Raw genomic sequence first — 117,249 nt, forward strand, 5'->3', positions numbered from 1 at the left:
AACGAATGCACCAGGTGGAGTCTTTCCATGGCCGGCTCTGGAGGAAGCAGCTCCTTGCTGCCTGTGACCCTTGGCAGCACCACGAAGGAGAGGATGGGGCTCGCATTCGCGTTCCTCTCACTCTCACCACCGTGGCACAGAACATTCCTGCTTGCCCTCTTTCTCCTGCTGCCTCAAGGTCTCTCCATCTTTGAACATCTAGGGGGGAGGGAGGGGGATGATCCATCCCAGATGTATTAGCTGCATTTTCCAAATTAAGTCTTTGTTTACTTCCTGTACTGTTTCTAAGAGCTAATGTCTTATATTGTTTGTTTCTGCTTTCATCAGTGTTGTTCAACATGTCCAAACTTATTATTGGCTTAAAGCTTCATTAGCATGTTGTTTTCCTAGAATGTAGTAAGAGACACGCTAGGTCAGATCGGACAGGCAGCACACTGGCGCTTGTCTCCAGCTGCGCAGTGGGCAAGAATTGAGATGGATAGTTAGGGAAAAGGTATGAGCCTTTGCTTCTAGCCACCAGGGTGTAGGAAATTGGTGATCAAGTGATTGCTTCTGGATCTGCATAATTAATAGCTGTAGTTGCACCAGTTCTCTGCACTCATTTAACTTTCAGTTTAGACAAAGTAATTTCATTGTGCCTTACGTGCAAAATTATTTCCTTTTATTTGATTTAAACCTGCTGCCTGATAACAGATTGCCTTCATCCCTATGCTACAGATAGCGCTGACTAATTCTGCAGACCTAGTAGCGTGTGAGATGTGTTCTTCGCCCACCCCAGGTTTTGCTCATGGCTCCTTTTTAGGATCTAACAGTCTGGCATTTCTTTTTTTCCTGTTGTTTCTCACATCAGTGTTGCTTGTCTCCATAGGAAAGTGAGAGCTTGTTGCATGCGTCCCTTGGCAGCACTGCAGCTTCAACTCCGCCACTGCTGTCCCAGGCTACTGAAAACAGCCTAGGAAGGCAAAGGGGAGGGGGGAGGCAGCCCAAACACGGGATTTGTGCTATTTTACTATAGCCCTGCCTAGTGTTCTCTGGCTGCCAAGTAACACTGGCTAGTGCTGGAAACCTGCCCACCTCTTTTGCATTGCCTTGGTTGCTGAAAGCGGGGAGAGAGAAGCTCCACAGGAACCCAGGAGCCCTGGGAGCACGATGTGAAGGAGACGAGGGCATGTCCCTCTGCTGTATGGGCTGCCAGCACCACAGAATACCACCAGACGTGGCTTGCTCTAAAGATAAAAGCTCCCATACCCATGCTAATTATAACTATACCCATGCCCCCCATGCCCCACCACAGCCTCGGCTAGTTTTGCTTGGTTTCCTGCAAGTGCTGGGAGAAGCTGGACCTCCAGCACAGTTTCTTGTTACCTGATCACAGATGGCTGCAATGCCGTGCCAGCTCCTGAAGCACTGACAAGTGAGGATGAAGTTTAATGGGGAGAAGTGGTTATTATGACTACTGTTAGCTTTATGTATGTATAATATCCTTCATTTTCTGATCATGTCTTCTAAAGATATTTGTTCAAAACCAGGACTTTTACACTTTTTTTTGATAGGGGCCATAACTGAGAGGAGAGCACTGTGCAGATGGGGCAGAAGACCAAGAAGGAACAGAGACAAGCAGAGAAAGGAACACTATGGTGGGACTGGGGTAGAAGAAAATTGGAAGTGGGAAAGCCTGAGTAAGCCAAGCCAGCAGCAGGCAAAGCCACGTCCTTTGTCCTCCAGCCTGCACTGTTTGCGTTAGAGGGTATAAACAGCGTCTCTCTGGTTTTATCAATTTGCTTCCTGGGAAACTGAGGCAGAAAGGCAGTTGGCAGCCAAAGCAGGTGTGGAGGGCAGGTAGGAAAGCAGTGGTGCTGGGCAACACTGGGAGAGGATGCTTTGCTGGGGGAAGAGGCAGCTAGAGCAAGCCTTGTCACAGGGGTTAGAGCAATGCAGCGTGGATCCGCTTCAAGGATGAAGGGAAGGCAGGTGTTTAGCATGGCACCAAGTATCCTGAGAAGCCCATTTCTGATGGCAGGAGGAGCTCCTTTCTAGCATGGCCTGGGCAGAGCAGCGTGGCATGCTCATGTTACCAAAGGGAGCCTTTCTCCTGGCACGTGCAGCCGTGATGGTAAATCTTTTGGCTCTTTGTGCTCACATTTGGGCTCTGTGAGGGATGTCCTAATGAACATCTGTCAGAGCTGCTGGAGTTTTAGTCCCACGAGGGAAGGCTGCCTCCCGCGGCTGCCACTGTCCGTGGGCAGAGCGCAGAGACCCTGAGGTGGGTGCTGCCCACCGGCACAAGGATGTGCGTGGCAGAGGGGTGGAGAGGAACCAGCTTCCCCCAAACCAGGAAACAGTCAGCAACTCTGTTAACAGACAGCGGGGCATAGTCACCTGCCTTTAGGCCGTTGGGCTCTCTTCTGCTGCCAGTTACCCGGTGCCTGCGGGGCTCGTTACCACGCCTGGTGCCGGGGCACAGCGGGGCGGTAGCGGGGCTCTAAGCAGCGCTCTCCGTGCTGGCACCTGCTCAGCAGACAGCTCCCGCATCAGCCCCCGCGTCGCCCTGCCCTCCCTCCGCGACGCGCTGACCCGGCGGGGCGGCCGGTGCGGTGCCTCTGGCTCTCCCGGGAGCGGCGGGGCGGCCGGTGCGGTGCCTCTGCCGGCGGCCCCCGGAGCCCCTGGCGGCGCCTCCGTCTGCTTCCCCAGGAGACGGGGCAGGGGAGCAGGCGCGGCTCGGGGCTGGCGGCCGGGACCCGGGGAGGAGCGGCGGGAGCTGCCGGCGGCGGGAGCCATGCGGGGCCGCCCCGGCGCCGTCCCCACGCACCCGGCTCTCGCCCCGCGGCCGGGCCCGGCGCCGGGCACCCCCCGCCCCCCTCCTCTCCCCCGCCCCGCCGCTCGCCGTGCGCTTGGCAGCCCCCACGCCCTCCGCAGCCAGTTTTCCAGCCCTGCGCTTCTTCTGCGGTGACAGCCAGTGGCCGCGGGGGCCTGTTTGCTGTCCGGTTAATAAGTGAGCCGGGGCGGGGGGAACTTCCCCGACGGCGGAGAGCGGGCCCGGCGGGCGGGCGGGCGGGGGGAGCATTCCTGCCCCGCGGGGCCCCGGCGCGCCCCGCTGCCGCTGCCCCCCGCCCGCAGGTGCAGGGGGCTGGCGCTCGGGAACTGGAAAGAGCTGGTTGGAGTTTGCACTTTAAGCTCCCGGCTGGGAGGGAGCCGGGGGCTGGGAGCGGGTCTGGGCGCCCGGCGCCGCGGGAGGATGGCTCGGTGGCTGCGGTCCCTGGCGGGAGCCCTGCTGCTGCTCGAGGGGGCAGCCGCCCTCAGCTTCCTCCACCATCGCTACGAGGAGATGGTGCAGGCCCTGTTCCGTGTGCAGAGCCAGTGCCCCTACATCACCCGCATCTACAGCATCGGCCGCAGCGTCGAGGGCCGACACCTCTACGTGCTGGAGTTCAGCGACTACCCGGGCATCCACGAGCCCCGTGAGTAGGGGGGGATGGGGACGGCGGTTCGGAGAGGCCAGGCTTCGTGGCCATGCTCCGTGCCACGCGGCACCGTGGGGGCACGGGGCCGGGGGTATCTCCCTTTCCAAGCAGGAGCCCCAGCGATGCTGGGGTGTCAGGGGATGCCAGCTCCAGCAGGGGCCGCGGCGGCCAGCCTTGGGACGCTCAGGCAAAACCCACATGCATGCACCACGCTTGCCTGAGCTGCGGCGTGGCCCAGGCGCGTACTTTGGACAGAGCTCTGATTTTTCAGTGCAAGCTAACATGAGCACCCAGGCACGTCCATCCCAGCACCCCACCTGCCCTGCCACCCTCTCCCTCCCAAAACAGCGTTGTGCAGGTGGGGAGAGGCAGCACCCACCCTCCATCCTTTGCTGCTGGATAGTGGCAGGAGGGAAGAGTTTGGCCCTTCCTCCCCCAGACCCCAAAGCTGGGGGGGCAGTGAGCGAGGGACCCCAGCAGAGCGGGTGCTGGGCTGCTGCAGCCCCGCCATCCCTGCCAGCTGTGCAGCTCCTGTGACAGGCGGTCTCAGAGGTCTTTACCTGCTGCCACGTGGCCCTGTGGAGCCTTGGCAGCAATGGCCCCTTGAGCTGCTGCCCGTGCAGCACGGAGACACCGCCGCCAAGCCAGACCTTGCTGGCAGCCAAGTGCCCCTGGGGGAGCGGGGACCAGCTGGCTCTCCAGGCTGTGGGCTCCCTTGCTTCCCCGCCTTGTGCCCCTGGGCTGCAGGTGAGGACAGGGCTCTGCCTGCTTTTTGCAGTGTCTTTTGCCTTTTCAATCCTGAGCAGTGTGGTTAAATGTAGGGTCTGACAAGTCCAAGCAGCCTAGTCCTGTGGAAAACTGCTGGCAGCACTGCAGGGGTGAGCAGGACCCATACCTGTGCCCCCCTCAGCAGAGTAACCCCCGCAAACCTCACAGCACCCCATGCCTGGCAGCAGCTTGCCCAAGTATGTGCTGCACTGGGGGCATGCTGCTCCCCTCCTGTGGCCCAGAGTATCACCTTCAGGGGTGCTGGGAGGCAGCACGGGTGGTTTCTCACCATGGCCACCTTCACACCAGCCCCGTTCAGTAGAGGGAAACCTGCACAGTGCTGAGGACACCTCAGGCACCTCCACAGCACATCAGGGGCTGATTCAAAGCAAGGAGTGAGCAACAGGCACTGGCAATGCACCACTGGATTTTAGACTTGCAGGACCACAGGAGAGCAGCTGGAAGGTGACCAAGATCTCCCCTGCCCCAGGCAGGCAGTGTGGACCTGTGGCCCTGCTTGTAGCATGGGCCACCCTCAGGCTGGCTCTTTCAGCTTGTAGCTCAAGGACTTTGGGAAACTGGGTTCCCTCGAAGGCCACGGAAAAGGAAGCCTAGAGTCAGTGAGCTTACATGCAGTAATTAGGGCTTATGTGTCCACGTGGATAATGTTTAGGGGTCTGCATATCAAAAAAGGCTGACGAGTCCTACTGCAGACTCAAACAAAGCAGAAAAGGAGAATCCCTGCTGAGACATTATTTTTTAAAAATAAATGCTGCACATATCCCCAGGACATTTTTATAGTTTTTATAACTGGATTACCTAATTAAATCAGTTCTCATGTCCCTGAAAATCTAACCATGTCAAAACACGTTGCCCACCTGTGGTGTCCAGTGCTGAGGCATAGCGATCAAAAGATACAGAAAAGCAAAATCTTTTGCCAAATTTAGATTTTTTTTTTAGAATCTATTTTCAGCACGTCTGACCGCAGTGTCTCCTTCCCACACAGTGAAGGTGCAGGGAATTTTGGACATGGGGCTGCAATGCGTTTTACCCCAGGGGTCCTGAGGCTGAGGGCAGCACGCTGCCACTGCGAGGCTGATCGCTGCTAGGGGCCAGAAAACTCACAGTGCAATGGGAGTCTCAAACTCTGGCAAGGCAACATTTGTAATGACAACCTATTTTTTTCCTGACCCTTTCATGTGAAAGTCAGGCTCCCTTTTTAACTGAATTCCCCTGGTGTCTCTCGTCCTGACCTGTGCTGACTCCAGCCTGCAATGGGACATTTTATTTTCCCACAAGTAACTGCTTTAAAAGACCCTCTGGGAAAGTGTAACCTGGCTTTCATGTGTGCTGCCTCTCTTTCAGCAAAGCAGCGAGTCCTGCTCTGGGCACTGTCTGTGGTCTCTAAGTCTGTTTTTCAAGACCTTATTTTTACCAAAGTCAGTGGCAAGAGATCTTTTGGCTCATATTGGAGCTGCCTGAGGGACAGTTTGATCCATATTCAACTCAGTTGCTGAGGGTTTGTCCAGGCTCTTGTCCCTGTCCCTTGAAGGTGAGGAAGCCCCTAAACCTTTTCCTTGGAGGCAGGTAAAGGGGAGGGAGAGAGGAAACCACTGCTGCCTCCCACCAGCACAGGAGTCAGGGGCTGACAGCAGCAGTCAAGGCAACCGTGTCCTGCCAGTGGAAGAGCACAGGTCGCCCCAAGCCAGGGGTTGGTTTTTTTCCTGCAGAGTAATGAAAAGCTCCTTAAAGCATGCAGAGCCAGGAATGTGCCATGCTGGTGAGAGGCACTGAAAGCAAACTGTGAAGGGCAGAGGTGGGAGAAACGGCCTGTCCCCTCCACTGCCACCCATTGCAGAGCTGGGAGGCCCCGTCACCCTGGGGCTCGGGGCAGCAGCAATCCTGCCTGCGCTCCCTGCTCCCTCTGTGCTGCCTCTCCCAGCCCAAGACCAAACACCTGCAGATACATCCTCTTGTGCGCTCCGAAGGTGAGCAGCATCCCAGTGGAGAGCCTGAGCTGCTCTCAGGGATGCTGTGACAAAACAAAGGGGAGCGATATGAGAACCATGCTACCCTCCATTGTTGAGGTTTGCATTTTTCAAGGGAAAGGGCCATTTCACACCATTTATCAGGAGTCTCTTGGGTTTGCCCAGGCTCCCTGCAGTAGGAATTGGTTCTTCCCCCCATTCCAGCCCTGGCTGATGGTATCACTCTCTTGTTCTCTCCAGTGGAGCCAGAGTTCAAGTATGTTGGGAACATGCATGGGAACGAGGTGCTGGGCCGTGAGCTGCTGCTGCAGCTCTCTGAGTTCCTGTGTGAGGAGTACCGCCGGGGCAACGAGCGGATCACCCACCTCATCCACGACACACGCATCCACATCATGCCCTCCATGAACCCCGACGGGTACGAAGTGGCTGCCAAGCAGGTACCAGGCAGCGATTGCCTCCTCCAGTTGGGTAGAGGCAGAAAGCCCTTCAGATCCCTGCAGGATCCCCTTCATTGTGGCTATGGGGAGGGGACATCCTTCCTTTCCATGCCCTGCCAAATTCGCCCCACTCAACTGGTGTTGCTGCTTCTCACCTCCATGCCAAGGGCTTGCGTCGTGTGTCCTGCCACAGGCAGCCCTGGCAGGTGATGGAGGAAGCTTCCTACATCTGTCTTACTTTCCCCGGGAGTTATTTGTCACAGGAGGGTCACTGCAAATCCCCTGCCCCAGGCTGGGGAGGTGGCAGCTGAATGCCCCTGTCGTGAGCAGGCAGCGGCATGAGGGCTGGGAGGGAAGCCCTCTAGTTCTCCCCCAGAACTTCACCAGTTCCTTTATACTGCTAGAACTCAGACAAATATTTTATTCATGGCTCTTTCAGTTGAGGCAAATTGTTTATTTGGTTTGTGCTTTGCTCTGTCACCCTGGAAAATGAAGATACTGTTACTGACCTTCCCTGTCAGTGCAATATTCTTTATTCTTCTGCCAGCAATAACATGCATGTTGTGACTCAAAGGCACTGAAGTGCCGTTACGATGGCCGGTCCCTGCCGCCCTGACACTCAGCCTGCCTGCGCCCACCCTGTACTCACCCCCGTGATGCACCTTTGCCCTGCAGGGCCCAGACAGCAATGGGTACTTGACGGGGAGGAACAACGCCAATGGAGTGGACTTGAACCGCAACTTCCCTGACCTCAACACATTCATGTACTACAGTGGGGAAATCAGCGGGCCAAATCACCACATCCCGCTGCCCGACAACTGGAAAAGCCAGGTACCAGTCTGGGATGCTGTGAGAGCTACAGCATCCTCTTAGAGTGGCTAAGCGTGCAAGCTAATATGCTCTCCTTTGGCTTGCTGTGCTTGTCTCCTTCTCTATGCCTTCTGCCTGCAGAGAAACAATGTAATCCTGTCCCATATCACAGCTTCCACCTCTGCCAGGAGGAGAGGCTGGCACCACAGCCAGCTTGGGGAGAAATTTGCAATGCACAGGGCAGAGGAGGTGGCACATGCTGGCTAACACCTGTGCCTCAGTTTTTGGGGCTGTGCCGGGAGAGCTGTAGCAGGGCATGCACGGGGGGAGCCTGCTCTGAGTGTCAGTGCAGGCAGCGGAGAATGGAGGAGGCTGCAAGGGCTGAAGCAGGCATATTGCAGGGCAGGATCTGACATGACTGATTATGCTGCAATCCAGCGTGGAGCAGCAGCTAGGCCAGAGCTGGCTGAGCTCTTCTCCCTGTCCCCATCCTTCTTCTCCTCACAGGTGGAGCCAGAGACGTTGGCTGTGATCCAGTGGATCAGCAGCTACAACTTTGTGCTCTCAGCCAATCTCCATGGTGGAGCAGTGGTGGCAAATTACCCCTACGATAAGTCTCAGGACCAGCGGTTCAGGAGCCACCGGCGCACAGTCAACACACCTACCCCTGATGACAAGTTGTTCCAGAAGGTGAGCACAGCCCCAGCAGGCGAGGGCATTCCTGCAGCCTCGGCAGGGTGCAGCATGTGAGAGCTGGCACAGAAGTCTCTGGTCACTGCCTCATGCAGGAGCTGAGCCAAGAAACATGTTGGACATAACATTGGCAGACTATGGCATTTCTGCCAGCCAACGGCTCATGAGCCAGGTTCGGGCAGTCCCACCATGATCTAGTCCCACCACATGGACAGGCCAGTCTTAACTCTCAGGAGCCCCTTCCTCATCCATACCGTGCTTGGGTTCTCCATAACCCCAGTACCACCAGTGTCTTCAGTACCATCCTGCTCTTCCAGAGCTGGAGCCTGCCCCCAGCTTTGCTGCACCATTGTAACGTGTGTGTGGGTTTTTTCCTAGAGGTGTGGCAGGGTCTGGATGGGGGTCTATTGAGAGCAGGATAAAGGAGGTGGGTGCCCAGCAGGGACCTGAAGAATAAGAAATACAACAAAAAGAGCACCAGGAGCATAGGCAGACATCAGGGAATGTGTAGGTCTATGCTGCTGATCCTGCTAGCACTAGCTGAAACCTGTGGTTTTTCTCCATTGTTAAAATGTCCCAGAAAACAGTGCCTTCAGTCACTGCTTCCATTAGGAAATACCCAGCACAAGAAAAAGCAAGTCTGCATTAGAACAGTTAATGAGAAAAATAAGTCTGAGCTGGAGTTCAACCTTCTCTGGAAGCAGAGGCTGTGCAGGGGCTTGCCAGGACCTGCTGGGATTAGGGCCGTGCTCGGACCCAGATGTAGAGAGGCTGCAGTCTGGGGCGTAGGCTAATGATACCCACATAGCCTCAGAAGTCAGAAATGTAGTGAAGTAACTGTTTTCCTGCTGACAGAACAAGATTACACCAGCATCTGAACCATAATACAAGGGTATAGAGTTTGCATTTTCTCTAAACTTAGAGTTTGCAAAACTCTAAGAGAGACCAGAGTTTGCATTTTCTAATGCAAACTCTGGTCTCTCTTAAACTGTGTCTTATGCAAAGGACAGGCTTTCAGTGCAGTGGCCCAATTTTAGCCCTGCCTTCATGTCTAAAAATAAGCAGTAATTTTAATAAGGGCAATAAACAAGTGGTTGCTAGAACCAGTAAGTTGCCCAAACTCTTTCCTAATCCAAATTCCCATGATATATATGGCACTTGCATCAGGGCTTGTACTGGTTATTTTTCCTCACATATCTTCTTCCCCGCTTAGTGCCATTTGTTGTGTGGGGTCCAGCTCCAATGGGGCTGGGTGCCCCTGTGTGTGCCCAGTGCCCTCCACTCCTCCTCATCTCATCAGGAGCAGGGCAGAAGCCACCTGTGCCATCAGCAAGCCTCCAGCTTGCCAGATTTCTCCTCTTCCTTCTCCACCTTCTTTTGCATATGTTTTGTAGAGGTCCTGACCACCTCGTATTATGGTATAGTGTTTCGTGGCAGTAAAATGCAGGAGCTGTCTCCTGTCTGACTTCACTCCCACACTCCCCAGCAAAGCCTGTGTGGGAAGGAGGATGTTTTGCCCAGAGCTGGGCAAGCTCCCTAGCTATGTGGGGCTGGAGTGGTGACGACCAGCTGCTCTCTCTCTAGCTGGCCAAGACCTACTCGTATGCCCACGGCTGGATGCACCGTGGCTGGAACTGCGGGGACTACTTTGCTGATGGCATCACGAATGGGGCATCCTGGTACTCACTCAGCAAAGGTAAGGGCTGGGCACCACCCACAGCAAGGTGCTGAGCTGAAGAGAGGTGAAGGGATAGGTGAGAAACCTCAGGATGGGTTGGAGAGCTGTGGTGATAGCACCATGCCCATTACTAGGCATCATTCTGAGGTCTACATCTCAGACCAGGAAGTGGCTTGGGAAGACTGGAAGTGGCTTGGGAAAGAGCCACAGAAATAGCCAAGATCTGTAGAGACCTGCTGTCTGCTGCTGGACAAAGGAAGCATTAATCTGTTAGCATATTTGAAAATGCTGTGGTGTAACTCCATGAAGACCCAAAACTGTGACCAAAGGGAAGACATTTCTTGTAGCTGCTGGCTCCTGAAAACTCTGATTAAGAAAGGTACAACGAGGAAACTGAAAATCAGCAGTTTAGGGTAGAAAAAAAAATTGAAGAGGAACTGGAAAGAGATACATAGCCCCTGTGGTACCCAACCTCCCTGAGCTTCTTGAAGGCAGAGTGGAGGGTGATCCAGCTGAAGGAGAGAGTTGGGCAGCCAAAAGGGGAGAGGGCTGCGTAGAGAAGGCTCTAGTCACACTGTCATGGAGGGAGGAGGATGCACCTGCAGAGCAAAGAGGAAAAGCAGTTCAGTTCTGGCTGAAGATAGGGGCCAGGATGCCTGGACATGGGACTGGGGAGGGAAGGGAGCCTTGCATCCCCCTGGATGCTGTTTTTCTCTTCCAGGCATGCAGGACTTCAATTACCTCTATACCAACTGCTTTGAAATCACCCTGGAACTGAGCTGCAATAAATTCCCCCCTGAGGAGGACCTGGAGCGGCAGTGGATGGCCAACCGAGAGGCCCTTGTTGCTTTCATTGAAGAGGTAGGGGGGAAGTTCTGAGACCTACACCCTTCTGCAAGCCCCCATAGGCCCTGATAGTAGGGGACCAGGAGGCACTAGAGGTGGAAGGGAGGTGGTCATGGAGCTCGCTGGGTGCTCTAGTTGGTAGTCTTTGGGGATACTGTTGTGTCCTAGACTGGCTGTGCCAGGGAGAAAGAGGAGAGCCAAGGGCTTGGGGAAAGGTGGGGTTGTCACCAGGGCTCTGCCCTCTTCCAGTGCTCGGCAATATCCTCTTGAGCAAAGGAAGGTCCTTGACCCAGCAGTCTGTCTCCCTCCCTGCAGGTTCACCAGGGCATCAAAGGTCTGGTGTCAGATGAGAACAACAACGGCATTGCAGGAGCAGTGATTTCTGTCCAGGGAATCAGCCATGACATCACCTCTGGTGGGTTGGCAGTCCCCTTGCATGCTGTCCCTTTTGGATACAGCCTCTCGGAGGCTATCTGGATATGTGGGAGGAGGTTAGCAGGCAAGGCTGTAGTATGTGTGGCCAGCATGGTTTGCTTCCCAAAAACACTAGCTGTGAGAAATGTTCCCTGTGCAGCCTGGACCAGGGAGGTCTGAGGAAAGTTTAGGAAAGAAAGAGGTGAGAACTGGATTGCAACCTTATTTTAAAGGACTTCAGAAAGTCAGCTACTATTACCTGAAAGAGAGAGAAAATGCATTTGTATATAACCAAAGAGAAGACTGAGGGAATAATCTACTCAAGTATCATATCTACGCAGAGCTGAAATAGCTGATAGCAAAGAACACAATGGCAGAACAAGATGAAAGACTGAAAGTTCAAGCCAGATAAATTTAGACTGTGAATGAAGTGCCACTTTAGTTTATCCAAGTTGTGGTGGTTTCTCATTTGCTCAACAATTTTAACCTCCTTTTCATAAACATCCTTCTCCAACTGGACCAGACGTTACAGACTGGCTGCAGAAAATAGCTGATATTCCAGCTCTTCAGAGGTCAGACTGTGAAATCATCAACACTCCTTCTGGCCATAGGTCTGTGACTCAGTAACACTCTAATACTTGGCACTTACTATGCCAGCCTGCATAGGAAAGGGGAGTGTGCAAAAGATCACAGAATCCCAGAGGCGCTGGCTGCAAAGTGCTCTCTGGGGTCTCCTGTCCAGCTTCCTGCTTGGAGTGGGATTGTCCACAACATTGCCTCCCTGGGACTGAACAGAGGGAGAAAATTACTCCCTTTGACCTGCCAGACACCCTCCCCCTTTTCCCTTGGAAGCCCCTGGCTCATGTGTGTCCAGTTAGCCCCACCTGAGCCAAAATAACACAGGCTGCCTGTAATGATTACTCAAATTTGCAATACCCATCCAGTTCCATAGATGGGAATATACTCAAATCGTCAAAGTAATCAGCAATGTGCTGCTGCCTCCCTGTCCCCTGTCCCTAACCACAGCAGTACACAGGCCATCAAAGTGCTCCTGGGGCTTCCTTATGCAGGGAGAATCAGGGAGCAGCTGAACTGATGAGCATTTAAAACCCTACTGATAACCCAAACCTGGCAAAATTGTGTATGACAGGAATTAGAGACTGCATTGTGCATAAGGAGTCAGACTGGAGCTGTGATTGCCCTTGGGTCTGCTGCTGCCTGGCTGGCAAGTGCTCAGATTTGCAGCCTCCCTGCACAGGCACAGCCAGTGCTGCTGTACCATCCCCTTTCATTCGGCATTTACATACCGACTGACCGCTCCTCCATGGCACTTAATGAGACATCACTTGCAGTCTACCAATCTGAATCCAGCCTTGCAGTGTCCAGCAGATTTGGAAGGAAGGCCAAAAAATGCCTGGGTTTTGAAGGCCACACATCCTCAAGGAAGTATACTCAGCAAGACTTACTGGAATATCTTTTGTTGTGCTCCCTGTGCATCCTGAGTGCTTTCTCTTCCCACCTTGTGTTCCAGGTGATACAGGGGATTATTTCCGGCTGCTGCTGCCTGGCACTTACACTGTCACTGCCTCTGCAGAGGGGTACCAGCCACAGACAGTGACCACAACAGTTGGCCCAGCTGCACCTTCACTGGTGAGTCAGGCTGCATAGTCATGAGGGCGTCTCAAAATGTCTTCACCAAGGGAGAAAGAAATGCAGTGGGGGATGCCTAGTGAGTAGCAGAGAAAGGAGATGGGATGTAGAGTATTGCCAGTGGCTACAGGCTGTCTGCTTTGGCTGACACGGGGCTCCCTGCAGCTCACAGAGAGGGACAGGGTGAAGGAAATGCCATGTGCCTCTTGTTTCCTTACTGAGGGCTCACAGCTGCACTGGGCTGCCATGCCAGCTCCTGTGTCCCTCTGTCTTTTGGCCATGGGGAAAGCCCCCAGCCAACTGGGGCTGCTCCTCTTTAGCTCTCCCTCCAACCTCCACACTCTCCAGGACATGATGATGTGGAGACAGCATCTGTTCCCTGAGGTCCCGTTATCCTCCTGGTTCTGTAGGTTTCAGTACTCTGCTATCATCTGCATCCTGCCTGGGACCAAACATGTATCATGTAGCAAGAGACTGAAGTCTGCCTTTCATTCCGCTAAGAGCACCCAAGACAGATGAGAACTGGGTGCCAACAAGGAACGGACAAAGCACTTTTGGGAGATGAAGTGTTCTTGACCCCTACAGTGCCTTTCTGAAGGCAGGCTGGACAACTAGAAATTGGTTATAAAAAAAACGCGCGGTGATTCCTGCCCCTGCTGTTGCCTTGTGGACATGGTGGCACCACAGCCTCCTCTAAGGACCAGCAAGAACCCCCTGGCTGCGGCATCTTGGCACATCATTTGCTTCACTGCATGCACACTGGTCAGGCTTTGCTGTAAATACACTGCGGTGATTCTCCCACCCTCCGTCTCTTCATCCCACCCTACCCAGCCTCTGAAGTTCTTCCAGAGCTGCCCTTTTCTCAGGATTATAAACCTTCTAATTTTCGTCCTAAATTTATTTATGGTCAGTTTATCCTTATTTGTTCTTATGCCAGTGTTTTGCTTTAAATAGCTGCTCTTCTTCTCTGGTATTTATTCCCTGATGTATTTATAGAGCTGTGAAGCCCAGTCCTAGCCTTTTGTTTTGCTAGGTTAAGCACCCAGCTCTTTGGCTTTCCTTTTAGAAATAGATTTTCCTTTTACCCTGTTGCTGTAGAGGACTCATTTGTTCCCTGATGGTCTGATTTTTGAGGATCTCACCTCACAGCAGCCTTTTTGTGACCATTTCCCTCTGCCTCTGCAGCAGCTCCTATACCCACCATTCAGCCCATCCCTCCGCCAGGAAGCCCACATAGCCCCATTCCAGTTTCACCTTTCTGTATGCCCATTTATCTGATGCTGTGTCCTGCATGTTCCTTCTCCCCTTCTCCCTCTCGCACCTGTTTGCATGGCTATAGTGGATGGAAGTTTCTTTCCTGGAATTTTTTTTCCTGCATCTACTGGAAGCACTGGTTGCCGAAAGACTGACTAAACAGATTTCAGCTAACGAGATACAGTTGAAAAAGGACTGTCTGTCCTAAACCATCCTGTGTATTAAATATTCACAGAGATGCAAAGCAATGCTATTTCTCTACTCTCTGGTGAGAAAAGATGAAGAAAGAGCATAGACCAGTCCCTTGCCTTTCACAGCACATCTTCCAAACCATCCTAGGACATCACATTGCCACGGGAGCAACTCTGCATAAGAAATGTAGCTGATTGTTGGCACAACATTTTCCACAGGAAAAAAAGTTTCCAGCTTATTTAAAAAGTAAGTTCCCATTGTATCGTAACACTGGCTGAGGCCCCTTATTGCTTGTCTTGACCCAAGAGTCAGCTTTGAAGGCTAGCAGTGGAGGCAGGTCCTGTAGACCCCTGAGCCAGCAGAGCACACACACTGTTATACAGTTATTTTTGTTCTTTCTCCAGGTGCATTTCCAGCTCAAACAAGACGTGGTGAGGAAGCCCCTGGAGCGTAAAACCTCAGGCACACGCACAAACAACAAAGCCCTTCAGAAGAAGGTAGTGCCAAGAGCTACCCGCCGGGGGACCCAAAGATGAGGACAGCTCACTTGGCTGAGAGCTGGGGGAAGCCATTTATACGAGGCTTGGCTGATGACTCCAGCCAGTGAACTTTCCAACAGTCCAGCATGAAACTAGCCCAAATTATTATGATATTAAACGAGGAAGTATTTAATCCCTGAGCAAATCGTGAAGTCATTCTCAACAAAATGTGCCTGGGCTACCATTCCCCAGGCAGTGTGTCTGTAGCTGCTGAGCTCTTCTTCTGCACTCGCTCCATCTTGGAGAGCTCTGCTCCCTTTACTCCTGGACTCAGTTGCTACAGCCCCCATGAGATGCTCAGACACTAGTGCATACCAGGGAGGATGAATCCAGGCCCTGGTCTTTGACCTGCTGCATTCACAAGCTGGGCACATGAATCCTGGCACTGGTCCTCTGGGTGTGAGTGCCATGCTTCTCCCTCAGGTAAGGACACTTGCTGCCTGTAGACGATGAAGTTAGGGGGAGGTCAGTTTTAAAGCAGTCGGTGATGTGACCAGCTCTGAACACAGCTTGTCCCACACGTAGCACAGCCATTGCTGGTTGGCAATTCCACAAGTAGGAACACAGCATTGGGAGGTGTGGTCTCCTGGCTGATGTCACATTTATCTTGATGTGTCGATGGGACTTTCTGGTAGCTGGTTTGGATTATTTGTAGTCAGACAGGTTAAAATGATACACACTGGCAAAAGCCAAGGATTGTCCTATATCCTTATGTCTTCAGACCCAAAGCACATGGCTTGCTGAAGGATCTGCTTCAGCCAACACAAACTATTGGTCTGAGCACAGGAGCAACCAGGTGAAGTCTGGCAACTAGTGATGAGTAGGAGTGCAAGTCAGCTGATGTTCCTTTGAGGTAAATACCCTGAACCTTGGTCCTGTCAATGTGCAACAGGAAAGTGTGGACACTGGATGCCAGCAGTGTTCTGTGCAGGGACAGCACAAGCCACATAAGTTGTGATTGGATTAGGGAAGACATGATCCGTAGTTCAGTGAGGTGGGGTACTACAGGCTGGGTCTTAAAATGCTGCTTAGTCTGTGTGGGCGGGTTTGGAGTGGGAGCAAGAGCAGAAACAAAGCTGGTTATTTCCATGGTGAAAATATCTTAAACAGGCAAAACCCTTCTAGCATTCTCCATAGAAAATAAGTAACTCCAGAGGGATAAACAGTCCCACCCATGTACCCCAGCAATTTCGTTTTCCCAGTCTCCCCCATACAGCCCTTCATTGCACTGGTTCTCTCCATGTCTCAAGCCTGTCCAGAAAGTGTCTCCCAGACATCCCCTTGCTCCTCCTGTTCTGCAAACACCTTTTCATCTCTTGTGAGCAACCTCTACCACCCTACCGCATAGGCAATGTTCTGCACTTCATCCCTCACTGTCACCTCCTCCTCTGTCTCTGCTACAAGATGCTAGTGGCATTTTCAGCCCTAGAAGCATACACATACTCTCTTGTAGCTCTGCCTGCTAACAGAAGCTGTTTCTCCGTCATGTCTGTTCTTGGAAAGGCAGAGCAAACTGTCCCTTGCAGGGTATTTATACAGGCTATTACAAAAAAGTGCCAGGAACGGTAAAGCGTTTAACCCTGGCTGTGAGTGATTTCAGTCTGCAGAGGCCAGTATGGGCTGGAGACACTGGCCAGTTCCACATGTGCAACCAAAGCTGAATTCAGATTCTCTAATTTTGTGTCTTTTGGTGACAGAAGGAAGTGAAAAAGGATGGTGGGACTGAGATGTTCAAACTTCTATGTCAGGGGTCCTCAAACTTTTTAAACGGGGCCGGTGCGCAGATGAAGAGGCAGGTAGTCATATGTGGCTGCTTGTTTCCCCCCCCAGCCTCCGGCGGGGGGGGGGGGGGGGGGCGGCTCTGTAAATACCGGGGGCCAGACTGAGGACCCTGGGGGGCCGTATCCGGCCCGCGGGCCATAGTTTGAGGACCCCTGTTCTATGTGGTTTAACACCTCTTTCCCCTGGACAAGCCCAACAGCATCGCTCCAGATGCTGGACCCTCCTGTTTGAAGCCATGTGTCAGTGCACATTCACCCAAAAGATTTCCTGGTGGATGTGCAGGCACAGTGAGGGAGACCACCTTGCATTCCACAGCTTGGCCCCATGCAGTATGCAGAAGGGTCTGCTGTTACCATGTGTCTGACCCACATGTGGGAAGATATTGCTGCCCCCAACCATGGCACTAGCTCAGGGGGCTGAGCTAACTGCTCACCTCTGAGGATGCGTATGAAGCTGAGAGCAAGGAAAGGGCTCCCAGGGAGCGGCCTTAAGTTGGCTAATTCAGCTAGGCTGTCCCTGGACAGAGTGATGCTCAGCCTGCACAGAGCTGCCCATGCCACCCGCATCCCAGCAGTGTCATGGGTTGCCTAGCTGAGCCTCTTGGCTGCAGGGTGCTCTCATGTTGCCCTCTTGTGGTCCTAGAATATGTAGGACCATCTCAACTCCCCTTAACTTTCCAGCATAGTCAGAGGAGAAGGATTTCTTCTCTAGAACAGGACAGCCAACCCAGGAGGCCACAACACTCACCCTCAGAGGCTGCTGTGGGGTTGGCAGTGCAGCAGTAAAATTAGTCTCACTTGCATGCTTTTTCCCCTAGAAGAGGGTTCCTATGAGATACAACCTTCTGGAGGACTGTCTCTCTCTGGGGTGGGATTTGTTCAGCTCATTCTCCTCCCAGCTCTGAATATTTTTGTGTTGAACAGTTTGGTAATGCTCCACTTGCCCATGGCCGAGCTCTCCACACGAAAACATGGTTACAAAATGTTTCTGAGGCAGCACTCTCTTAAGCAGGGCTCTCAAAGACTTGCCATGAACTTGGCCCCCAATGTTGCAAGTGTAGGCAAAATAGGGAGCTAAACCCTTGGACGCAACATCTGCAGTGCAGTGGTTTCACATTCTTTTGAGCCAAGGCAAAAGCAGTTGACGGGTTTGTGTCAGAAGACACAGCGAACAGTCCTCCCCATCCTCTCTGGGCCACTCATGATTTTGTAGACCTCTTCCTCCACACTGCGTCCTTCTTCCAAGCTGAAGAGTCCCAGCCTACACGGTTGTTCACTGTACAGTCTGTTCCCATGCCCCTGAGCATCCTTACTGCCTGCCTCCAAACCTTATTCCATTCTCTTTTAACCTTTCTGAGATGAGGAGACCAGAACTGTATGCAGATGCTGGAGAACCATGTAAACAAAGCGAAGCCAGTCCCAGAAGAATGAACCAAAACTCTTACAATCAAAGCTGTGGGATGAGCAGAAACCCCAGTGGGGAGGGTGGATGTGACGCCATCAACAGCATCGCACCATGACAGCAGTGTGGGTCGCCGCCTCAGGAGAGCAGACGGGGAGTCAGCTCCCAGCCTGTGCACATACCGACACGACTGACAGCAGTGTGTGCAACGTGCTCTGCACACCCCGCGCCTAGCTGGTAGCAAGCCAAGCTGGGATCTGGGTGGTTGCTATGGAGAAGTGTAGCTAAATGCACAAACAAGTGCCAAACAGCGATAACTGTTCTGGGGACTGAGAGACTAGGGGCTTTACAGCGTGTTGCTGAGGGATGGTATCCCTTGGGGCATAGAGGCTTTTTTTGGCCTACCAGGAAAACCAGTGCAGGACCTACTGTACTCGGTGTGCCCAACCCGTGTGATGCACAAACTGGCCTTCCCTGTCACAGTTTTCTGCTGGGGAGCTATTTGGTTTTCTTCATCTTGGTGCTCTGGCATGATCTCACGGTGTATCTAAGCAGCCAAGCCAGCTCCTAGCAGTAAAACTGAGACTGTACCAGATGGACAGCGTAGACCTACTCGTCGGCTGCTGCCGAAGCTGAAGCCCACAAGGCAGCAAGAGACTCCCAGGAGAAAGCAACAGCAGGGAAGGGAGGCCCCGGCACTGCTCGTGTCTGCAAGGCAGCAGCGCTTTGAAGAAGTCAGAGAGGGTTTGCGCAGGCAACTGCCTGCCTTGCTCCGCACCGGGCCCCGGGTGCTCTGCCAGCACCCTAGCACGGGTGCCTGGTGCACAGGTGCTATTCCCGGCCTGGTGGCCACGGGGGTGTCTGCACCCCATGTCCCCGCACCTGGCACCCTACCCTGGGCATTGTCCCATGTCGGGGTGTCCCTGTGGGCCGCCAGGGGGGGCGAGTGGCGCTGGAAAGGGGGATGCCCCTCTTCCCCAGTGACAGGACAAGGGGCAATGGGCACAAACTACAACACAAGAAGGAACTTCCATGTGAATATCAGGGAACACTTCTTTACTCTGAGGGTGGCCGAGCCCTGGGACAGGCTGCCCAGAGAGGCTGTGGCATCTCCTTCTGTGGAGACATTGGCAACCCGGCCTGGACGTGACGGTGTGCAGCCTGCTGTGGGTGAACCTGCTTTAGCAGAGGGTTGGACTGGATGATCTCCAGAGGTCCCTTCCAAACCCAACCGTTCTATGTGATTCTATGTCCCCATGTCACCCGGGGTCCCGGGATCCCCAGGTTGCGGGCCAGGCCCCGCGCAGCAGCACCAAGCCCGTCCCGCCAGCCCTGCCCGCAGCCTCCCAGCCGCGGGCCGGGCCCTGCGGAGGGAGCCAGGCGGCGGGCCCGGGCGGGGCCCTGCGAGGCCGGGCGGGCACTGGGGGGCCGGGCCGGCCGGGGCCCGGGCGGGGCTAGAGGGCGGCGGGGGGCGGAGGCGGGAGCGGGACCCGTAGGGTCGGAGCGGCCGCGGCGCCCGGACGGGCCGGGAGAAGGTAGGGACCCGCTGGAGCGGTCGGGGGGAGCCGGGCGCTCCCTGCCCGCCGCCGCCCGGCCTACGCGCGCCCCCGCCGCCCGCCCGCCCGCCTCCCCCCGCCCCGCGCGCCCCCGCGGCCGCCCGGCCTGCGCCTCCGCCGGGCTCCCGGCGCGGCCCGCCCCCCCGCCTCTGCCGCGGCCCCCGCCTCCGCCCGCCGCCTCCCGCCCCGCCTGGCGCCTCCAGCCGTCGCACGCCGTACCGGCACGCTCCCCCCGCGCCGTCCCGCCGAGGCCGAGGCCCTGCCGGGCCCGGGGGCTGCCCTGGGCCGCCTGGCCGGCCCGGGGGTGGCGGGTTCCCCCGGCCGGAGCGCTGCTCCCCCGGGTGGGCGCCGCTGCCGCAGGTGGGTGCTCGCCCCCGGTGCCGGCAGCCGGGCTGAGGCCCCGCAGCCCAGGGCGCCCAGCTGGGTGCTCGCCGTGCCCGCCGGCTCCGTCCCACGGCGCCCGCGCTGCCCTGGGGGTACTTGGGGCACTTCGGCAGCGTGGAGCAGCGGTGGGCTACAGCGGGGGCTGCCCACCTGTGTGTGTCCTGCCTGGCATCCGCAGGGATTTTGGCCTCTGGCTATGTCCGTGCGGGCACCGGTTCCGGGGGATGACCCACCACCGGGCAGGCGTGCAGCGGGTGGTAGCTGGCGCTGCCTGGGCTGCTTGTTGCCCGGGGAGCACCTGGCCTTGTGGAAGCAGTGGGGGTGTGCGGGACTTTGAGTGGTCTGGCACCATGAGCCACGGGTGGTAGCGCTGGTGAAGGGTGGCAGAGGTGGTTGCACACAGAGCAGAAGCCGCAGGCTGCAGCACTGTGCCTTCCCCAGGTGGTCCTTGAAGAGCATCTGCTCTGCTTGGTCAGCCTGAGAAGAGAAACTCACAAGAGTTCCCCGTTGGTTCTCACCGGCAAATGCAAATCCCCCTGCATTGCCACCAGCATGACACCCTCGCCTTGTACTTTGTAACAGAGATGAATTAGAATCCAGTGGCCTCGCCAGGGGATAGAGGCTTTGCTAACGCTCAGCACCTCAGAGGCTGCTGCTGCTCCTGTACTGACCCTGAGCAGTGCCTCGGCTGATCCCATCCTTGACACAATTTGGCCTCTGGGTTCAAATGTCTCTGCTGCAGTTCCTCACGATTGAAGTACTTCCCCCACCTCTGTCCTTTCACATCTTGTCCTCCTTGCCACAGTATCTCGGGAGGCTGTAGCTGTGTCATGAGCATTAAATCTGTTTTGAGGTTTGCCACGTTTCCATAAGTTTTAGTTTCTTCTGAAAAGGCTTTCTCTCCCTTTGCCTCTGCCATGCTCTCCTCCGCTTCCATTGTGGTTCTGTCTTTTCTTCTGCAAAAGGCATGAAAGAGTTTGTAGACGGAATTTGCAGTTGTGCAGATGCTTTGCCAAATACAGCCTCTGTACTGTGCTATAGGATGTCACCATCATCCCCCTCATCTTGACTCACTCCTCTGGCTGGAAGTCATGCTGGGCATTGTGTCTGCATGTGTCCTGCTTGTTTGTGAGGCCCTGCACAGTGCTGATAATGCCTACAGCTCCAAGCGGGCTTCTGCTGTCCTGTTCTTGAAATCTCTGCTCTGCCAAGGCCAAAGGTTTCAGTTCTCTCTCCAGATGTTCTGCTTAGGATTAGCAGTGATGTTAAAAACCAATACAAACATACAATGATTTTAGAGAAATGTTAACTTGGTAATGGGACAGGAGGAACTGAGCAGTAGGGGAGAGGAAAGGAGTGACACTTGCAGTCTGCAGAGCACTGGCTCTGCTAGCCATTGTGGAAGCATGGCTGTGTGACGTCTCGGGGTTCTATACGCAGTTGAGGTGTCCCTGCAGTGGATGACTGTTCAGACAGACTTCGTGATGGTGGTGATGTGAGCTTGGGTGGGACAGCCTGAATTGTGATTACCTTTGCACTTCACTACCTTAACTGATAATTTCCCCTTGACCTCCAGCAAAAGTATTTTTCTAATCATGTTCTAAGGATTGCTTAACCCCACTTCTGAGTGACACAGCTTTTATTTTTAGAACCGTTCGGTTGGGAAATAAAATCTATTGCTTTCTTCTCAGGAGCACCTAGGGGCTCTGAAAGGAAGAGGTACACATGTTACCAGGTATCAGCAGAATCCCTGCCAGGGATTTAGGTTGTTTGGAGATAATGAGCAGCACAGAACAGGAGTGATGGCGGGCAAAGAGCAGAGCTTCAAAGTCAAACTCAAGTAATTTCCAGATTTCTGGACTCCCTGCCCAGCAACCAAAGCACCATAATGGGCTTCTGTCCAAAAGCTATCTTGAAAAATATGGTTCAGGGTGCAAAGTCAAGTGCTCCAGTGTTAAGGAATGTCCTTGTAGCCCCAGTTCAACCTGTTTTGGATATGTACTCAAGGTATAATGACTAATTTTGCATTTGTATACTACTTACCCCCAGTAGCCCTGCCATGGTACTGCACAGCAGAAGTGGTGCTGCTCTTGGGGTTTTGTCTGTTCCTGATTGTAAGTTGTGTCATTGTAGCCTGTCTGAAAAAATGGCAAGAGAGACAGCCATGTGCCTCAGGGTGGGAGAAAACAGGACTCTGTAACAGGGTCTGTAAAGGTGCCTGCAGCCACTCCACACAGAATTTGGGAAACTCCTGTCTCCTGAGCTGGTCTTCTGGCCTTTGCGTGCTTGGGTCCCCAGTGCCAGAGATTAAATATCCATCACAGTCTCCTTGCTCACATGTTTTGGCAAGGTGTTCTGCTTTGCATTAAAAATTGATGCTGTGCTCTACTTTCCAGATGACTTTCATTTGCTTGTTGTCTGGCCCAGCACAAGCTCTTCTTCCTTCCTCCCCACGCTACGCTTACCCCATGCAAATGCCACCAGCGTGTCCTCAGCCACGTCCTGCAGTGGATCAGGTGAAAACACTGTGACAGCCAGGGCCCAACTGGAGAGAAGTGGTTTGAACGATTTGTGTGGTATGTGGCAGACCTCCTGTGGCAAATACCCCAAACCATTGCACATGTGTGGTGGGAAGCCACAGCTTGCTTAAGCAGCCCTTGTCCTTGGTTGTCCTGGATCTGGAGGGCTTGATGATCCAACCTAGAGCTGTTAATTTCAATGATTTTTGTATAGCAGATCACAGATGAAGCAAAAGAAACTATGTATTTTTAAAGTGAGGAGATTCTTCTTCCTCCTGTGAGCCATATGGGGTTAGGATGTGGAGTGTAGAAGAGATCTCATGTTTCCCACTGTGTGAAGCTCAGCGGAGGGACTCTGGGATCTGCTGAGGCAAAGAGTTCCTAACGAGAGGCTGCAGCGGTCAGTATTTCCCTGGTGAGAGAAGGCTCCTTTCCTCTACACCATTAGTTGGGGTTTTGCCCTGCTTGCTGTGTTGGCCGTTCTGTCAGGATTTATAGGGTCAGCTCTGCAGTTTGCTGGAGCCCCAGTCCTGCACTGGCACTATCTCCAGCCAGGGCCCAGGCAGCCTGGCTCAACAGGCTTATTCCACCCAGGAATGTGCAGGCGAGCAAGGACCAAGGACCTCCGGGAGTTACAGAGTGACATGTTCTGCTCCGAGCAGGGGGAGTGACTGTGGGTGATGGCAGCTCTGAAGGCTGGTGTGAACAGTTGGGGCATGCTGATGTGCAGGCAATGTCCTACTCTTGAAGTGTGGATGAGGACTGTGCGGGCTGGGCAGATGCAGTGGGATAAGGAGGAGGGAAAGAGGGCTGTCCAGATTTGGAGACCACAGGGAGCAACAGCGGGAAAGGGTAGGAATGCCTTGGCATGGAGTTGGTAAGCTTCTGTGCTTGTCACAATGATGTGGGAAGGCAAGTGTCACTCCTGGTTTCCTCCCACTGCATGTTAGGTACTGATCCTGCAGCCTAGAGCACAGCAAGAGCTGCAGCAGATCTGTTGTTGAAACCGGACCCAGCAGCTGGAGGGTGCGCTGAACGGGGCCAAAGGGGTCTCCAGCTCTGGGGATGGATTGCATTTTCAGTGAACAGGCATTGAGCTATAATGAGTGGAAGGAGTCATGAAAAGACCTTGGTGAAACTGATGGAGTTTTTAAATTAAAAAAAAAAAGTTCACTGGCAGTATTTGTTTAATATTTTTAATATTAATTTCTTTAATAATTCTGCAACAAATGACTTATGAACATTTCTGGAAATCTGACTCCTTCCTGGTCTGCTGCTCAGACAGGCTCGAAAGTTTTTATAGAGATTGAGGCGTGTGCTGCACAAGAATTCACTTGTCCCTCTTGTGCAAACCAATTGTGCCTGTGGAAGCCCATACTGCAGTTTTGGTCAGTCTGGTGAAATGTTAGTTTTTCAGTTACAGTGCTATTATGCTGACCATACATAGCTAACAGCACTGCTTCTTGAGTGAGAAGCTGAAAAAAGTATTATTTAGAGGGAAACAACTGGTGGTAGTGCCTGTGAAGTCTGGTTTTCTTGCTGCTAAATTTGTGGTATCTATCCATTAGTACTGTTTATCTCATGATCTGATCAGCACTTTCATTATGTCTGCAGCTTAGCTGTCTGCAAACATTTTGTGTCTCTCCTTTTACGGGGTCTGTTAATAACTTTTTGTAATCAGCCTAAAATGGTCTCTTCATGTTGCTGCCTTATCTCTTTAAATGCTTGAAATCCTTGGTTCAGCATCTCTCAGCAAAAATAGGGAAGACAGAACTCCCATTTTTAAGGTACAGAAACTCACCAGACTCATTTGCTCACCCTTACCATCAAAAGGATGCAAAAAGGGCATTTATGTCACTATTTTCAGTAGTCTGCTTCCATCTAAGTGATGGCGCTTCGAGCAAGTGCCTGATAATTATTTGGTGCTGGTGAGTCCATTGTCTGAGACTTCTTACCCTGCCCAATTTCTGCTGCAAAAAGAGAGGAGGGATACAAGATGATGTCAAGAGTCAGTATGTAAATGCCTTCTCTTGGCTGCTGTGGCTTGACCCAGTCTGTGCTGAAGGTCTCAAAACAATATTGTAACAGTTAATAGCCATCGTTTGGTTCTGGACCCTCCTTTCATCAGGCCAGACAGGCTCCAGAGCTAGCAGCAAAATGGGATAGGCAGTCTTTCATGGAGGTAACGTTAATGTGTGCTGAGCATGCAGGCAGGCAGGCTGGGAGGAGTGATTAATGCCCTGGGAATCCACTCTCTGCCTTGCTGCACAATGCTGTTGTGTCAGGGCTGGAGTTTGGCACCAGGCAGGCTGCAGTTGCGCGCCAGGAACATGTGTTACCTAGTTTGTGCAGGACCAGGCAGCGAGACAGTGTGTTCTCAGCGGGGCTCACTCGCTGCTGCGCTGCAGCTTCATACTTGCACAGTGAGGCTCTCTTTGGATGTGGGTCTGCTGCTAGGCGGGGGCAGGAATCCTGTAATTCGCAGTCCTGACCTCTGCCAGCAGCCTGAAGTCCCAGTGTTTGCTCAGTTGTGGAGTCCTCCCTCCCCCCCTCCCCCTAGCAGGCAGGGATCACCCATCCTTGAGGTGAGAGGGGATGGTACTTGGCCGGCTGTCAGAAGCCGTGACTCACTGGGGATCACAGGCGGAGCCCAGCTCTCCCTGCAGTCTTCCTTTCCTGCTGGAGCCTCTTCGCGAGCTGTTCCTGAATGTTTGTTTTCACCAGATCTAGGGTGGATCGGGGAGAAGGTTGCGTCTACCATTAAGCCAGAAGAGTTGGTCTCAGTAAGTTTCTAGTCTGGAAGATGCTGGGAGGCTTCCTTCTGGAGGTGAAGGCTTTGAGAAAACATTGGCAGGCAGCTCTTCAAGGAGTAAGACAAGCTGAAGGTCCTGAAAAACATATTATTTTGTGTCCAGTTCATGTTATGGAGCAAGACTGATTCACTGCTTTCAAAATAGGGGCATAGTGTCTAGACTCAGATGGAGTCAGGGAGTGATCCTGCTCTTCTTCATACTGCTGAGGGAGCACAATCTTGTTGGGATTCTTTTTTTGGCAGTTTCAGAAGTTACATCACGCTTTCTTACCTCATGGAGTGCCTGTCAGAGAATGCTTTTCACATGAATATGTTAGTGCCCATATTTTAATGGCAGAACAGCTGCAATCCTGCCTGCCCCATCTTGGATCCTCTGTTTTGTTGGAAAACCTTGCACATTTTAATGGTCCCCAGAGCTGCAGGTGAGTTAAGGAAGTGATACTGCTGTTTTCAGGGGCAGGAACTGAGCCCTGGGCAGTGGGAAGGCTGTATCCTCAGCCCCAGTATCTGCAGCAAAGCCAGGGTTTGGGTCTGCAGCACATGGGCTGTAATCCTTGCAATCCTTAGTCCACTCTTACATCTTTGGTCAGAAGAAATGCAAGAAATCTCGCTGTACCATCATGTGCGCCTGGAGAAACTACTCCATGGCAGCAATTACATCTGCAGTACTTTTTTCCTCCTTTGCCCAGTGCAGTTGTGAAGTTTTCATATTCAGAGTATAGCAAGGATTCCTAGGACCCTGAGCTCAGCTGGCAGCCGATCTGCAGGGTGCAGCGCAGCCCCAGGTGCCTGCAAGGGGCTGCTACTGCTATGCCTGTTGCTGCTGCTGTCAGAGCATGTAGCAGCCTGTCGCAGCCACCCCACCTTGAACAGGGCAATGATCCTTTCTTCAGTGTTTGTCTTTAGTGTTTCCAAGCTAATTGATGGCTCTTCCATCTTTTTCCCTGCTCCACATAGTCATGTTTTTAATACTGTTACTCCTTCTGCCTCAGTAGGTTCCTGCTACCCTGAACTGCAGCTCTTTGTGCTCCTGATTCACTCCAGTCCATTCATCTCTTTTTGGTGGCGAAGTGCTGTCAGCTGCTGGATATTGGGCTCTTTGTTTGTACAGCCAGCACAACGCTGGCTACAAAGGGACAGCCTGTGCCCCAAGGAGCCCACACGCTACGGGAAAGGCAGTGGAAAGCAATCGGAGTGGCGGGCAGGACGGCAGAGGTGAGGGTGGCCAGGGGCCGCGGTGCAGCGTGCTGGCTGCAGCAGGGACACACTGGGGGTGGGGAGGGACGTGCTGAGGAAGCTGTTCCTGCCGAGCACAAACCCGCTTTGTTCCCAGGAGGTGAGTTGGACTGGATAAACAGAGTGGTCCTGTCAGCAGAAAGCCTTTCCCTGGCTGGCTCCCCCACTGGCACTCTCACTGGAAGTTGGCTGCACCTCATCATCGGGAATGTTTTTCTCCTCCCTGTGTTAGCTTCCCTTCTTCCTGACTCTCCCGGGCTCAGGTGGGCCATGCGCGGCTTATGGACAAATGGGGTCCCCGGGGGCCCTGTGTGTTTGCTGTGGGTGGTGCTGTGTGTTGTCACTGTGCTTTTTCTGCTGTTAGCTAGGCAGGAAGGTTTGACGAGCCATGCTGAGTAAGGGAAGGGTGTCACTGGCTGGGTGGCACTTGGAGGGTGACCGTCCACCGTGCGCGGAGGCATTTTGGGAGGGAAGGACATTGGGTCCCATTGCAGGGAAGTTGTGCCTGACCGGATGGAGCAGAGACTCTGCTTGTAATGCTGGAGGAAAGCAGGCTGTGTAGGGGGGGGGGGGGCTGGTGGGGGCATGCTGACGTCCCAGTGTTTCACAGGGCTGGGCTCTGAAAGCACGTTGGAGAAGTGTCAGCAGTGTCGTGCTTGCCTGTAATTGCAGTGGGACAGGAAGATGAAGGGAAGCACTCACTGATCTGAGGTGCAGATGTAGAGGAATAATCTTAGTGTTTCTGGTTGCCTTGGACAGATGCACCTTTCAGTTCCCCTCCCGAGGGGTCTGGGACGAGGGGAAGGAGCAGCTGAAGCTGCAGGACTGTTGCTGCCTTGGTGTGTAAGGCTGCTTGGTACAAAGCAAAGATGATACAGTAAAGTGTCCTGGCTTGCCAGCTGCTTCCAGAGGAAGGGGGAGTTCAGGACATAGCCCTTGATGAGGATGTCTTTGCCTGCCTTCAGGTCCCCTGCCGGAAGGCATTTCAGCCTTGGCTTCCAGAGGCTTGGACAGAGTCTGCACCCTCATCTCAGCCTGGCTTCTACCAAAAGCTGTGGTGAGGCCTCCCAGGGCATGGCTGAGCGTGGTACCTAGAAGGCAGAAGGGGCATTTTCAGCCAGGTCTGAGGATGCCCAGGCTGGGTGGACCCAAGCAGAGACAGGAAGAGGATGGTGGAGTGAGCTTGCCTGAATGGACTTTGTGCCTCTTCTCTTGCTGGGCAGAAGTATGACGCTGCTCCAGCACATGGTTCCTGTGGCCCCAACTGATGGCATGGGGAGGGGGATGCCTGTGCCCATCCTGCCAGAGCATACATGGTGGGATCATGTGAGTGAGTGGTGCTCTCTGCCCACCTGGCCCTGGCAGGCTCAGGGCCCTGCCCTGCATGTCAGGGAAATGCTGAGCTTCCTCCCCTCCTCTTGCTTCCTTCCTGATGGGAATTCACTTCCAATTTTCTTGCTGTTTCTCCCCCCACTGCAGCAAAACCACGTGTCCGCACAGAGATAGCCAGTGGGGCTACACAAGGCATGTTAGACCATGGGGGCTGCATTGCTGGAGACCCTTGGTTCCTGCAGCATGCTTCACATGGCAAGGGGTTTCAGGGAGCTCAGGACAGAACCCCCTCACACTGTTCCTGCCTTTTGTGCTCAGGAAGGGTTTTACTTTCTGAGCATATATGTGATAATTTCAGGTGTTTCTGGCTGCTAACAAACTTCTCTCTGTGTCTCAGCCTGAGGTACTGATCCGCCTTCAGACCCCACACAATGGAGGCTGGCTCCGTGGTACGAGCAGTCTTTGATTTCTGTCCCAGCGTCTCTGAAGAGCTGCCCCTCTTTGTGGGAGATGTCATTGAGGTGCTGGCCGTGGTGGATGAGTTCTGGCTCCTCGGCAAGAAGGAAGGTGTCACAGGTAAGAGCTGAAAATGCCTGTACCTGGATCCATAATGTGCCAGCTAAACATCCACTTCATGAGCACACCTCCCCTTGGCCAGCACTGTGCAGGACCAGATCTGATTTACTAAATCTTTCAAAGGACTTTGCTTGGGACTGAGGGCATGGGTTGCTGCTACTGGTCTCCTGCCAGGTTTGTGTCAGCTATTCATACTGCTCATTTGTTGTTTTTTGAGAGAGATTAGTGGAGGGTCAGTTCTCAAGGAGGTGAGAGCTTCACAGTACTAGTTGCTCTGTCCTCTGTGGGGAGACAGCCCATTTCCTGACTAGTTTATGTGCTGATCTGCTGTGGCAGTGGAAGGGGAGAGAGGAAACAGATGCACTGAGAGCGGAAATGCATCCACATCCAAGTGACCTTGTCAGGTCAAGTCAGTGGGAGATGCAGCAACAGAGTCCATGTGTCCCTCCAAGCACTCTGACTCAGCTCCACTTCCTCCTTTCCACGTTAAAGCACTTTCCTGCACAAGCTGCCATCAATATCTGGGCACCTGAAATAGTGTGCAAGTCTCTTAAATTTTTGGAGGGGTGTGAGAAACTTCTGAAGCAGCAAACTGCTCTTAGTGAAACACTTCAAGTCTTGTGGTCTCTGTTTAAGCAGCTCTTTCTCATCTTAATACTCATGTTGAGAGGATATGTGAGCTCTCAGGGAGATGAAAACCAGGCCACTTCAAAGCATAAGCCTGTGTTCAGCATGAGGGTGGGACTGGAGTTTCATGCCTGGCCATGGAGATGGGGCTGCTATTGCAGCAGCAGTTTGGCCGCTGCTAACAGCCATGAGCTGTCGTCTCCTGGCTAAAACAGAGATGGACAGGAGCAAAAGTGAAGAGAGGGACTTCTCTCCTGTGCTCCATGTAGCTGATAAATGGCACTGAATGAATGGGCACCTGATCCTGCTGCTGCTGCTGAAGTCACTGGGCACAAATTACTTCTGTAGAAATCACCAGTATCTTCTTCACCACAGTTTTGTCTCCCAGCATAACTGATGTGCTTGTTGTCAAGAAGATGAAGCTATTAAGGAACAATAAACAGATGTGTGTCATAGCTCAAAGATCAAGAAACATGCTAAAGTCAAACCAAATGGTTTTTAATGACCTGTAACTCAAAACCCACTTGCATTCCTGCTTTCCTGTGGAACAGCTGTTGTAGTTTTCTGCCCAGTTTTCTAAGCTGAAGTTGTAGGGAATTGAAAAAGCACTTTTGAATAGAAACTGTGGAGGTGCTGCAGTCTACCAATAATAATACTTAGAACTCTGTGGGGGATAACTAATGTAGCTCTGTGACTTTCTTTGTAACAGCATTAGGTTGTTTCCATGTACACAACAGGAAACTAAAGACATGGAAAAAGAAGTAGAGTTGGTTAAAACTGTGAAGGAAGCCGCTGAGGTTAGCAGCCTGTGGGATGCTCATTGCACCTCAGGTTAATGACAGCAGATGCCAAACTGCCTAAACCCAGTGCAAAGTTATGGGTGTCTAGGATATGGTGTCTCCAGGTTTTACTGAACAACGTGGATGCCATATGAGGTCATCAAGAGTGAATGCCAGAAGTCCTACTAGCCCATACTCTATCGTACTCTATTGCCACAAATTACAAAAGATGGGAATGACATTTTTAGTGACCTTTGCAGTGGGCTCTGCCACGTCACGTACAGACTGAAATTAGTAGCTGAGTGCTATCTTATGATGGCCGACAAGTGTGCACTGCCCCGTCTTGCTGTGGCCTTCTTGCAATGCTGGGCATCCAGCAATGGGTGCCATGGTGAAGTAGGTGCACAGAGGTGATAAAGTGGGGAAGGCCTCTGGAGACTCAGCAACACTGAAGCTGTGACAGAGCCTGTCACTCACAGATGTGGTCATCCCGAGTGTTGTGACCTGATTTCTGTGCTGAGGCCACACAGGGCCCAAGCTTTACAGAGTGAGGAGCACCAGATGGATGTGCCCAGTCAGAAGACTCATGATCCAGCATTATTGGGTCTCTCAGTCCTCATCATGGCTCTGAGTTGGGAAGCAAGCAATGAAAGCAGAGAAAACCTAGTATGTCTGTTCCCACTAACTCCATGCTGGTGGCACAGTCCCAGCAATGAACACAGCCTGTTGGTTGCCTGGACTGAGCCAAGGGCACAAAGCTTTTTGTTCTCTGTTAGCTCTCAAGTATTTAAAACCTCAGGAATTCCTGACTCTCAAACTTGTTCCTCTTCCACCATGCTATTGAGGCGCCCTGGGTAGCTGGGTATTTTCCTTTAGCAAGAGATGAATAGATCCCAAAATCTGTAAGAAGCGTGGAGGGAGTGGTGGTGGGCTACAGGAAAGACTCATCGCTGACAACTGCTTCTCATTTTAGGACAGTTTCCTAGCAGCTTTGTGGAACCTGTGGATATTCCCCCTTTGAAGGAGGGGGAAAAACTGTTTGTTTGTACCAGTGACTTCACATCTCAAGAGCCAGGGAGCTTGTCATTGCAGAGAGGTAATTTCTGTTCCCTTCCTTTGCTTTGCATCTCACAGCCCTCAGCTGTCTTTCCAGAAGCATGAACCTAGTCACAGCATCTTGCCTAGAGTGATGGGAGAGAGAGGGGAATTTCCTAATACCTCATGACATGGGCCATGTCAAATCTACTGTGGACCTTCAGGCTTCTGCCACTCTGATACTGGTTTTTCATGATCTATCACTACTCTTGAAACTCCAAAAATCTGGATTGTCCGATCACGTAAACTTACAGCTGCATTTTAACTGCCCTCCAATCCCCAAATCTTAGACTTGCATTTGAGGTAGAAATCAAAGCTTTGGTGCACCTTCATGGCTCTGCAGCCAGAAGCATGTATCTTAGATATGTGTGTGCAACAGGCTGCTGATGCTTCATGCCCTACCCCCATTCTGTTCTCTTCTGCATCCCTAGCATGCACTACGCTCTGTGCAGAGTGCCAGACCTCACCCGTAGCCAGGAGGGACACAGGGAGGCAGTAATAAGAGGTGGGAAGCAATCGTGAGGGCAGTTTTGAACTAGTGTGTCTCATTCCTTGCAGGAGACCTGGTGATTCTGGGAGGGTCCTTGGCCTCCAGCTGGCTCCAGGGCCGAAGCAGCTGGGGTTCCAAGGGCTTTTTCCCCTCATCATGTGTACGGGAGCTGTGCCTTTCAGTTCAGAGCCGTCAGCTGTCCCAGAGCACTCTTCTGGAGGTACCTGCCTACTCACTGGGCCAAGCCCGGGCTCTGATGGACCTGTCTGCTCAGCTGGAGGAGGAACTGGACTTCAGGGAAGGGGATGTGATCAACATTGTTGGTGTTCCAGAGCCTGGCTGGTTCGAGGGCGAGCTCAGAGGGCGCAGGGGCATCTTCCCAGAAGGTTTTGTGGAACTGCTTACTCCTCTGCGAGCATCAGGAACCTCAGCAGATCCAGAGCCCACAGAGGCTTGTGACACCAATGGGACAGTGGAGATGCCCCGCAAAGAGGAGGAGGAGGAGCCAGGGAGCACTTATGGCGTTGCCCTCTATCAGTTCCAAGCCCTGGAGTCCAAGGAACTGGATTTTGATGTGGGTGACAGAATTCGGATCGTAGGCATTCTGGAGGATGGGTGGCTGGAGGGGGAGCTGAGAGGGAAACATGGCATCTTTCCACACAGATTTGTGCGGCTGGAAGCCTCTGAGGCTTGCATGGAAAAAGCAGGTGCTGGGGATCCCCAGGGTGGAGGCAGCTGTGGAGTGACCATCCATCAAGGCCCAGAAAGCACCTGCTCCAAAGCTCTTCCTTTGCTGGGGAAGGATGGCAGGGAGAAGGAGGATGGCTCAGCTGCATACCCTGAGCCTGACAACATACTGTCTCACAAGGCGGGGAGGTCGGAGGATCCCCTTGGCATTGACTTGAGACAGCATCAGGCCTTGCCTAGCACAGGACACCAAGGGCCATGTCCCAAAGGCACAGTGGACTCCCTCCCCTTTGACAGCATGAAGGCAGTCAATGGCCTTCTCCCCTCTGCTCAGCTGCCTCCCCAACAGGGCAACAGGCCTGGCCAGGTGGGTGGGTTGGAGCATGAGGAAACTGTTTCAGCCCCCTCAGGAAACTCAGAAACTCACGCCCTGCCTGAGCATGATGGAGGTAGTCCCACTGTGACCCCGCAGGCTCCTCGCTCCCCGCAAGATTCCTGTGGGAGCCAGGTGATTTCTTCTAACAGCTGGGTGGTGTCGGAGCCCAAGGAGAGCCAGAGCAGTGCCCGGGATCTGGACAATTGGGTGGACGGTCAACAGGAGAAGTCCAAACCTGGTTCCTCCAGCTTGGGAGGTGCTCAGGTGGGCCTGGACACATGGGCTGGGAGCTGGGGGGAATGCTGCCTGCTCACAGTGCAGGGGGACAGCTGCACAGACCTCGACTCCAAACTGACAGAGCAGCTGGCGCAGTTTGAGAAGAGTCTGTCGAGTACTGGTGCTGAGCAGGACAAAGTCTCCCGCCATTTCTCTATCCTGGACTACAGCTCTGAGAAGGACATTGTCCGTGGGTCTCCTGAGTCTGCACCCCACGCCAGGCAGCCGGAGAGGAGGAAGGCCCTGAGGCCACCTCCTCCTCGGCCCAGCAGCCTCGCAACAACTCCTGTGCACGTGCTGGATGGCCAGGTGCCCAAAGGCAGGTCTCTGTCCTTCTCAGTCAAGCCCTCCCGGCCTGCACCCCGGCCTCCGTCAAGCAACCAGCGGAAAAACATGGCCCCTGCACAGCTTCAGCCCAGCACCCAGGAGCAGAGAGTGGAGGAGGGATGCGAGGACTTGACACAGGCAGGATCAGCTTCCCCCTGCTCCATTCTGCTGATGAGGATCGGAGAGGTGGAGCGAGACCTGGAGGCTTATGGCAAGACCCGCACTGAGCTAAGCCTGATGCTGGAGGAGCAGCAGGATGAGCTGGTGAGGGCAGAGACCCTGGAGAACCTTGAGTTCTGTGACTCCAACATCGAGAGCCTCAGCGTGGAGCTGCAGGAGCTGAGAGGTAAGTCTGCAGTGGCATGGGATGGGAGTGCTTCAGAGGGACGGCTGGCCCATGCTGCATACAGGCACTGTTGGAAATAGGCTTCTCTTCCTTTCTTTAATTTCTGATTTTGGTAATTTTGTAAGTATTGTTGCAATACAAATCATCATGATTTTGCCTCAAGAGAACCACAGTGCCATTCTCTGGACCTCTCTCAGCCCTGGCTTTTCCCCACCCCTTTTGCTTCCATCTCTCCTATCTCCCCTTCTAGTCCCACCATACATCCAGAGCCCTCATCTGATCCATTCCCTAGTGTGTCCTTGCTCTCAAGCAAAAACACAGCTGGTGCTTCTTCAGCCCCCCTGCCTCATCCCCTCTTAGCTGTAGGGGAGTGAGCAGGAGCGTCAGAGTGGCTTTGCTGATGGTCCTGCAGTTGAGATTTGAGTTGATGTCTGTGGTGTGACTGCCCTCAGCCTGTCAGGGCACTGGGTGTCCTGTGGTTTCTGCTCTGGTGGTGATACAGACCTTTGGGAACTTACCACACAAATCAGAGGGAATGCACAGAAGGGCACTGAACCTGACCTGGGAGTGGGATGGGTTAGTAGGCAAAAAGTAAAGCCTGCCCCTGTGTTCCTGCCACCTGTGGAGTCCAGGACAGGAAAATGATGCTGCGCTGTTTGTAATATCCAGAAGGAGCTTTTAATTGTGGCATGTCTGTAGCTGAAAAGGTGAATTTTGTCCATGCAGCCCAGAAAAATTACTCAGGGAGGAGGAATTTGCCATCATTATATCAGCACATTTGGGCTCTGAAACCCAAAGATGCCATATAAAGGTCAGTGCTGTTAATTGTGTTATACTTGATATTACAGTACACAAAGTGGAAAGACGGGATCACGTACATCTCCCACAGTCCCTGTCCCAGCTTCTCCCAGGAGCTCTGGCATAGCAGTTCTGTTACCGAAACCCACGATGTGCAGGAAATGTGGGCACTGCATGCAGGAGGTGGAGTGAAATGCCAGCTCCTGCCTGGAGATTACTCACTCTGACTTCATTGCCTCCATCCTCCCACTGCTTAATCAGTGCTGAGGAGCACAGGCGCTTTGCTGCAGGATCGTGTCTGATGCAGAGCACATGGGAATGAAGGCTGATACGGGTGTACCAGGGAAACAGGGTGACAGACAACCTCCACATCAGTAGCATGCGAGAGGGATGCTTGGAAGGAGACTTTGGGGATTTGAGGCTAGGTGAAATAGCTTGAAGGTAGGAAGACGAAAATCTAGGCTGGGTCTCAAGGGAAAATTTCTGATGGGATGGGTCTTGCTGGGACATGTCTCCTGCTGTCCTGGTGCCTCCTGACAGAGGATGGATCCTGCGGAACCTGTGCTCTGTTAGTTACTGGAACTGGAAGTTTTAGTCAGGCACTAAACTATCTGAGAAACTATCCTGAGACATCCTACCCATCAACTTACCCCTTGGCAGTCCTGGAGAATTTTTCACAGCTTCAAGAGACCTGAGGATTTATGTGTAACCTCTCTGGTCCTGTGATAAAGATGTGCCCTACCCAAGCTCTGTCACATCCCTCCTAGCACATCTGAGCATCGCCAGGGAGCATGCCTCAGGCCTGCTAGCCCAGCTTTAGTGCAGCAGGCCAGATCAGTAATGCGGTGTTGGATCAGCTCAGCAAAACATGTTTGCAGCATCCCTAAAGCATAGCCTCTACCTTGTCACCATTAGGGAAGCATGGAGGCACGCTGGAGGGAGAAAAGTTTTCACTAAGCATTGACCAGCAACCAACGTAGGGCTGCATGGTCCTGGGGGAACCCAGCCCCTTGGTGTATCCTTTGGAGAGCCAAAGGAAGAGCAGAAGATACGTGGTTTTCTAATTTCACATGTGTGAAATCTGCAGGTTGCTTTTTGGGTGCATCTTGTGTGCACGCTAAAGGTTTCACTGATCACCAGGCTTGGGCAGGGTTAGTGCTTGCACTCCTGCAGTTGGAATAGGTGGGTCCATTGGTTTTGTCTTCTACCAACTGGGAGTATTGGCTGGGCATTCCTAACAAATGTTGCAAGAACCTAAGATGTGGGTGGTATTCATGGACTCTGCTGCTTTCTGTCTAGGGCGTGTAGTGGTTTCTTAGAGGAGCTCCTGCATTTGGCATGGAAAACTGGGAATATGTTGTGCCCTACAGTGAGAGGTGTTACTGGAGTGTGTGTTTCTATGCCCCCTGGAAACTTTTATTGTGTGTTGGCACTGGACTCCATAATGCAGATAGTCCTTTCAAGCCTGTTCCTGTCAGTGTTCCTGGTCCTATCAGACCAGCCTTTTGCCCTGGAGCATGGAACATGGCAGCTGTGGCTGCATGGCACTGTGTAGATGCTGCTTGGGGATGCTCTTATCATGCAGAGAGCTGCTCCTCTCCTGCTTTTCCCAGGACCTGTGGGTGAGGGCTGGGAAAAAGATGGGCTCAGCACCAGCTTTGAGCCAGAGGCAGCTTGAAGGCCTCGGTTTCCCCCAGTGAGGTGTGGAGCAGAGCCCAGCCTCTGCTAGACCACATCGTTCAGCCTCCATGCCAACGGGAGCATGAAGACAGTGGAAGGAGATGTGGTATTCCCTCTCTGGTTTGTGGCTTCCTGCGGTCTCACTGTTTCCCTTCCCTGAGGACGTTGGTCTTGGGGCTGGGCCTCCACATGCTCCAGTGCCCTCCTTTTCCCTGCCTGTGAGCCGCCTCTGGAGAGGCTTTGGCAAAGCTGCGGAGCCGGTTTGGGCGGTGAGAGGCTGCCCAGCCCAGCCCCGGCCTCCCTCCTCGGGGCTGGTTACTGATTACTTGGGGCAGCAGGTGGAGGAGGCCAGGGCTGGCAGCGATTGGCCCTTGTGCCTCTGCGTACCCTTGGTGGCTGCTCTCAGGAAGCAGTACCTGCGTTTCGCTTGGGATTTGGGACGGGACGGGAGCGCTGGAGCAGAGCAGAGAAGTTTGGGACGGGAGCGCTGGAGCAGAGCGAAGAAGTTTGGGACGGGAGCACGGAAGCAGAGCGGAGAAGTTTGGGACAGGAGCGCTGGAGCAGAGCGGAGAAATTTGGGACAGGAGCACTGGAGCAGAGCGGAGAAGTGGCGTCAGCCCAGGCTTGGGCTTCTGGAGCAGGTAGCAAAGGAACTCAGGCCCTGCACCGCACCTGGCAGGACTATGTGCACTTATCCTGGGACGAAGCACGGTGTGGAGGATCTGAGGCAGGAGCCACGGCTCCTTGGCTGTGACTATGAGGGCTGTTGTGCTGTGTGGAGAGAGGTTTGCGGCAGTGACAAACCTGGGGCGAAGAGGCAGTGTGCAGGCTGCCAGCAAGCAGACAGTGGCTGGGGCGGTTACAGGAGAGGGGAGGGCATCTCTGTGGACCAGTGGAGCATGAACGGAGACTGCGGAGGTTTTTGGAAGGGGGATATCCAGTATAAGGACTGCAGGAGAGCAGATGGTGCTTGGGAAGGCAAAAGCCAGGATATAGATGGTAGAAACTATAGGGTGTATGAGAGGGAGGATGTTCAATACAGAGACTGCAGTTCTGAGATAAGAGAAGGGTGGTACAGAATGGACAGAGTACCTGGGAAATACAGGGAGGGGAGAAGGCAGTATAGAGAGGATGGAGGCAATCAAGTATATAGGGAAGGGGAAAACTGGTATAGAGAGGGTGGAGGCTCTGAGGCATATGAAGAGCAGGAAAGGTGGTATATAGGTGTCAGGGACCAAGCAGACCAAGAAGACACTGAGCGACACAGGCAGTCCAAAGGCCATGTCATGGACCACAGCAGTCTGGACAGAGGTTGTGAAGCTCCTACATTTGTGGTCTGGTCCTCAGGAGACAGTAGTGTGAGCCTGCAGTCAGGCACCTGCTACACACAGTCCAAGACACAGGATATCAACAATTATGGCTGTGGGGAGCTGGAAGAAGCAGCCGCAGGACCCAGGATGTCAGCCAGGAGCAGCAGCAGAGCAGAGCGCTCGAGGGTGCGCACGGGCCGGCCAGACTGGAGCCAGGTCTGGGAACAGGAGGCCGAGGAAACAAATAGGGTGGGCTCCATGCTGCAGCGAAACAGCTTCTACAGACGGACGGCTCCCAGTGCCCTACGGCACTCAGAGTTTGTGCAGACCAGGAAGAAGCAGCAAGGTATGTGGGGAAATGCTGAGCGGTTGCCTTGGGTGTGCCTTTGCCTTGCCTTGGCACCTGGGCAGCACCAGGAGTCTGGCACAGGTGGGTGGCCAGCACAGCCGGGCTCTCATGGGAAACCCTGGGGCTTGCTGAGATGGGCATCATTATCGTTACCCCTCTGTACAGTCATCAGTCTGCCCTGCAAGGGCTTTTGCTCCCCGTTCACAGAGGCCGAGGTGGGAGGGAAGCACAGGCAGCACAGACCCACAGCTTACTGCCATCCTTTCGGTCGCTCTGTCATCTGTGCCCGAAGTGTTTTGGGTACACTCTAAAACCTGTGGAGCTGATTCATCTGCTCTCTCAGGGCCCTGAGAAGGTTCCTCATGGAGGAAAGGGTGAGGTGCTGGGATTATTTCCACTGCCTGCTTTATAAGCCATCGTGAACACATTCTGTGTGTAGGAATCAATTCCTGACCTTCCAGAGGGCAGGTATGGCAGCTTTTCACAGGCAGCGCAAAGCAGGAAATAGAGGAAGTTGTTTTAGCACTGAAACATACGTGGAGGACAAGTACTTGTGGTTGCATAACTACACATGGGCAGGACATTGAGGCAGTTGTGTGTCAGGGGCTGTCACAGATGGCAGTGGTACCTCCTGCATCTCCAGCCCCTTGGTATACCAAGTGGTCCCTTGCCTGTGCTACAGCAATTGTGTGCCCTGTGTCCCTGAGCCATCCGTGGGTCTCCAGTCCCATCAGCCAGCACCCCTGGAGCTGGAGAGATAGAAGAGCTGGAGGGCTCAGGCTGTCTTGGCATGGGCAAAATCATTCCATTGATGCGGTGGCTGGGACAGAGTCAGCTGCAGACAGCTTTGTGGGGCTTGGCTCGCTGTTGCAAGAATATTAATATGTGTTGGGGAAGGGGCAGCTAGATGGTAGGGTCTGGGCAGAGGGACCAAAGGAGCCCTTCTTGGTAGACAGGCCTCCCTGCTGGGCAGCCAAGTGTCTGAAAACCAGTTTGCGCCTGCACCCTTTCTGCCAGCAGGCACCTGTGTGTGAATCGTCCATGAAGGGGGATTGAAATGCAGAGGACAACAGCACCACAGTACAACAGCCAAATTGATGGCAGAGCTGGAGGCTGTGGCTGCCTGTCAGCTTAGCATGAAATCTGTCCTCTGGAGGTATTTGATTAAGCAGGCTCCACCAGCTGCCCTGGTAGGGTGGGACTTTGCTCAGCTGCGTCCCCAGGGTGAGGGAAGGGAGAGGTTTTGCAGTGCCAGGATGTCCAAAGAGCAGTGGGGAAGCTAGGAGGAGCCAGGAACAAAGTGGGGAGAGAAACAGCCCACAGAGCCTTAGGAGGCTGGAGCAGTGCCAGCCTGGCCAGCTTTTGCGAGAGCTGGAGGGACAGACTGTGATGCCGGGTGAGAGCCTTCACTCCTCTGATGTTAAATGAGATGCTGTGTACACCCATGTGTGCGCTGGGAGGGGGTGCTGGATTTTATTCTCTGTTGTGGCAGGCTCAGGAGCGCAGGAATGACTGTGGGAGGTGCAGGGCAGGATGCCCTCACCATCAGGGCCAGTGTCCCACAGCAGGAAAGGTGGGAGGAAGGCTCCAGGTGTTTTGAGACACTGTCCTGTGGCCCATTTCTGGTTGCTGTTACGTTCCTGTTATGTTCGTCCTCCTGCCCTGCTGGAGGACCACCAGCAGCCCTCCTTGGCATATAGGCTTTGCTGCTGTAGCTGCCTCAATGTAAGACCTCTCCAGCACCTGGGAGCCTCCCCAAATGCCCTTCCATCACACTTAGCAGCAGACACCCACCCTCCTGCTCAGCTGGTAGGAAAAAGTTGGCTCTGTTTTTCCCTCTGTGTTTGCTCTGGGCACCTTTTACAATGCTCTGCTTCTCTCCCAGGTTCCTCCTCCTGTCCACAGTGTAACAGAATTTAGGATCTGAAAGCCCCAGTAGAGATGAGATGGTCTGATGTTTTCTGTAAGCAGAGTTATTACACTTCTTACAGATTTCTCTGTGGTGCAGCCTGGTGATAGCTACTTGGTTAGAGCATCTCTTCAGGGATGAGACTCAGATGTGTCTGTCTGCCTGCCACATCAACAGAAGGAGAACCCACCTGTCATAGCTTTGCTGCTTAGTCACCATCACTCTTAAAGGTTTTGCATGTTAATGTGTTGCATTTCAGCTCTGAACCCCAACCTTTTTCTACTAAATTAGAGCTTAGTTGATATTCTTCTCAGACATGTACTGTAATTAAGTTATTTTTCAGTCTTCAGTTCTTTGTATCGAATAGAGTCTTAAAATAGTCATGGCAAAGTCTCACAGGAAGACCCTTCAGTATTTATTCTTCTGATGCTCGCTCATTTTTCAGTTCAGATGCTTCTAAAATAGTGGACTTCAGAGCTGCGTGAAGCATTCTGGGTGGGTGTCAGCACTTGCTGGAACAGAGGTTTACCTTGCTGCACTCCTGTGCCCTTGTTCAAGGACACCAGTCTGGCTTTGCAGCGCTTGAGGAACTCCTGCTGAGTTTTGGCCAACCAAGTAGAAACATTACTCCCCAGGATAGTCCTGCGTGTGGCTGCATTTCTTGTCCCCATTAATACATTAATGAATTTGTCTGCGATAAACCTGCTTGGTTTGGATAACTCCATCTCATTCAGGATACCTTGGGTCACTCAGTGACTCATATGCCTCATCTTTAGTTGTGATTCTGTTGAACTGATGTTCAGTTCTCTACATGACAGCAGTGATTTTCCATTTACTTCAGAAATACTATGTAGGATCAAGCCTAAATACAGTCCCTGGAGAACCTGATTAGGAGTGCCCTCTTTTATGGATGTTCTCCACTGGCAGTAGCTTTTCAGGGTACCAGTTAGCAAGGTCTTGTCTTTTCTTTTTAGAGGAAAGAAACAGAATATTTATTGTTTAATTTTGCCTTTTTGCCATTTGTACACCACCATATTACTTCACTTTTTTTCTGCATCGTAGCTTGGGACCATCCTCTGTTCACACAGAATGCAGTGGGGCTGGACAACCACAGGCTGTTTGGGTTGATGGTTGTAATCCTGTATGACATAGGGACATCCCCACCAAGCAGGCTCTGCACCAGACATCTTTGAGACATCAAGCAGTTCCAGTGGCCCTGGAGAAGTGTCCCTGTTCTGTTCCTTTTCAGCTCATTTTTATGGTTTGTCTGGATTTATCTCCTGCTGCGTGGTCTCAGGACTCTGCCAAGGCTGAATTCACTTCTGTGGGCTGAAATCCTCTTTTAACATTGCACCTGTCTTCTGCACCCCCGGCTTCCTTCTAAGGAGCAATGAGACACTGAATATATTCAGTCCGTTGCTTTCGGAGCAGTGGATGTATTCTGTTACAGGCTTATTACCAATGTCCAGAGTGAGAGTTTTCAGCCGAGCCAGATCGTGCTCCTGGCAGCGAGTTTTAGCCTTTCCCTCAGATTAATTATTCCCTGCCCTAGTTTCATCCCCTCTCCTCTCTTGGTAGGCAGTGGCTCCTCCCCTCCTGGCGTCCACATACTTCAAATATTTGCAGCTGGTTTGTTTTGTCCTGAGTCACTGCTTGACTCTGCTGAGCTGTGAACCCCGGGGCTGGGCTTGTCTTGCAGCTGGGTGCAGCTCCCGTCAGAGGTTCATGCTTAGGGAGCTGGTGCGAGGGGTTGTCCTCAGTGCTGATGGGCAGCACATCCCTCTCCAGATTGTGTTAGCAGCCTGGGTGCCCTGCAAGGGTGCGCCCTGTCGTGCTGCAGGGGATGCTGGCAGGTGAGCCCCGATGACGAGGAGTTGGCGGGCGATGTAGCCCTTTGGGTGAGCTCCCGAGCCCGTGTGTGATGGACATGCATCCTGTTGGATCTGGTCTTCATGGGTCAACTATGCTTCTAGAGTGGGGCAGGGAGAAAACCTCTAATCATGCGTGTGCTCCCACTAGGGGGTAGGTAATAAGAATTAGCAGGTTAATGGAAAGAAAGTTGGTGACAGTGGCATTTCTGAGACAAGCAGAATGAGCCGTGTGATTGCGATAGTAAATCATGGCCTCTACAGGAAGGACAGAAGTGGGAGTGTGCTGCATCTTGACACCTCGCTGCCAGGGGCTGGGTTACAGCTTGGTGTTGAATCTCCCATGTGTCAGTGGGGGAATTAGCAAAGCTCAAAAGCAGGCACTCCTGGGAGGCTGTCACAGACCATCAGACCATTCCAGAGAGCCAAAGACTTGTTGCAAATTCGCTAAAGGGACTAGAGAAAATGATGTTATTAGAAGTTTTAATTTAGAGAGGCAGATTGCAGAGCTCACGCAACCTACAAGAGAATTGAGTCTCTGAAAATGGTGATTGAGAACATTGTTTTTGGAAGGGTATTTCTGAATGTCTGTTTGGCATCTGTGTCATGGGTAAACACAAATTTGTCACTGGTTTGGAATTTGGTGGCTTCATTAGAAATACCAGTCTCATTCCTGCAGGCTAGTGGGGCCCATTCCAGCTGTGGTGTGTGTCTTTGTGCCTCCAAAGCTGATGGGCATGATGACTCAGATTGAAAGGTAACATTTACATAGAAAATCTGTGAAGTAAAATGGGGATCTGTTTAAAAAGCATTTACTAGATGACCAAAACCCACAGCTGTGAAATGGGTGGGTTTAGTTAAATGCTTAATAAGCCTAATTTAGGGAAAACTGCTACTAGAGATGCAAGAATGTGTGACAAACAGGAAAAAAGAAATTGATGGCAAACAACAGAGATGGTATGAAATACAAAAAATGAGAGTTTTTAAAGGTGCCAGAAACAAATCCTAAGTATTACACATATTGGTCAGATAGAAGAGCCAAATATTAAAAACAAATTCGGTACTTGAATTTTTTGAACTGCTAGTGTTTGGAAAGAGGCAGGATGACTTTTGAGTTCATCGCTGAAGGAGGATGCTGGACTAGTGATAAACAGCAAGAGTCCTAAGAGACTTGGCTGCAGTGTAGCCTTGTTTTTAAAAGAATCTTGAAATATTCAGAAACAGCAAGAAGGCCAGAGTAGAATTAATTTATAGGAGTTTTCAAAATAACGTGAATACCAATACGGTGTAAGAGTGTAGAATGGATGGCTACATCATGCCAGGTCAGGCAGGCTGAGCTGATGACTACTGTGGGCTTAAAACCTGTGCAGGGAAGGTTTTAATTTCCCTTCCACAGGCAGGGATTTGAGACTTGCAGAGGAAGGGTGTCACAGAGCTGGCAGTCTCACGAGTGTCAGTCAAATCCTCACTGCAGGGCGCTTTCTGAAAGGGCCTGACCTAGATTTACTTGCCTGGGGTTTGCTTGGTGGAGCGTGGGGACCTGCTGCATTTGCCAGCAGCACTGGGCATCCCCATCTACATTTTGGTGAGCTGGAGCCAGATACATCATGTGGCTGCAATTTAGCTATGGCAAAAGCTGGAAGAACAGCAGGGTTGTTTGGTGGTAAACCCCCAAGATGTCCTGTACGAAGCTTCATCTGGTGGCATTTTGCCTGGAGATAAATGCAAAATCCTATTCTTTGGCCAAGCAGATGTAGTCTTTTCCATTTGTCTTCCCAAACGCTGCTGCATGGGTCATTTCTGGCTGTTGTTCTGGCGAGTCTTCAAGATTTTTCTCAGGCCACCCGGTGCCTCAGTGTCAGCTCATCCACCCACCTCCTCTGGGTTTCACATGCCTGTTTGCATTGTAAATTAACACCTTCCTGCTTCTTCCAGGTTGCCTTCCCACTTGAGCTTGCTCTCCCACAAAACAAATGCCATTCCTTAAAAAAAAAGTATCCTTCTTTAAAATGACTTGTTACTTTCTGAACTCTTTCAGCTGCAGAGACCTGCTGACTGAATTGTCTCGGTGTTTCTTTGTCCCTCCTGTACATGTGTCTTGTCTCTTCAGGCTCCAAGCGCTGTGTCTTGGGAAGGATATCGCTGTTGGATGTTTGTGGAGGGCCTTGCACGGCAGGGCACAGTCTGCTAATGAGGCTTTGCAGATGCTGTGGAAATGCAAACAGCAAATGTTAAACCCAGCAGCTGCTCCCAGGCCCTCCTCAAGGGCTTCTGTTGCATATGAGTTGATAAAGTTCATCACTGGGGACTTACCTGGTGGGGAGCCAAGACAGCCATTGGCTTGGCTGAACCTCCCCTTTTCGCTTATGCAGTTTGGCTCTGTTGGGGGGTAGTTTTAAGGATACTTGCTGATAGGAATCGGTGAAGCCTGCTTTTCTCAAGAATTGCTTGCTAAATGTAGTGCTGGTTGTGCTGCTAAATCTTCCTCCATGGAGCTGCCCCTTTTGGCTCTCCCCAGGCTCAATTTCAAGGCAGAGCAGCAGCCAACAGCTTAGAGAGACAGGTATTTTCTCTGGACGTTTTCTGAGTGGGGTTTCAGCTGGGTTTCCCATTTGCTGTGGCTGGGGAGGTGCCTGGGACTGATTTCAAAGTTGTTCTTTCTGCAAGAGGCACAGCAGTTCATCTGCAGCCCAGGTAGCTGCGAGAAGTTGCTGTTTGATGCCAGTGCTGGTGGTGTCTGTTGCTGCTGCTCTGCAGCAGGGAAGGCCTGCGTGGTTTCGGTTAGGTATGGGCTGAGTCGCTGTCTCATCTCAGCCATGTTTCTTTTCTTTCCTAGGTCATTTCAGTGCAAAACCCCCAGCCTGGCAGGGCAGCAGGCAGGATGCTTGGGCAGAGGCAGCACTTTCCCATCCCATGTTTCATGCTGCTGCTGGTTCCGGCCATCGCCCCACAGGGCACGGCTGGGGGCTGCCTGCCGGAGCAGGGCCTGCCCAGCGCCTGGGAGCACAGAGGTCTCTGGGGGCTGTGCTCGGTGGGTGCCGGGGTACCAGGGTATGTCCCGAGCCCTGCGGGGTGTCCCCGGGACCCCCCCAGGCTGGGCGGCTGTTGCCTGAGGCTGTAACCAGAGAGGTGAGGGAGGTGGGGATCTGGAAGTGCCTGTCCGGCAAAAATATTTTTACAAATGCCTGAGCTGGAGCATGCCAGCAACCCTTAATAAAATCCCGTGGAGAGAGAGCAGCGGGGATCCGTGGGAGACGGCTGGAACAGGCGGGCGTTTGTCCGCTCAGCCGTCGGCCTTGGGTCGGTACCCGGGGCCTGCCGCGGGGGTCCGGGCAGTGCTGCTGCGGGGGTGCTGCCTGCGCTGGGGGGTGAGCGGGGGTGCGCCGGTGCTGCGCCTTTGGCCGGGGGGCACACGCTTTCCAAAGCGGGCAGGTGGGGTAGAAAGTAGCTGGGGCCCAGGAGTCTGCTGGGGGATAAAATGTCTCGGTGAAACCGGGAGGGGGCTGGGCCGCCCGAGAGCCGCAGGTGGGACGGAAAACCAGGAGAGAAGCCGCTGCCGGGGCCCCAGGCCGGGGAGGAGGGCGGCCGGCTGCCGGCACCCCTGGGAGCCGCGGGCATCCGCTCCGCGCCCCGGCGGCCTGTGGGGGCTGCTGCGGGCGGGGCGGCGGCCCAGGCACGGAGCAGGCCCCGGGGCTGTGCTGGGGGCCTCCCCGCCCCGGGGCCGCCCGCCCCGGCAGCGTGGCCGCCCGTGGGGTGCATCCGGCCAGGCCGCGCCGCCGAGTGCCCACCCCGGCCTTCCGGGCCCAGCGAGGGCTCCAGCTCCGGGCTTTGCCGCCGGCAGCACTATTGTGGGTGCCCGAGGCCGCCTTCGGCCATTCAGATGGAAATGCCCCGGGGCTGGAGAGCGGAGACCCTGTTCCCAGCCTGAGGGGAGGGGGCGGCCGCCATTGCCCGGCTGGGAGGGCGGTGAGGAGGGGAGCGGGGCTGCGCGGCCCCACGGCGCCTGCGGGAGCGGCAGAGCTGGGGAGCGGAGGTGGGAGAGGGGCCCGCACAGTCATCTGGGGCCGGGGCCTGGGGCAGCGCAGTGCTGCCTGGTGCCCGCTGTCCTGGCGCCAGGGACATGGCAGCATTGCTGGTGCTGCGGGGGCAAGCTGTGGGGGCTGCCTGGGAGTGCCAGGGATGGCCTCTCTGGAAAAGTCCTTGGATGGACGGTCTTGCATTCTAACAGTCATGTTTGGCAGTCTCGTAGATTTGAGTGTGGCACAGTTCAGGTGCTACTTGTCTCCTGTCCTTGCATTCCTCTCGGAGGATGCTCATCTTACTTGTCTGTCTTGCAGAGATGACTCTCCTGTCCTCCCAGACACCATCACTGGAATCCTCAGCTGCCACTGAGAGCCCAGAGCAAAGGATGCTGGAGAAGAGATCCAAGGTTATTGAGGAGCTGCTCCAGACAGAGCGGGACTATATCAGAGACCTGGAGATGTGTGTGGAGAGGATCATGATGCCCCTGCAGCAGGCACAGGTGGGAGCAGGGAGGACAAACTATGGTGCGGCACTAATGGGATGGGGTAAGGATACTGAGTGCACTTTGTTCTTAGAGGCAGCCAGGCAGCAGGATGGGAACCCATGGAGGAAACTCGGCTATGCTGAGGGGAGCAGGATGGTTCTCACTGCTCCCTGCACTCATAGCAATAGTCCCATCTGTTTTGGGATCCTGCTGAGTTCACTATCGCTGAGAGCAAGAGACCTGGCAGAAAGTAGCACAGATTTATTTTCTGGGGCAGGAAATGTTCCTTTTCATTTGGTTTGTAGATTAAATTCATTGTCAGGAGAAAGAAAATACGGGGTCTTGGTATAGGGACAGAGTTGGTGAGAGGAAAGGGAGAATGACAGGTGAACAGAGGCAGGGATGAAATTGCTGGGAAAGAGGACACTCTGGAAGGATGCATAAGGACTGCAAGTTTCAGTGCACTTAGGGGATCAGGGAGTGAGTGCAGAAGTCACTGTGATGGGAGGAGGTCACATCAGGTGGCTGCTATGAAACTGAGGACTGATGGGTTGCAGGAGGGCAAGGAGGGGGCTGTTGGGTCTGACGGGGACATGTTCCCCCATCCAGGACGTCTCTCTTCCCGTTCCCCAGATGCAGAACATAGACTTAGAGGGTCTTTTTGGAAACATCCACATGGTAATTAGCTTCTCCAAGCAGCTGCTGTCCACCTTGGAGGCTTCAGATGCCGTCGGTATGAATTCTGCTGTTAGCTTTTCTCAGTAGATTGGGATGGGTTTTGCTAGTGTTGGGGCAGAAAAATGTAAATGGTGGGAGAGGATCACTGGGGTTGGGCTTCCTCCCCATTGGTCCCCATTGCCACTCATCCAGCGAAGAAGCCAAGGAGATCTGTGTTGCCCCATGAGTTGCTATGTTGAGAAGCATGGTGCCTGTGGCCCTCCGTGGCCCCTTGCCCCAACGCGAGCCCCACTTCTTGCTTCTGCGCTGCCAGGTTTTGCTACTCAGGCCTTGGGCAACCTGTGCCTTTGCTCTCTGTGTGATTCCAGTGGCCAGTGTCCCCACTTCTCACCCCTGGGAGACCTGGATCAATTGAGCTGTCTGTACTAGTGGGTGATCAGGAGACATTCTGGGTGCTCTAGTAGCACTGTCTTCTTGAGTTTCTGTGTGGAATGAGGATACTGGGTGTCTCACCATGAGACGTGCTGGTGTTGCTGGAGGCAGCTGGGGACCAGGAGTCACTGAAATACTGCCTTGCTGCTGTCTGCAGGGCCAGTGTTCCTGGCACAGCGTGCAGAGTTGGAGAGCGTCTACAGGGTGTATTGCCAGAACCATGATGAGGCCATCGCACTGCTGGAAACCTATGAGAAGGATGAGAAGATGCAGAAACTACTCCTGGACCTGCTGGATAGTCTCAGGTTGGAGCCTCTGGCTGTGGCAGCCAACAGGCTGGGCTAGGGGGGTTAGTCTCCAACGTCCCTGCCCCTCTACTAGCAGTGCTTGGACAGTTCAGGTGGTAACAGAGAGGGAGGCTGGCTGTGTCACTGCATAGTTGACCAGGCTCTGGGTTCAGATAGCTCCCTGCCCCAATGCACAGGTGCTGGGACACCTGTAGGCCCCCTAAAGCTCTGAGCAGAAGCCACCAAGGTACAGAGAAGGTGGCACGTCCTGGATTGAGGGCTCCTGTTTCTTAAGCCCTACCCCACCATGGCTGGTGAGGAAGGAGCCGCTTTGCCTGGCTCAGTGACTGCTAGAGCTCCAGCTTGTGGAGGTTAATGCCCCAGGAGCCAGCAACACTGGCTGCTGCTCTGGGGGGACAGGGCTGCCCACTGCCCTGGCAGCGTCACTGTGGGACAGGGAGAAGGCTCTGGCTGCAGGATTGCACGCCTGCCACCCCATTAACCCATTGCTTTTCTTTGCTTTTTGGCACTCTGTGGGCCTGCAGGAGCCTGTACAGTGAGTGGTAAGTGCATCCTTCCTTTTAGTCCCCTGCTTGTCTGTCTTAGCCTGGCTGCTCCCTTGTAACTAACCTCCTACCACCGGCTAGGTGCACACTGGGGGGCCCTAACTGTGCCTAGTGGAGGCACGTCTGGGAGGAGTGGGATGTCTGGGGCATGATCACAGCAGAAGCAATGGGTGGGCTACACAGGCAGGCAGCACAGATGATGAAGTGAGGGGACGTCTTGGGCAGGAAACAGGTTTTGGGAGCCATCAGCCCCAAGGAGCCAGGAAGGCCCTGCACTGACTGTGGTCCTGAACACAGTCGGTCTGTCCTGCACTGGGGGACAGATCTGGGCAGTTGAATAGTGGGACAGTCTGAAGCAAGTTGTGTTCTGGTAACTGTGGTAACTGTACCTATGTGGGATTTCACGGTGGGTCTGGTAATGGAGAGGATCCTGACTGGGAAGGGTCACTTGGTGTGAGTGAGGTCTGAAAACCTGGGGTTGATCTGGGAGCACCTATGAGTGAGAGCATCTGAGAGTTCAGGAGTGCAGTGAGTTTGGAGGTGAGGGTGGCGTGACTTAGGGAGTATGGTGGGTTTAGAGGCATTGGTGTTCTGGGTCTGGTTGGCATTGGTTCGAGGGGGCAGAATTTGTGTGGCAGAGCTGGACTGAAACCTGGTGCATCTCCTTTGTCCCACCTTCCCAGGGGCTGCACAAACTACATTAACTTAGGCTCCTTCCTCATCAAGCCAGTGCAAAGGGTGATGAGGTACCCACTGCTGCTGATGGAGCTGCTGAATGCCACCCCTGAGGCTCACCCTGACAAGGCACCACTCACAGCTGCTGTCCTCGCAGTCAAAGAAATCAACGTCAACATCAATGAGTACAAGCGCCGGAAGGACCTGGGTGAGTAGCTGGGTAGTACTAGGGGGAGACAGGAGTGGCTGTGTTGAGATTGGTGTCTGCTGGCTCCTGAGCCTTGGCTGGCAACCACAGTCATGGAAGGAATCTGCTCCCAAAGTCTGTGCACTCACAGAAGGGCAGTGGAAGAGTTGCATTTAAAAAACCTGAGCATGAGTACAATACTTAAAGTAATGCAGCATACATCTGACTTCAGCTGTTTCTTGTGGTACAGGGATATGTAACGTATGCAGTTGCTGTTCATATGACTATTAAATGAAAACAAAAATAATGAGAAGACAAAAGAATATATATTTAAAGTTTAAAAATGCAGTTTTAAACAACACAAGCAGGGAATTAATCTGCTAGGGCAGTCTCTGTGTTACTGATATTTGGAGACTTAAATTTGAAGGAATGTCTGTAGACAGGACAGAATCACAGAGGGGCTGGCAGCAAGAGCTCTCTGAGGTCTGCGGTCCAACCTCCTCCTGCTTTGAGCAGGATTGTCCCCAACGCTGGCTCTGATCAGCCATCGCTCCCTCCAGCAGATTCTCACTGACCCCCAAGGATGGAGCTTTCACAGCCTCTGCTTTCTTGTGCCGGGGCTGCACCACCGTTAGGGTGAAGCGGTGAAGTTGTGCTCCCTGATCTACCCTGAAGCTCCCAAGCTGCCATATGTGGCCATTGCCCCTCCTTGTGTTGCCTGGCACTGCTCAGAAGAGTTCAGCTTCATTATCTGTGTAGCTGCCATTCAAGTGGCTGCTGGATGTGAGCAGATCCCACTCTGCCTTCTCCCAGGCTGAGCCCACCTGACTCCCCCATATCTCTCTTGACCTGGGGGCACCAAAACTGAACATGGTATCCAAGTGCAGCCTCCTTGAACTGAACAGAGGGAGAAAACTATTTCCTTTGACCTGCCAGCCACCCTTCCTGTTTTCCCTTTGAAGCTCTTGACTTACACAAGTCTAACACTTTACTCTTTCCACATAGCTCCACTGAAGCTGAGAGGACATATGCTGCCTGTAAAGCTTGCTTATGTTTGCTAAAGAAGCAAAATAAATACCTTCTGTGTGTACAGTGGTTATTGTACACCATCTCCTATGTCATCTTACATTAACACTATGCATAATCCTATTTAAGAATTTGAGTGGTGGTTCTACAAACTGTAGGGCATATCAGGAGCCAAAAAGGGTAATACAGGTGGCACAGTGCTGGATTTCAAGATGATGTATGGTATGATACGATATTTTACATGGGCATGTAGTGATAGGACAAGAGATAATGGCTTTAAACTGGAAGAGGGTAGATTTAGATTAGATGCAAGGATGAAATGCTTTACTGTGAGGGTGGTGAGGCGCTGGAACAGGTTGCCTAGAGAAGCTGTGGATGCCCCATCCCTGAAGGTGTTCAAGACCAGGTTGGATGGGGCTTTGAGCAACCTGGTCTAGTGGAAGATGTTCCTGCCCATGGCAGCGGGGTTGGAACTAGATGACCTTTAGTGTCCCTCCCAACCCAACCCATTCCATGATTCTGTGATGATATGTGGGGTACCTGGCACTGTAAAGGCTTAGGGAAGGGGAGAGCCAGCAAGGCAGTTGTTGATGAGGCACTGGAAGACATGGGTGTTGTGCTGACAAGGGTTCTGATTTCTACATCAATCTCTTTAGTACTAAAGTACCGCAAAGGGGATGAAGATAGCCTTATGGAGAAGATCTCCAAGCTCAACTTCCACTCTATCATCAAGAAGTCCAACCGTGTGAGCAGCCACCTCAAGCATCTCACAGGCTTTGCACCCCAGGTAATTTACATCAACTGCCAAGTGCACTTACACCCTGCAGTGCTTCTGTGGTGGTATCTGCTGTCCCCCTACACCTGCTACTTCCCCGATGAGTGACTCTGATCCTGGCCAGCAAGGCAGAGTGAGCTTAGGGTCTGAACCACCCATCTCTGCTGTCTGGCTTGTGAGCAGGAGGCCCCACATCTTGCACTCTGCGGGGTGCTGGAGTCCTGCATTGCCTCCCTTGAGATGTTTTCTCTCACAGCTGAAGGATGAAGCCTTTGAAGAGACAGAGAAAAATTTCCGAATGCAGGAGCGGCTGATCAAGTCCTTCATCCGGGACCTTTCCCTCTACCTGCAGCACGTCCGGGTGAGTCAGTCTGGGTGTGATGCCCAACCCACGGGGCTTGCTGTGCACTGCCCCTCCTGCCTGCATGGTGTGTGGCCAGTGCTCCTGCCCTCAGCCCTGTGACTGGGGTGGTCTCTGAGAGTCTGGGCTGCCCTGGGAGGCCTTTTCTCCTGGGCAGCAAGCATGGCTGTGCTGACTGTGTGTCCCTGGTGCAGGAGTCAGCTTGCATGAAGGCCCTGGCAGCAGTGAGCATGTGGGACCTGTGCACAGAGAAGGGCAGTGGGGACTTGGACCAGTTCCAGAAAGTGAATCGGCTCATCAGCGACCAGCTCTTCTCCGACTTTGTGAGTGAGGCTGTGTTCTAGTGTGCTGGGGGCACCCTTCTGGGGCCTCCCTGGGGGCCGGCTGCAGATGGGCAGCCCCTGGGAGGCTGCAGGGAGAATTAACACAGTGTGGAAGAGGTGTGAGTGCTCCTGTTTGGCTCTTCCCTCCTGAGAGCTTTGATGCCTGTGGGTTTGTGATGTATATTGAGTGTGCCTGTTACACATTTTTTCAGCCCTAACTGAAATGTTACAGCTCATTACATGAGTGGTTCAGGTACTTCCTATAGAGTTGCCCACACTGGCATATTTATGTAAGATTGTAGAATAGTTCCTGTTGGAAGGACTGTGGAGCTCTGGTGGGTGCCATCAGGAAGATGGACCCCGTGTGCCCTGAGGAGGTTTTGTGCTGGAGGGTGAGCTGCTCTGTTCACTGCACAGTGAGAGAGCGCACCTTGACTCACCTGGTCTCTGCATCTCTGCCCACCAGAAAGAGCGGACAGAGCGGCTGGTGAGCTCACCCCTGAACCAGCTGCTGAGCATGTTTGCGGGGCCCCACAAGCTGGTGCAGAAACGCTTTGACAAGCTCCTTGACTTCCACAACTGCACGGAGCGAGCGGAGAAGCTGAAGGACAAGCGAACGCTGGAGGAGCTGCAGTCAGCCCGCAACAACTATGAGGCCCTCAACGCCCAGCTGCTGGACGAGCTGCCCAAGTTCCTGCGCTTTGCCAAGGAGCTGTTTGCCAGCTGCGTGCGGGGCTATGCTGAGGCACACTGTGACTTTGTGCGCCTGGCCTTGGAGGAGCTGAGACCCCTGTTGTCGGTGGGTTCCTGGAGCACAGCCAGCACTCTGGGCTCAGGGCAGTGCTAATCCCTGCATGGGGCTTGTCCCCGAGCCTCCCTGGGACTCGTCCAATTGCGGGGGAAGCTGCTGCTGCAGTTTCAGGTCCCAAGTGCCTTGGGGAGGGCTGCTGTGGGATGCTCTCAGGGCAGGGATTGTGGGGTCACAATGCAGTTGTGCACAGAGATGGTGAATGCTGTGGCTGTTCCTGGAGCAGTGGCAGGAGAGGATTTGCCTGGGAGAATCTCAGCTCATGAGTTTGGGGAGAACTCAGAGCTGGGTCAAGACAGGACTGCAAATGTGGGCCTGATGCAAGTCACAGGCAAGACTCAGAGCCCTGCCTGGCCTGGGAGCTAATGTGGTCTCTGCTGTAGCTCTTGAACACTTCTCCCAGCATCTGTCACCTAACCATGACCTCCAAACTTGCTCTGGTTCCAGTTACTGAAGGTGTCCAGCAGGGAGGGGAACCTCATTGCTATCTTCCAGGATGAGCACAGTCGAGTCCTCCAGCAGCTTCAGTCCTTCACCTTCTTCCCAGAGTCCCAGGCGGCTCCCAAGAAGCCTTTTGAAAGGAAGAGTGTGGAGCGGCAGTCTGCCCGGCGGCAGCCCCTTGTTGGTTTGGTGAGTTCCCTCTGCCCCGTGTCAGGGCTTGCATTGCCCAGGGCAGCCGCTCATGCCCACCTTGTTCCTCTGCAGCCTAGCTACCTCCTGCAGTCAGATGACATCCGAGCTGCCCTCCTGGCCCGCTATCCCCCAGACAGTCTCTTCCAGGCAGACCGCAATTTCAATGCTGCCCAAGACTTGGATGTCTCACTGCTGGAGGGAGACATTGTGGGTGTCATCAAGAAGAAGGACCCCATGGGCAGCCAGAATCGCTGGCTCATAGACAACGGGGGTAGGTGGCTGCTCCCTGCCCTTGGCACCTGCTGTGTGTCCCCTCCTCTGGTCCCCCTGTGCCCCAGTCTGAACTCCCTTCCTCTCCCTCTCTGCAGTGACCAAGGGCTTTGTGTACAGCTCCTTTCTGAAGCCTTACAACCCACGCCGCAGCCAGTCAGATGTCTCTGTTGGCAGCCATTCTTCGAACGAGTCAGAGCACAGCAGCTCCTCTCCCCAGAGCAACACCACACTGACCTTCAGCCCCAGTGGGGCGGCCGTCACCTTCACTCAGAAACCCCTGCAGGACTCAGCCTCCCTGGCAGACCTTTACCAGTCCCCACAGCCTGCCACGGAGGTGGACTCCCCCTCTCTGCCCCAGCTTGGCTCTGGTGACAGGACAGCCCCACTAGAAGCTGGTACAGTGACATCTCAGCGCTGCTACAGCCGCCCTGAACTGAGCTGCAGCCCCAGCTCTCGCAACGGGCACCTCACCAAAGCACATCTCAGGCCCGCAGCCTTGGTGGAAGACAGAGACTCTGGGCTGGAGAGCAGTGAGTCAGAAGGCAACCAGGTGAGGCCCCTCAACCTCCCCAGGCAGCTGGGGGTGCCAAGGACTGGTCCTATTGCTTGAGTGGGGGCTGAATCATCCTCCTCCCTGGCAGTGACCAGGGAGAGGTGGGACTTGGAGGCTATTTTGTCCCAAAAGGCTGAGATGGAGGATGGGACCTTTTCTCCTAGTGGCAGAAGTGCAGAGGCAGAGAACTAGGCTGCAAATGGGGGTGGGCACGTGAAGGCAGGGCAGCTCTGGCAGAGGCCAAGACAGGGTTGTGGTGTCGCTGTTTGGGGAGAGGAACAAAAACTGACACATCCTGTGCAATGCTACAGCAAGGCTGGGCTGGGGGCAAAGCCCACAGACTTCATGCAGACCCTGCACGGCCATGCAGCTGACACTCTCCCTCTGTCTGGCAGGTCTATTATGCTCTCTACACCTTCAAAGGCCGAAACACCAACGAGCTGAGTGTGTCAGCTAACCAAAGACTCAGGATCCTGCAGTTTGAGGACATCACAGGCAATCAGGAGTGGTGGCTGGCCGAGGCGCATGGGAAACAGGGCTATGTGCCCTCCAGTTACATCCGGAAGACAGAGTACACGTGAGGCAGCGGGCAGGAGCCTGCACCCCATACCTTGTTCCTGCCAGGACTGCCAGGGGCCTCAGGGAGGCTGGCCAGCCCTGCAGCCTCTACTGCTTGCCTTGAGGCTGTGTCCCTCGCAGCCTTGCAGTGATCCTGGGCCCCAGCATGCTGGCTGCCACTTGCTCTTCTGGGAAGGAAGAAGGGTGGGCTGGCAGGGCAGGCAGGAGCATGCAGCTTCTGTGAGGGCAGGGGTGAGTTCACCTATGCTGTTTGAGTCTCCTGTGTCTGTCCAGGAGCAGGGGAGCAAAGCCTGGGGCCATGACCCAGGAGGGTAAGGCTCCACCAGGGCTGAGGAGCTGCTGTAGGTTTAAATTGTGGAAGATTAATGCTGAGTTTCTGGAGCCCGTCTTCAGCCCAGTAGTGTTAAAAGCAACCAGGGCCCTTTGAATGTGGTCCCTGTGTCTTCTTGGCAGCAGCAGCAGAAGCCTGGTCTCGCCTGTCCGTGCAGGACCTCGGCATGGGACATCCGCACGCTGCCTGGAGAATCAGCTCTGAGGTTCTGTGGGAGTAATTGAGCTGCAGGGCTGGGATGGGCCCAGCCTCTGAAACCCCCTACAGCAGGTGCTTCATCCCTGTGCTTTGTCTCCCAGGGGCTTGGGCCTCTCTCAGCTCTGCTGCTAGCAGCAGCCATTGCATTCTCACCCTCCAGGTGGGCCAGAGGTCCAGAACACCATCTTCCCTTGACAGCACAGTATCTCCAGTGCCCAAGGCCTACTTGTCTTCACACTGGTATCCCTGGGCTGGAGCAGGGCAGAAGGCAAAGCACAGGCTTTGTGTTTCAGAAAAATCACAGCCTGATTTTCTGGGGGCTCTGACCAGGGTTGTCTAGCCTGTGCCTTCCTGCAGGGCACCGGAGACACTGCTGACATGCTGGGAGGGAATGCGGTGCCCTTTGCTGGCGTGGTGTGTCTTACCCGCTGCTGCCGTGCCCTGAAGGAGGGAAGCGGGAAGCTCCCTTCTCTTGGGGTAGTGTTTGTATCCCCTGTACTGCTGCTCTGTAAATAAAGATTTGCCCTTGTGTATAGGAGGTGCCTGTGCAAGTGTCGGGACAGTCGGGAGGAGTGCCTGGCCAGTTCTGGGCTCGGGGCAAAGCCCACAGACTTCATGCAGACCCTGCAGGGCCAGGAAGAACATGTACCTTTCGGTGGGGTCCAGCATGCTTCTGCCTTGGTGTTTGTGCCAGCTGCAGCTCGGGTACTAGGAAACACTCAGAGGAAAGTTCATTAAAATGAAGCGGTTGCACTGCTTTCTCCCCCCACTGCGTGTTACATGACTCAGCTGGGGCTGCAGGTGGCTTTGGGCTTTCCTACCACCAGCCAGGGGCGAAGGGGTTTGCCCTGCTGTGAGTGGGGTGGGCAGCACGCACATGGGCACAGGCTGCCTGCATGCCAGCCGATGTCACTGATACAGCTCCCGGCTTTCCTGCCCAAGAACAGGGAAGGGTCAAGAGTCTGTCAACAGTAACCACTGTATTTTGCGTGTGTACATGTCAGTGTAGCACATACATGAGCCTGCACCTCCCCAACTTGTCTCCACCACCATCAGGTTTGTAGTCTGGAGCCACAGCCCAAAATCTGCCCCATTAGTGGTTACAATAGCTCCAGGGACTTCCTCATTTATTTGCACTACAAGCAAAGGGAGCTGTAGCCACAGGGAAGGCAGGCAGGCTCTGGCTTCTCCACCTCCACTGCCAGAGAGTAGTGTTCATACCTGGGTATAGCTTTGCTACTTGATTGGGACTCCCCACCCACGTTCGTCTGCCAGACCTGTGTTAGCAGCTTCCCCCAAACACTGGCTAGGTTTCAAGCTAAACCAGGGCTTATTTAGCATGCCTTAAAGTCAGACTTTTAGTTGGAACACTAAAAAGTTACAAAAAAGTAAATAAATGGTAACATTCACTCTTAGATTAAAACCGTACAATTCATTCTACAGTGCTGAAGCATCTCTCAGCTAGGTTCCCCTGGCATGGTGAAATACAAAAACTAAGACCCCCAAGGGGGTCGTGGTCTCCCTGCCTGGAAGGTAACTTTTTCCCTTTATACCGGAATAAATTATGCAGCTCCAGACCCTTGCGTGCAAGGTAACAAGGTTAACAGCTCGCTTGGGTCCAGGTCCTCTGTCCCTGACAGCCAGAGAAGCCACCCTCTCCGCTGCCTGGCTGCAGGGAGACACCGGTGCCTACTTGGTGAGTGCCAGTGGGAGGGAGCTGCCCGTGCAAGCACCCACACACTGCTCTGCTCCACCTACAGCATGGTGGTTTCTGTGTTCATGATGCCGGCATCCTTTGCCATTGCGGAGAAGACACCCTGCTTCTTGAGCAGCTCCTCAGGGCTGTCGTATTCCACAATCCTCCCAGCCTGCAGCACCATCACCCTGGCAGCAGGAACAAAAAAGGCCTGAGCTCCCGGGATCTGAGCTGGTAGCAGCGCTGGCACAAGCACCACGGCCCCACCGACCCTCACTCCGACAGCCACGTCATGCGGTTCATCTCGGCACAGAGGCGAGGCACAGCTCTCCTTCCTGTGCCAGCAGGGTGACACACTTAAGGTGTCAACAGCAAACACCTCTATGGCCTGTTGCTGTAAAGAAGGATCGCCAGAAATGTTTCTCGCCACAAAGGCATAACTACTGCATGGCCATCCTTGTCATCCCTCTGTTCTCTCCTAGAACCTCTGTATATTGCTGTCCCAGGCACTGCATCCACCCCTGCCCCTCTGGCTGCATCCTTGATCCCGACCCTTGCCCCACCATGCTGCCCCACGGTACCTGTTGCTGTCCATGATGGTGTGGAGGCGGTGGGCAATAGTGAGGACAGTGCAGTCTGCAAACGCGTTCCGGATTGTTGTCTGAATTAAGTGATCTGTTTCCAGATCTACAGCTGCTGTTGCTTCGTCCAGGATGAGGATCTTGGCTTTGCGGAGAAGGGCCCGGGCCAGGCACACCAGCTGCCTCTGCCCAACACTGGGATGACATGGAGAACATGAATTACTAGGCAGACACCAGCACGGCTTCTGCAAGCCTACTGCCACATGCTGCCCTGAGCCCACCACCATGCCTGCCCGGCCTTCCCCCAGCTGATCATCAGCCACCCTGCGCACCGTGTCCCTCAGCATCTTGCTCTCTGGGCCACCACACCATGGAAGGGTTAGCTCACACTACTCTGTGAGAGCTCTGACTCCTGGACCCTTTTCTCCCACCTTCACCTCCCAGAAGCTTCTGTGCCCTTGTCCCTGGGCAGACACTCTACTGGAGGCTGCTGTCCCAGGCTGGTCCCTGGGACCCAGGGAAGGGCGGGAGCTGGGCATGCCTCCACTGCTCTGCTCACCTCAGGTTCTCCCCTCCCTCGCTCACAACATGCAGCAGCCCCTCAGGAAGGTCTTGCACATATGTCTTCAGGTGGGCTAGCTCAAGGGCCTTCCAGACCTCCTCGTCTGTGTACTGGTCAAAAGGGTCCAGGTTCATCCGCAGGGTGCCAGTAAAGAGGATGGGGTCCTGCCAGGGACAGCACCGTGTTCAGTCACACCACAGCCATTCAGCAGGGGCGACGGCTCCAGGCCCCCGAGGCTGGCTCCATCCTGCCCACGCCGCTGCTGCAGCTGGGCAGGAGGTGGTGGTGCCATGCTCACAGGCCCTTGGAGTCTCTGCAGCACCCAGGAATGCACTAAGGGCAACGCATCCCCAGGGAACAAAGCCAGGGAGGCTGTGCAGCAGTGGAACATGGAAAGGCAGGGATCAGCTCACCTGGGGGATGATGGTGAGGTTCTGGCGCAGGTCGTGGAGGCCAATTGTCGCTATGTCCACCTCGTCAATGATGATTGTCCCTCCAGCAGCCTCCAGCACACGGAATAGGCAGTTGGTGAGGGAGGATTTTCCAGCCCCAGTCCGGCCCACAACCCCAACCTGTGGAAGCAGCTACTTAGACCAGCTGACAGGGTTAAAGGAAGCAGAGCATATGCTCTCCATCTTGGTCTGGTGGGACTTCCAGCCCTGCATCTGAAATCACCATCTCCCAGATGGTCTCTGGTCCCTGCCCTGCAGCTCGAGTTCCCAGGAGTCACAATCCTGTCACCATCCCTCCCCAGCCTACAGACTGAAACCAAGAGGAGAGAAACAACTTCAACACAGTGTTGCTCTGGAAAGAGTGGAGTGAAGGCAGAGAGGTCCTCACCTTCTCAGTGCTCCCAATAGTGCAGGTGATCTCCTGAAGAACCAGATCCAGCTCAGGTCGGTAGCGAACCTTGTAGTCAATGAACTGGATCTCACCTTTGCTGGGCCAGCCAGGAGGTGGTCGCTTTTCTGTCACCCATGGAGCCTGGAGGCATAAGAGCATTAGAGGGGTTGCACCCTGTGATACTGGCTAGCACCAAGCTGTGCAGCAGGTGTTTGTCTGGACCCTGGTCTCCTCACCTCGTTCTTCACCTTCGTGTACTCATGTACACGCTCCACAGCCACAATGTTCGTCTCCAGCTCTGAAGAGGTCCGCACCAGCCAGTTCAGTGTCTGCGTCACCTGCATGGCACAGCCAGAAGATGCAGAGCTCAGTGGGACCCAGGAACAACCACCTCCCACCTCAGCTGAGGGACTCAGCCTGGGTGCGAGCATCCCTGGCCTGGCCCCTAACTCTCCACTCCCCAGCAACAGCCCCCTCTCCCCAGCCCTTCAAAAGCTTTGCTGCAGCTTCTCTGATCCCAACAGGACCATGCTCCTTCCCACAGCAGCAAGTATCCCCCTCACACTGGGATGTGTTTTCCCCTGGCTCCATAGCAGCTCCCCAGATGATGGGACACCCCAACTAATGTCCTCTCCATGGATCAAAGCTGGAGACATCCTGCAGCCAGGCCAGAGCTCCCAGGAACAGTCCTGTCCTGGAGTCAGAAAAAGCTTTCGTTGACTCACATTGAGGGCAGAAGAGACAGAAAGACCCACAATGCCGCCTTCCAAAGTGCCCTTTGAAATCACTGCCAGAAGCGCAGAGAAGAAGACCACCAGGCTCCCAACAAACTCCAGACGGATGGCCAGCCACCTGTACCAGGAGAGGATAGCTGAGGGGTGGTGGGAGAGGCATCAATCATCAACACAGGGCCCGCCAGTAAGTCCAGCACCCCACCACCATCCCTGCGCATCCAGCCCCGAGCCCAGCGCTGTACACATGGTACCTGCACCCACACAGCATGTGATTTGTGGCCAATTCTGCAAGCAGATTCATTGCATCTGTCAGTCCCCCCGTGTCTCACACATAACCTCCTGTGCTGATAATGCCATGTTTCAGAGGAGCCCCAGCTGTACAACCCTCAAACATCCAAAGCATCTACCAGTAATATATCAACACCACAGTGCCCCCATGGCACCGCCACCTGGCCTGGAGTATCAACCTCTTCCCTGAACCCACTGAGAGCATCTCAGCCCTTGACAGTGCAGCTCAACCTGCTCAGGCTCTGGGCACTTTGTGGGGGGCAACACTCTCGTTTTCAAAATCACCCTAAAATGTCCCCTTCCCACAGATGGTGTCCCAATCCCAAGCTCCCCAGTTCCTACACAGACCTTCTGTCCTAAGATCAAGAGGGAGGACTGCAGCATCTCAGGGACCTCCCTCAAGACCCAGAAGCCCATGGACAGAGGTGCTGCAGGCTGTGCTGTGGCATAAGAAATAAAACTCACCGATTTGAGATTATCCAGGAGTAAACACTTTTCTGATTTATGTCCATGGTGCTCTCATTTTGCTTCAGGAACCGTTCTTGGTGTCCGTAGGCACGTATCACGGAAAGCCCTGACACTGTCTCACCGAAGTGGGAGTAGATGGGAGACCTGGTGACAGAATCCAGACGCCGTAGCTGGCGTGACGTGGAGACATAGAAGCGCTGAAATGAAGGACACAGCTTGGTTACCAACACAAAGCCTGACAGCCACAAAAGATACTGCTATAAGCAGGGCAGAAGCTTTTCCCAAGCTCTGGTTACTCACCAGCACAAAATAGTAGAAGATGCTCAAAGGAATAATAATGAGAGCGAAGAATGGGGTGGCCAAGGAAATCATGAGCAATGTGCTAATGATGGCCATGAAACAGGAGAGCCAGCTGCGAAAGGACATGGGAATGGTCTCATCTATTGTGAAGATGTCCTGGAGCATTCAAAGAAGTAGGGAGAAGCAGTCAGTAATCCCAGCGAGAGGGAGAAACCCAAAGGCCCCACACCTACAGGGTTCCTACATGCTCATCAACACAGTGCTAGACACTTGCAAAAATTTTGGATGACAGTGAGTTGGTGTTAGAATCACAACCCTATTTAGGGCCATAGCTCTTAGCTTGGGAACGGCTGGTTTAACAGACAAGCTTTCTATAATATTCCCCTGTAGCACAGACCAGCTTTGGAAACTATATCTTCATCTGGACCCAGGATGCACGAGCAGGAATTGAGGCAGAAAGAGGGACAGGGCTGACTCCAGGTCCACGCAGGTGCACCCAGGTCTCCAGCTAGTCATCGTCCGTCTCCTAGCTGGGCACCACAAACTCCCTCATCTCAGAGTAAACCAAGCAGGCCCATAGGTTTGATCTCAAGAGCAATTTTTGTTTCCAAAAATCAAGTGGTGGCACCAAAGGAGGAAGTGGAGTAGCAGCACACTTGAAACTACCTGTTTGTGTTCTCCCTCCTTTCTCATTTTCTCTTTTTTTTTTTTTTTTTTTAAATGAGCTTCATTTACATAACAAAGAACATATATTTTGCTGAAAGTCCATAACCAGGACATGTCAGTGTGTGACATGAGCTCTAGGCTCCCACCTCTCTTGGTAAACTACTCTGGACCTCTTCAATTTCTCAACATCCCTCTAGACCAGGTGGCCCCAGAACAAGACACAGTATCCAGGTGTGGCCTCCCTAGCACTGAGCCGAGGAGATAACAACTCCTGCAACTTGCTGGCCACTCTCCTCCTGGTATAGCCCAAGATGTCGTTTGCCTCACAGCCAGCCTCACATCCACCATGCCCTTCTTGTCCCTTCCAGGCCCTGATCTGGGCTCATCTGTGCAGTGTTGAACAGCAACAGAGTTATGCCACCACCCAATGCTCTCCAGACCTGCTGGAACACTTTCTTCATGTTGGGGCTGTTCTCTTACCTTGGCAAACCTATTGACAATGCGGCCAGTCGGGGTCGTGTCAAAAAAGCTCATGGGCACACGCAGGATGTTGCCGAGCAGTTGCTGATGCATGACCCGGGAGGCTCGCATGGCACCATGAGCAGAAAGGATGGTTGCAAAGAGTAGGAAGAGAGCTGCAAGGAGAGCACAAGGCGGTCATCACCAGCTCATGTGTGACTCTGGCCCCAGGCACCCTTTGGCTCAAGGGACACATCAAGGAGCTCCAAGCCAGCAGCTCTGCAGCGAGCCACTGTGATAGCCCAGCATCCCACCTTCTTGGGAGGCCCCAGTAATTGTGTTCCACCACAGGGGAGGAACGCTAACCCTTTGGAAGGCCTTGAGCCATAGCACTATCTCCAAACTGATTAAGGGTGGTGACTTCTTGGGGCAATTTATGCTGGTTTCAGACTGATCTCTGCCCTCAGTTCAGCCAGGAACCAGAAGGAAGGCAGCAGCAGGCAAATGAGCGCAGTGCTGGCTCCCCTGCCCCTTGCTGCATCCCTGGCTGCAGGCCTTGCAAGCCGTATCCCTTCTGGCCACACAGCTGAGGTGAGTGGGACCCCCTGTGCTCCCACGCTCACCTTGTGACACCCCCAGCGCCCCAAAGACACCAATCCGCAGGTCTCGCTGCTCCACGGGATAGGTCTGGTTCAGGTAGCGCTGTGCATCATCAGTCCAGGCACTGAGCCACAGGTTGGTCCCCACAAAGGCGACATACTGCCCAACATAGCCCATGGCAACCCAGAAAGAATACCACAAGCCAACAGCACGCAGGTACCGCAGGTACATGGAGAACTTCACCTGTGAACCGATTCAGCCCATCACCACTGCCCAGCAAACTGTGGCCAATGACACCCCGGCACAGCCTCGGGGCTCCCACCTTGCTGCCCACAGTGCTCCCCTCCACCACCTTGCCCACCAGTCCCAGGCAGCTCTGCCTACTTCAGTGTCTCTTGGCTGCAGTGGGACCACAGATAGCTAGCACCAGCTTCTCTGAGACACAGTCGGGGTCTTGTACCTGTGCTTCATCCATCCATCCATCCATCCATCCATCCTCCTCACCTTGCCGGTTTCCACAGCTTCTTTTTCAATCAGTTGCTGACCCTTCAGCTTCTTGGGGGGATCCTCCTGGGTCTTCTTCCAGGAATTGGTGCTGCTTTTACTAAGGCTGCAGGGAGGTGTTGTTAGTCACAGGGTGCTGGATGGGTCCTACTCTCCTGGGGGTCCATCCCTATGCTGCCCTGGGACTACAGTGCTGGAGCCCTCTGGGAAATAATGTCCTAACTGGAGCAGCTTTGAAAGAGCCTTGTGGAAGCCCTAGTCATTTGCAGCCTTGAAATCATCGCACTCATCCCCAAAAGCAGAACCAGCCAGCAGCATGAGTTTCAGGGAAGACCACAGAGTTAAGGCTGTGACACACTAACACGAGTAAAGGCAAGATCAGATGCTCCTGACCCAGCCCAGCTGGTGTAGGAGCAGGTAGAGAGAGTCCCAGCGGGAAGCCCCCACACCCCTTTTTGCAGGGAAGCAGTGCAGCAGGCAGGAGGGAGAGCTGAGAGCTCAGGTCAAGTCCCACCTGCGACTGAACTCCCTCTGATGGATGCTGGCCTCTCGCTTCAGGGTCATGGTCACCACATCATCAGGGCCGTCTTCCACACAGGGCTCAACGTCTTCATCACCCTGCTCTTCATCCTCAGCTAAAGCAACAGCTACAAGCACAAGGATGAGGGAAGGTAGGGAGGAGAAAGCAGATCCCATGCACCACACCTCTGCTGCACCCAGCTCCATCCCACACCCCAGGCCCAGGCTGTGTCCTACCACTACACATCACACCTTCTCCAGCCCTGCTGCAAGCCCAGTACAGCAGGAGGAAGAAATCCATTGTGCTGGCAGGAGAACTGACACAGGGCTCCACTGCATGGAGGCAGTTCCTGCTGCTGATGTACCAGTACCACCGGTGGGACCCCAAGCAGATATCTATGCTAGTTTAGTAGGTCATATCACTCCAGTTCAGGAGCATCCTTTTGAGCAGGTGGAGATGGGTCCTGTGGCAACAGACTGGGAATAGCCAGGCTCCAGCTGAGCAACCAGGCTGAGCCCAGGCAAGGTGAGCATCTGCCTGACCAGACACCTCTCCGCCCCATAGCGCAGGGGGACATGATAGAGATGAAACATTATCCAACAGCACATTTAGAATAAACCAAAGGATCTTTCTCACCCCAGCATCACTAAGGTAGGGAGCCTGTTGCCACATAAAATTATGGGACCCACAAACATAAATAAACTAAAAAGGAAGTAAAAAAATAGACGGGTCCTTTGCTGGCTGTTCAACATCACGTCTGGATGCCAATCTGAAGCAGAAAGTCCTTGTGCTGCTGATTGCCAGAAGCTGGGAAGGACTCACAGCAGCCACCACTGGTGCCTGGGCTGGATAAAGCCAGGTCAGGCTGACAGATCAGGTCACACGCAGCCCCTCTAACTGCCACAGCCCCATTGTGTTCCAGTACCTGTGGTATTTTTCTCTGAAGCATCCTCCTCCTGGCTGCCATACAAGTTCAGAAACTGGGCAAAGGCCCCCCTGTTTGCAAGCAGGGTGCTGTAGGAGCCATGCTCAGACACTGCTCCTTCCACCAGCACCACGATGTTATCGACCTGGGGCAGGAAACTGATACTGTGTGTCACCAAGATCCGTGTCTGCAACAAAGTGGTTGCAGGGTAGTGAGCATCAGAGCACCCCTTGTTCCCCATCCATGGGCCTGCAGGCTTTCCATCCCTACTTGGGGACCCCTCTGCTTATCAATTCCTGGCTATGGGGACATGGGGCACCCTTCTGGGGACCCACGGAGGCCTCTCCTGATTGCTGCAGCCCCACAGGAAAGCCACAGGACCCCTCTCTGTCCCAAGCAAGCAACCTCAGATTTCCCTGGATGGTCAACACCAGGCTAGTGCCATTCCTGCCTGGCTGGGTGGTGGTGGGGAGGGCACGGGCGCTCACCTTCTTTTGCAACAGCCCTTTTGGCCCCAGCACGTGGTCAAAGAGGTACTTGCCAACGTGAGCATCTACGGCAGACAATGGGTCATCCAGGATGTAGATGTCTGCGTTGCTGTACACTGCCCGGGCCAGGCTGACTCGCTGCTTCTGGCCCCCACTGAGGTTAATGCCCTGGAAGGGACGGGATCTCCCTGAGCACTGGGCTGGCACAGGGCAACAGCTCTGTCCTCTGCTGTACGTGCTGTGGGAAACCCATAGTGCCCAGGGCTAATACCTTCTCCCCGATCTCTGTCTGGTCACCCGCAGGCAGCAATTCCAGGTCTGGAAGGAGAGCACAAGCCTTGATGACCTGCTGATACCTGGCTTCATCCAGTTCTGACCCAAAAAGGATGTTGTCTTTCAGTGTGGCATTCTGGATCCAGGCCTGCTGGGGGACATATGCCAGGGAGCCCTGAAAAGAGAGACGTGCAACCAGCTACCTTCAGAGCATCTGCCTGAGCACTGCCACCTCCTGCAGCCTGGCCTTGCCCTGAGCCACCACGCTGTGACCAGCCCTGCCCTGCTGCCCCCCTGCTGGGCTCCCAAGCAGCCCTCACAGCCCGCTGTGCCAGCCAGCTCCTCTCACCTGGATGTTGATGTGCCCCTTGATGTTCTCCATCTCCCCAAGCATGGCTGACACCAGTGAAGATTTGCCTGAGCCCACAGCACCCACCACAGCCACCAGGCTCCCAGGTGCGATGTCCAGGGTGACACTGCAACAACATGAGGGCTGAGCACTGCCAGCTCATCTGGCAGCTCCTGCGTGGGACCAGCACGGAGCAGTGCCCCTGGGGCACACGCTTCTAGCAGCACTGCAAGAGGTGGCTGCCACCCCTGGCTGACACCACAGAAAGACCCCCCTCTCCCCAGCCGCCCGTCCCCAGCATGGCACGGAGCACTCACTCTCTTATCGCAGCGATGCCGTCCTGCTCCCAGGCAAAGGTGGCCTCCGAGAAACGCACAGCGCTGCCTGCCAGCAGAGAGCCGTCCCTCAGGGCTGGGAAAGCCCGGGGCTGGGCCAGCCTGTGACCCACAGGGAGTAACCTGGAGGTTCACCTGCCTGCAATGGGGTTGTGGTGGATAGCTGAGGTCTTCAGGTCTTCTCCTCCCAGGTAGCGCTCCAGCCTCTCAGTCGACACATTGGTCTGCCATGGCAGAAAGAGGATGGCATGTGGGCACGGGGCACAGCTGGGTGGGCTGGCAGGACCCCCCTAAGCAGAGCACCCCATACACACAGCCCCCACCCCAACCTCTGAGCACCAAGCCCGTGTCACGTATGAGTCCTGTCCCACCCCACTGCCAGCAGAGTCCCGTGCACTGGCCCCTGGGTGTCCAAGGCCCAGGTCCATCACACACCTGAGCCCCATGTGCTGGATTGGACAGAAGTATCATAAGATCTCCCTGCACCCCCTGCCCTATGTAAGGGCTGACCTGCACCAGGGAAGAGAGGACCAAGGGCAGCATGGCCATGGGGAAGCGCAGCACATTGAAAAGGGAAATGGCAGTAAAGGCCTTCTGTGCATCCAGGATGTTGTTCTCATCCACTAGCACGTAGACAGCAAAGCTGGCCAAGGAGACCTAGGACAGACAGCAGGGAAAGCCACCATCAATATGGTTGTGCACAGCCCAGCCCCTCATGCTCCCCTAAGCCCTCAGCAGTGCCTTCCCACTGGGGACCTTTTCCCCTCCTGCTTCCCTTCTCCACTGAGTCCCGCCTCACCACCCTGATGGGATCCCTTTCCACCACAGCTCTCCTGCCAGCAACTAGGACCATACTCTGCATCCCAGGCATCTGCCAGCCAGCCCCTTCCTCGCTGCAGGAGCACTCCAGCTGAGGTTCCCAATCTTTCCCATCCCCAGCTCTGAGGAAGATGCAGCCCTCCCCAGGCCTGCTGGCACTCACCAGGAAGGGGGCACACGTAAACACGAAGATAGAGATTGACTGCAAGTAACTGAATTTCACCAAGTTCTTGAGCTCTTGTGCCCGGATCTCACTGACTTGCTTCTCAAAGGAGGGCTCCCAGGCAAAAAGCTTCAGAATCTGTGGGATGAGCAGGGTGAGCAGGTGCCAGCCTCACAGGAATGCCCATCTGCACACTCAGCTCACTGGTGGCCAGCACATCCATATCTCCAGCTCCTGGCTCGATCGGAACCTTGCTTGGTCACTGCATTTCCTCCCTCCTGTCCTGCCCCATGGCTTACAGCACTTCTCCACAGCATTCCCACTCCCTCATCCTCGGCTTACTTGTCACTGCCAGCCCCTCTGCCACCACGGCAGCCTGCTCACCACCACAGCAATGCAGGAAACCCCCAGAAAACCTTCTTTTGGCTCCCAAGTCTTGGTCCAGGTACCCAGAGCTCCTCCCCAGCCAACCTTTCAAAAGGTGAGGAAGGCAAGGAAGCCAAGGGAGCTGCAGAGACTGAGGCTTGGCTATCCCAGACACAGGGGCCCCAAACTACACTGTAACGCTGGTGCTACAGGGTTATACAGATGTGCTGCCTCCAGGTAGAGTACACCAAGAAAAGCAGTGCAGCAACTTCCCAGGGGGTCTCCACTCCACAGCTCACCTTGATTCCATTGAGGATTTCACTCATTATTTTCATGCGTTCATCCTTGTTCTTCATATTTCTCACCTACAAACAGAAGAGCCAGAGATCACCTAAACCAGATAGCAACTCACCCTTGGAAATACGTCTGGGCTGCCACAGGAATGGGAAGGGTGGGCTGGACCTTGGCCCCTGGGGCTCTGGACAACCTGGGAAAAACAGCAACCTGTTATCAGGTAGAAGCTAAAGCTTTATTTGATGGTTGGCAAAATCTCATTTTCAGTCCTCAAGGCTGCACCCAGCCCTGTTCAAGTTCAGCTGTGATGGTATAACAGGTCTCACCTGCCTCCTGTTCATCTCAGCTGATCACCCCTTGGCTCAGGCTAGAGGCACCCCCAGCCCAAGTCAGATGAGCTTCCCAGGCTGGAGAAGATCCACAGCATATCAGGAAAGGGTTGGGGAGTGTGGAAAACAAGTGAGGGGATTAACAGTGGGCCTCAGGAGTGGGAGGCCAAGGAGGATCCTGCACCCGCCACTGACCTGGATGGCTTTGGCCTTGGCAACCAGGAACCCATTTATGGGGATGAGCAGCACCATGACTGCAATGCCAGCTAGGACAGAGGGGCCCAGCTCTCCCCAAAGGAAGACAATGGACAGGATAATTTGCAGGGGGGATGACCACAGCTGGTGAACAAAGTTGGCCATGTCCATGAATCTCTGGGCATCAGCTGACATCAGATTCACAGTCTCTCCCACTGTGGACTCCTTGCGGGTGGCACTGGACATGGTGAGTGCCTGGAGAGAGAAAGCATAGTCGCTGCAAGCCAGTCTGGGAGCAGCCTGGCTGCTAGCAGCATGGCATAGAGCAGGGAATTAGCAGGCCAGGCTGGGTCACGGAGTTTGCTCCTGGTGCCTCTCTGCTGGCCACAGGTGCTGTCATTACTGCCTGCACACCAGGAACCACTGGATGCTGGAGGAAAGAAACACATTCCCAGGCAGGGATGCTAGTGGCTGCTGCCCCAGGTGTTGCGCTGCTTTGAAGAGAAACCTCCCTCAGCCCCTGGTCGCTATCAAACACGTGGCTGCAGCACGCAGGTCCCAGGCAGAACTAGCACCCACAGTGTCCCACAAGCAGAGTTCTCCCTGCGCCTTCCTGGGAAGTGAAGGGCGCACACTCCAGTGGTCCCAGGTTGATGGGGCAGGCAACGGATGCCGGTATCCCCAGCTGGAGGAAAGCCAGCAGGGGTGATGACAGGGCCATACCAACCTTCTTGTAGATGGCAGCAATGAGACCGGCACGCACATTTATGCCAAGATGGAAGCACAAGCTGAAGTACTGCTGCAGGCAGAGGGACTGGATCAGCGCTGTCAGGAAGAGTAGGATGGAGTACAGATAGCCCTGCCAGGGAAAGGACTCCTCATCCGACACAAAGGCAATCAGCAGCCTGGAGGATAAAGGAGCCCATGAGACCCGCACCCTACTGAGACAGACCTAAGCAAGATGCCCCAAAAAAACACAGGGAGAGCACCCTCACAAGAGCAGTGACAGAGACCCTGTGCCAGACAGCTGGCTCAGTGCTCAGCCAGCTGGGGACCCCTGTTTTGCTGGGTGTCCCTGTTCTGCCAGGGACCTGCATCTCACATACAGCAATGGGTCACTAAGGTCAGATCATCCACAGAAACTGTGCAGCTCTGCAAAACAAATCCAGGGCTGAGCTGGACTGACTCATGAAGGGCCCCAAAGAAGAGCCAGAACTGTCTCCAGGGAGGGAGTAGGACTGCATAATGAACGATGTTGGGAGCAGGGAGCAAGATATCCCCTGCAAGAGCTGGCAGCCAGCTCAGATCAGTTCTTCACTATACTAACCCAACACGTTCTCACACCTTTGGTGAGGACACAAGAAGTCCCCAGAGTGTGGGGCTGGGAGAAATACCCCTATGGAGATGGTGGGGTTGGATGCAGTGCACATAGAGAGGTGGTGGGGCTGGGTGCAAAGCCAAGGCAGGGAACGGACAGGGGCAGAGAGAAAGGACTCACTTCAGCAGCTGGGGGCTGACAAACACAAGTCCATCATGCACCAGCTTGAAAGCCACTGCTAGCAGGAGGTTCTGCCAGAAGGTCTTGCCCAGAGTTTTTATCAACCAGCCCCTGGGGAAATCCTTGCGAGGGGCAGAGTCCCCTTTGTCTCCCTTCTTCTTCCTCTTGGGCTGCTTCTCCTCCTAGAGGGAACCCCACACAGAAGTAAAGGAGCTGGTCGTGCAGGCTTCCTGCACTTGGAAGGATGCTTCCAGGGCAGCACCACAGACCCCCCAGGTCAGGCATCCCAAATGAAGCCTTAGATTTATCTCCTGTTGTGTTCCCTCTCGCTGATCTCTGCTCAGGTCATACACCCCCAGCAGTAACACCTCTCTTGTCTGTCAAAGACAATTGTTGCAAACCCCAGACCAGTCTGAATCTCTCCAAAAATCAGACATCCCAGGAAGAATCTGAGACCGGGGGTGATCACAGAGTGATGTTCACTCTGACCTCATTGCTTGGAGGTATCTGGCCTTATTTCTGACAGAAATAAGGGAGCTGCTTGTACTGCAGACTTGAGGGTGGTTGCTGTCCTTCTGCAGGGCAGAAGGATGAAGACTCTCTTGGTCTCTCAAAACATGGGGATCTGCCAAGTACAGGGCATGTCATGTACCCTGTCATGAGTTCCTCCATCCTTGCCCACAGCCCTGCAGAATCAGAGGGGAAAACCCAGCAAAGGGAGCTGCAGGGAGGCAAGATGACCCTACTGCCCAGGGCTGGACCTGGATCTCTCAGTCCCATGCAAGGCCAAGAGTAGGAAGGGATTTACCAGCACCAGGATGTCTTGGCTCTGTGCCTTGCTTATGTTGTTCCCGTGGTCCGGGTCACCTTCCTGGGATCTTTTCTTGCGTTTCCGTTTCTCCAGTTCTGCTTGGGCCTTCCTCACAGCAGTCTTCATGTTCTTCTCCAAACCAGCATAAATAGCCTGCGTCTTGTCTTTATCTTTCAATTCCCAGATATCCTCTATCTCCAAGGGTTTGCGATAGCCCTTGAAAACCATGCTGTGGAGCAGAGAAATCTCCTCTCAGCAAGCTTCCCACACTACACCTGTTGGCAAGTCCTTGCTGCAAACGCAGAGCCTTCACACCCAGCCTGGCCCTGAGTTCGGGCTGCACCGAATGCAGTGCCTCTCATGACTAACTCCAAGCAGCCTGTGCTGCAGGCTTCCCCAAAAAGGGATGGGCCAGCCCAAAAGCACCCCTACATTTCGCCAGCCCAACCTCCCACAGAGCCCAGCTCACCTGCTGTACCATTCAAAGGTGATGGAGCTCAGGAAGGAGGCTGTCACCTCCGGGTTCTAGGGTACAAAACAAAATGGGTACCAAGAGATGATGAGGGGTAGCGTTGACAAGAATTGACTCAGCACCCCCTGCCATTAAGGACCCCAGAAATTTCAAACTGTGCCAGCTCCAGCCCCAGGAACCCCACCTCACACCCAGAAGCATCACCCCTTGGACATACAAGCAGATGCCCCAGGCTGCAAGCTCCAGCTCTTGCCGTGCCTCTCGCTGAAGCTCTCAGGTCTTCCTCCCCACAGGGGCCAGGAGTCTTTGCATGGAGCTCACCCTACCCCCATGCCACACGAGCCAGGATGTGGTACCCGAGCCCCAAGCACAGTCCCGCATGGATGTCACACCTTCTTCCTGATTTCCTTTGTTTCTGGGGCAATATCTGAGAAGCCTGAGACAAGGAAGAGCAGCAGCTGGAGCCCGTAGGAGATGAAGAAAAGGACAAACCGTGGCACATCGGAGATTGATGCCTGCAGGAATGGAGAGCCCAGAGAGACTGCTGGGGGTTTGTCTCAAGGCCATCTGGTGCTTAGAGACAAGATCCATCCCCAGGACAGTGAATGTGGCTGAGCCCAACAGGGCCATGCAAAACTTGCTCTGGGTCCTGACTCAGCTTCCCTTTGCCACCCCTCCCTGCCCTCCTCTCATAGGTCTGTAAGGGGAGAAATTTGTCCTGGAAAGCTTATGCCTCCCTCAAAGAAACAGGATGAATTCAAACAGCAGTTACTTCTCAGGTCTCTTCTGGTTCCTAGAGCAGCTGGGACCTCAGTGATACCACTGAGAGCTTGTCAAGAGATGAAGTCTGAAGGGACTTTCTTTGAGGACAGAACAAGACTGTGGGGAAGCACAGAGCTTCCTGCTGAACAAACCCAACCTGCAGGGCTCTCCGGAGGAGCGACTGGAACGGCAATATCCCACAGAGGAGGGAGAGTGTCCAGAAGCAGAAAAGTATCCCTGAGTCTCTGCACAAGCAGAAGCGCCGCACATCATGGATCAACAGGACCAGGAGCTGGGGGAAGAAAGATCAGTCAGAGGTTCAGGTAGGGCTGCAGGACTAGGTCTGGGCTCTAAACGTGCCTTTGGGACATGTCTCCTGGGATGCCAGCACACGTGTTCTGCTGGGATTCACTGCCTTGAAGACACTGAGCTTACTGCCAACCCTAAAGAAACTTCAGAGTTAATTGCATAGGGCAAAGGTTTATTTCAGGAAGACATATCAGGATCCTCATCAGAAAAGCAAGGTCTGAAGGCACCCCGACAACGCAGCAGGGCACTGTTTCTCTTTTTAGCTGTTCTCACCTTAAATTCTCAGATGTGCCCAACTGTGAGGGGTCACACCCTGCCTCCTGTGTATTGCCTCCAGACCTGGAACTAAAGCCAGGTCAGAGTGCCAGCAGCGCACCTCTCTGGGCAGTCCTCTTGCTTAGAATTTCACGTGAACTCTGCACATGTAACTAAACAACATGACAAAATACGGAGGATAGCAAACGGGGGTGCTGCTTTTGCTTGTAGCTGCTGAGCATTTTGGCTTTATTAAGATTGCTAGAATATCCCATGTCTCACACAAGATATCTGCAGCTTCCACGCACATATTCCATCGAGCTAACAGCCTCTACATCCTCAGCTTTCTCCTCTGCCTGGGAATCCTGTGGCACTTCCCGACTGCACAAAACTGAGCAGCAACCCATGGGAAGCTGTGAGACATCAGAGCAGCGAGCCATGGTCTGATGTTCACGCTGTGCAATCAGTCCTGCAAAGCCCACACTGCTGCTGCTGAGGCTCCTGCCAGAAAGCTCAGCTACACTCGTACACATGTACACATATGTGTATATATACACACATACACAGGCATAATACCTATCCCAGTCTTAAGGACAAAGGGAGGGAGCACTGTACAACCAGACACCTGCCTGCAACCTGTCGCCCTTGTGCACCACCTGCACGTGTTCAGGGCTGGTCCCTACCCATTTTCCAGGCTATGCTTCCCTCATGGACACGGCTTCCTGCTAATCTCTGTGCTAGGAAAGTTTTCTGCTGCTTGACCCCACAGTCTCACACCTGTCTCTTTGGTGACACACAGCACATTTACCCACTGATCCCTTACCCAGGTGGCGATGTACAGGCTGGGGTTTGTGTACTGGACAGCTGGCAGGGGGTCCTGCTCTGTGTCCTCTACGAACGTCAGGGCCAACTCCACCACTGCCGTCAGCATCAGCAAGGTAGCCAGCACCTATGGGACAGCGGGGCAGCCGTGAGGGGAGACCCAGCCTATTGTGGGCACTGGAAACCACTGGGAGGCAACACAGCTGGGCATAAAAGCACTGTTCCCCGTACACCATTATACCCTTTCCACACAAACCTGGCCTGGGAGAGCTTTCTAGGGCCCTGTGAAGCTGCAGCACTTCCACAGGAGCACTGCCATCATTTTAAGCTTTGAGGAAAACAGCCCACAAGGTGAGAGGCCCCAGTACACACCTCTGCCCTCCCTCCCAGTGCATCCCAGCCCTGCTAATCCCTCTGTCCCAGATACATCTTAGTTCTGGGTTCCTCTTTACATTTCTGTCCCAGATGGTGCCCCAGCCCATACACTTCTCATCTCCCCAGCCCACACCTGACTCCAGCCCAGAGGCTTTTCCACTCACCACCCCTCCAGCCCAGGCTGCTCCAGCCTGCCCTCCACGCCCCCTCAGTCCCACTCTACCTGTTTGATGATGTAGAGTTTGGTCACAGAAGATTTCTTAGTTCTGGATTTGCACATGGGCAAGAGCTGCCAAGGAGCCAAAATCCAGAAGAAGCCAAGGGGGACCCAGACCAGCACAGTCTGCTGGAAGCACACAGGCAGGTCGGCATCTGGACGAGCAAGGTAGGAGGCATTCTGGGGGCAGCAAGGACAGACAACCAAGTCACTTGGTATGACTTGACCCTCACCTGGTTCACAGCACAAAAGCCAGCAGTCCCACAGCTCCTGCCCACCCTGCTCCACCCCATCACACCCCCTTTCCTCAACAACCACCTCCCTGGCTGAGCATTGCAGCACTCAGCCAAGGTCCCAGGTGATGTGCCCCTACCCATGTATCTGCCTGAACTTGGGAGGGCCTCGCCCACAACCACCCCAAGCTGGACCCAGATCATTCCCTGAGAGGTCCATGCAGGATGTCCCATGTTCCCAGCTGGGCTGCAGGTCTAAAATAGGACAGGGCTCACTCCAGAAGCTGTCACTCATCTTTAGCTCGCAGATACTACGCAGGCTGTGCACAGCGCTCAGTGCCACGGCAGTCCTGGATAAATAGCAGAACCTCTGCTGACCACTGCCAGTTGGGTCTCCCTGGCTGAACAAGCCGTGAGTCTTGGGAACTACTGCTCTCCCCTTCCACTAAGCCTCCTACCCCAAGAACAGGCAGTGGGGGTGATGCAGCCACTCACCCAAAAGACGGAGCCGCAGAACTCCTCCAGGGCTGCCGACATGGCTCAGGGCAGAAGAGACAGCAGCTTCTTCCCCTCACTCTGCCTGGCTGTGAATGTCCTGGGTGGATGTTTAGGACAAAAGTCCCCACACACCCTCAAGTGGTGTTGGGACAAAATCCCCGATGACACACAGTTAATTGTTAACTTGATGCTATTGCACAACACTACAGACCACAGCAGTGACCACGAGGGCTTTGGAAACTGCACGGGCTCTGGGGAAGGGAGGAGAGGAAGATCCAAGGAAGAGGCCAAAGGGGAGATGCAGGGAAGCTGCTGTTGTGGAGTCACTGCAGGACATCACAGCCGTTGCTCAGAAATCACAGCCTTCAACAGTGCATACCAGCAGAGACAAGCTCATATGGACCCACTACAGATGCTACTTCAGTGCAGCAGATCTCTCCTGCCAGAACAAGCCTGCTTAACGCTGCCAAAAGGTCCAGCAAAGGCTGGTCTCTCAGGAGTCAAAGATGACAGCACCCTTTTCCTCATGTGCCATCCAGCAAGGAAGCCCAGGACACCAGCAGTGCTACAGGCCTGAGAACTTGCAACATCTGGAAGCCCAGCAGACCGCATGCTGCAGTGGTCCGAGTCCCCAGGATCCGTGTTCCTTTTAGCAATTTATTCTGGGCTGCAGAGCCTGGAGACTTTCCCAGCTCTCCCTTTCCCACGTCAGTGTTGTCTGCATGTTCTGGCAACTAGCTGACCACAAAACCTAAAAGAGACTTTGCATTTTCATTCTAAAGCAACCCCCAACATCTGAGACAGCCAGAGGACCATCCCCAGAAAGCGTGACTGCCACTAAATCATCACCCTGCTGCTTAGAAAGGTGGTGTGGGGGCAGGTGAGAATGGTGCTGCTCTAAGGCTGGAACTGAATTTGCTTTATCACGCATGCTCTTGAGGAGCACTAGGTAGAAGGGGACAGCAGGGTGACCACAAGGATTCTGCTGTCTCATTGTTCATGGAGTTAGTTGACAGCTCAGAAGTCAAGGGTGACACAATGAGTAATTGCTCAGGAACAACCCCCTCACCATCAATAGCAGAGAAAGGTTCAACGTCCAGCTCACTGGTTAATTATTATTGGCTTGTCTGATTAAATCCACTTGTTTTTGTAAAAGTTACTCGTAGTGCTAGGTCCTCCGGGCTGGAACCAATACACTGAGGTGAGAGCAGCAATTTGATGTAACTGATAAGAAAATGAATGGAGCAGTCACTTCCTCAGTCCTTCTCCATCCAGAGTGGTGACATGTCTTCTTTCTTTTCCCTGGCACAGGTGCCCTCTGGCCTTGCTTGTACCCACCTGGAGCGCTTCTGCCAAGGGGACCACTTGCTCATGACACCTTCCTATTTAATGCTCTGTCCCATACGCTGGTCTGTTTTCAGTAGATGTCACAGCCCCATCCTCACCCCATCTTTGGTCTCAAGCAGAGCACAAGTGCTTTGCTCAGCACCAGACCCCAGCTATCTTTAATGTTCAAAGCAGGCACACCCCCACTTTCTCTACCCTCATACCTGCGATATTCTACTCCTAAAAACCGACCAAGCTACCACATTGTCCTTCAGCTCCTTACATAAAGCTTCCTTCACTACAATACCCAGATGATGTTGACTGGGACCAAGCTAATCAAAGCAGTTCGGCACCTTTGGCCACCAATACCACAGCATTTCCCCGTGCTCCCCTGCCTTTACCCATCTGTTGTCCATCATCTTGTTGGAAATGTAAGTTTTCAACTGTCCATCTTACGCACAGCCTGGTCCAGGACAGAGGCTTCTGCAAGGCAATCTACAAATCAGTCCCACCCTCACTGCTCATCTCTGTTTCTGAAGGGTTTGTTTCTCTGCTTTGTTACGCTGTAACCCCATGAGTTCAAAAGCCTTTTTTTTGTTGTTGTTTTGTTTTTTTAATCTTTACACAAAAAGAGACAACCAAATTCTCTGTTTATGAGGGGTGGGGGAGCTGGGTCAGCAGAATATTCATGTTGAGCTACCAATATCTTAATCATCACCATGACTCATGAAAACTCACAACATAAGCCATGAACTCTTAGATCAGGTATTCTGAACTATACTGACTATAACCACAAATTTAATCATTTTGTCTTCCAAGTTTGGATCCTTACTACTGCCTGCACGTCAGCACTGAAGCAGGGTCTGACACCAGCACTAAGCAGCCATCTCCTTCCCAGCTCAATGTTGAGAACTAATACATATGTTCCCGAGGTGTGTTTTGGGAAACTGCAATACCTCTGACGGATCCATGTGAAAAGGTGGATGTACCCTCTGAGCTGATGATATGTCGTTAGTCTTGGTGATAGGTTTTCAGTGACCTGATTCTGCTTAAGGTGACAAAAGATGCTGCCACCTTGTCAAACAGTACATTTTCCTGTACATCCTCACAGGCTGTACACTACTGCAGACAGGCAGATAAATCTGAACCCTGTACTTTGCTTCCTAAGGTCTGCTATCTCTGCTGTCAAGGGGATTTCTCTTCAGCTTTGCGGACCTTTTAGAGAGGAGCAGGCAGCAAGAACAAAGGTGCTTTATCTCTGGGTATCTACTCTTTTAATGGACCACCCAGATGCTGCTCAGATCTTTTGTTAGATATTTTGCAGGGTAACTGAGATGAGCCTAAGGCTTCAATTCTGTTAGGCAGCATAACCCAACAGGCACATTCCCCTGAGAAATGTCTGGAGAACAAACAGTTTGTGCTTCACGTTGAAAGACCTGGAAACTTCCTTAAAAAAAGCGCCTTAGCCTCCCCCAAGGAATCTCATCATACAATCACCCCACCTCAAGCACTCACCACCCACAGCCCAGGATGCCTCACAACTTCCTCACCTCATCAGTCAGGCAGTTATTAAGCTCCTTCCCATTAGAACTTAATGTGTTCATTAAGTTGTCTTAATAGTAGAGAGGTCTTAAAACCTCTGTGTATCAATGCACTTCTCTCCACCCAGCAGCTGCTGTGCTGCTAACGCCCAGCTATCCTCCTGGCTGACCACAGCAGGCCTTGTTTTCCAGCTGTGGCTACGATGTTTCCCTCCTTGGCATTCTGGATGTGATGGCATTTTCCTCTGGTGCAGTAGGGGCCCAATTAATTCAGGCTATGCAACACAGATCATGGTCTTACCTGTAAAATATAAATAATTTTTTCAAAAGCACAGCAGAGGGAGGCAGCTGCAGTGTTTATTTGACAATCACATGCAGTGCTACACAATTCAGTCCCCCTACTTGCTCAGCTCCCTTCCTCCCAAATACTGCTGAACAGCTTGCTGCCGCAACACCTGGGAATAAGTCCTTTTATTTAAAATGGCCAACGTAAGTTTCCAGGCCAGGGACTGGTCATTCAGGGGAAGCCAAGGGAAGAGGTGTCAGGCTTCATCACCTAGTTCACATCCTCTGCAGCCTGAGGATGGAAGCAGTACCCATCTGTCCATGTGGCAGGGAAGACCCTGGAGTCTCAGTGCTCTCATCCCAGCATGGTGCCTTCCACTACAGAATGTTCTTTGCGATTGCATTCAGGGTCCGCACTTTGGCCACATCTGCCACCTTTATGGAGTATTCAGGGGCAGAGAAGGACGCTCCCATGGCAACGTTCGGATTTCTGTCAGGAAAACCACAGGTTACTATCTGCAGGTGATACAGATAAGTAAGACACACAAAGAAAAACCCACTGTCTTCCCTAATCTCAGCAGCAGCCAGAGAACCTCCTGGTGCCACCCAAACCAAAGGTGAGACAGTAATACAAGAATAATCCAAAGAAACAACAGCATCAACAGAACCAAAATGCAGACCTGTGGACAAATGTAAGCCATTCCTCCCTCACTCCTCTGGCACATCCTGCAGGCATCCCAAATCCTACATGCTTGTGTTAAACGCCTAAGGACCTACACCTCAACCTGCCTTCCCAAGTGCCACACCAGTACACTCACAAGTCCTAGGGCAGCAGTAGCAGTAGAAACGCCCCAAGAACCCAGTTCTGCATGGAGCTCATGTCCAGATGATGAGCGCCGCTAGATTCATACACTGCAGAACACAGAGCCAGGCATCATGATCCCAACCACAACAGTGCAATTAGCACCCACGAAGCTGTCTGAAATTTATGCCTGTTCCACAAACTCATGTCCACATTAATCCAGCTTTTCTTTCACAGTTCTGCTAAAACATAATCAGTTACCTGAACTTCATCCCTGAGTCACGGGCTGAGCGAGCAGAGCAGTGAAACTCAGAAGCAGTAGAGCCTTCCAGAATCCTCTGCAGGTTCCGCTCTGTGATGCCACCCCCTGGCGGGAAGAATCCCGATGTCACACACAGCCCAGATGGCACTGTCCCAGACCTGACATCACCCGGGCCCTATACCCTAAGGGACAAACACAGTATCTACACTGAAGGGAAAAAAAGACAGCCCTTGGGACAATGGAGATCCGGGTGCATCAAAACAGTGTAACCCAGGGCAAGAGCCCAGGAAGCAGGGGCTAGGGACTACAGGAGCTGTTACAGATGACAAAAAAGCATTACCTGGCACCACCACAATTCTGCCCTTCGCCTGAAAGAAGAATAACATGTTGGTGATATTGCTCAGCACTACAGCCGCATGTGCATTTGTGAAGCAGCAAAGAAACCTTATGTGCATTGCCTTCCATAAGCCATGGATGTCACCATGGCTTACAGTTCGTGCATTCTTACCCATCTGTTTTGTACTACTCAAGTTTTACAAGAAAAAGTGGAAAAGAATTTGCAGTTACAGCTAAGAAAACTTGACACCATTTCCTCCTATCTTTCTATCCCATCTGGCTACCTCTTAGGTATATCCGTTGCATTTTCTAAACAGGAACTGTGAGACCCCCCCAGCAGGGACTTCACTTTGCTGTTTGTGTGGGTTAATCACACCAGCTGCTGAAACCAATTCCTATGCCCTCCTCCCACTGAGGGCAAGAACAAGCCAATCAGTCTTTGCTGTAAGAGACTCTGGGGTCTAGTCCACATGGCCTTGAGAATACACATTAAGGCCAAGCCAGAGAGGGAGGGCAATCGCTCCTTGACAGAAGTTCCCTTATGGAAATAGGTTTATCATAGAGGAGCTGCCCCCAGGCAATGCCCAGAAGCAGCCATAGCAACCCAGAGGAGCACTGGGAACACTTACCTGTTCCGCAAGCCTCTTAATTAAGGACAATCCTTCCAGTGCTGAGCTGTCACAGCCACTCGTCAATACCCGCTCAAACCCCAGAGAAATCAGGGTCTCCAGTGCCACCAGAGGGTCGTGCACCATGTCGAAAGCTGGGAGACCAACACAACAACTCAGAAATCACTCAACTAATCGTGCTCAAGCTCTGTCCCCCAGCCGGCTCAGGAGCCCAGGAGACAACAATAGGAAGGCTACTTCTCACAGCTGGCCAACTCCACAGGGAGCCACAGCTCCTGACTATAACGTCCCCCTTGCAGCAGTGGCAGGACCACGATGCTCAGCCCTCAGACACCTCCTCTCCACCCAGGGCAGTGACCAAGCCTGGACCCTTCCCCTCCTGGGGGAACAGCACAGCCACAGCCTGCTCTTGCACAGCACACAGAGCTTTCCCCCCTCCAAAAAAACACCAAAGTACATTACGATCAGCTCCCTTCCCGTCCCACCTTCCCCTGGCAGCGGGGCAGAGGCTGGTCTCTGCCAGGGCCAGTGTCCCAGGTGACTCACCTCGGTGAAATGTAACTGGCAGGGGACGGCACACCGCTGCAATAAGAAGACATACGGTCAGTCAGGGCTGGCACAGAGAGTCCCTTGTGCTAGAACCAGAAAAGCACACGAGATGAAAGAGGACAAAGGCCTCTCAGGCCATTCCTGGGGAGCTCAAAAGAGTTGCAGTACTTGCTGGAACAACACAGCTGCTGCTCATTGGTGGGAGAATTCTTCTGCCCTTTGACAAAGCAACAAATCTTTGTTTTTATGAGAAACACCAAAATCCCCCACCTCATCTAGATCATGCAGAACCCTCATTCCCACCAGAAACGTCTTTCTCTGCAGGAAGGAAACAGGGAATTTGTATCATCTATCTGGAGAAGGGACAGGACCAGTGCTCTCTGAAAACAGGAGAGCTGATTTTCGTGATTTATTTAGCTACCTAGAACTTCTGCTCTCAGACCACAGCAAACTTTAGCAGAGGTGCTCTATTGACTGTGCAAAGCTCAGTTTTTTCTATGAAAAGAAATCCTTCTGCCTCTGGAGGCAAATCCTGACAAGACCCCTCTCTTTTGCTGCACTCTCTGCTGCACATTCATCTTCATGAGAGAACCTCAGCACCACACCACCAGGGAAAGGTTCAGCCTGCTTTAGCTGTAGCTCACAGAAAAGATGTGGAAACAAATTGTCTTTCTTATTAGAGGTCTGGGCTAACAATTTTCCAGTGCAGCTTCAGTAGCCTTTTATACATTTCCACCTCTCTCCCATTAACTTTCCTGAGTGTGTTAGAGGAAAAAACGAAGATGAGTTGCCAGCTACTCACGAGGCCAAAGCCCATGAAAGACATATCCTAGACACCTATGGCAAGGATGTAACGAAAAGAACAAAGGGCAAAGAAAATGAAAGAGAAAGAAAATCCAAAAGCTTAATATACTGATGCCCCCAAAGCAGCTCACCTTCTACCATTCTTAGACTTTGCTATTGCATCCCAGGTGGTAGCGGCCCTTAGTCTGCAAAGCTTTTTACCGATTTAATGTCTCACAGGTATCACAATAAATGAAAGCGAAGATGGTGGAGAGAGACGACAAGACATGCAGACCAAAACACCCTGCACAGTTCTTTCCACCTCATCAGCCAGAGCAGCACTGAACTCATGCCCACAGTCACAGCACAGATATGGCACCGAGCTCAGCAGAGACCCTTACCCAGCAACGCCGTGCAGAGCTCCGTGTCGATGCGCCCATCCTCGGTGAGGGCTCCAAACACCAGCCCGTCAGCCCCATGCAGCTTGGCCAGGCGGATATCAGCCTTCATCACTTCCACCTCCCGGTCCGAGTAGAGGAAATCGCCGCCGCGGGGTCGGATCATCACGAACACGGGGACCCGCACGCACTGCTTCACCACCTGCAGGAGTCCTGGGCAGGGCAGGGAAAGAGGCACCTCAGCACTCAGCTGCGGCACCCCAGCACCCAGCCGCGGCGAGGCAGCGGGGCGGGGTACGCGGGACAGGGGGAAGCGAGGCTGGCGGGAGGCGGCGAAGGGAAGGGAGCCCGGGAAGGGCGGCGGGCAGGCGGCCCCCGGACGGGCGGACGAGGCTCACCCATGCTCGGCGTGGTCCCTCCTTCCACGAGGCCCGCGCACAGCTCGATCCGGCCGGCACCTGGGGAGACACACGTTAGAACCGGCCCCGCCGGGGCCCGCCGCCACGCCGCCCGCTCCCCCGCGCCTTACCTCCGCGCTCTGCGTTGACGGCGGACTCCACCGAGTCCACGCACACCTCCATGAGGAAGCCATCGTCCATACCTGGCGGAGAGCGGCACCGTCAGCCAACCGAGGCCCATGGCGGCCACCCCTCTCCGCTCCGCCGCGGCCCCGCCCCACTTCCGGGGCGGGCCCCGCCCCCTCGCTCCTGCTTCCGTCCTCGCCTCTCGCGGCCCGGGCCCGCACCGCCCGCGGGCGCGAGGGCGGGCGCAGGAGGATGGAGGCGGGGGGCAGAGCCGGCGCGCCTCGCTCGCGCGCTGCGGCGCAAGCCCCGCCCCCGCCGCCGCGGCCCCGCCCCCGCCGCTGCCCGGGCCCCGCCCCCGCCTCGCACGCGCCCTCACCTGCGCTGGCGGCGCGCGGGGGTCGCTGCTGGCTCTCGGTCACGTGCCGGGGATTGTCATGGTGACGCCCAGGTGTGTCCGGAAGTGTTCGCCCTGCTTCCGGCGGCGCACGCCACTTCCGGGGTCACTCGGGATGCTGCGTGCGGCGGGCGGCAGTGTCCGGCTCCTGCTGTCCGGCGGCGCTGCGGGGGGGTGGGGGGTGCCGGCACGGGGTCTGGGCCCTGTGGCCGCCCCGCCGGCCCACTCCCGCCTCCCTACGCAGCGGTGCCTCCAGCGGCGGCTCCTGCAGCAGGCGCCGCCGCCCGCCGCCCCGCCCGCCGTGGGGCGATGGCTCCTGGTCTGCAGCGGCGCCGTGGCCGGTGCCGTGGTGCTGGGCGGCGTCACCAGGTGAGCGCGGCACCCCCAGCCCGGCGGCACCGAGCCGCGGCCCCTGCGGGGGCTCACAGTTCTGGCCGTGAGGACGCAGCGGTCCCCGCCGCTGGTGACCCGCTTAGGCCCCCCCTGTGGCCTGCAGCTGCCCCACGCTCGGAGCCCGCCCGAGTACGGCTGCGAGAGCTCCTTTAGCGACCTTTTGGCTGCAAAGGGGCACCGTAGGGCAGGGCTGGGAGTACTGGGGAGACTGGCCATGGCGCGTTGGTGCCAGCTGGCAGTAACTCTTACACGTTCCTGGTAACTTTCGGCCTGTTTGGTCACTCGCTCCGTGTGCTCCATCCTGTTCCTGACTGAGCATAAGAGCTGACTGGTGCAGCCAACAGCTCTTGCTGCAGTTTGGTAGATTTGCACACTGTCAGGGAGTGAATTGTGCCTGATTGTGTCTCTGCTCTCAGGCTGACAGAATCAGGCCTTTCAATGGTTGACTGGCACCTGGTGAAAGAGATGAAACCCCCGAGAACGCAGCAGGAGTGGGAAGCCGAGTTCCAGAAGTACCAGAAGTTCCCAGAATTTAAAATGTGAGCGTGCAAAAGTGGAAGAAGGGTGGGCTGGGAGCATCTCTCCTGTGACTGAACCACTCAAGGACCTCTAGTAAGAAGGAAAATGTTTTCTAACATCACTGGGAAGGCACGCTAAGCCTGTCTGGCTGTGGCTCATCTGCTGTCGCTTCCTTTCTCTGAGGAAGGTGATCCTGTGTCGTGTAAAGTACAGTACAGGACTATGCATTACATAAAACAGTTCTTTCTTTTTGCTGTCTTTAACAGCCTGAATCATGACATGACACTGACAGAGTTCAAGTTCATTTGGTACATGGAGTATTCGCACCGTATGTGGGGCCGTGTTGTGGGTTTGGCATACATTCTGCCTGCCACCTACTTTTGGCGAAAGGGCTGGCTCAGCCGCCCCATGAAGGGCTGCGTCCTTGCACTCTGCGGGCTGGTGTGCTTCCAGGTGAGCAAGCTCTGCAGCCACAGGGGTTAGCAGCAGCATCTTCTGTGAATATCTTCTGATTAAGTGTAGTTGAGACAGTGAGATTTGTGAAAGCTTGGGGGGTGTTGGTGCTAGTAGCTGGTTGAAAGTGGAAGAAGCAAGTTGCTTTGCCCCTAATGTTTATCTGGTCTATGCAGTTGCTGCTGCCCTGTCTGGCTATAACACCTCTCCTGTTTTGTCAGGGGCTGCTGGGATGGTATATGGTAAAGAGCGGGCTGGAAGAGAAGCCAGACTCCTACGACATTCCTAGGGTCAGTCAGTACCGTCTCGCAGCACATCTCGGTTCCGCACTGGTTCTGTACTCTGCTAGCCTGTGGACAGGGCTGTCATTGCTGCTTCCACGACACAAGGTACAGATGGCATGTCAGGAGTCAAAAGCACAGGGTAGTGTCAATTCAGAGGGCTGGGGTGAGGGTGATGGTACTTCTGTTTTAGTCTTTGTTCCTGACTCTGGTCTAATACTGTGCTACAAAATACCGTTTCTGTAAACTTCTTGGTTATGGGACGTTTCCTTTGACTTGGTGGTTCTGCTCAAAAGTGACGAGTCTCAGAGCCTCTGCAAGCTCGGGCAGGGGTGTGTCTGACTGGGCTAAATGGCTTGTGGCAGCAACTGTCCAGTGGCCACTTCAGTTTCTGCACAGGGCTGGACTTGAATAGTCGTGGTTTTGAGCAACCACTGAAGTGTGACTGCTGTGTGGTGGTGTCCAGATTTCTCCTGTAAAATACAGGCCAACACCTTAGCCTATATATGCAGTGAAGGCTTTTCTTACCTGCTGCAGACAGCACTGGAAATGCTTTGCCTTGGTTTTTTTCTTTTTCTTTTTTTTTTTTTTCTTCTTACTTTTACAGTTACCTGAAACCCATCAGCTCCTTCGCTTGAGACAATATGCTCACGGCACTACGGCTCTTATTTTTCTTACTGCTCTTTCAGGTAAGACTGTTTCTGCTGTCACATCTGCAGCTCATTCCTCTCTGCCTTCCCCCTCCTCCCCTAGTCTGGCAGGGTCTGTGAACAACCCGATCATGTTCTGTGGGAAATCTTTGTTGCTGCCAGGAAGCTTACAGTTGAGAACATCCCTTACCAGTCTTTCCTGAGCAAGCAGAGGTGCATCTTCCAGCCTGCCTGTTGCTGTTTGATCTCTGTATGTGTTTCTGAAAGAAAGGGTCAAGCTGAGCTCTTGAGTTGCACAACCCGGAGTGCCACCTTTGCCTACTCTAGTAGTCATTTTCTGCTCTGGAATTGCAGGTGCCTTTGTGGCAGGGCTAGATGCTGGCCTTGTGTACAATTCCTTCCCCAAAATGGGGGAGCGCTGGATCCCAGATGATCTCCTTGCCTTCTCCCCTGTGCTGAGAAATATCTTTGAGAATCCTACAACTGTACAGTTTGATCACAGGATCTTGGTAAGTGCTGTCTTCCTGCTATGTCTGTGCAGCTTCTCTGTTGCCTCCTGCAGCCAGGGTGTTCTCTTTTGGCTGTAATTCTGTCAGCTTGAGTGATATCCAGGGTGTCCAGAGGTCCTGAGAGCATGTTACCAGTTTGCTTCTGCAGAAAAGAGGAAGTTTAGCACTCTTAGTTTCAATGTGGTCTCCTTCCTTAAGGACATCTTCCTGCACAAGTTACAGACCTTGTTTCTTCGTGACTTCTCTTTCCGTAACGTGAGCTACAGACCAGGGTAGCCCTTGCTATTGAAATGTGTGGGAAAGTTGTGTGAAATAAAACTTGGAAATCCCAATATTGAATGCTTCCTCCAGCATTTCTGAACTTGGTTTACACCCATAGCACCCTGTGAAAATATCTTGGTTAGTTAGAGCAATCCAGATACTAAATACCACTGTCGGCACTGCTGTGGACTAAGCCATCGCTAAGACTACAAAGGAAGATTAGGTGGCTTAGAAGAGGCAGGGGTGACCCTGCACAGCAAAATTATGCTGGTGAACTACAGCCAAGTGGTGAAAATGAGATCAGTTTTCTAGATGACATCTTCCACCTTCAGTTGTCAAGGTGACAGATAGGGAGAGAGCAGAAATAATCCCTAATGACTTGAAGAAATGAGGAAAAGCTGTTGGAAGGTGAAGCATTAATTTGGAGAAAAACAGAGCTCTCTATAACTAGTTACATTTCTGGGTCATTAACCTGGTGGGTGTGGAAATTCCAGGACTTGGTCATGGCCCTTAACACATTTCTACAGTTAAATATTGCTCACAGAATGAAGAGTGGAAGAAAGAGTGCTGCATGGAAGGTGCAGCCAAAGGCCACTGCACACACTTTCTTTGAACTTTTCTCGAAGAGTGGTTGTTTCTCTTCCCTTCTGTAGGGAATCACCTCAGTCACTGCTGTCACAGCGCTGTACCTCTTCTCGCGGAAGATCCCACTCCCTCGCAGGACCAGAATGGCAGTGACTTCCTTGTTGGTTGTGGCTTATATGCAGGTACTGTCTCTCTTTTGGTTTGGTTTGTTTTTTCCTCCCCCCTATCTATTTTACTTTTCTCCCCGTAGTCCTTTGTAGCATATTTGCAAGACAGAGCTGTCCCCAGCTTGGCTCTGTGCTGGCCGCAGGGGCCTGGAGCTGTGAGGGTGGAGCTGCCAAGAGCTGCGTGCAGTCTGAACACCAGGGTGGGAGGCCTGGCTGTGGCCAGGGCTGTGTGTCGGTGATGCACCCACGGCAGCTCTTACCCCTTCTTCCTTCTCGGCAGGTGGGCCTGGGCATCAGCACCCTGCTGCTGTATGTCCCCACGCCACTGGCCGCCACACACCAGTCAGGCTCCCTGGCGCTGCTCAGCATGGCGCTCTGGCTCATGAGCGAGCTCCGGCGGGTCCCCAAGTAACCGGACAGAGGGAGAGACCCCCGGGGGAGCTGCGCTGCTGGGTCCGGAGCCGGCAGAGACCCCGCACACCCCGGGTGCACGGTGGGCTGCGCGCCCGGCCGGGCTGCGCGCAGGGAGGCGGCGGCGGCAGGTGTGAGTGCGAACTTTGTAACATAAAGGCGTTTTTACGGAGCGGCTGGTGTCTGGCTGGGTGCCTCCTTCCGGGGTGAGGCGAGGAGGGGTACGGGAGCCCCGGCGGCGGCGGGGGGGCGGGTTGCGGGCGGCGGGCAGGCTCCCCGTGGCGCCCCCTGCCGGCGGGCCGGCGTACGCGCGGCTGCGCGGCTCCGCCAATGGGAGGCGGCGTGGCGTCAGGGCGCCGTGGGTTCGGCGGCGCGCGCGGCAGTGGGCACAGCGGCTTCCGGTGCGGCGGCGGCGGCGGGGCCTGGCGGTGCGCGGCGGCCATGACGGCGCACAGCTTCGCGCTGCCGCTCGTCCTCTTCTCCGCCTTCTGGGGCCTGGTGGGCATCGCCGCCCCCTGGTTCGTGCCCAAGGGGCCGAACCGTGGGTAAGTGAGGGACTCGGAGGGATGCGGGGGGGGGCGGGGCCGGGACCGGGCCTCCCCGGCCTGACATCGGTGTCTCCGCAGGGTGATCATCACGATGCTGATCACCACCGCCGTGTGCTGCTACCTCTTGTGAGTACTGCGGACCGGGCCTCGGTACACCCCCCCTGCCGGGACCGGTGGCTGCCGCTTAGCTTCCTGCCCGTAAATTAATGGGGCTGCCCCCGGGCTGTGGCCTGCTTCCCTCCCGGGTATTCACCCCCCGGGGCAGCAGGCCCTCTGCCAGCCCCCCCCCTTGAGGCGGCAGCGTCTGGGCATCCTAGGCCCTGCCCCCATGCTACCGGGCTGATGGCAGGTTGGGTCCCTTTGCAGCTGGCTCATCGCCATCCTGGCCCAGGCCAACCCCCTGTTCGGGCCGCAACTGAAGAACGAAACCATCTGGTATGTGCGATTCCTCTGGGAGTGAGCAGTCCCTGGTGGCTGGCACCTGAACAGAGACCCCCCACCACCAGAATTGTCACCGTGAGTGGGCAGAGGGCTGGGGTGGCAGAGATGGCCTTGCTTGCCTGCTCATATCTGGCTGGGGTGGGAGCTACAGCCTGGCTTTTGCTGGGTGAGAGATGCTTTGGCCTTTGCACATTGCGGTTGTGGGCAGCTGGTCTCCATGTGGAGCGGCTGGCTCTGTGCTGGGCCTGAGCAAACTGAGCACTTGCCCCGGGGGTTCTCTAGACTTGTGGAGGCTCCCTTGTGGGTGCAGTTTGGTGCTAACTTCTCCTTTCTCCCTTCCCCAGCTCTTGCTGCTGTTCCAGCCTCTACCCTCCTGTACCTGGCAGCCCCCAGAGGTGCTGGGACAGAGGCTGGACCCGCTGCCCCAGTGTACCCTGAACACTGCAACCTGGACCAGTGATGGCTGGGGCCCTGAGCATGGCAGGCAGTGCCCCTGGGACAAGGTCCTAGTAAGCCCTGCCCTGGGAGCAGCCACGCTACCAGGGAGAGATCCCCTCAGCTGTCAGAGTGCTGCAGTCACTGACGCTGAGCACCATCCTGAGAGAGATCTGTGTGTAGTGCCACCAGATCCTGTCCCTGCAGTGCTTGCCCTGCTCCCTCCAGTACACTCAGTCCTATCCCCTCGAGTGAACCCCCTGCTCGTAGCCCAAGCTGCCCAACTGGTTACCATATCCGCGGTCATTTCAGGCACTGGCTGCCTCTCTGAGAAGGCAGGAGCCCATTGCATCCTCTGTAGTATGATGAGTTCCCTGCAGTAGGGGTGGTCCTTGCTAAGACAGGTTCTAGCTGTGAGTGGGAGAAGGGAGGGCTGACACCAGAGGAGCATGCAGATCCCCCTGGGTGTGATGAGGGAGGTGCTGGGGTACAGGGCAGGGGGTTCTGTTTGGCAGCCTGCTGGAGGGGATTAGGGAGGTGCTATGTCTCCTCCCATCCCTCCCAGCAGCGAGGGAGCTGCCGTAGTGTCTAGGTATCACCACCACCTCCCAATCTGTGTTCAGGTTCTGAGAACAGAATAGGGCGTTGTGTTTTATGTTTCCCCTTATTTATTAGACAATTTGCCTGTATGTATTTATTTGTCTGTGTTAAATTTGTGTTGTGGAAATAAATCCTTTTTCTAGTAAGTGATGCTGGAGACTGAGTTAATTGCTACTTTGAGGCTGGGGAACAGTCTTGGCTTTATTCAGTCTTCTTCCCTTCCCCCTAACCGTGCTCTTGCACCATGAGAACAAGGCTGGCATCCTCAGCTGTTGAGCAGGTGGTTGGCAGCACAGTGGTGCATGGAAGGTTTTATCCTTGATGCCACCTGTGCACTTGTCCTGTCGGACCAGGATCACAGGTAGGCAACTGCATGTGCTAGAGGGAGAATTGGGTACCTGCCCAGCCTCTCTTGTGATAGGCAGCTGTGCTGAGGCCATCCCCATGGCCATGCAGCAGCTGGGGAAGCTTAGTGGTCACTTTCCCAGGCAGCTCCACAAGACTGGGATGAGGAATAAGGTAAAATGGCAGGGAGCAACATCTTCCAGGGGCTCCTGGCTTTTCCACTTAAGAGAAGGGAGGAGGGCAGTAAAGGATGCCATCTCCAGGGATCAAACAGTTCAGTTTGGATCAGAGCTTCCCTTGCCGCTATTAGCTTTGCAGCTGAGCTCAGCTGTCAGTCTGCTGGCAAGAAAGCAGCTCCATCGTCCCACCGTGGTGGTACAAAGCAACGCTGTGAAGACATACTGGACCCCAGTCATGCCACCGGGTGGGAGCTGTCACTGCTGGGGAGGTACTTGCTAGAAAACGAGACTAGTGCTGGATGGCTCAAGGGGGTTGTTTTATTGCAACAGGAGTGAGAACAGCTGAGTTCAAGTAAAAAGTGACAAACTTCATTGGGTCATTGGTGGGCTTCAGCCCCAGGGGAGGAAGGCTTGTGCCTGTGTGTACAGCCACAGCCTAGACCTGCCCTGGGGCAGTGAGCTGGGCTGGAGTGAGGTGCTTCCCCCATGGGCAGGCCCAGCCCGCACTCACAGGGGAGAGAACGACATGTCTTGGTGGTAGTGCCCGATTAACATGGGATGCCACAGGGCAGACATGCCCAGGAGGAAATGTGTGAAAGGAAAGGCAGCTCAGTTAGGTGGTACCTTAGGAACCAACCTCTGAGCCCTCAGGACTGTGCCTGGGACATTGACTAGGACAGGAAGACATGGCAAAGAGCAGGACGTGTCCCAGGGAATGCTCAGAGAGGGGCCCGGCTGGGCAGAACAGCTTGGTGGGACTCAGCTCACCTGGCTCCTGCAGTAACTTCGCAGCTGACTGCCATTCCCAGTCTTTGGGCTTGTGAGGGACTGCAGAAAGGCCATCCCAGGTGATGAGCTACAGCACAACCCACCAGGTTGGCTCTGCCAGCTGGTGGCTGAGTCATGGGGTGGCCCAGTGCTTCAGGCCACAGTCGTGGGCTGGCCGCATCTATGATAGTGTCCTGCTTATCTGAGGGACCTGCCAGGGCTGCAGCCTTGAGCCTGCTGGCAGCAGAGGACTTTGCTCTACACCGCATATTGAGGCAAAGGCCAGAGGCCAGGGAATGCAAAGATTAGCACTGGGGTGAGGCAGAGAGGGAAAGCCCTGGTGTCTGTAGCTGCCTCAGCCCACAGGCTCTGGTTCTGATGTGGAGATGGAGCGCAGAGTCGAGATGGGAAGAGTCCAAGCCCTCAGAGCCCCGGCTGTCAGCCAGTCCTAGTTCTGCTGGTGCAACTGCATGGTGGGTTTCACCGGCATCACGGCCCATTGCCCTGGCCCAGGGGCACCACCACCTTGTCCAGCCAGAGCAGGGAGAGCTGGGCCGAGCGCAGCTGCCGGCGGTGGATGCGGCGCAGCCGCAGGAGGTAGAGGACTATGGCCAGCACTACAACCAGGATGCAGGCGAAGAAGAGATAATGGTTGTAGACAAAAGAGAGTCGCAGCCAGGAGGCATGTGCTTGCCGGATGCTCTCCTGTCGGAGATCCCTGTGGAAAGTCAGGACCGGCTGTGAGATGCCATGGGGTACTACCAGGGTCTGCACCGCCACTCCCACTCCCCTTACTGGGGGTGGCAAAGCCCTCACCCAGCACGGTAACTCCAGCTCCTCCCCAGGCACCCTTCCATCCAAGCAATGCCATCAGCGAGCCCATGGTACCTGAGTGGCAGAAACCGTGTCTTGTAGAGGATGGCTCCCAGCGTCCACTGCACCTCCCGGTCATACACCAGCTGGGCCGTGCGTAGGCTGGGGTAGTCCAGGGGGAAGCGGAAGCCCTGGTGAAGGACTTGGTACATCCAGGCCGATTTGAAGCACTGATACCTGCAGGCACGGCACGCGGGAGCATCAGCCAGATGTTGCCACCTACACCGTGGTCCCTTACCCCAGTGAAAGCCCCCCACAGGAGGTTGAGCCATGGCACTCGCCCAGCAAAGCTGCTCACTTCAGCCGGTGCTCATCAGCGTGCGCAGAGTAGAGGCCGCCACGGAAGCGCTGGGTCAACACCTGCCATCGCTGGCTGCAGTACTCCTGGGGGAAGGAGTTGGGGCTCAGCAGTGAAACAGCCCCTGCTCCCTCCCAGCTGCAAGCACAGCAGCTCCCCAGCCCCAGGCTGGGGCAGCACCCACCTGGGCAGCAGATGTGAAGGTGGGGGCACTGTAGTGGCCGCCCAGGCGCAGCACGTCCTCGGTGCAGTAGAAGAACTCAGAGAAGCCATAAAACTCACTGTTGCTGAAGTCGATGGGCGCTTTGTAGGCCCCCACCAGGGAGGCCTGGCTGCTGTTGGGCCCAGCCAGGAGGGGCTGCAGCAGCTCTGCACAGGCTGACCAGTCCCCTCGCCCCCGCACGTACAGGGTTCGCCCGCCCCTCACCACCGTGTCCTCCAACCCTACAGGCAGGCAGGGGTCCAGGAAGGGTGTCTCAGGGCTCAGCCCTGTCTGCTGGCCATGCAGGCTGGAAAACAGGCCAGGAAAGAAAGATGATTGCACAAGAGGTCCTGTACCACCCCCCAGAAGCCCAGTCTAGCACTGCCCTGCATCCATATACCCCCTGCACCAGACCAGGCTGCGTCCCTTTGTATCCCAGCAGTGCTGGCACCCACCCTGCCACCTCCTGCCAAGGCCAAACTTGCCAAAGCTGTCACACTGACTGGTGGCCATGTGCCCCAAGCACCTGCGAGGTGTAACAAGGCACAGCCCACCCCACCCAGCTCACGGGGATCTGTGCCCCTGTGCAGCCCCTGTGGATCTGGAGGCAGGGTTTGCTCCTGGCACAGGAGTACCTGAGCACCAAACCTCTCCACCTCTGGCGACAGCTTCACGTAGCACTCTGGGAAGGGAAGGAGAGACAGGAGACGGAGAGCTCGAGGTTGGGATGCAATGGAAAGATGTGCTGAGTGAATCAGTAGTGCTGAAGAAGGAGGGGGAAAGTCAGAGCAGGAAAAGTCAGAGCAGGAAAAGCCAAAAGCCACCAGAGGGGCCCCTCCGCAGCCTGCCACGAGGGAAGGAAGAGGAATGCAGGGAGCTGCAGTGCTGATAATGCGTGCTGGGCTTGGAGAAGGGCAGCACCCGCACACCCTGTGCCAGCCCAGGCATCTGCTGCTGCCACTGTGACTAAGAAGCTGTTATCGCCACGGGCGGCTCTTGGGGCAAATCCAAGGGGGAGAGGGTGGCCTGAAGGAACCAGCACCCCATTTTGCAATGCTGCAGCAGGGGCACCACTAGGTGAGGCAGCAATACCGGTTGTGCACATAGGTCTGGTTCAGCACAAGCTCCTCATAGCGCTGCCGAGCAAAATTGCCCCCAAAGCCGAGAAAGGTGTTGACATAGACACGGTACACGTGGCCAGTATGCTGCACATCACAGCCCAGGTTGAATTCTGCCAGCAAGCTCTTCGCAGCCTCCTCCTGGGAACACAGAGAGGTCCCTGATCAGCAACGACCCAGGGAAGGCAGGGGCTGCTCTTAAGGCTGGCCAGCCAGACACGCACCTGCTGCAGGGAGAAGGCTCCAGAGTCGGGCACTTCATAGGCAATCTGCAGGGAGGCACCCCCCATGTCCAGGATCCCAACCGTTCGTTTCCGAACCAGGGACTCTCCCTGGTCCCCCAGCGCTACAGTGACCACCACATCCTCCTCTGCAACCCACAGCAGCATGTCAGCGATGGGTAGGACCTGGGGCAGTATCTCCTCCCTTCCACCGTTACGCCCCCCAGCAGCCTCATGGGGCTCCTCCACCCCTGCAAGCAGCCCCCAGGGACCACTTGCAGGGCAGCACGTTCTGGCACTTGGAGCTGCCTGCCCCCCGGCTTTGTAGGTTCCCCCAAAGCATCCACTGTTGGAAGCCACCACAGGAACACCGCTACAAACCCTCTCTCCCAGGTTCTTCTCCCAAAATGCTGCAGGTGCTTCCCTGACACAGGGACTTGTTCCTGTGACAGGAGCAGGTGCCCCTCCAGGTTCAGGAGAGTTTCACACATGTGGCTGGATCAGGTATTGCCTGACCAGAGGGGCAGACACTGCCTGCTCCAGAGCTTGCTCTTAGCTCCAGTGCTGGGGCACTCAGACCTTCCCAGCTGCTCTATGAGCAGCCAGACTCACCATCCTCGTGATCAAACCGGCCCAGGACAAAGTTGATGCCGATCCAAGCATAGACACCTGCATGAGACAAAAAGGGTCATTACAGCAATAGACTAAACGGAACCAAGCAGTGCTTTGTGGCAGCTCCTACCTTCCTGTTTCCCCGAGATCACTTCTGCGTGTGATTTGGAGAAGAGGAAATCAAACTCCAGGGGCACGTTTCTCACCAAGTTCTCCAGGATTGCAGCTTGGTGCCTGCAAGAGCACAGGAGAGGGGCACACACTGAAGGACCTTCACCAGTGACACTCCTTTGGGGGAGCACAAGAGACAGCAGGAATCCCTCTGCAATACACCCCATGTCCAGCCCCACAAGTCCTGCTGCTGCACCCACTGCACTTTGGACACGAGGAACTAGATCTATTCATCTGAGGCTTCAGTAAAATGCGTCTCCTCTCAGCTCCCTCCCAGCGTGTTCAGACTCTCCTCCCACAGCCCTTGCCGCTTGCCCCAAAAACGCACCCTTTCCTTTCTCCAACACCCCCCCCCCGGATTCCCAATTCTCCCACAAGGATCAAGACGGGGAAGCTGTCCCCCTGCTTCTCACGGCTGAGGGATCCCAGCAGGTCCCTGGCCACCCCGGACGAGGCCAGAGGAGCTCACCCCTCAGGCAGCAGCCGCATGCCCGCCGTGCACAGGATGTAGAGCGGCGTTTCCTTGTGCTTCTGCGCAGGGATGTGGGCTGCGGCGAACTGAAGCAGCGGGCGCAGGTAGGGCGTAGCTTGCGTGGGGGCCGCTGCCGAGATGCCTGCCCGGGGAAGGGGGGCGGTGAGCCGGCCAGCCCCACCGCGGGCTGCAGCAGAGACCGGCGGCACCGACCTGGCTTAATTTTCTTGACGACGGGGCGGCTGCTCCGGTCCCTCATCTGCCTGATGTCCAGCAGGTCGTGGGGGTTCCCGTTGTGCGGGGGCCAGAAGTAGACGAAGACCCGGGACCCGCTGCTCCCGCAGTCGACGACCACCCCGTAGTTAAGGGCCGGGTCCTCCGTGTCGGTGGCCGTCAGCTCCTCTGCCCGCGCCAGATACCTGCGGCCCGGGGGAGCGGGGGGGGACACGGGACAGGGCGCCTCAGACCCGGCGAGCAACGCTGAGTCCCGGTCCCCCGGCAGCTCCCCGGTCCCCCGGCAGCCCCCGGTCCCCGCTCACCTCTCGTCGCGCCGGGCAGCGCGGGGCGGCGCGGCCCAGCGGCGGGGGGCGGCAGCCGCCAGCAGCAGCAGCAGCCCCACGGCGAGGGCCGCTCCCAGCGCGGCCAGGCGCTGCCGCGGCCCCGGGCACGGGCAGGGTCCCGCCGACCGCCACGACGGGCAGGAAACGCCGATCCTACGGGTAGAGGCCACTGCTCAGCACCAGCACCGGCCCCGGGTCGGCCCCGGCCCCAGCCCCCCGGGCCGGCCCCGCTTACCTGGCCATGCGCGTCTGCCGCTGCCCGCCCGCGCATCGCCCCGCTGCCGGCACCCGCCGCCCGCACCGGCGGCCACGTCACCAGGAGCCGCCGGCGCGGCCAATAGAGGCCCCCGCAGCCGAGCCCCGCCGGGCGGCGCTCCGCCCCCCGAGGCAGCGGCGCCCAATCGGCTCGGGGCGGGAAGGCGCCCCCAGGCGGCCGAGGGCGCGCCTGGCTTCGTTCTTGCTCCCTGGTCCGACCTTCGCCGGACGACGTCACCTAGAGACCGCCTACCGCCAGTGCCCAGCCAATCCGGAGCGCCCAAATAAACAACACGCGCCGAGAGCCGGAGCGGCGGGAGCGGCGGCCAATGGCGGCTCCCCGGCCCTGCAGAGAGGCACCGAGAGCGGGCAAAGGTCGCGGGCCCGTCGCCCAATGGGCTGCGCGGCGGGGCGGGGCGAGAAGTTGAGGTACCCAATGGGCGGCGCGCGCCGGCGGGGCGGGGACTACGGGCAGCCAACTGGCAGCCCGCCCGAGCGCGCCGGAGGGAGCGGCCGCCAGTGGCGGCGTTCGAGCCGCGGCGGCGGCGGCCAATGAGCGTGGTGCCCGGGAGCGGTGGGCGGCGGGCCGAGCCAATGGGCGTGCGGCGGGGGTGGGCGACGGGCGGTGGCGGCCAATGGGTGCGGCAGGGCGGGGCGGAGCTGCTGGCGCGGGGCGGGGCGGCGCTGCGCGGGGCCGGGGCGGCGGCGGCGGCAGCGGCGGCGGCGGCGCCATGGAGCTGGGGGCGGGCGCGGGGGCGGGCGCGGGCCCCGGCGCGCGGGGTGGTGCGGAGTCGGGCCGCGTCCTGCTGCTGCTGATGGGCGGCGGCGGCGCGGGCCGGGCGCGGCGGGGCGGCGCGGAGACGGAGGCAGAGCCGGGTCCCGGTGCCGGCCCGGGAGGGCCCGAGGCGGCGCGGAGTCCCGAGCCGCGCTCCCCACCCGCCCCCGACTACGAGGCGCTGCCGCAGGGCGCCGCCGTCTCTACGCACATGCTGGCGGGCGCCGTGGCGGGCGTTATGGAGCACTGCGTGATGTACCCCGTCGACTGCGTCAAGGTGCCGGCACCGGTGGGGGGCGCGGCGGGGCCGCGAAGGGGGCGGTGGACTGGGGCCTGGCGGGGGAGGGAGGCGGGGGCTGCCCCGGCTAGGCCGCGCCGGGCCCGCGGGGGTGACGGCCGTCCGCCGGGGCCTTGTGTTGCAGACGCGGATGCAGAGCCTGCGGCCGGAGCCCGCCGCCCGCTACCGGAACGTGCTGGAGGCCCTGTGGCGCATCGCCCGCACCGAGGGGGTCTGGCGACCCATGCGGGGCCTGAACATCACCGCCACCGGCGCCGGCCCAGCCCACGCCCTCTACTTCGCCTGCTACGAAAAGTTAAAAAAGACGCTGAGCAACGTTATCCACGCGGGGGGCAATAGCCATGTGGCCAACGGTACTGCTCCCGACGCCCCGCCGGGCCGTGGGGGCTACCGGGGGCCGCCCCCCGCCGGGCCGGGCCGGGGAGCGGGGTGGGGAGCGGCAGGGAGGGCTGGGCCCGTCCCACTGGGCCGCGGGGCATCAGCCCCTGCGGGGCCGGGGTGCCACGGCCCCGCCGAAGCCCTGCGCTCTCCCCATCTGCCAGCTGGCTGCACGGTGCCTGCTGGCCTGGCACCGGGCAGGGGGACGTGCTGGTCCCGCACCTGCCATGGCCGCTTCCAGGTGTCTGGCTCGAAGCAGGTCAGTGGCCCCGGCTCGGAAGGGTACCGGTGGACGGGAGCTGCCCGCAGATGAGCTGGGACCGGCCGCGGCCCCATGGGTTGGTCGTGCCCAAGCTCGCCCCAGGAGTGCCACATGGTTTTGGAGCCCATCGCGCCTCGGTGCCCGTTACTCGTCTCATGGAGCCGCCACGGTGGGGAAGGCGTGGGGCTGAGGGGAGCGGGGCACAGCGTGCCCTCGGCAGGCGTGTGCCGGAGTGCCGGCGCATGTCTCTGCTGTGGGGCTTGGGGACACTGGCCATCCTCGGGGCCCCTGCCAGCAGGTGGCATTGGCCTGTCCCCCAAGGGCTGGGCCCGAGTAAGTCCCGGTCAGCCCACAGGACTTGACAGCCTGTCACAATCCTCTCCCTCTCTTTCTTGAGCTCTCTCCGGGTGGGAACTGCTGAGGACTGGCCAGCCTCTTGGAGGGGAGACGGAAGCCGCTTTCATATCTCGCCCTCTTCCAGGGGCCTCCTCCTGTCCCTCGGCAGGGGACTCGGGGCTGTGGTGGAGCCTCGGGGTCCCTCACACACGCACACCCCCCCTCACATGTGGCAGTTCTTGTTTTGCAGGTGCAGCCGGGTGTGTAGCAACGTTGCTCCACGATGCAGCCATGAACCCTGCCGAAGGTAACGATGGTCCTGGCCTGCCAGGGAGGGGAGGATCAGGGTCTGCCCAGGCCGCTTGGGTCCCCTCTGCGGCATGGAGGGTGCTTTCCTCAGTGCTTACCCAACTGCAAGGAACCGCTGGGGGCTGTGGCTCTGGTTAGGGAGCCCTGTGGCTGCCCATTATGGTGGGGGTAGGTAGAAGAGATTAATTCTGGGGACCACAGCAAACCCCAGTTTCTGAGGAGCCAGGAGGGCACCAGCCTTTCACCTAGGGGTTTGGCTGAGCAGGAGAAAAGGGAAGAGAGGTGTGATCTGTACCACTGAAGTTATTCTCAGTGTGTGGGAATTTGGCATTACTGTGGTGAGATCTCAGAAAGATGTGGTATAGTTCTGGGCCTGTGTTCAAGAAGGAAGTGAAAAGAATGGGGTATGAGAAGCATGCTTGAGATGTCAGGAGAAGGGAGATCTTTTCTTGTGGAATGTCTGGGTCTGGAAGGTACCTATTTTCTTGAGCCTGGTATGTATGAAAAAGGCAGAGGGAGTTTGTAATTATTACAACTTCTGTGAACATGGTGGGAGAAGGAGGAATAACAAGGAAAGGCCAGTCATGAACACATTTTTTCTTCTTAAAACGAGGGCTTGTGACAGTGCAGGTTCCAGCTGATCTGGGCCCAGCAAGGCTTCTGCCAGCCCACTGCCTGGCTGGGGCCCTGAGGAGCAGGCAGCTGCATGGCCAGATTGTTATCATTCCTTCCCTGGAGCCCGGCTTCTTATCACAGCTGTAGCTGTTGTATCATTTTTAGCTTCTTGTGGCCCTGTAGAAATAGAGGGAGGCAGGACAGCAGCAGACTGCACTCTGGGCTTTCCCGCCCTACTTTTGGATGTGTTGAGGGCATCTGGTTGTTGCCCCGGAGTGGCTGCATTTCAGCAGCAGCTGCTAACGATCACTGGCTGGTGGGCTCTGCGATGTGCTGTGGTTATTCTGGGCTACATTGGGGGTGGTTGGGGAGAGACAGGCTTGTCCAAATTGAGGGCTGTCTGGAAGATAATAGATGGAAGGGGGTGCTTCTGACTGCACAGTAGCTCTGCAGTGGTGGATGGGGAGACATCGGTCATTTGGGAGCGAGGGTGGATGTGTACAATAAGTGCCTGGGTATTGGGATGTTTGCTGGGGTTGCCGCAGCTGTGGGGCTTGCAGGTGGTCCAGCAGATATAAACGGCTGCAGTCCTGCCTGCGGGACATGTAGGGCACTGCTGGTCTGAGTTGTCCATCATTAGCTCTTAAGCCAGCGTGACCAAACTCCGGGCACCTGGGAGGAAACCTGGCTGTGCACTTACCCTTCTCTCCCCTTTTCCCCTCCGTGCCTGGGTCCGGGCTGCTGCTGTTGGCTGCTGCCGTCTGTCCCAAGTGGTCAAGCAGAGGATGCAGATGTACAACTCGCCTTACCAGCGTGTGACGGACTGTGTGCGGGCTGTGTGGCGCAACGAAGGGGCTGGAGCTTTCTACCGCAGCTACACCACCCAGCTCACCATGAACATCCCCTTCCAAGCCATTCACTTCATGACCTACGAGTTCTTGCAAGAGCAGCTCAACCCCCACAGACAGTACAACCCAGGCTCCCATGTGGTCTCTGGAGCCTGCGCAGGGGCTGTTGCTGCTGCTGCCACTACACCTTTGGACGTTTGCAAAACACTGCTCAACACCCAGGAGTCCCTGGCCTTGAGCTCCAACATCAGCGGACACATCACAGGCATGGCCAATGCCTTCAGGACGGTGTACCAAGTGGGTGGCGTGACCGCCTACTTCAGAGGGGTACAGGCAAGAGTCATTTATCAGATGCCCTCAACAGCAATTGCTTGGTCCGTGTACGAGTTCTTCAAATACATCCTCACCAAGCGCCAGGAGGAGCGGCGGGCTGGGAAGTGATCCAGAGCCAAATGCTGTTCCAGACCTGCTTCACCTCCCCCCCTGGTTTGTCTTCTGACCCCTCTCCCTTTTGGTTTGGTTTGTGTTGACAAGAGGGGGCAGCGAAGCCCTTTGGGGTTTAGTGATGCCAGTTTTTGCCTGTGGCTGCTGCAGTTCTGCTCAGGCAGCGCGGCTTGTTCTCTCCCAGGGTAGTCCAAGATGTCCTGCTGGGAGCTGCAGCCCCGGTCACATCCTCTGGCACTTCAGTGGAGCTGTGCTCCTGTTCTTCCCTTAACCAAAGCCTCCTCTCATGCAAATTGCCCCTCCTCTGAGGAGAAGGTGAATGTCCTACCTTGCCTCTGGCAGGGCCAAGCTGAGCTCACAGCCACCAAGGAGGGGGCAGGGAGGTGGCACTGGCCGGTATGCTGGGGGCTTTGTCTGGCTCTTGGCTGAAGCAAAGCATAAGCCTTGCCGTTGTCTTGTAGCACGCACACGTGATGCTGACTGCCCCGGTGGTGGTGGGGAGGGGAGGGGAGGATGGCACTTGAGGGGAGACTGTAGGTTTGGTTTTGTTCCTGCTCTTGACACTTCCAATAAAAACAGTTCTGCTCTATCCTCATGGCCCTTTCTTATCCCACATGGCCCAGCTCCCAACACTGCGCCTTTCTGACTGGGCCCAGTGCTGAGCTGATAGGTGCCAGGGGGTGAAGGGAAGCGGCGTCTGGGGGTGGCAGTGGGAGGAGAGGGCCTGCCTGGCTCAGCCACCCTGGCCATCTGCAGGGAGGAAGGTGGTCCCCATCCCCTTTGGCTTGTGGCCCATTGCTTGCTGCTGGCGTGAGTTGTGACCGCACCGGAGAAGCTGAGGTTCATGCTCCTTGGCCAGGCAGTCCTGCACCCTCAGTCTTACCAGGAATCCTGAGGATGCTTCCAAACTGCTCCAAACAGGTGTTGGCAGGAGGGTCCTGGGTTGTGTGTGTCAGGAACAGAACAGGAATTTTGGTGTTAGGTCAGGCTGGAGGGCTTTGCACCTCACACAGGGAATTTGGGGTTCAGCAGAGATTTTGCCCCCTGATTTTGAGTAATTAAACTAGTTTGATGCTCAATGAACATCTTAAAATTCTACCAACACACTTGCTCAAGGTGCTAGTGTTTTTGTCCAATCTAATTTTTTTCTAATCACATTAATAGAATAGCTTGTTTTTGTACATGTTAATATCTGTCTAGATACTGACTTCGTTTAGGGAACCTGGACCTGTGAGCCATCCTCGCTGGGTTTGTACTGAGCACTGAAGTTATCACCTAGTCGTGTTGACCTTCTTTCCTTGAGCCAGGTGCCCTTGGATGATCCTGGCTCTCACAGGATGCTCCCATAGTGCTTGTAGGAGGGGCATTTGTCCCACAGTGCCATGCCCAAAATCCCTCCTGGAGGAAATGCATTCACACCTGTGGTATGTGCTGCCAGCAAGCATCTGGGTTGGCTCAGGGCTGCTCCAGAGGATCCACTGGCCTGGCCTGCACAGAGGGCTGCAGGGGTGGGCTGTGGCAAGGGGAAAGAGGGGTTTTCCTGTGGCTGGAAAGGCTGCTAAGTGAGCAAGGGCAATGTGCAATCTCCGGGAGCATTGGGCCCCAGTGCTGTTGCGGGGCTGGAGGACAGGGGCACCCACACTGAAGGGTGCTTGACACTCCACCCAAGCCCCAGCCCAGCCCCAGCTCCAGCTTTACCCTGAGCATCTCTCTTGCCCAAGTTCCTGAGTGTGGGTGATGGATGCCAAGTGACTGCCCATGGGATTTTCAATGGCTGCCCAGAGGTCTGGGTGTCCCTGGACACCGAGCAGCCACAGCCACTGCTCTGCAGGCCGGGTCCACCTGGGTTTACGCTGTGCCCATCCTCTGCTCCCTAGCATGGCTCCTGGTTCTTGGATGAGAAACTCCTTAAAGAAGCAAAAGCCTCTAGAGCCTCCAGTTTTCTCACCATTTCAGGAACTGGGGCTTTAAGAAATAGCCTAAGTATTGCAAGATTTGGCAGCCCTGCGGCTCCTCCACCCAAGAGAGAGAAATCTGAGAAGCAGAAATGGCTGGGAGAGACCAGGGGAGGATTAGCTTGGCGGGCAGGGCATTAGACAGGAGTTTGCAGAAGACGGGTATGACTGGGCTCTGCTAGGATGGGTCTCCCTGCCCAGAAGCCAAAAGCTGTTGGCAATGGAGCTGCAGCTTTCCTTTAGCCCTCGCTGCATGCTGGAACAATGACAAATCCTGCAGAGGGAAAGGCATAAACATGGGCTGGGGGGAGATTCACACTATTAAATCCATCAGCTGCTGGAAGAAGCTCTATAAATGTCAGTGGGCAAAGTCATGACTGAAGGTGACTCTGGGATGTTTCCAGGAATAACTGCCCACAGAAGTGTGGTGGGAGGGAGTGAGACCCCCAGGAACAAGGAGATGATAAGTCAGCACAGTGTCACAGAGATGCTACCATGTGAGCAATTGGCCTGAGTGCTCTCCTGGCAAGGGCATGGCCTTTCTGGTCTCCTGGCACTTTGTCAGCTTACCCAGCAGCAGCTGAGTGTCGCCCAGTGCAGGCAGCTGCAGGCAGCAACATCCCTGCAGAGGATGGTGCTGCCTGTGAGGAGTCTGGTGCTGCAGGGATGGCAGGGACACCCAGGGGGTTTCCAGATATCCTTTGGGCCAGGCCACGAAAGACTGGAAAAATCCCCTGTTCTGCTGCAGTCTCCATCGCCTGAGCTGAAGCCCTGCTGCAAGAGTGAGGGCTGGCCAGGGCAGTGAGCAGCTGCTCCCCAGCTCTGCCAGGGTGGGGGTGACCCCTTGCCAGCCAGCCTGGTCCCCCGGTACCTTTGGCATGATGAGATGCCCAGAGGTAATGGAGTTATTGACTGGTTCAGCTATGGCTGCTGCCTTTCCAAGGTCTGATCATGCCTCAAGTGAAGCCATGCTGGTCTGGGTCTGTCCTGTGGCCTCCTAGGTATTTGGCTGTGCGTCGAGTAAGATCCCTCCTACAGCCTCTTCTGAGTAAAGAGACTATTTTTGGCTTTCCAGCAAGGAAGCCACGCTCAGCCCAGGAGAGTTTTGGAGACAATCCCTTTTCCTTTTGCCTCCTTGCAAGATCCCCAGTTACATCCAGCACAGGCAGGGATTTGCTGCCTTGCCTTCCCATGTCTGACTGCCCCTTGAGCCCTGTGTGCTGCCACTGGTGCTGAGGGGGTCCCAGGTGGCGTGAGCCCCACAGCCCCCGAGCAAGCAGAGCCAGGCAGCACTGCCAGCCTTGCACTGTGCCGGGTGATAGATCCAGGGCTGCCACAGCTCTGCCATGGCACAAGCCCAAGCTATTTCAGGCAGCCCACGCCAGGAGCAGCTGAGGAGCCCCCAGCCACCTTCCTGGGGTAACTGGAGACACCTGCACTCCTGCAGGTTAAGGGGCAGAGCTGGGGTGAGGGGAGCTGGGGGGGGGGAAGGGGTGAATTTCCTGCAGAGCAGGAAGGGGAGACCCCTCCAAGCATATCTGCCCCATGCCTTCAGCCAGGGACCAGCAGGCTGCTGAGCTGCTCCTGCCTCAGGACCCACACACAGGGTGCTGAGTCCCAGCCTCCAGGGGCCTTTGCCAGCCCAGCTCAGGGGCAGATGGTGGGGGACAAGGGTGCTGCCCTGCCAAACCACATCCCTGCCCGTCCTCTGCTGGCACCCTGGGCTACCCTGAGCTTTCCTGTCCCCAGCTCCTCTGCAAAGGGTGCCTGACAGCTCTGCTTGGTGGGAGGAGGTGGCTGGAGCCTGCAAGGAACACAGAGGTGGGCTCCCAGCCTCCCTCTAGCCCCGACCCACCCCGGCTCTGGGATTCCTCAGGGCTCTGTCAGACCCCAATAAACTCATACAAGTTCTCATGACCCCATGGCCTTACAGCGGTGGTAAACGTGGGCGCCAGAGCTGCTGGACACAGAACAGACATTGCCTTTGGTGGGTCTTGGGAAACCTTCTTCTGATCCGTGTTGCTGCCTGGGTTAAACTGCTGAGAGACAACTCCTGGCTGAGCTGGTCTCAGCCTGCCAGGCTCCAGCTGAGCATCAGTGTTGAGGAAGGCAGGGAACACAGCCTGAAAGGTAAAGCTGAGGCTGAAAACCTGCTTTTATGGCTGTAAGGAGCCACCGGAGGAAGCAGTCCCCAGGGCTGGGCTGGGACTGCTCTTGGCGTGTCTGGTTTGACTGGGAGATATTGGGAATACCCGTTCTTAGTGCAGGGGTGTGTGTAAAAGTCCCCTGACAAAAGACTGCAAAGTGGCCCTGGGAAGATGCTGCCTGGCTGGAGCTGGAGTGCAGTCAGATGGCATGTTGCACTGGGGAGGTGGCAGAGGTGGGAGAATTGCTGCTTCGGGGCTGGATGGGGTGGCAGCGAGGGTCAGTCTCCCAAGGGCACATGGGTGAAGGCAGCTCAAGTGTACTGTGACACTAGAGCCTGCTCTGGGATCAGTCTCAAAAGCAGCTGAAACAAGGGCTGTTCCAGGAGTCTGGGGGCTCGGGGGGGCTCCAGCCCTAACCTCCAAGGCCCAGCACGTTTGCAGGTATTGCACTGACGACAGTGCTAGTCCCGGAGAAACCCTGCAGTTTCCCGCCCCCGCCCCAGGACACCTATGGCATGGGGGCTGACATAAGAGCCTCCTGGCAGGGCACAGACCATGCCTGGCACGGCTAGGTGGGTGCCGGGAGAAATGCGAATCCAAGCAGGCTTCTCCTCTGTCTCCGGGAGCTTTTAGATGCCCATTAGACCTGAGCGGTATGTCACCCGGCGCATTGCCAGGGGCTCTAAAAAGGCGAGGGAGCAGGGAACCGGGCCGAAATGGGGCTGTGCCTCCGCTAGGGACACAGCTCCCTCTGGTGAGGACGCAGCTCCAACAGGCACCAGGCGCTGGACGCCACAACCATCCCAACTGTCCTTGGTCAAGGACTTGCAGGGGTTGAACGCGGTAGCTGGAGGCTGCGGGCAGTGCCAGGGCATCGGTAGGTGGGGGAGGACAGGGGGTGTCCCAGAGGACTCCCCGACATTGAGTGAACCGCAACGTCTTGGGGCAGATGAGATAGAGCTACGAGCCTGCGGGATCTCGCACAACGACGCTGGATACTTGCGCGCAGTTTTAAGAACACTGAGCGCAAAACATGGCTCGCTAGGAACGGACCTGCACGGAGGCTGCGAGAGGACACCGGTCCTGTCCCCAGCTCTCCCACCGCAGCGGGGCACGCGTGGGTGCTTTCGCGGCGTGTACACGCCCGGCGATGCCGCCTGGTGCCGCAAAGCGGCTGCGTGTGCGGCGCCCCCCGCTCCCGCAGAGCCCCGCCGCGGACAGGCGCCAGCCCGCCCAGAGCCACCGCACCCAGCCAGCGTGTCCCACTGCCGTCCCCAGCGCCGGGCTGCGATGCCAGCGGGAGGAGGCAACCCTGCCCGCCGGCCCTGCAGCCCTCCAAGCCTGGCAGGGGCACCCGGGCACCCCCAAACCCGGCCAGCATCCTGCGGCGCGGGGCGGCGGGGACAGAGGGGTACCTGTCGCTCCCTGTCCCCGGGTGCTGGCCGATAGATGGCGGTGGCGTATCTCGCTTGGGGACAGGCCCCGGGAGCAGTGTCCCTGCGGGCGGCCGGAGGGAGCTGGGGTCTCCAGGCAGCACCCCGCCGGCAGCCGGGGACCCCCCTGGCCTCAGCAGCGCCCGCCTGCAGCTGCCCCGGGCGCGGCGACGGATGGCCCCCGGGAAGGGGTCTGTGGTTTCAATTGCCCCGGCGGGGGAAGGTGGCACGGGGCAGCCAGCAAGGGCTTGGCAGGACCGAGGGGCAGCTCCAGCCTTCGGCAGCGCTCTGCCCTGGGGGGGACAGAGATGCGGTCCCCTGCTCTCGGCGGGTCACCTGAATCCCTCGCAGCAGCGCTGTGTCTGGTCTCCCTGTTGTAGAGAGGAGAGAAGGAACAGCTAAAACACGGGGGTCTCCCCACACTGCTTAGTCAGGTGTAGTCGTCTTGTGATGCTTGGGACAGGCTGGAGGGGTAGGGAGGGTCTGTGGCCATCGGTGGCTCATCCAAGAAAGGGAGGCAGGTCCCTGGCCCTCATGCTGGCAGGCAAGTAGTGGGAGAAACCTTCACTGGAGGGTGCCCAGCACAAGTACCAATGTTTTACTTTAATTACCAGTCCATGGCTGGCCACAGCTTTCTTGGCACTGAAGAACACTCGCACAACAACCCCACATTGCCATTGCCAGGAGGAGCTTCCAGCATCTCCAAGCCCTGACATCTCCACAGAGCGCCGGTGGCCAAGCAGCCTCAGCATCTCCCAGCTTGTGGCATGGGACAGCTGCAGTGGGAAGCACTGCAGAGCAGGAGCTGCCACTCCAACCCATACCCTACACAGAGGGGCAAGTGCCAGGCACCGTCCCAACACGCAGCTGGGTCCCTGGGCTCCTGGCCCTGAGGCAGCAGGAGGTGGCTGTGCCCAGGCTGAAGTAGATGGAACTCAAATTCAGCAAGGTCTGCCCAGGTCCTCAGGCAGCCTGGCCGGCCTTGCTGGGAGCAGGCGTCTCACTCCGTGCCCAGGTGAACTTGCTGATGGCAGCAAGTGGGCGGTGAAGAGAGAAGGATGAAGGGTGCAAGGGGGACGGCTGACCACAGCGTGGGGGGAGGGAGGAATGGAAAAGGACAACAGAAAGAAGAGGAAACCAGAGCACATCTGCAGTGCTGCAGAGGGAACAGCATTCCTCCTGAGCATGGAGGAGAGGCCACAGAACACCAGTTAGCACTGGGGTTTGGATAGCGCCTCCCTAGGAACCACCAGACAGAGGCAAGTTCTACTCATGGCCTCTTCCATGGCCAGGAAACTTGAATTAAAAACAGAACCGGAGCCCATGCACAGAGCAGGCCTGAGGCCTGGTAGTTAAAGCCTGGCTGCTCCAACAGTCCTTCCTTTGCTTGAAACTGGTGCGTTGTTTTAGAGAATCTTGCTCCTTGTTGAAATCAATCGGCATTTTTCCACCCCAACTCCCAAACAGCAGTAAATCCCCTGATCATCCATGAAGAAACAACACACGCCGTCTGCCCCTTGAGCATGGCCCTCCCCATCCCTCTCTCCCCAGTGTCCCTCTGCCTGTGCAGCTGCCACAGCAAGACCATGTGGGAGGGAGTCCCACCAGCACCCTGTGCCTCTGACCCCACCAGCAACACCCCGCTTTGCCCCAGGGTGTGGGGTATGGAGTGCGTCACTGGCGGGTACTGCCTCCAGCACGGCCACGCAGCAACTTCCCTCCATTGTGTCTCCCCTCCCTGGACAGCCTGTCCAATCTGCGGTCTCCCACCTTCTCCCTCCCACCGGCCTCCTCCGGCTGTTCCTCCTCTTTGGAGCGCTTCACTTCCGCCGCCCTGCTCCAGGCCCTCCAGCACCGCCAGCTCTTTGTGCTGCTCCGGCCTGCCCACCAGCTCAGGGGCTTTGGGAGAGAGTCTGCAGAGGGGTCCCTCCCACTAACCCACTGCCCTCCCCCCAGTCTGAGCTGGTGGGACAGCTGGGATCTGTCCCAGGAATGGGGCTTGCGATGGTGGACATCTAGAAACTTCCACCGCCTTCCACCGCCATGCCACATTGGCCGGCAGCCAGGCCCCTCGGCATCCCCTGGCTGGGTGCTCCTCCAGCTCTGTGCAGGGAAACTGGAGCTGAGCAGCACATGTGGGTGTCACCAGGCGCAAGTGGGGTGAGCATAATACTGACCTCACACCTACAGCATTGCTGATAATGTGCCCCTTTGCTTTAGTTAACTGTCCTTGCCCTGGACACTGTGGCAATGGACATGGACAGCATGACCTGTGCCAGGAGTCTAGTCTTGCCCAGAGCCTCTGGGTGCTGCTGAGGGGGCAGTGGATTCCTAACCAGCTGCCATGTACCTGGAGGGGACATGCTAAGCTGGGAGCTCCTCTCACACACCCCAGTTTTGGAGGAGCTTGTATTGTGGTTGTGATTCCTCTGGCTTGCATACCAAGGCATGAACTCACATGGGTCCCCTGTTTTTTAGGCAACGGTCTGGCAGAACATGGAGGAAAATGCATCTTTCCTATGGCAGAGACAGATCTCCCCAGCCTGACTGCTGCTGCGGAGAGAGAGCATTACCTATCTTTGTTCTTGGCTATCCTGTTTCTACCCACGAGACCACAGGGCCTTAACCACTCATCTCTGAAAGCCAAGAGTGGGCCTGGGCTTCCTCTCCCGTGACACCTTGCTGCCATCCAACAAACAATCGGCTGGGCGTGCCGCATCCTCTCCCAGCGCCAGTGCCGCGAAGCCTGCCGGCCTCAGAGTGGCTCACAGGACAGTGGGGTGCCATGCCGAGCCAGGGCTGAGTGCCGGGGCCTGTTGGCTGCCTGCTCTGTACCTGCAGTGCTGCTGTGGAAAGAATTCGTCTAGCTCCTTTCAAACAGCAGACCCCGAGGGTGCACGTTCAGCTTGGACAGTGGAAACGTGCAGTGCAAAGACAGGTTTAGCAGCGGTCACTACCTGCTGCTTCTGCAATGGCAGGCTACAAAAACCTGGCCCTCTGCTCGTGGTGGAGCAACCACCACACAGGGAGGGCAGGGGGAGGACACGGTGGGCATCGCTGCCCGAGGGGGGAGGCATACCGAGCCCCTGGGCTGTGTCGGTCCCAGCGGCTCCACTGGAAACACCTTTGGGAGCTGCAGCGTCGCAGCAGGGAAATGTGCGGGACGGTGCGGGAGAGCTCCCGGAGCCTCCGGCTTCTGCTGCCGCCTGGGGCGAGCCAGACGGGGCTCCGCGGGTGTCCGGCCCCCCCCGGGCGCGGCTCCGGCTCCGGACCCGGCGGCGGCACTCGGCGGGACCCGCACGGCAGAGGCACGGCCGCGGCGGGGCCGGGACCGCCCCAAGAGCTCCGCGGCGGCGGCGGCGGCGGCGGGACGGGGCGGCCCGGGACGGGGTGGGCGGGGGACGACCCCGCGGCCGGTCCCGCGGGGCTCGGGGGCCTCGGCCGCCCCCTCCCCCTGCAGCCGAGCGAAATGGCTGAACATGTAGCAATAATGCCCCAGCATTCAGGCTGCCCGGCCCGGCCGGCCCTAATCAGCGGCCCGCGGACCCCCCTCCTCTCCCCCTGCGCTCCCAGAATGGGGAACAAAACCCAGCACGTTTCTGCAGCCCCCGCGCATAAAGCGCCGGGCCTGGGCCTCAGTGGGGGGCAAAGCGGCCCGTCAATCTTGGCGCCGGGGCCCCTTTGTCCCTCGCCTCCCTGCCACACCTTTTGTTCCCGAATCCAATAAGCGCCTATTCCCGCTACCTTCCGCGGCGGCTCCTTTCAGCGCCGGCCCGGCGACCACAATGGGCCCGGCTCTGAGCTGCGCGGCCCCATTCAGCGGCCTTGGCACGCTCACAAGCCGGCCGGGCCGCCCTGCCCCGCGGGCACGCCGCTGCGACCGCCCCGCCGCCGGGCACCGACCCCGGCCCCGCCGCTGGGCACCGGCCGCTGGGCGAAGGAGGAGCGGGCGGCGGATATTGCACCTGGTTTATTGACTGACTCGGCGAGCTGGCGCTGGCAGTAACAGATACAGAGTAGATAGAGGGGCCGCGGCACCCCTGGGCCCCGCCGTCGGCTTTTTACAAGAAAAGCTGCTCCGCTGGCGCGGCGCGATCGGCTCCGGCCCGCCCGGCCGTCGCGGGGGCTCCGCGGGGTGGCGGCGCATCGCTGCGAGCTCGGGCGGCTTCGTCCCGCCGCGCCGCTCCGCCCGTCGCCGGCCCCGCACCGCTGCCCGCGGGAGCGCTGAGGTCCCGCCGCGCCGTCCCGCCGCCGCCGCCGGTCCATGGCGCGCGTTGCGCGGCGCGCAGCCGGGCGTCGGTGCGGGTAATAACGGGACCCCGGAGCCGCCGGGCCGTCCTGCCGGTTCGCTCCCGGCCCTCAGTGCGTGCGGGCTACCAGGCCCGGATGCCCTGCAGTGCGCCCTGGCTGCAGGAGGGCCCCGCCGCCGCCTGGTGCAGCGGTTGGCCGCCGCCGCCGAAGCCCCCCAGGCCGCCCACGTTCACGAAGGGACCGGCGGCCGCCGCCGGGCTGCAAGCGGCTTGCATGGAGGCGCCGCCGGTGCCCGCCGGGTAGGTGCAGCCGTAGCCGGGGTTGTAGGAGGCGGCGTTGCCGTAGCCGTAGGCGGGGAAGCCGTTGTAGGAGTACGGCCCGTTGTACGCCGAGCTGTAGCCCTGCGACCCGCCGAGGCACGGCTTGCCGTCGCGGACCAGCACGGGCACGGCCACCCTGCGCGGCGGCGGCGGGGCCGCGGGGCCGCCCAGCTCCAGCGACTTGTCCTGCCGCTGCCGCTTGCACTTGTAGCGCCGGTTCTGGAACCAGATCTTCACCTGCGTGGAGGTGAGCTTGAGGCTGCTGGCCAGGTGCTCCCGCTCGGGCGCCGACAGGTAACGCTGCTGCTTGAACCGCCGCTCCAGCTCGAAGACCTGCGCCTGGGAGAAGAGGACGCGCGGCTTCCTCCGACTCCGCTGCTTCGGCCTCTCCGCCTCCTCCGCCTTCTCCGCCGCATCCAGTGGCTTCTTCAGGACGCAGCTCTCTGCACGGGGGAGCACAGGTCACGGCTGCACCTCGCTCCCGACGAGCGCTGCACGGCGCTCGTTGCTCCCGACGGGCCGCATCGACGGGCCACATCGGCGGGCTAGAGCCCCGCGCCGCGTCCCGGCCGGCCCCGCGCCGCTACGCGCCCGTCGGGGAACCGCGGCGCGGACGGAGAGGCAGCGCCGGGACCGGCCGCCTCCGGCACTGCCTGTGTTAGTGAGGGGCCGGTTCGACCCGCGGGGCCGGGCGCTTCCCCGCGCCTCCGAGCCGGCTGCGGCGTTCCTGCCGCGGCCCCGCGGAGCTGAGCCCCGGGACGCGCCGCGCACGGCGCCGGGCACCTGCTCCACCGCCTCGTTCCCGGAGGGCCCCGCCGCGGCGGGCGCGGGTTGGGCCTAACCCGCCCCGTTCCTCCCTCCCTCTCCGCTACAAAAATTGCGGAGCGCGGGCCTGCTCCGGCAGCACCGCATCAGGGCCCTGCGGAGGCGCTTCCCGGGGAGGCGGCGAGCAGGGCGCGGCGGCGGGCGGTGGCAGCCCCAGTACGTGCCCGTCCCGATTCGACGTGCCCAGGGGACGCGGCGGCGCGGGCTGCAGCGCCGGGAGCGGACCTTAGCCGGGCGATGCCCAGCGGGCTAGCAACGCACCGCGGGGAGCGAGCGCGGGCCCGTCCCGGCGGGGGAGCGCGGCGGGGCCGATACTCACTTGGGTCGCGGGCCGCGGGGTCCTGCTCCTCTCCCGGGCCAGGGGCCTCGCAGGAGCCGCGCAGTACTGCGTGCACGTAACTGTCGGCAGAGATCCGCGCGTCCGCCTGGCTGCCGGGCGCTGCCATGGGGCTCAGGTAGGACAGCTTCTCCTCCTCCTCTTCCTCCTCGCCGTCGGAGAAGCGGGCGCCATCGGCGGCCGCCAGCAGGCAGGCGGCGGGGTGGAAGTGGTGCTCCAGGTGGTGCGGGAGCTGGGCCCCATAGTGCGGATCCTGCTGCTGCTCCAGGTTGAGGATGTCTTTGACAGAGAAGGGGGTGGAGGTGATGGGGCTCGGTAACATCATCGGGGCAGCGCAAGCTCCCAGGCAGTCCCGCGGGCCCGGCGGCGCTCGGGCGGCGGCTCGGCGGGGAGCGCCGCGCCCGGTGCGGGGGGAGCAGGCAGCGCCGAAAGACGAGGGGCCGCGCCTGCTCCTCTCTAAGTTGCCTCCATTAGCCCGGCGCTGGGGGTCTGCGTTTTGTTACAGCTTCTGCAGGGACAGCCAAGGGCTCAGGAGCCTCCTCTGCCCCGGGCCGGCACGTCACGGCGAGGAGGGGCCGGGGGCGGCCTCGCCATTGGAGGGAGGGGGAGGTAGAGCCGGCCCCCTGCCCGGCTCCGGCCGCCCGGCCAGAAATAGCAATGTATTAAGGCTGCGCTCGGGGAGGCCGCTTCCCCGCAGCGCGCCCCGCCGGCCCGGCACCCGCCCGGCGGCCGCGGGGACTGTGCGCCGGGGCCGGGGTCCCCGCAGAGAGCCGGGGCCGCCGCCGCCGCGCCTCCCAGTGCTAAGCACGTGTAGGTAGGTAGGGACCCCCGCCCTGCCGCGCCCCGCTGCCCCCTGCCCGCACACGGCCCGGCCCGGCCCGGCCCCGGCAGAGCGAACACGTGCGGCCCCGCCGGCCCGGGCTCCGCGCCCCGCCGGCACGGCCGCCTGCCGCCCGCCCGGCTCCGCAAGCGCCTCCCGCCGATCCGCACTCCTCCCGGAGCCGACGGCGGCCCCGCCGGCCCGGGCGGACCGTCACCGTGCGACGTACACGTAGCCGACCCACTCCGCGTGCCCTGGCACTCCCGGTGCCCCGGCTGATCCCCCCGCGACCGACCAACCTGCCGCCCGCCCCTGTCTCCCGCAGCCGGTGCCACGCGCGCTCGCCCGAGGGAAGGCGCGCGCCGCCGCCGCCGCGATCGGTTCCCGCAGGCCGGCGACCGCCAGGCCGCGCCGGGCCGGGTCGGGTGGGCATCCCGGGGCCGCGGTGGTGCGGGGCTGGGGCTGCGAGCGCTATGCCGCGCCCTTCGGTGCTTTCTTTCGTTTTCTTTCGTTTTCTTTCGATTTGTTTCGTTTCTTCCGCCGGGAACGGGCGGCGAGTGGCTCCGCGGAGACACCACGCGCCGTGCCGGCGGGGGACGCACCGAGCGAGCCTGCTGAGCCCGCTGCGTACCACGAGCCCCCGGCCTCGGGGCTGCCCGGGGCACGGGCAGGGCACCCTGGTGCGGCGCGGCGGAGGGTGCCGCAGCCCCGCACCGGAGACCCGCGGCCCCCACACCCCTCCGAGGGCTCCGCGCTGTCGCGGCGGGTGAAGCGGGCGCACCGAAGGGGGGGCGAGGGGTCCCAAGCGATATATTTCGTTCTGATTAAAATCCTGCCGCCCCGCAGGGCTCGGATCGGCGCCGAGACGAGGCCAAGGGAAGCCGGGCGCGCTCGCCGCGCAGGTGAGTGTCCCGGAGCCAGCGCTTCGCGGGGCCTTCCCGGGCGCTTCTCTCGGGTTGTTACAATCCGGCGGCTCCGCCGTTTACGGGCTTTGTCGGTGCCCTCGTCTCCCCGGCTCCCGCCGCTCCGGACGCCCCGGAGGAGCCCATTCACCGGCGGCGCAGCCCGAGTCCCGCACTCTTCGCCGCAGCTCGGGCGCTCCCGGTCCCGCGGCGGGGCCGGTTGCCGTTTTCCTGGCGCGCCGGATCGTTCCCACCGCGCTGCTTCAAAACCCTCGCCATAAATCGCGGCGGATCGGTTTCTCCTCGACGCTCCCCTCCCGCTGCCGGTGCCGGCCGCCTTCCTCCCGTACGGAGGCCGCCCAGTCCGGACGGTGGACGGCGAACGGCGCTCGCCGTTACCAGGCCTGATCGGGGCCCGGATCTGCCCCGTCCGCCGGTGCGTGGAGAAGCCCGGTGCTGCCTCGCTGCCGCGGCCCCGAAAGCAATTAGTAACAATTAGCCCGTTATCGGTGTTGGACATCCGTCGCCGGCCCCGCCGGCTCCCGCCCGCCGCAGGGCCCCGCTCCCGGGGAGGTGCAGGCGCGGCGGCCCGGCGGCAGCGCGGCGGGGCTTGGAGCTCTCTGCACGGCGCCGCGCTACCCGGGAACCCCGCGGTGGGGAGAGCAGCGGCAGCGGCCGGTGCCCCCGGTGGCGGCGGCAATGACGGCTGCCGGGCCACAGCCTAGTGTACGTCTGCCCGGCCGTCTGCGGGAGCAGCAGCCGCCGAGCCGAGGGCCTGGGCCCGGCGGGGTCTGGCTCGCCTGGCGCCATCGCGCTCCCGCCCGCAGCGGGATCCCGAACAGGCCGAGCGCCAGCCGCGGCCTGCGGGCACGGGGAACCCGAGCCGGGCGGAACCGGCGCTTCGGGACGTCTCCCCGGCGCTTGGGAGCGGTCCTCCCGCCGGGACGCGGTCCACCGTGCCGCCGCCAGCCAGAGGGAGTGCTCGGGAAACCCACGCCCCGCGGAGGGAGCAAGCCGCGGCCGGGCCCCGACACGCGCGGGGGCACCCCGGTGTTATCCCAGCCCCGGCCCCCGTCAGTCCTCCCGGTGCGGTAACCAAGCCCGCGCCTTCCCTCCCTGCCGGCATCCCCCCTTTGGTAGGACAGGATCAGGCCCGCTTCGGCGGGACGCGAGCGGCGATTTCCCAGATGGGGAAGCCGAGGAAGCGGGGAGATGCTCGGGCCCGACCGTGCCCCTAGGCGCTCGGTACCCGGTACACCCCGGTACGCGGCGCGGGGGTGCAGGACCCAGGGGAGGGAGCAGCCCCGGTACCTGCCGGCGGGTGTCAGCCCCGGGATGCGGCTCCGGGGCTTTCCCAAGCCGGCTGGGCTGGGGTCACCGGGCTATTAATGGTTATTTTATTTATATCATTAGCGGCGTCCCCTGAGCTCTGTTTACAGCGGGGCCTTGTTGTCCCGGCCGCTCCTGCGCTCTGTTTAGACAGGGGATTATTGTAATGGATGGAGCTCGCCGTACGGATGCTGCAGCGAGCCAAGAGCCCCCTCCGGGCCCGGGAGGGGGGAGCAGCCCTGCAGCGGCCGCGCACAGTGCGGCTGGCGGGCAGCCCCCCCTTCCCGGGACCCGGGGCGCAGGCAGCCCGGTGGCCCGCGGCCGGGAGCCTCGCTCGGGGCGATGCTATCAGCCCCGGGGCTGCTAATTGCTCCATTAGTCTCGCGGGTGCCGAGCGCTGGAGCCGGCCCCGCGCTAATGGCCGTAAACAAACAAACACGCTAATCCGGCCCTGTCTCCGGCCCCGGTGCTCGGGGAGCCAACGGGGGACGGCGGCGCGGCCCCGGCGCGGCTGCGGGAGGCCCGCGGCGGGCGGCACCCACCTGCCCGCCGCCCCGGGCAGCGCGGCGGGCCCGGGCCGGTGCGGACCCGCGCCGCCGGGAGCTGCCCCCCGCGCCCGGCTCTATTTACACAGAGCCTGCCCTTGTGTAAACGCTGCGCGTCGTGGTTTATCTCAGGGCCCGTCTGTTTCTCGTTCTCTGTCAGCAGCGCCCGGTGAAGGATGGCCCTTTCCCAGGGGCTCGGCCCTGATTTATGTGAGAACCGCAGCGCGCCGGGGACGCCCCCGCACGGCGGGGCTGCGGGGAGACGGCGGGGCCCGGGGCAGCGACCCGCCGACGGGGACGCGCCCGGCCCGGCCCGGCCTCGCACGCCCCGAACACCTGCCGGCAGCGGGCCCAGCCGGTGCCCGCGGCGCGGCACGGCGCTCCGTCCGCTCCCGGGCAGTGCTCTCCCCGCACCGAGCGTCGGTGCGCAGCGGACGCGCACTGGGGGGCTCCGGAAGGAGCGGGCATGGAGCAGCCCAGCCAGCAGCTTCCATTCCGGGTGTGCTGCCCCGGTGTGCCCGCCTGGGTGGCTTTTATCCCAGCCCCGCCGCTTGCCCAGGAATGACTCTCACATCTTTTTGAAAGAAAACGTTATCTTCATTCCCCAGGAGAGGAGAGGGCTTCTGCAGGCAGCAGAGCCAGGTCCAGGCAAGGGATGCTGCACACTTGCCCGGCAACGTGCTATCTTCGTCTCCCACGGCTCTGTCAGCCTTGGCCAGGCAGCGCCCAGGCTGTCCTGCCCACTCGGGTCTGCCAGTTGACACTTGCCTGCACCTCGCAGGGTCCTGAGAACACCTGCCTTGGCATTGCCAAGAACCAGCCATCTAATGCCCATTTTCTTGAGAAACACATCACTGCAAATATTTGCTTTTCTTGAGTATTTTCTTGCTCCACTGGCATTGTCTGATTTACTTCCGCTTTGCAGTTCTTGCAGGGATGTATGGCTCGGAAATATGTCCCAAATGCAAAGCCTCGATGAGAAATGTGTTTTCTGAGAGTCAGAGCCAGACTCCTTAGCGTCTTGAGAAATGCATGTTTCCAAGGTGGGAACTTGATTTGGGGGGGTACAAGACCTGTGTACAACACTCAGCACTTTGGGGGATAGGAGTGGTGAATGCAAGGGTGCTGGTCAATGTAGCAAGGGGAGCTTGGTAGATTTGGGAACAAAAGGGAAGGCTGCCCTTGATTTCAGTGCCTGATGGACCTCTGAAGCTGAGGCTGACATGTCGAGCTTAGTGAAAACCAACTTGCAGGAACAGGTAAAGGTCATCCTACATCTGAGGCAATGAAGGATAGGAAATGTCAGTGCCAAGGACCCCCTACCGCCTGCTTTTATTTGGCATCTCTCGTGCGCAAAGGGTATCCAGGCTTCACAAAGCCACCCTGCTGCACAACACAACCCCACAACTGTGAACATGCAGAGTGTAGCAAAACACCTCTTCCTCTGGAGGAGAAGCTGTCATAAATCACTGTTTACTGCTCATGCGATGAGAAGGTCCCCTGTCCAGCAGAAGGACAACACTGCTGCAGACACACGTACACCAGCCCTTGCTAGGGCAAACCCCACAGCTTTTCTGGGAGGGTCTTTGCTCCATGCCTTGGAAGCCATTGCTGCATGTTTGCGTCCATGTGGTTAAGAAGCTGGGCTGAAATTCATCCTTTAGCAGAGGCCCAGTATGAGGCTTGCTTACCGCTCACATCCACAGGCCTGCGTACCACTTGCATCCCGTAGGGCTTAAGTGGAGCCTAAGTGGACCCTGGGCCTTGCGCTGGCAGCCTGCCCAGTGCTGGATTTCAGCTTCGAGCCCAGGCCTGCAGCTTTGATTCATGCATGTAATCCTGCTGCGGTCAGCAGGTTTCATCCTGCTCCCACCGCAGCCCGCGGGACAGTTCACACGAGAGTGGCAAGGTCAGCCTCTGTGCTTGCATGCACCGTAGAAAATGGGAACAATTGAAATTAAACCAATTAAATTTTAACAGGTCTGGAAAGCGTTTTATTACATAATAAACAGGAGGAATTAGCCATGTCAGGCTTTGCTCTGTGTGTGCTGGCGGAGCAGTTCCTTGCTGTCCGCGGCACTCAGTGTTCCTCTGGGCTGGGGACCTCCCTGCGCTGCCACTGTGGCCGGCCCACCGCAAACACACGGGGCTGTGAGTACAGCTGCACGCTGGCTCCCGGTCCTGTCCAGCGCCTTCCCCCGAAGCATTGTGGGTGCCATGCTTTTCTTAGCCCTGAGCAAAGCCTTTTCTAGAAGAAATCGCGCAAATTATTCAGTGGCTATTTCTATGGCGTCCTTCAGGGAGAGGGAAGCCCTCATGCTTCTGTACAGGCATGCTGGTGAGGACCCAGTGGCCAGGCTGGATCTGCGTGAGGTGATGACACATGTCTCATCTTGGAAACAGGGCTGATAAGTTCCTCTTGTTTAGGGCATCTGCCTGGCAGCCAGTCCCCACTTCTCTCCCTGCTTAATCAAGATTCCTCTGGCTGCAAGCGGGGCTTGTTCCCATGCTGATGAGGCCATCCTGGGCATGGCTACCCCCAGAGCTGGCAAATCTGTGCCAAAACTGGCACACAGCTGCATGTTTGTCGGGGTGGCTTTAGGGTAATTGGGCTGAGAAAGCAGCTTCGGCATAAACTGTGCTGCAACCTTGGCTGAGCATGTGTGGGGCGGTGCACAGGCAGTTGCCTCGCTGTGGTGGCACTTGCTCAGCTCTGCTAGCATTCATCTACAGGGGCTACCACAGGTCCCAAGGGGCACCCACAGTCAGGGGCTGTTGCACGGCTTCATCTTCTCAGCTGTAACTCACCACCTGCCAGCTCCGCAGGGTTGTGCACAAATACCCACCTGCTTTACAGCAACCTGCAGCTGGGGGCTAGGGAGGAAGACAGGGGCTGGGGAACCTCATCCTTTCTGTCTCCTCTGGGTAAATATGGAACAAGAGCCTGGCAGGCTCAGTTGCATTTTGCTCACTGCTTCCAGAGGCCACTGTGAGCCAGCTTCTGACACCATAGTGCATTTTTCTCTGGAAGCAGAACGCGTGCCATGGGTGGGGACTATGGAATGTTCAGGGACAGCAAAGGCAAACAGCTCCCTGGCTGGCTACTGTGCCTGGAAGGGTTAATGGTGGAGTGTGCGCTTGGTCTGCACATGTCTAATAAACACCCATTCTTTCGTTTTCCTTTAAAATACTTTTCATATTTGCCACGGCTGCTCAAGTTGCTCCCTCCTGTGACAGCTCCTCGTTGATGGCCACTGTATAAATAGAGCAGCCCCTGGGTCCTGCATGCGGGAGGGCAGGTGGGAGATTTGAAAGCTTCTGTTAATAGTTTATCTCTGAGTCCACCTAATGAATTCTCCTTGTAATTACTGCACAGAAATTGTTAGTGTATCCTGATGATTCAGAACTTTCTAACAACAACTTTGGGCCAAATTATAAATTGTTTTTCTATCTTGGAGTGGAGACTTGAGAGAGGATTCCTAATTGTTTTCGTCCCCTTGGGGGCCAGAGCTGGATTATCCCACACAGGCTTCTCTGCAGACTTGTTTTTAGTCTATCGGTGGGCTCTCTGCCAGACCAAAGGGATGTGGAACTCAGTTTTCCACATTTAAATCCCCCTTCCCCCCCCACCCCCCCCCACCCCTACCCTTCCACTCCACTTACACCTCTAAGGAAGAGCATGGATTAGAAAGGATTTGCCCTCATGGGGCTTTGGTTTGGGTTTGTGAAGATCTGTCCTTAAAAGCTTTACCTTTTTTTTTTTTTTTTTTTTATCCTCATGTAAACCTGACTCCCAACATTACACCAGGAATGGGCAGAAGTGAAGTGCTGTGTTGTTCAGGGAGCAGAGATCACCCATTTCTTTTGAAATACCTGCCTTTAAATGGCATTTCCTCTTGGAGACAAAGGCTTAACGTGAAGGATGAGCAGGTGGAGATGGACAAGGGTGGTGTCTTGGGAGCAGGGCACTGCTGGACCCCTCCTTCTGCAGTTGCTGTGCTTCAGTCGTGCATGCAAAAGGCTGAGTGGACCCTAGGCTCACCCAAAATGCGTCCCTGTGACAGGGCAACCTGGCTCTCTTGATACAGCTCCTGATGGTCCCTGTGCCACTGATGTCCCAGTGCACTGGAGGCCGTGGGCATCCCAGAATGGATGGGACAGTCTCCCCAGGACCCATCCTAGTGCTCTTGCCCAGGACCTGTCCTGCACTGGGAATGACCTGTGCAGCGATGCCGTGTCAGGCCAACAGTCCCAGGGCACTGGGGCCATTACAAAGGTGGTCAGGAGTTAGCGTGGGGCCAAGGCAGCTCTTCCCTTCCTCGTTCCCTGCTTTGCCAGGGAAGCAAAAGGCCACGCCGCCGGCTGTGCCCCATCCTGCTGGAAGCACTGACGCCTGCCTGGCTGCCAGGACACCCCTCTGGCCCCGTCCCAGGCATGTGCCCTGTGCCCAGCAGTGGTGAGCGGGCACCATGCTGCATCACAGGGCTGCTCGGGCCGAGGCGCCCTTCTCCAAACATC

General features: G+C 56.4%; 9 protein-coding genes across 16 annotated transcripts; 5 read left to right on the plus strand and 4 right to left on the minus strand.

Annotated features, from left to right (window-relative positions):
* Positions 1-3,037: 3,037 nt before the first annotated feature.
* On the plus strand, positions 3,038-14,863 carry CPN1 (carboxypeptidase N subunit 1). 2 transcript variants are annotated; one of them, XM_055798636.1, is made up of 9 exons: positions 3,040-3,458; positions 6,458-6,654; positions 7,330-7,485; positions 7,972-8,154; positions 9,742-9,853; positions 10,557-10,696; positions 10,997-11,096; positions 12,627-12,745; positions 14,596-14,863. In XM_055798636.1, the coding sequence occupies exons 1-9, from the start codon at positions 3,236-3,238 to the stop codon at positions 14,725-14,727; spliced, it is 1,362 nt and encodes a 453-aa protein (XP_055654611.1). In that variant the 5' UTR covers positions 3,040-3,235; the 3' UTR covers positions 14,728-14,863. The 2 variants fall into 2 exon arrangements, with proteins under 2 accessions (XP_055654622.1, XP_055654611.1); XM_055798647.1 differs by lacking the exon at positions 10,997-11,096 and having other exon boundaries at positions 3,038-3,458; positions 14,596-14,731.
* Positions 14,864-19,392: 4,529 nt separating this feature from the next.
* On the plus strand, positions 19,393-54,970 carry DNMBP (dynamin binding protein). 4 transcript variants are annotated; one of them, XM_055793854.1, is made up of 18 exons: positions 25,018-26,399; positions 26,518-26,683; positions 28,150-28,328; positions 30,708-30,830; positions 31,388-33,331; positions 45,583-45,767; positions 46,362-46,485; positions 47,020-47,167; positions 47,695-47,712; positions 48,399-48,598; positions 50,260-50,390; positions 50,635-50,739; positions 50,934-51,062; positions 51,529-51,861; positions 52,318-52,500; positions 52,576-52,774; positions 52,872-53,326; positions 53,725-54,970. In XM_055793854.1, the coding sequence occupies exons 3-18, from the start codon at positions 28,184-28,186 to the stop codon at positions 53,908-53,910; spliced, it is 4,608 nt and encodes a 1,535-aa protein (XP_055649829.1). In that variant the 5' UTR covers positions 25,018-26,399; positions 26,518-26,683; positions 28,150-28,183; the 3' UTR covers positions 53,911-54,970. The 4 variants fall into 4 exon arrangements, with proteins under 4 accessions (XP_055649830.1, XP_055649831.1, XP_055649829.1 ...); XM_027788871.2 differs by having other exon boundaries at positions 25,022-26,399; positions 46,386-46,485; XM_055793855.1 differs by lacking the exons at positions 25,018-26,399; positions 26,518-26,683 and adding an exon at positions 19,393-19,448.
* A 428-nt stretch (positions 54,971-55,398) lies between these two features.
* On the minus strand, positions 55,399-74,524 carry ABCC2 (ATP binding cassette subfamily C member 2). Of its 3 annotated transcripts, XM_013300438.3 has the most exons (32): positions 73,444-74,523; positions 72,722-72,895; positions 72,125-72,250; positions 70,895-71,029; positions 70,368-70,490; positions 69,973-70,028; positions 69,501-69,732; positions 68,693-68,874; positions 67,922-68,099; positions 67,195-67,449; positions 66,676-66,741; positions 66,011-66,148; positions 65,539-65,685; positions 65,164-65,252; positions 65,011-65,073; positions 64,694-64,820; positions 64,343-64,519; positions 64,072-64,239; positions 63,584-63,770; positions 62,653-62,785; positions 62,139-62,244; positions 61,658-61,877; positions 61,056-61,210; positions 59,910-60,065; positions 59,607-59,806; positions 58,845-58,971; positions 58,356-58,457; positions 58,117-58,260; positions 57,690-57,848; positions 57,274-57,440; positions 56,715-56,909; positions 55,399-56,321 (listed from the first exon to the last, which is right to left on the minus strand). In XM_013300438.3, exons 1-32 carry the CDS (start codon positions 73,483-73,485, stop codon positions 56,192-56,194), a joined length of 4,659 nt encoding a protein of 1,552 aa, XP_013155892.1. In that variant the 5' UTR covers positions 73,486-74,523; the 3' UTR covers positions 55,399-56,191. The 3 variants fall into 3 exon arrangements, with proteins under 3 accessions (XP_013155892.1, XP_027644671.1, XP_027644670.1); XM_027788870.2 differs by lacking the exon at positions 72,125-72,250 and having other exon boundaries at positions 73,444-74,524; XM_027788869.2 differs by lacking the exon at positions 70,368-70,490.
* Positions 74,525-76,649: 2,125 nt separating this feature from the next.
* Positions 76,650-81,373, minus strand: CUTC (cutC copper transporter). Of its 2 annotated transcripts, XM_055793861.1 has the most exons (9): positions 81,258-81,373; positions 80,887-80,958; positions 80,756-80,815; positions 80,361-80,570; positions 79,174-79,209; positions 78,628-78,761; positions 78,003-78,030; positions 77,662-77,767; positions 76,650-77,088 (listed from the first exon to the last, which is right to left on the minus strand). In XM_055793861.1, the coding sequence occupies exons 2-9, from the start codon at positions 80,954-80,956 to the stop codon at positions 76,977-76,979; spliced, it is 756 nt and encodes a 251-aa protein (XP_055649836.1). In that variant the 5' UTR covers positions 80,957-80,958; positions 81,258-81,373; the 3' UTR covers positions 76,650-76,976. The 2 variants fall into 2 exon arrangements, with proteins under 2 accessions (XP_055649836.1, XP_055649835.1); XM_055793860.1 differs by lacking the exons at positions 80,887-80,958; positions 81,258-81,373 and adding an exon at positions 80,959-81,032.
* LOC101920250 (cytochrome c oxidase assembly protein COX15 homolog) lies at positions 81,316-86,506 on the plus strand. Its single transcript, XM_055793858.1, has 10 exons — positions 81,316-81,644; positions 82,085-82,207; positions 82,454-82,640; positions 82,862-83,029; positions 83,529-83,610; positions 83,926-84,080; positions 84,995-85,108; positions 85,374-85,637; positions 86,131-86,178; positions 86,419-86,506. The coding sequence occupies exons 1-8, from the start codon at positions 81,316-81,318 to the stop codon at positions 85,503-85,505; spliced, it is 1,290 nt and encodes a 429-aa protein (XP_055649833.1). The 3' UTR covers positions 85,506-85,637; positions 86,131-86,178; positions 86,419-86,506.
* Positions 85,764-87,674, plus strand: ATP6V0E2 (ATPase H+ transporting V0 subunit e2). The gene is made up of 4 exons (XM_055793862.1): positions 85,764-86,049; positions 86,131-86,178; positions 86,419-86,568; positions 86,838-87,674. The coding sequence occupies exons 1-3, from the start codon at positions 85,835-85,837 to the stop codon at positions 86,510-86,512; spliced, it is 357 nt and encodes a 118-aa protein (XP_055649837.1). The 5' UTR covers positions 85,764-85,834; the 3' UTR covers positions 86,513-86,568; positions 86,838-87,674.
* A 674-nt stretch (positions 87,675-88,348) lies between these two features.
* ENTPD7 (ectonucleoside triphosphate diphosphohydrolase 7) lies at positions 88,349-93,964 on the minus strand. The gene is made up of 12 exons (XM_055793857.1): positions 93,583-93,964; positions 93,327-93,500; positions 93,001-93,206; positions 92,785-92,929; positions 92,275-92,378; positions 92,145-92,201; positions 91,536-91,681; positions 91,286-91,452; positions 90,176-90,500; positions 89,992-90,077; positions 89,709-89,870; positions 88,349-89,538 (listed from the first exon to the last, which is right to left on the minus strand). The coding sequence occupies exons 1-12, from the start codon at positions 93,588-93,590 to the stop codon at positions 89,310-89,312; spliced, it is 1,809 nt and encodes a 602-aa protein (XP_055649832.1). The 5' UTR covers positions 93,591-93,964; the 3' UTR covers positions 88,349-89,309.
* A 105-nt stretch (positions 93,965-94,069) lies between these two features.
* SLC25A28 (solute carrier family 25 member 28) lies at positions 94,070-98,456 on the plus strand. The gene is made up of 4 exons (XM_055793859.1): positions 94,070-94,654; positions 94,800-95,028; positions 95,902-95,958; positions 97,347-98,456. Exons 1-4 carry the CDS (start codon positions 94,238-94,240, stop codon positions 97,862-97,864), a joined length of 1,221 nt encoding a protein of 406 aa, XP_055649834.1. The 5' UTR covers positions 94,070-94,237; the 3' UTR covers positions 97,865-98,456.
* Positions 98,457-107,357: 8,901 nt separating this feature from the next.
* On the minus strand, positions 107,358-109,640 carry NKX2-3 (NK2 homeobox 3). Its single transcript, XM_055814666.1, has 2 exons — positions 109,118-109,640; positions 107,358-108,416 (listed from the first exon to the last, which is right to left on the minus strand). Exons 1-2 carry the CDS (start codon positions 109,458-109,460, stop codon positions 107,776-107,778), a joined length of 984 nt encoding a protein of 327 aa, XP_055670641.1. The 5' UTR covers positions 109,461-109,640; the 3' UTR covers positions 107,358-107,775.
* Between the last annotated feature and the right edge of the window lie 7,609 nt (positions 109,641-117,249).

Source organism: Falco peregrinus, chromosome 1 (genome assembly GCF_023634155.1).
Source record: "Falco peregrinus isolate bFalPer1 chromosome 1, bFalPer1.pri, whole genome shotgun sequence".
NCBI lineage: Eukaryota > Metazoa > Chordata > Aves > Falconiformes > Falconidae > Falco > Falco peregrinus.

Excerpts from the sequence above, each read along its gene's own strand:
- CPN1 (XM_055798636.1), top strand. The coding sequence starts at position 3,236 with ATGGCTCGGTGGCTGCGGTCCCTGGCGGGAGCCCTGCTGCTGCTCGAG. Across the intron at positions 9,854-10,556 it reads CTGGTACTCACTCAGCAAAG|GCATGCAGGACTTCAATTAC; the intron begins GTAAGGGCTGGG and ends TTTCTCTTCCAG. Across the intron at positions 12,746-14,595 it reads GCCCAGCTGCACCTTCACTG|GTGCATTTCCAGCTCAAACA; the intron begins GTGAGTCAGGCT and ends TTCTTTCTCCAG.
- DNMBP (XM_055793855.1), top strand. The coding sequence starts at position 28,184 with ATGGAGGCTGGCTCCGTGGTACGAGCAGTCTTTGATTTCTGTCCCAGC. Across the intron at positions 28,329-30,707 it reads CAAGAAGGAAGGTGTCACAG|GACAGTTTCCTAGCAGCTTT; the intron begins GTAAGAGCTGAA and ends TTCTCATTTTAG. Across the intron at positions 46,486-47,019 it reads GGAGGCTTCAGATGCCGTCG|GGCCAGTGTTCCTGGCACAG; the intron begins GTATGAATTCTG and ends TGCTGTCTGCAG.
- ABCC2 (XM_013300438.3), bottom strand. The coding sequence starts at position 73,485 with ATGTCGGCAGCCCTGGAGGAGTTCTGCGGCTCCGTCTTTTGG. Across the intron at positions 63,771-64,071 it reads AAGGGCTGTTGCAAAAGAAG|ACACGGATCTTGGTGACACA; the intron begins GTGAGCGCCCGT and ends ACTTTGTTGCAG. Across the intron at positions 58,458-58,844 it reads CTGTCTCTTCTGCCCTCAAT|GTGACGCAGACACTGAACTG; the intron begins GTGAGTCAACGA and ends TGTGCCATGCAG.
- CUTC (XM_055793861.1), bottom strand. The coding sequence starts at position 80,956 with ATGGACGATGGCTTCCTCATGGAGGTGTGCGTGGACTCGGTGGAGTCC. Across the intron at positions 78,031-78,627 it reads TTAAGAGGCTTGCGGAACAG|GCGAAGGGCAGAATTGTGGT; the intron begins GTAAGTGTTCCC and ends TTCTTCTTTCAG. Across the intron at positions 77,768-78,002 it reads CAGAATTGTGGTGGTGCCAG|GGGGTGGCATCACAGAGCGG; the intron begins GTAATGCTTTTT and ends TCTTCCCGCCAG.
- LOC101920250 (XM_055793858.1), top strand. The coding sequence starts at position 81,316 with ATGGTGACGCCCAGGTGTGTCCGGAAGTGTTCGCCCTGCTTCCGGCGG. Across the intron at positions 83,030-83,528 it reads TGCTGCTTCCACGACACAAG|TTACCTGAAACCCATCAGCT; the intron begins GTACAGATGGCA and ends TTACTTTTACAG. Across the intron at positions 84,081-84,994 it reads AGTTTGATCACAGGATCTTG|GGAATCACCTCAGTCACTGC; the intron begins GTAAGTGCTGTC and ends TCCCTTCTGTAG.
- ATP6V0E2 (XM_055793862.1), top strand. The coding sequence starts at position 85,835 with ATGGGAGGCGGCGTGGCGTCAGGGCGCCGTGGGTTCGGCGGCGCGCGC. Across the intron at positions 86,050-86,130 it reads CCCAAGGGGCCGAACCGTGG|GGTGATCATCACGATGCTGA; the intron begins GTAAGTGAGGGA and ends GTGTCTCCGCAG. Across the intron at positions 86,179-86,418 it reads GCCGTGTGCTGCTACCTCTT|CTGGCTCATCGCCATCCTGG; the intron begins GTGAGTACTGCG and ends GTCCCTTTGCAG.
- ENTPD7 (XM_055793857.1), bottom strand. Across the intron at positions 93,207-93,326 it reads GCTGCCCGGCGCGACGAGAG|GTATCTGGCGCGGGCAGAGG; the intron begins GTGAGCGGGGAC and ends CCCGGGCCGCAG. Across the intron at positions 92,930-93,000 it reads CGTCAAGAAAATTAAGCCAG|GCATCTCGGCAGCGGCCCCC; the intron begins GTCGGTGCCGCC and ends TTCCCCGGGCAG.
- SLC25A28 (XM_055793859.1), top strand. The coding sequence starts at position 94,238 with ATGGGTGCGGCAGGGCGGGGCGGAGCTGCTGGCGCGGGGCGGGGCGGC. Across the intron at positions 94,655-94,799 it reads ACCCCGTCGACTGCGTCAAG|ACGCGGATGCAGAGCCTGCG; the intron begins GTGCCGGCACCG and ends CTTGTGTTGCAG. Across the intron at positions 95,029-95,901 it reads CAATAGCCATGTGGCCAACG|GTGCAGCCGGGTGTGTAGCA; the intron begins GTACTGCTCCCG and ends CTTGTTTTGCAG.
- NKX2-3 (XM_055814666.1), bottom strand. The coding sequence starts at position 109,460 with ATGATGTTACCGAGCCCCATCACCTCCACCCCCTTCTCTGTCAAAGAC. Across the intron at positions 108,417-109,117 it reads CCCCGCGGCCCGCGACCCAA|AGAGCTGCGTCCTGAAGAAG; the intron begins GTGAGTATCGGC and ends TCCCCCGTGCAG.